This window comes from Castanea sativa, chromosome 5, assembly GCF_040712315.1.
Source record: "Castanea sativa cultivar Marrone di Chiusa Pesio chromosome 5, ASM4071231v1".
Lineage (NCBI taxonomy): Eukaryota > Viridiplantae > Streptophyta > Magnoliopsida > Fagales > Fagaceae > Castanea > Castanea sativa.
Genome location: NC_134017.1, coordinates 18,560,133 through 18,698,430, shown reverse-complemented (window position 1 = coordinate 18,698,430; position 138,298 = coordinate 18,560,133). Strand labels below are relative to the sequence as shown.

The 138,298-nt window shown below is 34.4% G+C and overlaps 6 protein-coding genes, 4 long non-coding RNA genes and 2 pseudogenes across 12 annotated transcripts; 4 read left to right on the top strand and 8 right to left on the bottom strand.

Moving 5' to 3' along the window:
* Positions 1-21,860: 21,860 nt before the first annotated feature.
* On the bottom strand, positions 21,861-34,216 carry LOC142633933 (peroxidase 29-like; annotated as a pseudogene).
* Positions 27,902-33,016, top strand: LOC142633934 (uncharacterized). Its single transcript, XR_012844001.1, has 3 exons — positions 27,902-28,089; positions 31,225-31,313; positions 32,941-33,016. It is a non-coding gene; the product is annotated as an uncharacterized LOC142633934 (long non-coding RNA).
* Positions 34,217-50,494: 16,278 nt separating the features above from the next.
* Positions 50,495-52,919, bottom strand: LOC142637319 (uncharacterized). The gene is made up of 3 exons (XR_012844605.1): positions 52,686-52,919; positions 50,923-50,952; positions 50,495-50,795 (listed from the first exon to the last, which is right to left on the bottom strand). It is a non-coding gene; the product is annotated as an uncharacterized LOC142637319 (long non-coding RNA).
* A 1,014-nt stretch (positions 52,920-53,933) lies between these two features.
* On the bottom strand, positions 53,934-57,537 carry LOC142636719 (UPF0481 protein At3g47200-like). The gene is made up of 2 exons (XM_075811006.1): positions 56,914-57,537; positions 53,934-54,852 (listed from the first exon to the last, which is right to left on the bottom strand). The coding sequence occupies exons 1-2, from the start codon at positions 57,535-57,537 to the stop codon at positions 53,947-53,949; spliced, it is 1,530 nt and encodes a 509-aa protein (XP_075667121.1). The 3' UTR covers positions 53,934-53,946.
* Positions 57,538-60,853: 3,316 nt separating this feature from the next.
* Positions 60,854-65,676, bottom strand: LOC142634852 (UPF0481 protein At3g47200-like; annotated as a pseudogene).
* Positions 65,677-70,340: 4,664 nt separating this feature from the next.
* Positions 70,341-75,346, top strand: LOC142636486 (putative aldo-keto reductase 2). Of its 3 annotated transcripts, none has more exons than XM_075810724.1 (6): positions 70,341-70,794; positions 71,399-71,627; positions 71,778-71,966; positions 73,111-73,283; positions 73,371-73,473; positions 74,664-75,346. In XM_075810724.1, exons 2-6 carry the CDS (start codon positions 71,424-71,426, stop codon positions 75,000-75,002), a joined length of 1,008 nt encoding a protein of 335 aa, XP_075666839.1. In that variant the 5' UTR covers positions 70,341-70,794; positions 71,399-71,423; the 3' UTR covers positions 75,003-75,346. The 3 variants fall into 3 exon arrangements, with proteins under 3 accessions (XP_075666839.1, XP_075666840.1, XP_075666838.1); XM_075810725.1 differs by having other exon boundaries at positions 70,359-70,794; positions 71,402-71,627; XM_075810723.1 differs by having other exon boundaries at positions 70,364-70,794; positions 71,396-71,627.
* A 7,240-nt stretch (positions 75,347-82,586) lies between these two features.
* LOC142636751 (uncharacterized) lies at positions 82,587-85,905 on the bottom strand. Its single transcript, XR_012844381.1, has 2 exons — positions 85,769-85,905; positions 82,587-82,856 (listed from the first exon to the last, which is right to left on the bottom strand). It is a non-coding gene; the product is annotated as an uncharacterized LOC142636751 (long non-coding RNA).
* A 1,160-nt stretch (positions 85,906-87,065) lies between these two features.
* On the bottom strand, positions 87,066-90,501 carry LOC142637385 (UPF0481 protein At3g47200-like). The gene is made up of 2 exons (XM_075811666.1): positions 89,914-90,501; positions 87,066-87,991 (listed from the first exon to the last, which is right to left on the bottom strand). The coding sequence occupies exons 1-2, from the start codon at positions 90,475-90,477 to the stop codon at positions 87,080-87,082; spliced, it is 1,476 nt and encodes a 491-aa protein (XP_075667781.1). The 5' UTR covers positions 90,478-90,501; the 3' UTR covers positions 87,066-87,079.
* Positions 90,502-93,039: 2,538 nt separating this feature from the next.
* On the top strand, positions 93,040-93,704 carry LOC142637226 (small ribosomal subunit protein uS17c). Its single transcript, XM_075811507.1, has one exon. It carries the CDS (start codon positions 93,096-93,098, stop codon positions 93,564-93,566), a length of 471 nt encoding a protein of 156 aa, XP_075667622.1. The 5' UTR covers positions 93,040-93,095; the 3' UTR covers positions 93,567-93,704.
* Positions 93,705-96,435: 2,731 nt separating this feature from the next.
* On the bottom strand, positions 96,436-103,226 carry LOC142636718 (homeobox-leucine zipper protein GLABRA 2). Its single transcript, XM_075811005.1, has 11 exons — positions 102,996-103,226; positions 102,615-102,880; positions 101,960-102,077; positions 101,616-101,810; positions 100,916-101,290; positions 100,698-100,799; positions 98,347-98,556; positions 97,796-97,970; positions 97,416-97,687; positions 97,223-97,309; positions 96,436-97,121 (listed from the first exon to the last, which is right to left on the bottom strand). Exons 1-11 carry the CDS (start codon positions 103,074-103,076, stop codon positions 96,741-96,743), a joined length of 2,262 nt encoding a protein of 753 aa, XP_075667120.1. The 5' UTR covers positions 103,077-103,226; the 3' UTR covers positions 96,436-96,740.
* Positions 103,227-110,265: 7,039 nt separating this feature from the next.
* LOC142633521 (uncharacterized) lies at positions 110,266-115,511 on the bottom strand. The gene is made up of 3 exons (XR_012843929.1): positions 115,229-115,511; positions 112,075-112,232; positions 110,266-110,691 (listed from the first exon to the last, which is right to left on the bottom strand). It is a non-coding gene; the product is annotated as an uncharacterized LOC142633521 (long non-coding RNA).
* A 2,967-nt stretch (positions 115,512-118,478) lies between these two features.
* LOC142636717 (protein CURVATURE THYLAKOID 1C, chloroplastic) lies at positions 118,479-122,079 on the top strand. Its single transcript, XM_075811004.1, has 7 exons — positions 118,479-118,636; positions 118,793-118,898; positions 120,098-120,210; positions 120,662-120,748; positions 121,212-121,274; positions 121,518-121,555; positions 121,718-122,079. The coding sequence occupies exons 2-7, from the start codon at positions 118,799-118,801 to the stop codon at positions 121,800-121,802; spliced, it is 486 nt and encodes a 161-aa protein (XP_075667119.1). The 5' UTR covers positions 118,479-118,636; positions 118,793-118,798; the 3' UTR covers positions 121,803-122,079.
* Positions 122,080-138,298: the final 16,219 nt, after the last annotated feature.

Genomic DNA, 138,298 nt, shown 5'->3' with positions numbered 1-138,298 from the left:
TATCCCTAATTTCCCCACTTTCAACTGAACGGGCACGTCCCTTGCCCTTGTCTAGTTTCTGCTGCTGGGCTTGCTGTGGCTGCTGTCTTGGCTTTTTCTGTTTTTCACCATCAGCCTCCTCGGCCTCCCCCTTCCTTTTCTTCTTGGGCTCCTCAACTGGAGGTTTAGGGTCGGCTGGAGGAGGGGGAGGTGGCAAGGTCGGAGGAACTTGGGACCTTCCCGCTCTTTTTTGGGCGATTCTCTAGCCTCTCTTAGTTAGAAGGCCGTTGAGCACGTCCATCTCTTCCTCCTCGGAATCGTCGTCGGGATGGGCAACTATTAAGCCTGCAACTCCGGAGGCCTCGGCGGGCTCTTCTTCCTCGTCAGATAGCACAACAAACTGGTTCCCTTAGGGTCTTTCAACGTCCTCGAGCTAAAACTGGTCTATCTCGTCGCCCAACGTGTGCAAAGAGGATACTTGCTCTTCCGGAACAGCAGTTGCTTGAGAGTGCGTCGAGAGAGGGATCGCTGCGATAGGTTGCGTGTATAGGATGGTGTTGGGGTCGTCGGGAATGTCGTGGTCGACAAGAAAATGTAGCCTTGCTACGTTTATTCTCTTACGCCTCCTATCCCCCGTGATAATCGCGTTCTCTATCTCCTGGAAATCCGAGGATATTGGGTCGTACCCTAGTATTAAGTGAGCCGCTCTAAGTTGCAGGTCTTCACTCACAAATACTTCTGAGCGCAATATGCGATTCAGATCAGCAACGTTGCAGTGGCTCAAACGGGGGCGCACGAGTTGTTTATCTACAAGAAAGAATACCAAAAAAGCCAAGTATGGTCAGATCTGCAATGCATATGAGAAATCGAAATGGACAATAGAAGATTTTGAGATTGAAGTTCGGGGTAGAGAAATTAACTCCTGAAGAGTCACACCTGGGTCTCCCCATACGACTGGGCAGTGAGGGCCATCATGCCAGTTGCCTGAGGCGATGAGGTAGTCGTCTTTCATGCCTTTATTAGACTTGGGCAGATAGGAAATCAGCCTAACTACACTAGACCGGGATTTAATGTAGTAACCTACTTTTGTAAGTTTGTGACACTCATACATGAAGACGACATCATGTCAAGTGAGGTTCAAGCCCATCTGCTCATTTAGAGCGTCGACACTTCCTAAGACCCTAAATACATTGGGTGCACACTGGTCTGGGCACAACCTGTGATTGCAAAGGTATTCCCTAGTTACGCTTCTCATAGGGAGGGTCATCCCACCTTCTATGAAGGCAATTATGGGGATAATGACCTCACCCATTTTCCTAGAATCACCTATGGCTTCTGCCGGACAGTATTTCAAACCCACGTCATTAGGAATATGGTATTTGGCTCTAAAGCCTTCCATCCCAGTGGCAGTATCAACTAAACACTTAAATCTACCCATCTAAGAGAAAGGAAGGGGCAAGTTTTAAGAAGGAATGTGGTTAAGAAGGAAGCCGAGGACAGAATCCGAGGAGAAAAAAGTAAAGAAAGTAAGGACTTACGAGTTTGTAGTTATGCGAGTTTCCACGGGTTTCTGGAGAGAAAAGATGATGATTGACGCTCTGATGTGATTGAATCCTGAAGAAATGAATGAGGGCGCAGATTTCCAAACGTCATGACGTGCGGGAAGCAGCCTCGAAATTGGATTCTTCCCGCCCAAATTTTCAGGAGGTGATGAGGACCGTTGGATGTTCATCTCACCGTTGAACGTGGGGAACATGGTGTAACTTGCAGTCATAAAAGCGCGCGTTCTGGAAATCGAAGCGCCAAACAGCATTTTCTAGGAATGAAACGACCCCCACACGCATGGTGATGTATGAAACAAGTGAAGGGAGCTCTGTTCGGATCAAAACCCTATTTTTCTCCTCGGATGAGGAAAAATAAAGTTTTGAGGGGCTATTGTGGAGACTAAAAAGGACCTAAGTAAGTATTTAGGCCTCGGGCTTTGTTGATGGACGCTAGTTTGTTTTAGACTAAAAGCCTCTTAGAATTGTAGCTCGGCCCATAAGTCGAGAGTCTGAGGATTCGTCCGAGGACGAATATCTCCTCGGACAAATCCACGATGACCCTGGGATTCGCCAGAAAGATTAAGGCAGAGTTCTGGAAAAACTGTTGGTTAAGAGGGAGATTTAAACACCCTCTAGACGCAATGATGTGAGGGAAATATCTTAGAAAAAGGCTGCTACCTCCACATTAAAGACCCTGCACCTATCTCCCTGGCCGCATTAATGGGAGAGTGACCCCTGAATAGTAGAAGTCAGCCTTCTTGCTATAATTTAAAGACTTCCAGAGGGTGGTGGATGGGACATGTGTTTAATAGGGTGATTTGTGCGACACGTGGATAAAGAGGAAAGAAGAAGAAGTATTTAAGGAGGAAAGATGGCAAAGAAAAGGAAAAGACAAATAAGAAGAACTGTGACCTTTAAGGAAAAAAAAAAAAAGAGAAATAATATATAATTTGTCCTCGGCTTACGTCCGAGGAGGTTTATTTTTTCCTGTTTGTCTTTTATTTGTAAACACTGTAATATTTTAGCCTGTTCATCAAGTTTCGAATATCACTAAACTAGATTGCGAGCCCACACTCTACAAATTTCATTGTTTAAGGCTCATTGGGCCTGAGCCCACGTGTGTTTTTGGGTCCAAGTGCAATTGTGCACTTACAGAATTGTTAACCAATACCCTAAGGGCATTTGTTAGCATGATCCAAAGTAAAATAATTAACAAAAATAAAACATTGGAACTTGTTTTTTTTTTTTTTTTGAAAAATACATCCGAACATTTTGTTTTTTGTTTTTTTGAGTTGGAGAATCAAATACATTGGAATTTAATTAAGTTCGATTAGTACAAGTGGAATGCTATTTCACTATTCATAAGGGGAACTCACAGAAGTTTAAGTCCATTTCGGACCCCTATATTATCAATTTATAATAAAGGGTATTTATTTGAAATTAACCAAAATCTTAGGGGTTTTTTTCTTTTTTCTTTTATAAAATATTCTTAAAAGACAATGGCCACATAAAATTATTGTCTAAAAGTATCAATCCAATGAGGCGTTAGGTGTTATCCAATACATGTAAATATTCACTCATAACGTATGAGTCTCACATACTTGTAAGATCAATTTATAGTAGGTTCTGATTAAATTAATTGGTAAATTTTTTGATAATTGAATAAGAGATCTAGCGTTCAATTCCCACTTATACAAAAAATCGATTGATATCTTAGTTTGATGATAAAAAAGGCAATTATTAGAAGTAGATGTCATAAGTTAAAATTCTATAAAAAAAAAAGAAAAGAAGAAGATCCGTGTATACATTGTGGTTGAGAATTTTTTTTTTCTTTTTAGAAATAAACAAACACACACAAACAAGAGATAAGAAATGAGATTCTAACAAAAAGTCACATCACAAATTTCACTAAAGAATATAGTAATTTTTAAAGGAGGCTATGATAAGTCATACTACATACACAATACACTCTATTAAGCAATGTGAGTGAGAAGTTACATGTATTATTTGAAAACATGATATATACTTGTTCCAACTCAATGCCTATATTGGCGTCTTGACCTGATGATAAAAAACAATCATCATAAAATGAAAGCTATATTTCGAATACATATTTCAAATCCTATTGTAAAAAAATATAATGATTTACAAAAACTCATCTATATAATGTCATATAAAATAAAGGGATAATTACAGTAAATCTACCTGTGGTATGACTCGTTTTCACTTTGCCTACCTGTGTTTTAATCATTTAGACTTTGCCCACCTGAACTTCAATCTGTTGCACACCTCACCCTCAGACGTTAGAAAAACACATTTTTTATTCAAAATTAGAACATTACACGAAACAAAACACGAACCCACTTTTCTTTTCCTCATGAGCCCTAGCAACGCAAAAATCCCTTGTATTGAGTTGGAGTTTTGATTTTTCTGATCGTGCTTTCATGTGAGGGTGAGGTTCTATCTGTGGGTTGTCTTGAGGCATTGAATATTTGAAGATAAATCATCACCAGGTACGACATTTTTGCTTTATGTGGGTTGCGGTTTCAAGTTTTGATGGTAGCTTTGATTCATAGGAAGCTGATAATCGATGTCTTCTTCGAGTGGAAATTACTCAGGTTCAAGTGGGCATATGTGTACATATGAAACTTGTGTGCTGAAAACAAGTTTGATAGTGGATAATTTTGGGAGAAGGTTTTTGGGTTGTAGCTGATATAAGGTAAGTATACTTTTTACTTAATTTAGTTGATTCACGTGAGATTGGAATGTAATGTGTTCAATTCAATTTATGAGCAGGTTTGTCCTAAGTGCCCTTTCTTTAAATGGACTGATAATCCCACTTGTATGCGTGAGAATGAAGCTACCCATTTGGTGCAACAAAAGCTGGATTTACTGCCAGTGACACCTCTAGAAATTTTGTTTAGGGGGGTCATTAAAAAACTTAAATGAAAAAAAAATTAATAAAAAGAGAACTTGAATATATCGAGTTATTGACAAAAAAAATTGAAGTTTTACAATTTCCTTTTACAATTTTCAAATTTTGAATTGTTATATGATAATTTATTATGAGTATTTATTGCCATTGTGGGTAGTTATGGCCATTTTATTTTGTTAAGTTTGTCTAACATTTTTATTTTTATGTACTTGTTATTATCTATTTGTCTTTGTTTTTATGAAAATATTTTAAACTAAATGAATAAGCTCAACTCATTGATTTTGTATTAATTATTGATGCATACAACCACACTCATTCACACATAAATAATACACTACGTGTTTACTTAACCAATCAAATACTTAAACAATCACTAACTTTACAATTTTTTTCTTGAATTTTTTTGACTTTATAACAAAAAGTTATTATAACATGATAACAATACACACACATGCAACAAACCCTTTCTATTTCCTAATTACTAAATTATATAGATCAATTGTTATGTTTCCCACGAAAGTTGTGTTAAAACATTTCCCACGAAAGTTGTGTCAAAACATTTCCCTTATGTTTATACTTTACACGCAAACTTCCAACACACATCATTATTTACACAAATAACATTATAACAAAAAGTAATGCACACAATCAATATTAGATACACTCACACACATATAATATAAAGAATAATGCTAGAGATATAAATTATTTTACAAAAAATTTTATACACTGCTGATGTGGTAAGTGATTATCGGTAAATGAAAAAGTGATATTAATAGTGGGTCTATATGAAAACCAATAAGAGGTTGGCTACATAAACATTTTGTAAAAATGTTGTAAAATAGTTTATGGTTATAACATTACTCTAATATAATTTATGATAAAGAGTAACACTTACGATTCACAAACACTTATTTTTACTTCTAAAGTTGGAAATATTTGTAATAAAGGTGTATAAAATTTAAGTCAAGGTGTGCAAAAATAACATTTTTAAGAATAAATTAAAATATTAAACTAAAAAATATATATTATATATATATAAAAAATTGAAGTCAGGGGGTTCATTTGAACCCCCTGAACAAAGTGTACCGCTGCCCCTGTTTACAGCAGAGTGACCTGCAACTTGCACATGAAAGGGAAAGAGCAGCTACCCAGATAGCAGCAGACGTTACCCAAATGACAGAAATTGTTCAAGACAAGGCAACAAAAGCCACTGATAGGGAGAGAAAGTTTCGAGCTTCCTCTGTTCAAGCCAAGGAGATAGCAGTGAGAGCTTTAGAGCAAGAGAGAAAGTGCAAAATTGCACCAATTCTGTCATGGGTTTTTTTTTTGGTTATGTTGTTTTTATGTTTTGGCTCAAGTGAGAATGTTGGAATGATAAGATTGAGTCTGCCTAGTGGGTTGTAATATAAGCTGGTCCTCAATTGTATTGTAATAGAACTATGTAAGATTTTTTTAAGAATGAGAACTATGTAAGATGGTAGATGCTATTGGCTTGAAGCCACTTAATAATATAAGTATTTTTAAGATAAATTGTTATTTATGTTAGATGCTGTTGGTATTTTTGTTTAAAGTGAATTGGCTACTTGTGAGCTGTGAGCTGTTGGTGTTGGTGTTGGTGTTTTGTTGGATGGTGTGAGCTGTGCTAGGATTGTGCATAAAGTGCATTGTGTGAAGATAATTGTGTTGAAAGTGAATTGTTTAAAGTTTATAGTGCATGACAATTATCTATCAACTTGCAAGAAAAGACAACAAATGCACACACAAACCTGTTATTCAACACATACACTTGCTGATTCTAAAAAAAAAAAAAAAACATACACCTGCTATTCAACACATACAGCTGCACACATAAACAAACTCATATGTAGGTAACTGCAATAATCAGAATAATAATTTTGAACACCTATCATTAATTTGGGAAATTGTATACATAATTAAGGTGGCATTGAATAATCTTTTATCAACCACCAGCAAATAAGGCATTTGGTACAACAACCAAAACAGTTGCACTTGCCCATTGTTTACAAAACTTACAAAAGTACAAAAAGTGTTTGAACAACTATATAAAAAAGTGTCTTGCCATTTCTATAAATCCCAACAGTGTCTGCCCTACCATTGTCTACAAATTACATAAAACCCTAACACTACATAACCTTAATACATAGCAACAAAAGTGTCTTGAATTAGTCTTCATTTATTGCCCCTGCCTCTCTCACCACAACTGGTTTTTCCATCTCTTGTTTTACATTTCTGAGTCCTAGCTGCATCACCCCTTCCTCTCAAAGCAGCTCCTCTAGTAGTAGGTGGTATTGTAGGTGCTATTGTAGGTGCTCTGCTGTCCCATGTTTCTGCAGGGGTGTGTGCTGCTTGCTGGCTTGAAGAGAACCAAGGAGCTCCTCTAACTGTGCACCTGAAGTATGAAGTGTACCACTGACTTGAGTTCTATGACCATGGAGCTGGTGGCTGTGACGATGGAGCTTGTGGTTGTGGCTGTGACCATGCTGCCTGGTTGGATGAGGATGAGGCCATAGTGTAAGGCTGAGCTGAGGATTGAGTCTGTGATGAAGATTGATCTATACACCTGACTAATACTTAAATCAACTGAAATCTGCTGCATTACATGGTACTTAACACCTGAGACCTCCCAATTAGGATTCTTATCAAAATCCTCCAAATATTTGTTTGCCACATAGGCTGATATAACTTGCCCATTTTGAAATGTAAGGGGGCAGGTACACTCAGGATAAAGTGTCTGGATTTCAAATGTGCACTCTCTAGTCACCATTGAGGCGTAACACCTCCATCCACAATTGTTCTTACAATGTACAAAAATCTTCTTCTTCTCATTCAACTTCCACTTAATATCAATGTGATGCTGAATCACATACTCGCTCAAAGCCTTCCTAAACACCTTGGAGTTTGGGAACTTCAACCCTTTTACCAACCTAACATTTGCCATATCAGTCCTCTCATTGAACTCCAAATTGCTAGGTCTCTACTCATCATCAGAACCATCCACACTTGCAATATCATCCTCTAAAGCAGGTTCAACCCACTCTTCATCTAAATCTATGTTTGGAGGAGGAACATTGCTTGGGCCAGGTGCGTCTATGTTTGGTCGAGGTGTATTAGTTTTTGGATGAGGTGTATCAGTGGTTGGGTGTGGTGTATCAATGGTTGGAGCAATGTTAGGCTCAGATGGCATTGTGTGATGTGGAGAAGACTCACCAAAAATGTCATTAGCAAAGTCTTCTCCTTCTAGACCTTCATTCAACCAATCAAACTCCTCCTCTACCCCTACACTACCATCACCTCCTATAGCAGCTCTTGCACCCCTGCAACAGCCCCTGCACCCCCTACACTAGCCCCTGTAGTAGCTCTTGCACCAACCTCAGCAACATCAGGAACTTCAACTGCAAGTGGAGCATGACCACTCTCCACATACAGTATGATGGTGTCTCTTGACCCTCCCTCATTAAGCTTGCACATGGGCACCACATCTTGATCATCTTGTATGAGCCTCAAGTCTTGCTCCAAGTTGCTCCCAGGACCTAAATAATGAACCCTACACGGTTCATCAATCCCCAAGTCCTCACATATACCTTGCATTTCAAAATAACTAAGTCTATCAGGATCCTTATGCACTATTTCAACTTTCCCTCCAAAGTATTCTAAACTAGGGTTCCGCACAAAAGTACCACCATAATGTACCTCAAATTTCACTTCCTCACCACCCATCTACAATAGCAAATTACCATTTGACACGTACACAATTAACAATTAAAGAATTGTAAACAATAGACACAAAAGAGTAAACACTTGCATCTTTCTGTTTTACTTTTGGGATACAACACACACATCAGAGGGACCGCATTTCTACTTTGCTTTTGTTTCTGTTTTACTAAATAGCACATGCAAACACTAAAAAGCACATGCAAACACTAACATTTAAACCAACAGAAACACTAAAATTTCCCATTCGGTCCACTATGAGACACAATGATCACGGCAGACAAAATGCCCATAAACAAACACAAATCCAAACAATAGGTGGTCACATTTTTCATAAACATCAACAAACACAACCAATATTTTCATTCCATTACATATAACATTGACCATTGACTGATTACTCAAAAAACAATAAAACAACCACAAGCCCAAAGTAAAAACCCAAACAGTGATTGATTTCTTACCAGGATTTTAGTTCCTCGAACAACCTGTTACTCATCTAGGTTTACACTTGCAACACTACTTCAATATCAGATGCAAAATGGGGTTTCTACGGGGATTTTCACGTTTCTAGGGCTTGTGAGGAAAGGAAAAGTGGGTTCATGTTTTGATTCGTGTTATGTTATAATTTTGAATAAAAATGTGTTTTTCTAATGTCTGAAAGTGAGGTGGATAACGGATGGGTAACAGATTGAAGTTCAGGTGGGTTAAGTGTAAATGATTAAACCACAGGTAGGTAAAGTGAAAAGGGGCCATTACACTTGTGGATTTACTGTAATTATCCCTGAAGTTAATCAAATAATTTATTTTCAATTTTTTTGCCCATGAAATCCATTAAAATTTTTGGTTACTAGATCACATGGGTTGTTTGAAATGGCAAGAAATAGCATGAAAATGCAGTGACAGCTGAAGATTAACGAGGAATACGAAGAAATTAACCTTTACGCATATGCATAATTGTGAATAATTTCGTGGAATAAAAAGGAAAAAAGCAAGTTGATTACGTAAATATGAGAATGGTTGTATTAGATTTCATAGAAAACTATTAAATGAATAACATGGTAATCATGTTATACCCTGCTCCTATCTTTTTTTGGTGAGAAATTATACCCCTCTCCTTTTTGATATTTTATCTATAGTCTGGATAATACAAATGTTATACTTATATTACCTGCATAATATAAAGTTGTGTATTCCCTACGTTTGCTCAATATGGAAACAAAATAATAGCAAAAGTATATAGCAAGCCATGCAAGCATATCTGAAGGCGTATTTTTATTTTTATTTTTTCAGTGCATATCTGAAGGCGTATTTTTATTTTTATTTTTTCAGTGCATATCTGAAAATTAATGAGCGATCGATAAATATTCCCATCTTCGCTAAAGCCTATATAAAACCAACTTATATCACTCATTTCTTTCATATTGAAAAGCAAAGAAGAAGAGAGAAAAAGAAAAAGAGATGGTGTACAGCGTTTCATGTTCCTAGATCATGTGATCAAGATGGTGGGTGGTCGTCTATATTGGCCGATATTTGTGCGTAAAGATTTCTGATCCAAAGGCTAGCAAGCGGAATGTTGTTGTTTGTGGCATATCGCCAGCTTAATGGTAGTAAAAATTATAAATAAACCATTATATATAATATTATTAATAAAAGTGAATGTTTTTCATATTTTGTTTACATTGCTTTTTCTTATCTGTGAATCTGTGATGAATGTTGTTTACTTCGTTGATGGAATGTTGTTTGCACATTCTTTGCACTAATTAAAGGCCTTTCTCTCTCAAATAGCCTTAGAGCAATATTTTTAATTTTTCTTTGCCACTTTTATCTTCTCTTCCAAAAGTCTTTGTATTTTTTAATTGCAGAAGTACTCTTTTTGTTGGTTTTGTGTTGTTCTTACAACTCAAACGAACTCCCTATTTGGCAGTGTTGATTAAACTGTACGTACGTAAGACATTAGACACCTTGATCCCATAGCACAACCTAGAATTACCTCACATTATTTTCTAATTTCTGAGTTTCAAGAAACAAATTACCAAAGCTTGTGCGTCCACTGTGCCATAGTATTAGGCCAGGCCAATTTCATAGCACTGCCTACAAAGGTTGAGATACCATGGTCTCATTTCCCAGAAGATGTGCCATAATAGGCCAATTTCGTAAGGCTGATTATCGAGTTTGAGTAATTCTTTAGTCATTTTAAGAGAGGAGATTCCAAAAGGTTTATTTATTCATTTATTTTTATCAATAGCTAGCAATAATCCTAAATGATATGGATTATGGCATGCCTAACAGAATTATAAACTTTGGGGTAAAAAAAAGGGAAAAGAAACTTAATTTGAGAAATACTTCTTAAAGTGTGACAATATAAAATGAACCTTAGTTTCTTCTTAGGTTCAATATGTCAAGAAAATATCTTATGAAACGGTCTCATGAGACCTCTCTTTCACAATATTGAGATTCACATGTTTAGAATCCACACATGTTCTTGTGACAGAGATGCCTCATATAATAGTTTTCAAAAAAGTCACATGTCATGCCTAGAAAAATACTATAAGATTTATATAATATCTGAAAGCTGAAATATAACATTTCTTATATTGCTACTCTTTCATTGAGCCGTATCAATGTAGCATTTCAGTCCATTTCAATTCACTTTAGTCCATTGCGGTCTACGTTGGTCTATTGGATCCATTCTAGTTCACTTCAGTCAGTTGGTTCCATTTTGGTCCATTGGGTCAATTTCAGTCGAGTTTGGTCTATTTGGTCTGCTTTGATTCATTTTGGTCCACTTCAAAGAATGAAAAATATGAAACTTAAAAATTTTAGTTATTCTTGTGCCAAAAAAAAAAAAAATAGAAAAATATAATGCATAATAGTAATAGTTAGAAGAATATGGGTCATTACAAACAAGAATAATATCAATAAAACACAAAAAATAATAAAATTATATATTTGTAAAAATAAAGAGGTAGAAATTACTTTTAAAAATTGTTAAATTTTTTTATGGAAAACAAATCATCTACAATAGAATTTAAGAATAAATTATACATTATACCATTTCACATAATTGTATATTCTCATGTATCGTCTGTCATGGGTTTATAAGTAGTGTTAGTATATTACTGAGTCATTTATCAACCCAGTAATAATTAATCGTGCTAAGACATTCACAAGAAATGGGCCTGCCTTTGAAATCTATACGCTTCTCCTCCAAGCATTTCTTAATTCTTAGACTACGAACTCAGCCTCGTTCAGTAGATCTTGTGTAATTGTTAAACGTGGGCTGTTTGTAATTGCTTCATATGAATCATCTCCAAGCATATATGCTGTATTTTCGTTTCGTTGAATATGAATATGATAGTATCAAAAAAAAAAAGAAAAAAAAAAGAGAATATGAATATGATAGAAGATTAGCAGTAGGGACGGAGGTATGTATAAGGGTGGGGCCATGATTTTGAAAATATATATACAATTATTTTAATGTTTCAAAATTTAGTCTACAAAAATAAGAGTTGGCCTTCTCAAATATTTGAATTGGTCAAATAATACTCTTAAAAAAAATTATTGGTCTAGTAGTTATAGAGATATAACTTTATTTTTCACAATTTTATTTTTTATTGTAAAATATGCTCTTATATCTGTTGAATATTTGATAAAATTTGGCATCAAACATGTTGAATCTATCTTTTTCAACCCGTTATGTGGCGATTAACAAGTCATTGACTCATTAAAAAAATTTTGTCACTAAAACTACATATGAAATATGTCTTTAGTTGCCAAATAATGAGTTAGAGTAAGGTAGCTTTAAATATGTTTGGATTTTAACTTATTTCTCTAAGTTTTGGATCATTCATGTTTTTGAAATTTTTTTTTAATTCAATTGAAAGATTTTTCTACTTACTTTAGTATAAAATTTGATCATTTATATTTAAAATGAAAATTTTTAAGAATTTCACTATAAAAATGGAACAAATGAATTTTATTTTATAAAAAATTGCTATCAAAAATAAATTTTGATTGAAAATACCAAGCTTTTTTTTTATATTGGGTGTGTGTATATATATCACTTATCAAATAAAAAAGTGTGTGTATATATATGTGTGTATATATAATAAAAAAGCGCGCGTGTGTGTATATGTGTGTGTATGGGGTTGTCTTTATATATATATTAGCATCACAACTTTGCCCTCCAAACAAAAGTTCCTGGCTCTGACCTGATCAGCTGACCGAAATTGAACATCAAAATTATAGAAATTTTAGCTCTCTTTGCTAATAAAACATATGAGAAACAATTTACTTTTATTTCCATGCTTCCGAAATTCAAGATAAGATGGATTGGGCATGAAAAGATTGTAAGTGAAACCTGTTTTAGATGTAAGCACAATCTGGATGATATGTGCAGGACGTTGCTTTTTGTATTGATTGATTGACCAAATTATAATTACAAGTCCTTTTGTGCACAATAATACCTCAAACCAACGCACATTATCAGCAAAATAGAAACAACCCCCGTGGAAGAACAAATAATAAAATCATCAAGGTTTTGCTGCAACAAATTTGACTCCGTATGTTGGTCTTCCGGAGCAATTGCATTGTTATGGGTAATGTGATGGCAGAGATTTCATACTTGACCATCCAAATATTGGAGTTCCTTCCATCCTTTCTTTTTTTCTTTTTTCTATTTTTTTATGGGTTGTTGATAAGTGTTGATTTTTTTTTTTGATGGAAGACTATAACTTTTATTAATCATGAGAAGATAAAGGTACATCATGAATAAGAGCTTGCTCTTAAAAACAAGAGGTCTCTTCAATTCAGGCAGTAAAATCAACAATGCTAAATGCATGTTTAGCTAATAAATGGGCAGGCCTATTTCCTTGTCTTCTAATATGGGAGAATTCTACACTATGAAAATCATTGCAAAGGTCCTGGATGCCCACAATGATTGACGCCACTGAAGAGGGTGGGGATGAAAGCTCACACAAAGCCCTGTAGACCAAGAGAGAATCACCCTCCAAGATGACATTTTGAATGCCAATGTCCTTTGCAAATTGAATACCCACTTCAAAAGTTTTAGCCTCGGCCTCCACTGCTCCCAGCATGTATCTTCTTGCTCATGGCTCCTTCAATTCTGCCCTTATCGTCTCTGGTGATCACACCCACTCCCATTGCCTTCTGTGCGACGAAAACAGCTCCGTTGACATTTATCTTGAACTTGTTTGGCGATGGTGGCCGCCATATGATCCAATCATCGCCTGAAGGGATTGGGATGCAGTTCTCTGCGGTAGCAGCTTCATACTGCTCAAGCTTGAGTGTTGCCTATCTAACCAACCTGTTCCCATCTTTCCTCACTCCCCCTTCCCTGATCTCATTTTTGTTATGCTACAGAGCCTAGGCTATAGTTACTGCCTTCGCTACCTTCTCCACTTCAACTCGATCCATCATGACCATGCTCCACAACAGATCCTTGAACGTTTGGCACCTTGCTGAACTCGTTGATACTATCAGTTTAGAGTAAGACCATACATCCCGAGCTCTTGGACAAGTCCAGAACAGATGCCCCGATGTCTCGGCTTCCAACCTGCACTCTTCACAAATGTTGTCCTGTACCACCCTTCTTTTCATTAAATTAACCTTCGCTGGAAGAATATCACGGCATGCTCTCCATGTAAAATGCCTTATTTTATGTGGGAGGGGAAGACGCCAAATATACTTCCAGAAACTCCGGTTTGAACTATAATCCAAGGCAGCTCTATAATTGCTAGGGCGTGACAGCCGTATAGCAACTGCATATGCATTACGCACGCTGAATTGCCCGTTTGAGAATTCTGTCCAGATCAACTTGTCTGCAAGTAGGCGTGAATTGATTGAGATGCTGTTAATAATATCATCTTCATATGGCAGAAACACTGCATCAAGAATACCAAATCTCCACCTTGTTATTTTAGGCTTAATCAACTCCTCAACCTGTGTATCTGGATGTAAAAACTGTCCAGGAAGCTACCTTGTATGTTGATGATGTTAGTAGCCACTTATTACCCCAAACCCGAATATGGGCTCCATTAACCACCCTCCATTGAAGTCCCTCCTAAACCAACTTTTGGGCTGTCATAATGCTATGCCATGTATAAGATGGATTGTTACCTAGAGATGCTTGGATAAACTCACACCTTGGAAAAAAATTTGCCTTGAGAGCCCCAAACACCAATGAATTTTGAGCTATTTGGAGCTGCCATCCTTGTTTAGCTAACAAGGCCAAATTGAATTTTTTGAGTTTCTTGAAACCCATTCCACTCTCAGCCTTCGGCTCACACATCTTTTCTCAACTTAGCCAAGCTAGTTTCTTCTCCTCCTTTTTTTGTCCCAGCAAAAATTCCTTACCATGCCTGTCAAATCCTCACTAAGAGAATTCGGAATTTTAAAGCAGCTGATGGTATAGGTTGGTATGGCTTGGATCACTGCTTTTATCAACACTTCTTTACCGGCTTTAGAGAGCATCTTTTCCTTCCACCCCGCCAAATTTTTTTCCAAGCTTCTCCTTTATGTCATTGAAGGTATTTCTTTTATTTCTACCCACTAGTAATGGTAGCCCCAAGTATTTCTCATGTTGTTTTATGACTCGGGCACCAAATCTCCTTTTGATCTCCTCTTGAGCTTCTCTAAGGGTGTTGCTGCTAAAAAATAGGGAAGTCTTAACCCAATTCAAAGGTTGTCTTGAAACTTGTTTATAAACTTTCAAGACTCGTTGTAGTGAGTCACATTTAGCAAAGGAGGCTTTGCAAAAGATCAATCTATCATCTACAAAGAATAGGTGCGAGAGCTTGGGTCTTCATGGCATACAACTACTCCTTCCATATGGCCACACTCCACTGCTTGTGAAATCAGAGCCGACAAACTTTCTGCACACAGCAAAAACAGATAAGGTGATAAAGGGTCTCCTTGATGGAGACCCATTGACGGGATAACATTACCTCTAGGCTTCTCATTAATCTTTATGGAATAGGTGACAGATGTGACACACTGCATAATTAAACTCCTCCATTTCTCATTAAAACCTAATTTCTCCATAATTTTCTCCAAGCACCCCCATTCTACCTGTCATATGCTTTACTCATATCAAGCTTTAGAGCTATCTTCCCATCTCTACCTCCCTTTTTTTGACTACTGTGATTCATAGTCTCAAAAGCCACTATAACATTATCAATAATAAGCTTGCCATGCGTGAATGCACTTTAGGTATCGCTAATAATGTTAGGTAAAATCTTTTTCAATCTATTTGCTATAGATTTTGATGCAATTTTATATATTACATTGCAAAGGCTAAGAGGCTTGTAGTCAATTACCTTTTTGGGCTCCTTAAGTTTTTGGATAAGAACAATGTGAGTTTCATTAAATCTAGGAGGAGAAATACCAAGATTGAGGAAATAAAGTGCCGTTTTGTTAACAACCTCGCCACATGTGCTCCAAAAATGCTGAAAGAATAAGGGAAGCAAGCCATTTGGCCCCAGAGCTTTCAAAGGGTACATTTGATTCAACGCCATACTAACTTCATTTGCAATAAAATCTTTGGCTAGCATCTGGTTCATGGGATTGGTTACTTTCAGTTGTACTGCTTGGAGGAGCTCTTTAAAATCCGATGGATTGCTGGAGGTAAACAGATTTGTGTAATAGTCCATAACTACTTCCTCAATCTTGTTTTCATCTTCTTGCCACACCTCATTTGCATCCAACATATCTTCTATGAAGCTCGTTTTTTGCCTAGCCGTAGCTTTTGCATGGAAAAAGCTTGTGTTCCTATCACCTGATTGGAACCAGTTGATCCTAAATCTTTGGTGCCACATGGTATCTTCTTTTTCCAACCAGAAATTTAGGTCAATCCGTGTGCTTTTCATAGCTTGGTTGCAATTCAATCTTCTCCAACTGATTCTGCAACTCAGATATTTTCCTACCCACGTGTCCAAATTTAGTCTTGTTCCATGCATCTAGCCTAAACTTGCATTTATCCAAGCAACTATTCAGCACACATTCGAATGTATTGACCAAACCTTCCTCCCATGCTTCCTTGACAACCTCCTTACAACGTTGGTCCTTAAGCCACATCGACTCAAACCTAAAGATTTTCTTCAACTTCTTCTTCCTCGTTTTGGCACAAAACGAAGGGCCAAAGGTGAATGATCTGATGTCGACGAGGTGAGGTGATGCAACTTTGCATTGGGGAAGAGCTTCAACCAATCTAGCGTTGCCAAAGCCCTATCCAACCTCTCTCTGATATGATCACCATCAGATTTTTGATACAGGCATGTGAACTTTGGGCCAATAAAGCCTAAGTCATGAAAGACACAAAAATTAATAGCCTCAAAGAACCTGTCCATTTGTTGTCTTGGTCTGGTACTCCCCCCTTCCTTCTCCAATAAGCCCATTATCTCATTGAAGTCACCAATTGCAAGCCATGGTAGCGTAGACCTGCCCTTCAAGTGCTTGAACTTTGCCCACAATTTATGCCTCTTTGCAGTGTCAGGATTGCCATAAAAACCTGTATAGTGCCACCATCCTAGCTTGGCCCCACCATTAACCAAAGCATCAATGTGTGATGGGGAGTATGTTTGGATCTCCACTGTAATTCCCTCCTTCCAAAGCATGGCCAGGCCACCACTCTTCCCATTACTTGGTACAATTAATCCATTCTTCATCTTACATTTGTCTTTAATCATCTCCATCCAATCTCTATTTGACTTCTTCTCCATAAGGAAGACAATATTGAGACTTTCTTGGTTGACTGTCTTTTCCAAGGCTTTAACTGTTTAGAGGTTTCTAAACCCCTGACAATTCCAGCTTAAAAGACTCATTGGACCCGGCAAGGTTGCCCAGCAAACTCTGTCGATCCTATATGTGTTGCCATAAGAAAATTGAGATTTTTGGTCTCCTCATCCCATCTCAACTTCTTCTCCCTTCTCACGCCCTCTGCTATATCTGTTTTGTTATGCTTAGACTTCCTTTTCGGCTCACCTTGCAATCTTGGGTTATCCTCTGGCTTATGTATTAAAGGCTTCTCAGGGGCCCTGGTCCAATAACCCCATCTTGGGCTTATTTGACCCACCCTCACCTCCACCAAATTTGTTTTAGAAGGCCCACCGTGAGATTTGGCTTTACCTTTGCTCTTTCCTGCACTTCTTGTGGGCCCATATTAAAGTTGACTTCCTTAGCATGTGTAGAATTGATAGCCAATGCATGCGTTTCGTGATTATCCTCTAGCAATATCAGGAGCGTAGGCTATGATACATTCCTTGGAGGATCTACAATACACCTTGAAATTAAGCTTATGTCATCTCGTGCCCGCAGGATATTTGGGAAGTCATTTTCAAATTTGAAACCACATGGTCATTGTTAATAGCCTCATCAATACCCTAGATAATCTTCTCAAAATCCGGGATTGCTGTATTAGAATTGTTTCCACCACTGTTGTGAGAACTTTCAAGTTTCCTTATATTGCCACCACACTCCTTCGCCTCCATTAAAGACAAATCCTCAAAGCTACTATTGGGCAAAACCTATTCGACCATTCCATCCCCTCCTGCATGAGTCGAGAATGCCGAAGAGTTTGCCTCATGATTTGTTCAACGAACTTCCTCTATAATGGATTGGTTTTGGCATTACGCTAAACTTCAAAACCTTGAACTTCCACTATAGCTTTCCTTGCAGGATTGAATTGTGGGGCTTTCAACCAAGGACCAAACTGTTGATCTTCTGATGATAGCGAACCTTTACTACTGAGCCAGAGAATACAGTCCTTATCGTCGTGAGAGAGATGGCCGCATTGGTAACAGATATTCGGCAAGTGTTCATCCATAAAAGAAGCCCAACCTTCTCTATCATGATCCAACATAACTTTCCGTCCTCGGCAAAGAGGTTTCATAATGTTGACCGCAACCTGGACTCTCATAAAACTACCCCCTTTCATCTCAGTGATATCCTTTGGTTTCAACACTGTGCCTAGGGTTTCTACAATACTAAAAAGACAAAGTTTAGTTACAAAATTAACTATATTCTTAGGTTATAAACTCACTCAATAAAATAATATTATTGCATATTTTGAAAATCTAACCGTTGAATTGCATGTTTTTTACGCTCTTAATACATATGTCAAATTTTATGTTAATCGAATATTATTTATTATATAATCCATAAACTTATATTTTACGCATAATTTTAAATTACAAAAACTTGCAATTTAAAAATGTATTGATGACATAGCTATTGATCTTTAATTTTCTTGAAATTTTGCAAACATAAAGGATATAAGAAGAAGATGTAATCCAATGGTGGATTTGACAAAATTCACCTCTAATAAAAAGATATTGAGTAAGTTTGTAGCCTAAGGTTACAAATAATTTTGTAGCTAAACTTTGTCCATGCTAAAAGCCACCTTAACCGTCAGCAAAGAAAATGGAAGATTGTGAATCTGGACCCAGAAAGACATCGTATCAAAACAAAGGTCTATGACCGTGTTGAGCCATCATACCTTTGTAAGACAACCAAGTGCCTATCAAAAGTCCAAGGCTCTCCCTGGAGAACCTTTTTTACATCGACTTCCAACTCAAACACTATCAAAACCACATTATCACCAGTAGCACTAACATCAAAGTTCCTCCTTGTACTCCATATCAGCCTAAAAGTTCTTGCCACCGCCTCAATATTAATAGACCTTATAGTGAGGAACTTCGCTGCAAGGACAAACTCCAATCTCTTTTTGTCCTTTGATAAATTGACATTCTTGCCTTCTGTATCTGACAGGGACAACTTTTTTCATCTACTAGTGATGTCCTCCATACCTAAACCTCGTCCGGTATCCCAAGCCCCACAACAGAAAAGACCCCTAGCTCTACTAGTAACATTGTTACTAGAGGGAACTCACATTCCTTCTCAAAGAGAAGGGATATGCTCTATGCTACAATACAGAGAGAAGGAACACCCACTCACCTTACCAAGAACTTCTCTAAGTGTTGATCTTTCCAAAATACATGTTTTAGGAATGAGTTTTGATTAAAAAAAAAAGACTAATTTGCAATGGCACAACATTATTGAGGATAGATTATAGGGTTAATTTAAGATAGAAAAAGTTAATGGATGTCCTAAGTGTATTTTTTAATAAACCATTTTAAGAAAGTTTGTATGAAAAAAAAAAAATGAAATCAACTAATGCTTTGACAACATTTTCTATTTTCTATAAAAGCGATATTAAAAATTTTCTTGAAATGATTTATTAACAATTTCCCTATGAGTACCTATTAACATGACCCATTTAAGATAGAAAAATTTGATCAAAATAATTATTTCAATTTATGTAGTGTAAATTTGTGCAACGAGGACTATTGAGATCATCATTGAACAGCGAAGATTCTTTAATAATTGCCAAACATATATTTTTTAATACTAAGTATTTTTTAACACACACATGTGAGGAGATAGGAGAAAATTTTTAAAAAATTAACAGTGATGTATATCCAAAGAGAGGTGTTACGTCCACAATATTTTTACAACAAATCATAGGTGGTTAGTTGTTATTGGTTCAAATTTGAACTTAACACTAAGATTACTTTTTTGCCCCAACAATAACAACCAGTAACATCCTGCCACTTAGGATTTGTTGTAAAAATGTTGTGAAAATGTTGTGGACATATCATTTCTCATATCCAAAAGGGCCTAATTTTTGAATACGTATCTAAGAACCGTAACAAAGTATAATTATTAAAATGTACATTAACTTTTAATGAACATTTTCAAGATACCTAGAGTCCTTTAAAAAGATTACAACCAACTCTCTTTAATGTTCATATTGTGGCAAGCGGCTAGCTCGTGCACTTTGAATTGAACTATAGCTTAAAACAATAATACTGGTTCAGAAATCCACCTTGAAGGATTAATAAAGTATCAAGTGTTGTCCTTCTCGAAAGCACAATTCAAACTAACTAGCATATGCAAGTTCCAAGGCAAACAACAGTTATTAGATTGTCTTTCTCAATTATCAGAAGATGATGAAGAAATTTCATCAAATTATGCTCAATGAAATGAAGTAATTGTTTGGGATCGACCTTTACCGCGAATCATGTCCAAATCCAAAATTTGAAGAACAATAGTTTTAGGGTTGAAAGCTATCTATAATAAAGAATTTCTGTAAAATAAAAACTTAATTATTCAAGAAGAAAGATTTTAGTGACATTATAAATTAAGTAAAAATACAAAAATCATTTTTTTTGAAAAAATATTTCATTTGCTTCCTACACAAATAATACTATGACAATTTTTGGGCACTTTTCCTCAAAACTAATTCGTGGCCTTAACTAAACCAAAGCTTGCACGGGGGCTTTTAATTTTATGGGTGATATTTTGAACAACAATGCTACAGTTTTCACAACTTTTTCATAACTTATCAAGGTCAATTTTGTTTTGTTTTTATACTTTCTTTATATTATAAATCAATTCCAACAATTCTGAATAAGATTTGTTTGTTTTAAGCACAAATTAGTTTTTGTATGAGAAATTCACAAACAGTACTATCAAGTACCATTTGTAATTATGGAGTAATCTTGGTGATGCCTGTTATTAGCCCAAATATCATAGGTAATTTTTGTGTTTTGATTCAAATTGTATTACGAAAATCTTATAAATTGGTAAGTTATTAATGTTAAGGACATATTTTATGTAATTGATTAATCCTTTGACAAAATGCACTTTATTTGTAATTAAGTAGATCTAGAATGAGTTTGGTACTTCAAGAAACATGTTGTTCAAGCCAAGTATTAAAGTCATGAAGATTGAACCAAGAAACAAGTGAAGAAAAACGGTTCATTAAAGTTCGATAGATACCTCGACAAAAACAGTAAATATTTATCGAGACTTAATGAAGAAATCTCGACAAAAGCTCGACAGAAGTTGAATCTGTCGAGATCTAGGAAATCAGAATTTCCAAATTTGATTTCGGCCCATGCTGAAATATTTGTGTAGGGTTGTAAAAGCCATTATAGTAGGTATGCATATAGAGAACATATGAAAAAGTGACTGAGTGCCTTATTCTTTTGGTAAGAAGTTATTGCGTCTTTTGTGCTTTAGGGTTTTGTAACCAAATACTTCTTGATCTTCATTGTTGATAAAGTGAAGAACTTTGCAGCCAATAACATCTTTTTCAAGTTGTTGGAGTTAGTCAAGTACTGAGATTTGTGTATCATTGGTTAGTCACGTACTGAGATTCGTGCAAAAGGGTGACGTTCATATATTGAAGAGTTCAGAGGTTCTGAAATGGTAAAAGGTTTCTGCTGTAAGTTCATCTACGAGAATTGTAGAGTCTAGGGAAAAAAGTTTTGTACTAGATTTGAAACTTCTCTTTATTATAGTAGATTGCTTTTCAAGAAGGTTTCTCACTAGGTTTTTTACTATGAAACTAGTTTGTTTGATTGGTTTTCCTAAGTCATCATATTTTGTCTTATTTACTTTTTTGTTGTGCATGATATTGACATGATATTGATGTTTGTTTGTTTTAACATTTATAATAAATCTAATTAACAACTTGGGTTTAAAACTTGTTAATCTATCAACTAGGGTCTAAATTTCCCAACAATTGATTACAAAAAAGTAAACACCTTTTCATGCAAACACTTTTGAACCAAAATTGGGTTCTAGTTATTTTTATACCTACAGTCCCTTCTAATCTCTCCCTCTTCTCCAACTAAAACATTGTGGCTCGATAGCTTCACAAACCCAGATGAGAACTTATTGAAAAATCACTGCATGCCATTCCCAAACCTAATTACATGAGGCATTGTCCTTGGATCTCTTGCAATCTCAGAATCAATCTTGAGCAGTCCTCTCCCATTTTGGATGTCAATGAAGTACTGATTGTCAAAAATGAGGGCAGTGTCATCATTTAGGCCAAATGCTACATACCAACGAGAAGATAGGTGACAATGTGGGATCAGCTACTGGCCTAAGCCGCTCCTGAAAGTTTCGGCAATGGCCTATGCCCAAAGTATGAGCTCCTGCAACCAAACAACAAATACAAGATATTGTGACTGTATATAGTTGATTTAGAATGCTTTAGGGTTTTACTAGCTAGAGGGTATTTTAACCATCGTTGCCTATACCACCATGGGAATACAAGATAAAACATTAATTTTAAATTGATGACATGGTAGTAGTTTATTTATAATCATTAGACTTTTTTAGAATATACGGTGTAAAAATTATGCAACTCTTATAAAGTTAGACCAAACATAACTTAAACCAATATCTCTCTCTATCCATAAAAATAAAATAATTGATAGAAATAAAACATTGGAATTTTTTTTTTTAGAAATATATTGGAACTTTTTTTTTTTTTGGGTTGGAGAATCAAATACATTGGAACCTAATTAAGTTCAATTAGTACAAGTGGAATGCTATTTCACTATTCATAAGGGCAACTCACTGAAGTTTGGGTCAGTTTCATCAACCCCTATATTATCAATTAATAATAATATATGGAATTTATTTGAAATTAATCAAAACATTAGGGGTCTTTTTTGTAATTTTTTCATAAGAAAATGGCCACATGAAATTATTGTCCAAAAGTGTCAATCCAATGAGGCATTATGTGTTATCTAATACATGTAAATATTCACTCATATTGCATGGGTTCTCAAGTACTTGTAAGATCCATTTATATATATATATATTTATTTATTGTGGGTTGAGAAATTGTTTTCTTTTTTAAAACAAACAAACACATAATAACAAGAGATAGAAACAAGAGATAGGAAATGAGATTCTAGGACAAAAACACATCATAAATTTCACTGAAAAACTTAGTAATTTTTAGAGGAGGGTATGACAAGTTATACTACAATACGCAATGCACTCTATAAAGCAATGTGAGTGAGAAGTTACGCGTACTGAAAACATGATATATACTTGTCCCAAATCAGTGTCTATTGGAGTTTTGACATGATGATAAAGAGTAATCATCATAAAACAAATGCTATATTTCAAATCCTATCATAAAAAAAAACTATAATGATTTACAGAAACTTATCTATATTATGTCAAATAAAATTAATCAGATAATTTATTTTCAATTTTTTTTGCCCATGAGATCCGTTAAAAGTTCTAGTTACTAGATCACATGGTTTGTTTGAAATGGCAAGAAATAGCATGAAAATGCTGTGACAACTGACAATTAACGAGAAATACGAAGAAGTTAACCTTCACGCATTCACATAATTCATAAATTGTGAATAATTTCTCGGAATAAAAAGGAATAAAGTAAGTTGATTACGTAAATATATTTGGGAATGGTTGTATTTTTTTTTTTTTGGTTGATAAGGAGAATTGCTGTATTTGATTTCTATAGAATGCTATTAAGTGAATAACATGGTAATCATTATACCCCGCTCCTCTCTTTTATTGGAGAGTAATTATACGCATGAATAATATAAATGTTGTACTTACCAAATATAGAAAGATACAGGAATAATATAAGGTTGTGTATTCCCTACTTTTGCTTAATATGGAAACAAAATAACAACAAAAGCATATAGCAAGCCGTGCAAGCATATCTGAAGGAGTATTTTTATTTTTATTTTCTCAGTGCATATCTGAAAACTAATGAGTGATAAATATTCCCATCTTTGCTAAAGCCTATATAAACACAACTTATATCACTCATTTCTTGCATATTGAAAAGCAAAGAAGAAGACTACAAGAGAGAGAAAGAGAGAAAAAGAAAAAAAGAACAAGAACAAGAAAAAAAAGATGGTGTACAACGTTTCATTCCTAGATCATGTGATCAAGATGGTGGGTGGTCGTCTATATTGGCAGATATTTGTGCGCAAAGATTTCTGCACCAAAGGCTAGTAAGCGGAATGCTGTTGTTTATGGCATATCACCAACTTAATGGTGGTTACTAATAATAAACGATTATAATATTATTAATAAAGTGCATGTTTTTCATATTTTGTTTACCTAACTTTTTCTTAGCTGTGATGAATTTTGTTTGCTTCGTTGATGGAATCTTCTGTGCACATTCCTTGCACTAATTAAAAGCCTCTCTCTCTCTCTCTCTCAAAGAGTCTCAGAGAAATATTTTTAGTTTTTCTTCGCCACTTTTATTTTCTCTTAAGTCTTCATATTGTTTAATTGCAGCAGTACTCTTTTTGTTAGTTTTGTGTTGTTCTTACAATTCAAACGAACTCTCTATTTGGCGGTGTTAATTAAACTGTAAGACATTAGACACCTTGATCCCATAGCACAACTTAGAATTACCTCACATTATTTTCTAATTTCTGAGTTTCAAGAAACAAACTACCAAAGTTTGTGCGTCACTGTGCCATAGTAGGCCAGGCTAATTTCATAGCACTGCCTACAAAGGCTGAGATACCATGGGCTCATTTCCCAGAAGATGTGACATAATAGGCCAATTTCATAGGGCTGATTATTGAGTTTGAGTTATTCTTTAGTCATTTTATGAGAGGATTCCAAAAGGTTTATTTATTCATTTGTTTTTATCAATAACTAGCATTAATCCTAAATTATATGCATTATGGCATGCCTAACAGAATTATAAACTTTGGGGGAAAAAAAAGGGAAAAGAAACTTAATTTGAGAAATACTTCTTAAAGTGTGACAATATAAAATGAACCTTAGTTTCCTCTTAGGCTCAATATGTTGAGAAAATATCTTATGAAGCGGTCTTATAAGACCTCTCTCTCACAACATTGGGATTTACAAGTTTAGGATTCACACATGTTCTTGTGATAGAGATGCCTCATATGATAGTTTTCAAAATAAGTCATATGTTGTGCCTAGAAAAATACTAGAAGATTTATATAATATCTAAAAGCTAAAACATAGCATTTATTATTACTACTCTCCTGTTGAGCTAAATCAACGTAGCATTTCGGTCCGTTTCAATTCACTTCAATTCATTGCAGTCTACATTGGTTTGTTGGGTCCATTCTTGTCCACTTTGGTCCATTGGTTCCATTTTGGTTTGTTGGGTCTATTTCGGTCTTGTTCTGCCTATTTGGTTCACTTTGGTTCATTTTGGTCCACTTCAAATAATGAAAAATATGAAACTTAAAAATTTTAGTTATATCCTTGTACAAAAAAAAGAAAAAGAAAAAGAAGGAAAATGCATAATAATAATAGTTAGGAGAATATAAGTCACTTCAAGAAAGAATAATATGAATAAAACACAAAAAATAATAAAATAATATATTTGTAAAAATAAAGGGGTAGAAATTACTTTTAAAAATTGTTTAGTTTTTAAAGAAAATAAATTATCTACAATAAAATTTAAGAATAAATTATAGATCATACCATTTTATATAATTATATATTCTAATGTATCGAGTGGCGTGGGTTTATAACCAGTGTTATTATATTACGAGTCATTTATCAATCCAGCTACCAGTAATAATTAATCGTGCTAAGACATTCACAAGAAATTAATGGGCCTGCCTTTTGAAATCTGTACGCTTCTAGCTCCTCCATGCATTTCTTAGTCAACGAACTCAGCCTCGTTCAGTAGATCTTGTTTAATTGTTAAACGTGGGCTGTGTGTAATTGCTTCATATGAATCATCTCCAAGCATATATGTTGTATTTTGGTTTCGATGAATATGAATAATATATGATAGAAGATTAGCAAAAATTTTAGCTCAAAAAAAAAAGATAGAAATTTTAGCTCTCTTTGCTAAAACATATGAGAAACAATTTACTTTTATTTCCATGCTTCCGAAATTCAAGATAAGATGAGTTGGGCATGAAAAGATTTAGTGAAACCTGTTTTAGATGTAAGCACAATCTGGATGCATATGTGCAGGACGTTGCTTTTTGTATTGGTTGATTGACCAAGTACTTTTGTACACAATAATACCTTAAACCAACGCACATTATCAGCAAAATCGAAACAACCCCCGTGGAAGAAACAAATAATAAAACCATCAAGGTTTTGCTGCAACAAATTTGACTCCGTATATTGGTCCTCCAGAGCAATTGCGTTGTTATGGGTAATGTGATGGCAGAGATTTCATACTTGAACATCCAAATATTGGAGTTCCTTCCATCCTCTCTCTCTCTCTCTCTCTTTTCTATTTTAGGGGTGTAAGATAAGTGTTGATTTTCCAAAATACATGTTTTAGGAATGAGTTCTGATAAAAGACTAATGTGCAACGGCACAACATTATTGAGGACAGATTATATAGGGTTAATTTAAGAAGAAAAAGTTAACGGATGCCCTAAGGTATTTTTTAATAAACCATTTAAAGAAAGTTTTTATGAAAAGAAGAAGAAGAAATCAATTAATGTTTTGACAATCTTTTCTATTTCTTATAAATGTGGTATAAAAGTTTTCCTAAAATGATTTATTAATGATTACTTTAAGAGCATCTGTTAATATGACTCATTTGAAAAAGAAAATTTTGATAAAATAAAAATTTCAATTTATGTAATGTAAATTAGTGCAACGAGGATTTTTTTTAAAGAGAGTTTCAACTTATGGCGTTCGCTCCTAATGATAGTTTTTTATCATCAGATCAAGACACCAATCAGTTTTTGATATAGGCGAGGATTAAATCCTAAATCTCTTATTCAATCATCAAAGACTTTACCAGTTGAACTAGTTGAAACCCACCGTGCAACGAGGACTATTGAGAGCACTAAGTGAAGATTCTTTAATGATTGCCAAACATATCTAAGAACTGTAACAAAGTATAATTATTAAAGAGTAATACTAGAAACATAAACTATTTTACAACATTTTTACAAACTTTAAATGTGACAAATTCTTACTAGTTTTAATACAGATCCACCGCTAACAACACATTTTTGCTTACCAATAATTATTTGGGAAATACTAAAGTTACATTAGCAGTTTGTAAAAATGTTATAAAATAGTTTGTGTCTATAGCATTACTATTATTAAAATGTACGTTAAACTTTTTTTTTTTTTTGAGCGAGAGAAAAAAAAAAAAACCAACTCAAGATACCTAGAGTCCTTAAAAAAGATTAAAACCAACTCTCTTTAATGTTCATATATATTGTGGCAAGCAGCTAGCTCGTGCACTTTGAATTGAACCATAGCTTAAAACAATAAAACTGGTTCAGAAATCCACCTTGAAGGATTTTTTTTTTTTTGTTGAGAAGCCCACCTTGAAGGATTAATAAAGTATCAAGTGTTGTCTTTCTCGAAAGCACAATTCAAACCAACTAGTACATACAAGTTCCAAGGCAAACAACAGTTATTAGATTGTCTTTCTCAATTATCAGAAGATGATGAGGAAATTTCATCAAATTATACTCAATGCAATGAAGTAATTGTTTGGGATCGACCTTTACCACGAATCATGTCCAAAGTAATTTAGATATTTATATCATTGAAAAATGACACCAATCATCTTATTTTACCATATCAATTTGAAAACACATTTCCATGCAAAGTGCAAACAATTTTGAATCAAAATTGGGTTCTAGCTATTTTTATACCTACAGTCCCTTCTAATCTCTCCCTCTTCTTCAACAAAATGTATTTTTAACAACAAAAATTAGTGAAGAAATATTTTTCATCAATAAGGAAAAAAACCTGATACCTTTTGTGACGAATAAGTAGGCAATAGCGACGAAAATATTCAGTCGCTAAAGATGTGACAATAGATATGCCACTTCAGTTTTTTTAGTCAAACCCCAACTTTTTTGTCCTCAGCCGTTCACTCTCACTCTGTCGGTCTCTCCGCCGTTCTCCGTCGAGTCCCTAAGCTGCTGCCGCCGTCGTTGAGCAGCTAAGTCACCTCCGTCGAGGTCCCTTTGCTTCCGTCGAGCTCCCCTTTCCCTAGCCACCGCCGTCCATCTCTCTTCCTCCACCATCGCCGTCTAGGTACTCTCTTTCTTTGTATTATTCTGCTCTTTTTTCATTTGTTTAAATTTTGTTTGGTTGTCGAGAAACAAGGAGTTTTCTTTTGCTTAAACGGAGTTTGGTTGTTGATAAAACGTGATGAGAAAAATTGATATGATATTTCTCTGATGCTTTTTCTCCACACTATACATTTATAGCTTGCGTGAATATGTGATTGTGCTTCTTTTTTTTTTTTTTTTTGGAAGAGCCATGAAGGAGCCAACTGGGTTTATTTTGAATTCAGATATGGTTTTGTCTTTATGTGATTCACATGTATTGGGTGAATGCACATAAAGTGTTTGATGAAATGCTCTACTGGAATTCCCTTTGCTTCTTTAGAAAATTGATAAGGGAAACCGGATTTTGAGGTAGCTAAATGAAGTTTACAATAATCAAATTCTGGTATGGATTCTGGTATAAGTAAAAAGAGGTTTACAATCTTGATAGAAAATTAAATTCTTTGGTCAAATCGGCAATCTTGTCCCTAGATCGTTTACCTTTTTATATGCTTTAGTATATGGATGCTTGATGATAGAGAGTATCACGAAGTTTCTTTTTGTCCCATAAAGTCTTAACTGTTGATTTTATGGGTTTGAGAGTATCCTTTATTCCTCTTTATCTTTACATATATTTCACCTAACGTATACTCTCATTATTATCTTATTATTATTGTAGTATCATGATTCATGTATTGGGCCACAATTAAAATGATCCCAGCTTACTCTTTCCTATGATAGGTCCCAATTAATTGCATCTTTTATATATAATATAGTTATTGTATGAATTTAAAATTAGAAGAAAGCCAAGGATTGCAATGCTATTGATGGACACAGCTCACCAACATCATTAATCATCCTCATCCTGCATTATAGGATTAGTAGGTATTCTTCAAGAAATGGATAAAGCCCGGTCTTGAACAAGAGATAGGGTATCTTAGGGAGCGACCCTAGCAAACACTCTCATGGCAATAATTATATTTATATTATGTATTGGATATATGCAATTTTTCTCAGCAATATGTAAGAATATATATATATATATATATATATATATATATATATATATATATATATATATAAATTCATACACTTGTGAGCCCACACCACACTTTGTGAGTGGCAAAGTGCATACATAGCTCCTCCATAAAATAGTTTTCTCTTTAATAGACATTAATTCAAATTTTGGATTTGAGAGGTAAATGAATCTAAAATTTTAAAATTTTTAATTAAAAAAATCAAATAAGCAATAGCAATAACAATAAAAACTTGATTAATAATTAATATTTTTTTCTCCTAGTGAAGAATATACCTTCCATCATTTACCATCACAATTTTGGCAATCATACACGAGATTTTATCACAATTTTGGTTGTCGTACATGAGCTTTTGTTTGCTTTTGTGCCATATCTATATATGAAAAATCTGGACATTTAGAAGTCAAAAAAACATTTGGGCTTAAAAGAAATTTGACAAGATAATCACAAATAAGCTAAATACATTATGAAAATTGAAAACACAATCATTTTCTGCTCTGTTTGTTTTGCTTGAAAACTTTCTGTAAAGATAGTTTTCTACATTTTCCAGTGTTTGGTAGCACAAAAAAAAAAATGGTCAACGGAAAACTATCTTTAGTCAATGGAAAATCCTAATAAAAACAAGACTCGTTTTTTATAGGTTGTTTTCCAAAAAATTTTTTTGGAAAACAATCTCTCTCTAACAGTACACTTTCTCACTCTTTCTCTCTTCCATTTTCTTTTTCTTTCCTCACATCCTCACTGTCACTAACTCTGGTCTCTCCTCTTCCATAGATTTCTATCCCTCACTCGCTCTCCATATTTCTCTTCTCCTTTATAATATAGTTCTTTGAGTAGATTTTTTTTCCTCATTACTCAGTAATTATTTCATTCTTCTCTACCAACTTGCAAAAGAGAACATATTTGCAGCGGTAATTATTTTATTCCTCTCTACCAAAATCTCAATTATTTACTTTGAATTTCAAACTTGATTTTATTTTTTCTCTAAGAAATTTTTGGTTTGATGAATTCCAGGTAGAAGTTTTTTTTTTTTTGCACATTAAAGTGCTAAAAAAAGTAAAAATAAAAATAATAAAAAAGAAGAATGAATGAATGCATGAAGTAAAAGATGAAAATTTTAAACATAGTGCCTATATGGCTTTAAATTTCTTTTATATAGGATAATCTTTTTTGTTGACAGATACATTATGCAGATACTATGTGGTGATGATATATTATGTAGATACATTATATGAATATATAATTTTGAGTAATATTAAACATGTATTCCCAGTCAATTTATGTATATAGACAAATGGTTGATATATATATATATATATATATATATATATATATGTATGTATGTGTGTGTGTGTGTGTGTGTGTGGACGTTTCTGTCCATATATATGAGCAAGATGAATGGTAGAGATCATGAAAATTTGACAACTAATTTTGATTATATCTATTGTCAAAATTTTAGTATGAAAATCAAATTCATTCTTGTTTTTATTTTTTTATTTTATTTTTTATATTAATTACATTAGTTGGTTTACATAATATACATGTCTTAAATTACACAAAAAATATAAAAAAATAAAAATAAAAATAAAAATTTGCATTCCAAACACCATAAAACATTCTTAAGCTCATTTTCAAAGTCATTACCAAACACTGGAAAATGATATATTTTTCTAGAAAATGATCTTTGAAAAATGAACCATTTTCCAGAAAACGATGATGCTGAAACAAACAGAACGGTCTTTTTTACTTGTAAAAGATGGTAGAAACTCATCAACGTTGTCAACTCCATTTATAATGACTATAGATCACCATTTAATTAAAATGCTACTACCACTCTATTCTCCAATTGATTTTGTGCTATGCTTCATTTAATTTTGTTTCTTTTGTTACAAAATTAAATAAATAAATAAAAAATAACAACAATAATTCAGGGGTGGTTTAAAACTTTAAGAATGTAATAAATATTGATATTGGTGTGGTAATCTTAGTATTATAATCCATAATTGCTTCATTTTTTTTTTACCAACATTTAAAAATTTCTATGATGAATTAATGAAATGTTGTTTAGTTTTTGGGGTTTACAGGTGGTAAGAGAGCAATTCTAACTGCATTTGGGTGCTAAGCTAAAGGGACCTAGAGAGCATCCACCTTCATTTGCATTTGACTACTTTTTGTGAGTTCTAAATTTTTGTTTTTGCTTTTTCTGTATTAATTTTTGCTTGGGGTATTTTTTTTGCACAATAAAATGACATATTGGAAGTTTAAATCAATGCTATAAAATGTTTGTGCTACCACGCGTTTGCATGTTAAATTGGTTGATTAATTGAATTTGGCTAATTAATCAATTAATCCATCACAATGGGTCAATACGTTTTTGGCCTATCAGATTTAAATAAACTAAAGTGTTTTTGGCAACAAAATATTTTCATCTCTGAATAGTGTTTTTAGCGAGGAAAACATTTAGCGACGAATTTTTTTTTTTTTTTTTTTTTTTTAAACTAATCGAACCTTTAGTAACGAAATTTTTCGTCGCTAAGACCTTTAGTGATGGGGTATTAGCGACGAAATGAGTTTCATCACTAATTAGTAGATTTTATCGCTAAAGGTCCTTGGCGACGAAAAACTGGACTTTTAGTGACAAATATTTTCATCACTGAAAATACATTTTGTTGTAGTCAGAAACCCAGATGAGAACTTATTGAAAAACCGCTGCATGTCATTCCCAAACCTAATTACATGAGGCATTGTCCTTGGATCTCTTGCAATCTCAGAATCAATCTTGAGCAGTCCTCTCCCATTTTGGATGTCAATGAAGTATTGACTGTCAAAAATGAAGACAGAGTCATCATTTAGGGCAAATGCTACATCTGATAAATAAGGATCGCTATAAATAGTTTGCAGTGCCAATGAGAAGATAGGTGACAATGTGGGATCAACTACTGGCCTAAGCCGCTCCTGAAAATTTCGACAATGGCCTATGCCCAGAGTATGAGCTCCTGCAACCAAACAACAAATACAAGATATTTTGACTTTATATAGTTGACTTAGAACGTTTTAGGGTTTTACTAGCTAGAGGGTATTTTGTGTCCTTAGGGCATTTTTTGACATTGCAAATGGACTTTGAGCAACAAATATGTGGAAATAATGTCTAGCGCCCCAACACCAACAGGATCAGCTACTACTATAAACAACTGAATCTTTTTTCCCCTACAATAAGTGAGGGCGAAAAGAATTGAATCTAGGTTTCTCAATAGAGAGAATTGGACAATAACAATGAGTTGAAATGCTCTTAACATAAATTAATATATGATGATTTTCTATGAGTTATCTTAGTGGAAAGGCTTCACTTAGTCTAAATTAATTGAATATGCTAGCTCAAAAAACTATTAGATATTTTGAAACTACACCAATAAACTTAAATTAGTTAACATACAAATACGAGATAGGCTCATCATAATATAAAAAAAATCAAGTAGGCAACTTTAATTATTGTTGTGAAAGTATCACATTAATTGCATTACAAAAGTATCTACTAATTACTCTTATATTCTTTGCCTTTCTTGATATGAAAGGTTATATATTGCTACCTGCCATACAATGATGACATTTCTAATGTCCAATACAGAAAAGACTTCGAACAATGATACGGATGTCTATATGATTATTTACCAAATTGATTTTTTTTTTCTATTCTTTGTTGGACGATATCAAAGGTTCTAGTACTCTTATTGTACATATATAGAATCTATTTTGCTGGGCTACTCTTAATTTGACTCTTTGTACCATGTTGATTATATAAGAAGGTCATGAACAAAGAAATTGAAGAGAGGCAAAACATTAGCATATACCAATGAGTGCAACAGCTTCTTCCAAACTAATATTGATATGCCGTTGGAAAAACTTAACAAACTCATTGACTGATATGTTAGCAGTAGGAAGAAGATGATCAGCTCTCTCCTTGCTTGCAGAAAAGGAATCTCTTCTTCTAGTTAAAACCTCTGTAAATGGTGCTCCTGACTGTAATTACAAATTGTAAGTACATAGTTAGCAAATGAGACTCAGGTCTTGGCCTAACTGTAATTTTTTTTTTTTTTTTTTTTGCTTGTACATTGATGGGCATCAATAATTAATGGTAACTAACTAACTAGTACATTTTCCATAAAACTCAGAAAATTTTAGAAATTATAACAGGAAATTCGATGCATGTTATGCTATATAAAGTGGACATAGTGTCTATATCAATCAGACAACTGACCATTGACTGCAATAACCTTGGCATAACTCTTTTATTTTCCCTTGGAAAGCATGAAGGAATAAACTTCAATTTCAACAATTAAACCTTATAGAATTACTTGCATGTTCATCAAGACGTCTCAAAATATTAAAAAACAAATATTAGTTTTTGGTTAGTGATTAATTAATTATCATCACTATTTGGTGCCTTCAGAAATCAAACTTAATTAGTTCAAGATCTAAAAAGAATAAATTAATAAATAAGTAAATTAAGTTACCAGATAAATAGCCTCCCTTGCAGCCAACTGAATGATTCAGCACAAGAAACAGTATGAGGACGGACTTCCTCGAGAACTTTTTATGTTGTGTATGAGATCGAACTTTCTTAATCCGAAATTCTTTTCAGACCATCCTTCAATTGTCAAGCTGCTTGGTGAGTCCTTGAGAAGAATTGAAGCATCACAACCCTGCATAAACATTTCAGTCAAGTACGAAAAAAAATGCAAGCTATGATTATTGAAATTATTTGTCATATTGCCATGCAATATCTGTATCATAGTATGATATTCTAGTATTTCTGAAACAAAGCCACCAATAAGCGAGGGAGAGAGAGAGAGATACATCAACTTGACAGTCATGGAAAGCCATTCTTAGAAGGGATGCAACAGTGGTAGGATCTGTCAGCATACTTGTTTTTGTCAGCTCTTTGACAGTCATCTCAGCATTAGGACACCTATGTTCATAGAAGTGTAGCTCAAGTCCACCAACCCTTTTCTCGTTTGCAATCACACTAGCAGAGAAGCAACCAAAAACCCACAAAAACAAAACCATTGGAAACCCCATTATACCTTAAAGCTCAGACCCTCTTTAGAACTGTACCCCACAAAAATGCTGAGTCCCTTTATAGGAATTTTTATTTTCTGTAACCGTTAGATGTGTAACCACACTTACATAAGTATTTGTAACAGTTACATATACCTTCTCCTTTTACAGCATAAATATATGATATTGATAGTAAATCTAAGATGAGGCCGACCAAATTTAATTACTATGCATGTGTGAACTAACCTTTTTTTTTTTTTTTTTTTTTAGAAACACACACACATAGAGAAAGGAAATAAGATAAGGGAATACACTCACACACCAACACCAAAACTACATGCGGCAGTTAGTGTCCCGGAGTAAGTGATAAACCATGTATGAACTAATTAATTAAATCCAAATGAATACAAGCAAGGCGGTGCATGTCAACCAAACTTAGTTCAAGCATATTATCCACAATAATAACTTGCGCTCAAATGATATCCACATTAATCGGTACCATGTTAATTTCCAAAGAATATAAGTATAATATATGAAAGATGGAAGGGTACTGAATTCAATAGGATTATTTACTCTACCATAAAAGTGGAAAGAAAAAAAAAATCTCTTTGCTCCTTATATCTCTCTTAATTCTAGATTTGTATTTTGTTTGTTTGTTTTCGAAAGCACAATTCCTGAGAATGGGGAATCGGTGCACATTATTTGCACTGCGAAGATCTAACAGTGAGAAGTAAGAACCATTATCGTCCTTGGGAGGAAGGAAGCACTCGTTCAGACTTATAAATCAATTATACTCATATAACTCTACTGCCTGATGTCAAAAATCCCAAAAGGATGATATATATATTACAAGCGTATTAGTAGCATAAGTTCTTGCTAACATATTTAAACGTGTTCTACCTTGTACTATCTCAGATTTCTAGTGCTTTTCATTTTGATAGACTCATTACAAATAGGGTAGACTCAATACATTTTATGGCACTTTCTATATTTTATTCTTTTGTTTAAAACCCGTTCTTATTTTTTGAATTGTAAAATTGTTAATTAAGTTTTTGTATTTAGATTTTATTAATCTCATTTTTTATAAATGATAAGGAAAATTCATTGTCAATTATTATTTGATACATTGGTAACAATTTAATTTTGTTAAACATTAATTTTATTTTTTCAATAGGTTTTGATAGACCAAGAATGTATTGACTTTTTGTGATAAATTAGCCAATTAATTAGCCAAGTTAATTAATTAAGTCAATTAACATGCAATACGTGTGGTAGCACAAACAAATTACCAACTACGTTAAATGCAGCGGAAAATAAAGTTGACATGGTGATTTATTTACAAATGAGGAAAACCTCCAAGGCAAAAATCCTACCGGGTGATTTTAAGGTCACCACTCTCGAAAATTCACTATTATCACAACAAGCGGTTACAAGTAAAGGAATTTCAGTACCTTTTACCAACCTACAGTTAAACCCTTACCCCAATACACAATTGGACTTGTTCTGTAGTGACAATCTTTCCTTTTCAATGCACAACTCCTAATACGTGACTAACCAATCAATGCACGGATCCAAGTACATGACTAACCACTACCTTGAGAGGGTTGTTGGTTGTAAAGTTCTTCAGTTCATCAACTCGATGAAGGTCACGAAACTTTTTGGTTACAAAACCCTATGACGCACAAACACAACAGCTTCTTTAAGAGAAAGATGAATTAGGGCAAATTCTATCTTCAGTCACAATTTGCTTGAACAAAACCTTTGCATCAAGTTTCATCAACTTGCATCAAGTTTCATCAACTTGCATCATCTATGATGGCCCTTAAAATAATCCATATATATGTTTATGGTTGTGAGAAAAGAAAGACTAAACACATATACATGGATATGTGTGAAATCAGATTTGAAATACTGATTTTCCTGATTCTCGATAAATAGGTTATCTGTCGAGCAGCTGTCGAGCATCGGGCTAAAACTGCCTTTTAAATCTTGATAGATGAAATCTGTCGAGCTAGCTGTCGAGTTTTAAAATACAGTACTTCTTCACTTGTTTCTTGAACAGATTTGCATAACTTTAACTCTTGACTTGAATAACATGTTTCTTGAAGACTTAAACCATCCTAGATTTACCTAATTACAAGTAAAGTGCGTTTTGTCAAAGGATTAGCCAATTCTAAATGACATATGTTCTTAACATGATTCACATATGTCCTAACAGATTAAAATATCTATTTGCTTATAATAGTTTAGGGACTTTCTTGAAGGTAGGGAAAAGAATGCAAAACCGGCATATTTTATCTTTAAAAAAAAATACCAGTTATCATTCTATATTTTGAGATCTTTCTTTACAATTTTTTGGGACCTTTGGCTTATGAAATGGTGGCCTTGGGACCCTTATAAATTTCTATGGACTAGTGTCGGCCTTAGGCCTTTAGCTGTCCCCTATTACAAATAATGTGGCAATGGCATATAAGTTATTGCATAGCATGAAATTTAATAGAAAAGGCAAGACAGGTCAAATGGCCATGAAGCTTGATATGAGTAAAACCTATGATAGTAAAGGGTGTAAGCTCTTGAAGAATGTTATGCTTAATGTGCATCTCCATCGTTTCATATTTTATTCTAGCATATTGTATTCCGAGAGGCTATATCCAACTCTCTAGAGGAATTAGGCACCTATTTCTCCTCTATGTGGAAGGTTTGTCAGCTTTGCTCTGGAGGGCTGAACTTGACCAAAGCATCCATGGTATATCCGTTAGCAAGAATGGTCCTACTATTTCACATAAACTCTTTGGGTAGGATAGCCATTTATTCTATCACAGTGTCACACTACCACCAATAAATGAATTCCTACACAGATCCTTAGCCTATTGGATAATATGAGCTAGCCTATGGTCAGAAGATAAACAAGGAAAAAACCTTGATGTCATCTTGATAGTAGAAACACAAATGAAGCAATATATATGGTTTAAGATTCAAAACTTGATGGGTGTACAAGAAACTAGGAAGCATAAATACAGATACAGGCACAGATAAAGGTACGTGTATGTGTAGGACATAACGACAAAGAAATTTTTAAAAAATTAGGACACTTGTTTAGCATGGATATGTATATTAATTAATTATATATATATATATATATTAAAGATGATATTAAAAAATTTATAACAAAATATTATTTTTTTAAATAATTGTTAAATTTTTTTTGAGAATTATGTGAATATGAATAGTGAATATAAAAACATAATTTTTCTTATAATTTACACTATCTAACTTTATACAAAATTTAATTAAATCATGTAACTTAATTTTAATCATTTTAGTCCTCTAATTTTTATGTATTTTCAGTTCAATCCTTCCATCTACTTCCCATATATAGTTGTTGCCATTAAATGTCCAAAAAACAAAATGATAAAGTTTTGCAGCTGCTAATGGCCTTTTTTTTTTTTTTTTTTCTGCAACCAAACAAAGAATCAAAATATAGAAGAAGGAAAAAAGACAATCATTCACCATATATATATATATATATATTCTACCTTTATTAATATATGCAAACAAACACTAGATAGAGAGAACCCAATATATATAATAAAAAATCCCTTTCCCCCGAAAAAAAAAGAAAAAGAAAAAAGAATAAAAATTCCCTCTTTGGTTCTCTCTCTAGAATTTTGTTTCTCAATCCCTTAACTTTTCTATAATCTCTAATTTATTTTGAACAAATCTAGTCTAATTCGATGGGTTAATAGCATGATCGTTTTTGTGTGATCCAAAATCATTGTTATCGAAGAGCGAGACGTTCCAAAATTTGGGAGGTGTGGGTGGATAATCTAGATACGGAGTTCTCCCTTATATGAGATATCATGAGCGACTTCCCCCATATGTGGCGATGGAAACCAAATTCCTTGGGATCAGTTTACACCTTGTCACAAACTTCAAGTCTAGCTACGACAACCGTGGGGTGGATAATGGTAGAACCATCGTGAATTGTGGTTGTGAGGGCAAGAGAAAGAATGTGTGTGAGAAGTGAAAATTTTGATTTGATGATGTTAGGTTTTGGCCAAATTGAAAAGAATCTTTGTTTTTTTTTTTTTTTTTTTGTGGTTACTAGGAACTAGGAAGTAGTTGTTTGGAAAGTTTATGGACTCCCTCTTTTTTTTTTTTTTTAATGTATTCTTTTCTTAATTTGACCCCAACAAAAATCAATTTCTTTTTTTTAATCAAAAAATTTTATTTTATTTTTTTAATATATTTTTTTTAAATTTGATAAACTCAAAAATACCAAAATAATGTCATTTTTAGGACCCTTAAAGACACAATATGATGGAATTTTATGAACTACACTAAATAAGAGTACAAGTTATAGGATTCAAATTAATGAATTAGAATTTATATGACTAAATTGAATTTTGAGCAAAGTTTGAAACTGTATTTTGTAATTTAGCCTATTTCTAAATACCTCTAGTAAGTCATCTAGAGATGTATGAGTACATCTAGATGTACAACTTTTTTTTACAATTTTTGAGGAGATAGGTTCAGTTGTACTATAAAATTGATGTTAATAATAGTCTCATTAAAAATTAATATTGCACTATTATTATCTACCACCTTCGATATTGTAAACAAAGGTGTGAAAATTTGTTGCATTTATAGCATTATTGTAAGTGTATTAGATTACTCAATCCAACTTTCTTAATTTCCCATGTAGGAAGGGTCTGAGTAACAACTTTGTAGTAATGACATCTTTTGAGGGTTGTGTATAGGGACGTAGCTATGCTTGGACCAGGGGGAGCAATGCCCCCCCCCCCTCCCCCAACGGCCCAATGAGAAAGGGAAAAATATAAAATAAATAAAGCTTTGTTTGAATTTTCATGTTCCACTTTTTTTCAATACTTCCATGCTTTCACAAAAAGTACATTTTATTTATTCAATTTTTCATTAAATTTTGATTCGTTTTTTGAGTCTCTGTCTGGGTTTTAAATGATTTATGAAATTTATCTTAAAGCATTAGCATAAGATAATTGCAGCTTAAGTGTTTGATGAAGTTCCCTAAAGAAGCTTGGGATAAACACACACACACACACACACACACACACACACACACACACACACACACACATATATATATAATAAGTAGATTGGATAAGAAAACATGGTTGTCTTTGGGTAATAAGTAGATTGGATAATAAGTAGAGTGCATATCACCCCCCCCCCCTTCACTCGAAATCCTAGCTCCATCCCTGGTTGTGTAGTTTTGATTCAAATCATACTTCTATCTCCTCCTCCTCTACTATCTAACTATCTAAAAAATAGACCTTCCCAAATTCCAAATCTTCACCAGAATCTTGTTTGTTTAATTGGTTATGGTGATAAGGTGATTCCAGAAGGAGTGAGATTTGAAATGCAAAAATAGTTTTTTTTTTTATAATTATTTTGCGTAAATAAAATAAAATGTTAATGCACAAATTTTCTAAGGGGAATTTTATAGCTGTAAGTTAAGGAATTTATGACATAAATTGAAGGACAATGGTCTTTTTTTTTCTTTTTTTTTTTAATGTCAAGGACAAAGGATTTTTTTTTTTTTTTTTTTTGAGAAAACAAGAACAAAGGATTTTGATTTTTACTCTCACTACAAGAAATCTAGGTTTAGACATCGTTTTTTTAGCGACGTTTTTATATTTGCTACTATAAGTGGTATATTGCGACGTTTCTAACTAGCACTACTAAAGCGTGTGCCTTTTGCGATGTTTTTAAAAAAATGTCGCTATAACCTAGAACAATAGCAGCGTTTATTAAAACGTCACAAAAAGTACAGTTTCACCGGCATTTATTTGGCTTACAATGACGTTTTCTTAAAATGCCATTGTAGTTATTAGCAAAACTCTACATAGCTTGCCAAAAAATAAATAAATAAATAAACCTCTATAGCGACATTTTCAAAACGTCGCTATATGTTCCCGCTAGAACTTCTGGTATTCCTGCACAAAGTTTCCCCCATTTTTTTCATTATCCACTTATTTTTTCCTTTTTTTCTTCTTTTTTTTTCTCATACTTTTTTTTTTGTTTTTTTGTTTCTTTTTTGAGTCCATTCTCTGTCTCCCTCATATCTCCACTTCTCACTCTCCCCTCACGCTGCCACCGCCCTCCACCCAAGCCTAGCCACCACTCGCCACCACCCTCAAAGCCACCGCGGCCATTGTCGACTTCCACCTATCCAGAGCTCCCATCATCATCACTATCTTGAAACCATTCCTCTCGAAATGCACCGTCCTCAAAGCTGCCGAGTCAACTCAACCCATCTTGCTCTCTCCTCCACCACCTCTGCTGATAAAGGTACCTTTCCCACTTTGCTCCTCACGTTTGATGCTTCATTTACTCTTCCAATGCTTCATTTTCTCTTATTTGTTTTTTGGGTAATAGTGTCGATCATCATCTATATTGTGTTTGGTTTTGTGTTTGTGGGTAATAGTACCTTAGAGATTTTGTATTTGGTTTCTAAAATACATACTGGAGTAATGTAATGTGAAGGCAACTAGTTAGTTAGTAACTAGTGGGTAATAGTACCTTTGAGATTTTGTGTTCAACTAATACACCGGTAGGAAGTTATGAACAAATCTAGAAGAAGTGAAAAAAGGAAAAAAAATTGAAGGAACAAGGAACTGATAATTTTTTGATGTACTCTTCATAATCTTTAAATCTGAAGTAACGAGAGACTCAATCTTCAAATCCGTTGCAGTGAGAGACAGAGAGTTAAAGAGAACAAAAATTGGCTTGGAATAATGAAATATGGCTTCAGCGGCCAAAAGGAAAGAAAAAGAGGTGGTCAAGTGGGGTAGTTGGTGGGGTAGGTGAGATTGTTAATGGGATGTCACATGTTGCATTTCTAATGGTTAAAGTTTTTCTATATTGTTTTTTATTTTAAATAAAATCATTGATTCCTTCCTAGAGTGCCACGTTTTGGCCATGCAAAGCAAATATCATCACTTCTTTTGTTTCAATTAATGTATTTATAATTTCATATCATCGCTTCTTTTGAATCACTAAATGTATTCATCATTTTATAGTGTCATGTTGTGGCCATACAACATAAAAACTATTTTTTATATATTTTTAATAATTAAATATGAGTACAAATACAAATAAATTTAATAAGTGGCCATATATTTGAGAAGAATATATTTTTATATTTAATTGGACTCAGTGGTGGTGCTTTTATAGGTGTAATTGTTGATTAGATTACGGAATGGTTCAACCAACAGTGTGGCGCTATGTAGTATTCATGCTTATTTATATATTTTTAATAAGATTTTATATTCTATGTATTAAGTTGTGTTTGTGTGTGTGTGTGTTATTGTATTAAAAATTATAATTATTACTTTATATGAAATTATATTAATTTCTTTATAATCAAGGAAACTGAAGAAAGTTGTGGGTTTTTTTTTTTTTTTTTTTTTGCAGGTTTCATTTGGTGTTATTGGCCTAGGTGTTGGGGTTTCACTCTTATCGTGAGTAAATAATCTCTCTCTCTCTCTCTCTCTCATATATATATATATATATATATATATATATATATATATATATATATATATATATATATATATATATATATATATATATATATATACTGTTACTAAATTTTCATGCACCATGACTCATAAAATTTTTTTGTAATAGCATTCTCATATGCAAAATTTGAATGATTTAGAGCACCTTTTTCAGTTGAGACATTTAGGCATAATGGGTAAGTTTCCTTATGTGTAACAAATGACAAAATTTGGATACAATTAAACTTAAAATATTTTCTACAAAGTGGTCCTTAATTTGTTTTTTCCTAATTGTTCCAAGTCCTAACTCATAAAAATTTTCTGCAACGACACCTTTATTTGCCTTCCACATCATTTAATTGTCGTCTTTTATTTTGCAGGTTAAGTACTCATTCATTGTGATAAGTTTGGACTTTTTTTGAAAAGGTGTTTGCTTGGCTTGAACATAGTAAGTAATTTTTGTTTAAAAATTTGTACTTAAAATGGTAATAATTGTGTTGGGGTGGATTGGTGAGTTGGAGTAAGTGGGTAGCTTGCATAGTGCTATAAGGCGATTTACATTTATATTGGAAGGGTTTACTTCTTTTTGAAAATTTGGATGTTGTTGAGTTATGTTTGTTGATTACTTTTTGGACTTCAATACTTGAAGCATTCTATATTATTATATTGATAATTGTATTGGGTGGATTGTTGTATTAGAGCAAACGAGTGGTTTGCATGGTGTTATAAGATCGTTGCAATTGATATTGAGAGTGTTTATTAAATTTGAAAATTTGGATGGATATGGTTGAGTTATATTTGTTGATTACTTTTTGAACTTCAATACTTGTAAGCATTCTATATTTATGATTATGATAATTGCGTTGAGGTGGATTGTTGAATTGGAGCAAGCGGGTGGCTTGCATGATGCTATAAGGCAGTTTACATTCATATTGGAAGTGTTTATTATTTTTTTGAAAATTTGAATGTTGTTGAGTTATGTTTGTTGATTACTTTTTGGACTTCAATACTTGTAAGCATTCTATATTATTATATTGATAATTGTATTGGATGAATTGTTGTATTGGAGCAAGCAAGTGGCTTGCATGGTGTTATAAGGTAGTTGCAATTGATATTTGGAGTATTTATTAAATTTGGAAATTTGGATTAATATGGTTGAGTTATATTTATTGATTATTTTTTGAATTTCAATACTTGTAAGCATTATATATTTGTGATTATGATAATTACGTTGGGGTGGATTGTTGAGTTGGAGCAAGTGGGTGGCTTGCATGGTGTTATAAGACAGTTTACATTCATATTGAAAGTGTTTATTATTTTTTGAAAATTTGGATGTTGTTGAGTTATGTTTGTTGATTACTTTTTGGACTCCAGCACTTGTAAGCATTCTATATTATTATATTGATAATTGTATTGGGTGGATTGTTGTGTTGGAGCAAGCGAGTGGCTTGCATAGTGTTATAAGGTCGTTACAATTGATATTTAGAGTGTTTATTAAGTTTGGAAATTTGGATGGATATGGTTGAGTTATATTTTTTGATTACTTTTTGAACTGCAATACTTGTAAGCATTCTATATTTGTGATTATGATAATTGCGTTGGGGTGAATTGTTAAGTTAGAGTAAGCGAGTGGCTTGCACGGTGCTATAAAGCGGTTTACATTCATATTGGAAGTGTTTACTATTTTTTGAAAATTTGGATGGATATTTTTTGAGTTATATTTGTTGATTACTTTTTGGACTTCAATACTTGTAAGCTAACTATATTTTTTTATTACAACAATTGCATGATGTTATAATGCGGTTTACATTCATATTGGGAGTGTTTATTATTTTTTGAAAATTTGGATGTTGTTGAGTTATGGTTGTTGATTACTTTTTAGATTTCAATACTTGTAAGCATTCTATATTATTATATTGATAATTGTTTTATGGTGGATTGTTTAGTTGGAGCAAGCAGGTGGCTTGCATTGATAATTGTTTTATGGTAGACTGTAGTTTGATTATTTCATTTCTTTCAAATGTCGAACATGCAAACTAAATTGAAATTATTAAGAGATATTGATTATTTATCAAATGTATTAATAAATTACTTATGAATTTTGCTCCTTATGCCTACACTAAGGACCTTGGTGTGACTTGCAAGTTATTTTCTCAAATTTGAAAATTTTGCCTTGTTTTCTTAGAAGCATAGGTTTGTTTTGTTAGAGTAATTGAAATATGGATTAATGGTTGGTTTATGCTATCATGATATCGTGCTATAGGTATTTATTGTGTAAATTTGTTCTATAGCTATGGACAAGAGTTGGATGGACATTAGAGATAGGACATCTACGAAATATAGAAATGGAGTTGCACAATTCTTGAATTTTGCATCTCAACATGCACAGTGAGATGGTACGATTGTTTGTCCATGTCAAAAATGTGCACATTCATCAATGTTGGCTATAGATGTTGTACTAATTCATCTAGTATCAAATGGGATTTGTCGAGATTATCGACGTTGGAATTTTCACGAGGAATCATCATCTAGAAACACTTTGGTTAGAACTCCTAGTACTTCTGTCCAAGAAAACTCAAATGGAAATAGTAATATGCATGAAATGTTGCATCACATGTTCCCTATGCATGATATGGTGCCCAAACCAATGGAAGAAGATATGACATCAGATCCTGTGGTAGGAGGCCCTGGTGTGGAACAACCTACACAAGGTCCTAACGAAGAGTCATCCCAATTTCTAAAATTGCTTAAAGATGTTGAGGAACCTTGTTATGAAAGTTGCGCAAAGTTTAGCAAATTGTCAGTTATTGTGTATTTGTACCACTTGAAGTGTCTACTTGGTTGGAGTAACAAATCAATCACCTTGTTGCTTCAATTTTTGCAAGAGCTACTACCTTCAAGTGCGAAGTTGCCAAAAAATTATTATGAGGCAAAAAAATTTATTAAGGATCTAGGTTTGAGTTATGAGAAGATTGATGCTTGCCCCAATGATTGTATGTTGTTTTGGAAGGAAAATTCTAATCTCGAAGCTTGCTTAAATTGTAACCATTCAAGGTGGGCAAGCAACAAGGCCTGAGTTCCAAAAAATACGAATGCTCCTTCCAAGTTCCAAGAAGGTAAAGAAGAAAGTTGCAAAGATCTTAAGGTGGTTCCCTTTTAAAGCCAAGGTTGAAACGATTGTTTATGTCTCCCGAAGTAGCTCCCCACATGAAATGCCATGTTGATGGTCGTATAAATGACAGGTTAATGAGGCATCCTGTTGACTCTGAAACTTGGAAATCATATGACTCTAAGTATGTAGAATTCTCATTTGAGCCTCGTAATGTTTGACTTGGATTAGCAGCTGATGGATTCAAGCCGTCCTCCAATATGAGTACTGCTTATAGTACTTGGTCTATCATGTTGGTCCTATACAATCTTCCTCCTTAGATGTGTATGAAAAGGGCTTATTTCATGTTATCCCTATTGATTCCTGGTCCAACCTCTCCTGGGAACGATATAGATGTGTACTTACAACCCTTAGTACATGAACTCAAGGAATTATGGGATGTTGGAGTAGAAACTTTTGATGTGTCTTCCAATAGCTCATTTTAAATGCATGTAGTATTGTTGTGGATCATAAATGATTTTCCAGCATATGATGATATTTCAGGTTGGAGTACCATAGGAGCTCTTGCATGTCCTTGTTGTAACTACAATCCTCAATCTCGTTGGTTAAAACATGGAAGAAAATTATGTTATATTGGACATAGGCGATTCTTGGATAGTGATCATGAATTTCATAATCATGATAGGGAGTTTTATGGGCATAAAGATTTCAGTCAAGCTCCTGTTGTAGTGTTAGGAAGTGAAATCATTACGCAAAAAGAAACTGTGGTTGATGTTGTTTTTGGGAAGAAAAAAATTAATTTTATGAATAAGAGAAAAAGAGGGGAGGAAGCCTTGTGTATATGGAAGAAGAGAAGTATATTTTTTAGCTTTCCTTATTGGGAGAACCACATGTTGCTTCACAATCTTTATGTGATGCAAAAAATGTACATACTGGTGGTTCAAAATATTTTGCTTTGTACGCAGAAGAAATGGTAATGACACAATAATTATCTTGTAAATGACTTATTAGATTGTTCTTAAGTTTGTATGAAACCATTATCCCTAATTAAATAAATGTAATGACCTTAATTTAGGTAAAAATGCTTGGGCATCCTGTAAAGCGTGCAGATGTATATGTAAAACTCCATCTTCGTAAAGATGATATTCCTGTTAACGCCGAAGTAGAAAGCAACATTATAAGTAATATCATGATTTGCTAAGTGTAATATTGAATATATTAACATTGTTAATTTCTAATGTGTTATTGTGTTCAAATTTTGAATATTAGGAAAATATCAACAAACTATTGAGTGAGTCCTCAAATCGCGTGCAGTCATCTGACTTTACTGGTAGTATTGCATGGGCACCAGATGACGTATATGCTTAAGTGTTTGGTAATGAGCGCAATGGTCGTGTTTGGGGTGTGGGGTTTGGCCTAACCCCAAGTATGCATCCTGCCAAGAGCACTCCTGCAATTGCTCAAGTAAGAAGCCAAGAAAGGGATGCTGAAGTGACTTAGTTGAAGAATCAAGTGGCTTTTTTAACGGAAAAAGTGAATCGTTATGAAAACTTGGAGAAGTAAGTGACCCAATTGATGCAACTAGTGCAAAATCAGCAAAATCATTCTTCAGAAGCTAGTCAAGTATTAAATTTTAATGTTTTAAAATGTATTTGGTGTTAAAATTTTTAAAGTATAGCAGCTATTATTTTGTTACTCGAAATGATTTCTTTATGAAATTATTAGATACTCTTAATTTGTACTCAGGGTGGTTTCAGTTTAGATCATGAATCTCCAACTCCTTATAGATCGCAGACTTCATCCCATCAAGAAACTAGCATATAGCGGTACATGCAGTGTTTTAAGGACTTCATGGGCTATTACATAGTTGTTTCGAACAACCACAATTATTTTGGACCTATTGTACTTTGTTTATAATATTGCCATAGTTTAGGTGGTTTTTTTTTTTTTTTTTTTTTTTTTTTTTTTTTTTTTTTTTTTTTTTTTTTTTTGTATAGGTAGACAAGTGTTTTGTTACAACCACATTTATTTTGAAAGTATTGTACTTTGTTTAATATTGTCATAGTTTAGGTGGTTTTTTTTTTTTTTTGTGTGTGTGTAGGTAGACAAGTGTTTTGTTCAATTCAAGATAATACATGTATTGGTATTAAACACACACACACACACACACACACACAGATATATATATATATATATATATATATATATATATATATATATATTGAATCTATGGTTAATGTGTTATTGTGGAATATTGATGATCAATAGGTATATTTTATCTATTACAAGCTTGTGTAAGTTATTGTTAAATTTTAAGCAGGTTTATATAGCATTTTTAATATTTTTTTTAAAATAATGAGTAGCTTTTTGCGACGTTTTAAAAACGTCGCTAAAAAGTAAGAGGAAATCCTTTTTAGTGATGCCTTTAAAACGATGCAAATAATCAATCCTATAGCGATGTTTTAAAAACGTCACTAAAAAGCTAGAAGACAAATGCTTTTGCAATGTTTTTGAAATGTCACTATAGGTGTGATTATTTGCGGTGTTTTAAAAACGTCGCTAAATGTATTTTCCTCCATTATATACAAAAACGTTATATTATTTAGTGACGTTTTTGAACGTCGCAAAAAAAATCGTCGTTGTAGACCATTTGTGTCTATAGTGACATTTTTTAGGTTTTTAGTGACATTTTACAAACGTCACCTAAACCCAAATTTCTTGTAGCGAGGGGCCCGAATCTCTCTCTCAACCTCAGCTACTTTCTTGGTCTCTCTTATTTTATTTTCATTTTATTTTATGTTTTTAATAAAATTTGGATTTACATGGGTTAGGCTGATGATTTTGGAGGAGAGGGGCCGAAGAGGAAGAGAAAACATAGATTTTATTGAGCAATAGCGGAGAAGAAGAAAAGAGAAGGTGGGGTAGGTGGGATAGATTTCATGTTGTTGAACTGGCATGCTATTATAAAATTTTCAATTTGTTGTGACAAATTTTTTTTGTGAGTATACGAAAATTTAGTTACCTTAAAAAAAAAAAATCAAACCTTGTTTAATAATACTTTATTGAACTATATACAGCTGAGTCATCAAATCAATTAATCTGTATTGAATAGATTAGGCAAAGGAAATTAATGGAATGGATTATTAATTAGTGGTTACCTTTTAGTCCTCTAATAATAGCGGAAGAGCTCAAGTATGTATGAAGCAACCATCAACGACCATCATGCAGTCTCTGAGTAGCATTGTCTTGCTCTCCCTTCGTACTTCTTCATGGCCTCAGCAAAATGTTGAAGTCTATATCTTCTCTTTCTTCCTTACTTTGATAACACATCAAACTGAAAAGAAATTGGAGTTTATGCCCTTGTAGCTGGGGATTCTTGTAATGAAATGGGCCAATAGAGACAAACACAGGATCATAGGCATGCTTATCAACTTGTCTCATGTTTGTTGGAGCTCGGAACATTGTGCATGGCGTTGGAGAATATCTAGGGTGGCAAAAATTTCTTCTTCCATGGAGTCATTGATAAGCTTGAGCACCCAATTAGGAGTTGTGCTTGTACTTGCACTACCAGTGCTTCTTGGTAGTGGTGAATCTGAAAGTGCCATGCGGTTCAAGAAGTTGTGCTTGACTTCTTTGACAAAGCTTGATCACCTCTTGTGTAGCTACACTAACACAAGGCCAAAAGAACATCTAGGTACGTAGCATCCATCTTCACATGCAGATCATGAAGAGTACTAAAAAAAATTAAGCAGTTTGCACTGATTAAGGATTTAGGAATTCAAAATGATAATTATGTGTGGATTCAATATCTTCTTCTCTCATCTTATTTTGGTATTATGGTCAACTGGTCAATTAATACAGTAAGGATAACTCGTAATTATTATTTGGGACCCCACTTACTAGCTTGCAAATATTTTTTGTGGACATGACAACGTTGTTAACAATTACTTCCCAATATTATAAATCAAACATGATGATCAACATATTTCTACTTTTTCATTAGTATCTTAAAGAGTAACGATTTTCCTGCTTCATGACATAGGCAATGATACTTCGGGTTTGTTTGGGATCCACTTATTTTGCGGAAATTGAAATTTTTTTATTGAATGTACTGTAGATAAAAGTAAAAATTAGCTGAAATAATACAATAAAACCTATGAATAGTATCAAAAAGTGTTGTGGTACCCATAAATAGTAGCAAAAATAAGCTGAATAGTAAAATAAGCTGCCTTTTTAAGCTGAAGCCAAACGCACACTTCATGTGGCGTGATGCTCACCTCTACATATTGCTTTTTTTTTTTTTCCTTTCTTTTTTTTAACCCTACATATTGTGCTAAAAATCAATTATTCGTATGACACACTATGTAAAGCTTATATTATATCCATCTTCATTTGGAATGAAAACATGGTTTTGATACTTAGACCGTTCAAAGAACCAAAAAAGCGAGAAGTTTAACGTTTTTAAGGTTGAACTAAAGCCTTATCAAGATCGAACAGTGATAACCTAATAATTATTTTAATAATAATTAATATAATACTCTAGTAATAAATAAAATAAATGTGAAAATTTTAATAATTTAACTTATATAAAAAAGTTAAAATATATCTTTTTTATTAAAGATTAAATATTTTTCTCAGATTTGTTTCAAAGATTAGATAATTTATTCAAAATTTGTTAGTGAATTTGTAATATAGTAATGTAATTATTATACAATACTAATACATTTAAGTCGTAAAAAAAATATCTTAAAGTTTACACAGGTGGCAGGTTAGGTGTTCTAGAAGTATAAAAATAAAAACTAAAGTCACTAGAGTCATGGAATAAGTAACAAGTGTCTAGACCGAGGAATTCTTTAATTAATATAAATAAATAAAAATGTCTCCTTCCCCACCAAACAGGTAAGAAAGTGAGAATAAGAAACCCCCCAGCCCCTTAATTATGGTCTCTGTTTCACTTTAATTATTTTGCAATTCAAGAGGAATATAATATTTGGATAGGTGATAAGTTCAAGGACTTTGGGGCATAAATGGGAGGAAAAAAGATTTTGATTTTATTGATCAGTCTAATGCATGGGAGATATCACTTGGTCTAACAAGTAACAAATCATGTAGCTCTCATCTTCTCTTCCTCTCTCACCCTCTTCCCATACTGGTCATTAAAGAATGGGACAATTTCCATGACTCCCTTATATACTATATAGCACAATCGTGTGGCATCAACACTACAAAAAATGAGGGCTTTAGCCACGTTTAAAAAATGCGGCTATAGCCTATAGTTGCGTTTTTTATAGCTGCATTTACGCGCTCGGCCTTCTCAGTGTGACCATAGGTCCAACAGGACTAAAGCTGTGTTTTTATAAACGCGGCTATAGACCCTGTGTTGTGCTACGTTTATAACCTACGACTGTAGGTAGAGTTTTGGCTACGTTTTCAAACTGCGACTAAAGCCTCCTATGCATTTTTTTTTTTTTTTATAGCTACGTTTCATAAGCATGGCTATAGGTTTTTTTTCTCTTTTTTTTCCTTGCTAATTCACAATTCCTGCCCAAATTTACATAACCAAACTATACATATACATATACATCACAATTCCTTGCTAAATCACAATTCCTGCCCAACTGTACATAACCAAACTATACATATACATATACATCACAATTCCTTGCTAAATCACAATTCCTGCCCAACTGTACATCACATATACATCATGAAAGCTAAACCAAACATAACCAAATATACATCACAGACAACTATATATACATCACAGCTGAACCAACAAGTTTACAAGTTCCCCATTTTGCAAGTTCCCAAAATAGCTGAACCAAAAAGTTTACAAGTTCCCAACAAAATACCCATCTACACCCACAAATACCCATCTACAACAAAAGGCATGCCCTATACATTTCAGCTATTTGCTTTCAACAATCACCAACAGATGAGTGGGGTGCATCTGCATAGAATGAGTGGAGAATTTTAAATAGCATTTAAAAAATAGGACCACAGTACTTAGAGTAGAGAATTTGCATAATGCCTAGACATTTTCTTTTAAGATGGCCAGTACAAAATAATGAATTTACCAGTACAAAACTGCCAACTCCAATATCCATCTGACATAAAATCAACACAATAAATAAATTTACATATCAATTAAAAAGAAATTTACCACAACATTATGAAAGAGAGAATCTACAACCTAATCTTTGTAAGCAGTACTAATATAAAAATATATTCCAACCTAAACTATATATTCCAAAACCAGAATATTTACTTATAAAAAAAATATGAGGATTTCTCCACTTATGTCTTTCCTACTTTCACTGTAATTGATTCATTCACTCAATTTAGAAAGACAAATACGAACCAATATTAATGCATGAGGGAAATTTCAAACAAGCAACAACAAGTTGAAAGGTATAAAATATAAGACATTACAACTGAAGAGTGGAAAGAACTTTAGATGCAGCAAGTGTTTAGACCCAATTCAAATTGTATCATCAGAATGTCCAATGAAAAGAATAACATTTATTCACATACTAGACTTAATAAAACACATGGTTTCTACTTCTAACAAAATCCTGAAATCTAGGTGGCACATGTGTCAGCCCTTAGACTTGGCTAGCCTTGTGCCATGTCATCATCATCTATGTCATGCATTATACTCTTGGGCTACAGCCCATTGGCTATGAAAACATTTGGGCTACAGTAATCAACAATAATAAGAAAAAGTGCAATAACAATAATCAACATCTTACCAAACTAGTACCAGAAGTCTCAGTCTTAGCATACTTTCTAGGAAATATTCTGAAGTCAACAGCCAAGATACACAAGCATGTTAAAATCATCTGCCGCAAATGGTTTCAATAACATGAGTAACATTTTTTTTTTTTTTTGATAGGTAACATGAGTAACAAGTTAATGTGAAAACTTCAACATGGTTAACCATATTATACAGGTAATAAACTATTTACTGACTGTGAGACAGCATACCATGGAAACCCAGTATGATGAGATAAATTCATTAGTATAATGGACCCTTCTTTCCAAAGAAGGAGAAGGAAAATTAGATTTGTACCAAAGAATAAACAAGTTTGTCTTAGCTATATCCTATAGAAGTCAATTAGATGCTTATGGCCACTCATGCAATATCCTAAAGCATATATGCCTATATGGTCACATGTTAATGACATTGCCACTGAAAAATAAACAAAACAAGAGAACCATGCGTTTGAAGTGTTAACTTTTCAATGCAATAATAAAAAACAGTACTATGATTAGCAAAATTGCCCATAAATATGTCCAATCCGCAAGAACCTGTCATGAGTAATGATTACAAAATTAAATACAAAAATTACATGTATTGAAGGAAAATTTTCAGAGATGATCGGATATCAACAAGCACAGCTAGGATTGGTAGTGTTAGATCAAATACAAACACAGTTCGAATAGCAAAACCACTTTCAACATATAGAGCAAGGTTTAACCCATAAATATGTAGTACATTAATGACTAGATTCTATTAACATAGTTTGAATAGCAAAACCAACAATTTTATGAACCAAAATGACCCCAACCTAATAATATTGTGACTTGAAAAATTCTAAGAGAACTTTTCACAAACACCTTTCATAATCTTTTCACACTGAACCCACTTCAAATTAGACTCACAAACCACATAAGCACTTCAAAGACCCACATCCAAAAAGAGTTTGCAAATCCATATATAAGCATATCAAGCACCAGATACAAGAAATTTTTCAATTTTTACTCAGTTTCTCGGCAACCAAAAAACAGGTTCAAATCAAGAAAAATTATGAGAGAGAGAGAGAGAGAGAGTTCTAACCTATAGCAAAGGACAATGTAGACCACGAGAGCTTCAGGAACACGACTTTTTGATTAGGCAGCTTGACAATGATGGCTATGGCAGCTCAGAGAGAGAGCTCTGAGAACTGAACTAGGAATGGGTCGATGGTGGCTGGTGGAGATAAAGAAGGGAAATGGGTGGTGGAGAGTGCGAGATGCTCGGCGGCGTAGAGAGGTTGTCAGCAGCGGCGGTGGCGTCAATCGAAGCATGACGATGTGGCGTTGAGAGTGATAGAGAGTGAGAGTTTTTTTTAGGGTTTTTTAGAGGAGTGATTTGAGTTTGTGTGAAATTGAGGGTTTTTTTTTTTTTTTTTTTTGTTGTAATTTATACCAAGGCTATAGCCGTGTTTATAAAACGTAGCTATAGACATGGTTTAAGCCGCTATAGGAAGGCTATGGCCGCGGTTTATTAACGCGGCTATAGGTCCTATTTAAAAATAAAAAAATAAACTTTGTTCAACCTATAGCTGCGCTTAAATCACGCGGCTACAGAGAACACTATAGCCGCATTTATGTCAAACACGGATTTAGGTGTTCTTATGGCTGCATTTTCCAAACGAGGCTATAGGACCCCCAAAAAAAAAAAAAATTCAGCATGTCTATAGCCGCGTTTTTCAAACGCGGCCATAAACCTGCCCACATAAACGTGGCTAAAAACACCAAAAAATGCGGCTACATATCTAATTTATAGCTGCGTTTAATAAACACGGCTATAGGTTTATCGTTGTAGCCGCGTTTACTATAAATGCGGCTATAACTAGACTTGGACCTTGGGAGGTATCATTTGTATCGTTATAAAATAATTGTGTATTAAATTGCATTAATACTGAATAGTAGTAGTAGTCCCCCACCCCTAATGACAAAGAGAGGTGCTACGTCCACAACATTTTTACAACAAATCATAGGTGGTTAGTTGTTATTGGTTCAAATTTGAACCTAACACTAAGATTACTTTTTTGCCCCAACAATAACAACCAGTTACATCCTGCCACTTAGGATTTGTTGTAAAAATGTTGTGGACATATCATTTCTTATTGCTAACTCCATCACTAACTCCAACTCCTGATTCTATTCCTATGTGGCGTGTTCTTACTATTACAAAATAAAATTATTACAAAACACAAATTAAATACACTTTTATAGCCACAATCTTGGTACTCACTCTTGATGTTACTACAAGTAGTTAAGAAATAATAGTCAATTAATTTTCATACAAGTCAATGCTACTAGAGATTTAATGATCATGGATGTGGTCGAATGTAAGCAATAATAGTAAACATGGTCTGAATGACACTAAGATACAATAATAGAACCGTGATAAGATATGATATACTATTAACTGGGGAAGAAAAATATTCGCGTCTCAACGCTGCCATGATCTTGAGGTATGTCTTATTGCTACGTAGATAAATTGTCTGTATCAGTGGAGAAAGGTAGCACTCATGCCAATGATCATAAGCAACATTCTTAGTGAGATCATTGAGAAGCACAGAAACTTCATGGTCGCTGCCCAGAACATGATAAAAGATCCTCTTGTTACGAAGAATTTGAACATCTTCGGGTGTGTTCACAAGTCCATCGAAGAACATAATGTAAGATGTGAAATAAGGTTTTACACTTCTATTGCACTGTTCATAGGCAACAAGATTTCTCAAGATTGGTCCAGTTTTATAGTCAATAAAAAGTGGAGGAATCTCTAGTGAAGCCCTACCAGTCAACACTGTCATGTGGTGGCCTTGGTAATTGATGTCTAATAGGTCACCCTCTCCACTCTTTAAGAAAATCCCAACTCGTTGGAGCTCCCTAACACTAGGTATTAAACACTTTTTCTCTTGCATCAGTGACCCATAAGAGCTTGGAAGGGGATGATGATATATGGGTTTGAAAGTTGAGTGAAAAAGTGCAAGCAAATGGTCAGGTGCTTGCTCAAGAAAGTGGTCTTGTATTGGTGTTTTTTGTGCTCGAGTGAGTAAAGGATCAAGGAACTTAAGTGCAACATGTATGAGAGGAGGCTCATGGCCTAAGCTAGTGAGTAGATATAATTCTTGTAGGACAAAAAATGGTAGTTGGTTTTCGAGCTTCACCAAATCCAACCTAATAACAGGTAGCTTCCAACGTGTTCTGAAGATGGGATCATCTAAAATTTCCTGCAAGAAGATGCATTGGATTAGCAAAATTTCCTTCAATAAAATGTAGGTTTCCACTTTCCCCACTTTTTTTTTCTTTTTTTCTGATCATCTAGAAACAGCAATATTTTAGTTTTTTGGATTATAAGTGGGGGTCCCTTTTTTACTTGACTTGCTTTTGTAATGAAAGGGGAATCTTAATCATTTTTCCTTTTTTTTTCTTCTGAAGAATATGCTAGCCTTGATCATTGCTAGCACATATTTCATCTCATACTCAAGGGAAAAAGGTGTTCATATATGATTCCCTGTATAAGGCAACAAGGTGTTCGTATATATCTTTTTTTTTTTTTTACTGGTTTAGAAGTTTTGTTTTCCCCCAAAAAAAAAAATAATAAGAGAAGGAAATGAGTTTAAGGGTTTAGCATAAAAATTTTTGTTAAAATAATTTCAATTGAAAACATTTTTAGGGAAAATTATTTGTATTTAGTTGTGTTCTTGAAAATGCTCTAATTTTTTTTTTTATAAGTTTGACTCATATGAAAAAATCACAAACTTTCATATAATTATATATAAATATTAAATAAAAATGTGAATTCACAGCTTTGAAATATTAATAACAACGACAAAAATTAAAAATAAGCACAATCAAAATAAAATTATTGAAAGTTTAACTAATAATTAAAACTGTCAAAATAAAAGTGCAACAAAAAAGAATAATAGAATTATTTACCAATTGTGGGAAGGGGAAGCCCGAAGAAAGAGGATCGCCAAATGGATTCAACTCAAGGAGCAACTGGGCCCAACTATTCATCAGATCAGGCCTAGTGTGATTAGGATAGTCCAGTTAGTGAAACTGAGGAAGACGGTTCGTCCAAGGTGCCCGAGGAGTAGACACTCCTCAGGAGACTGGGGACAAATCACCAAGGCCATAAGGTTGAAGGCCGAGGAAGGAAGTAGTGGCATGCAAGCAAGGGATGGAGGAAGCTTTTAGATAAAGCACCTATCACCTCCCCATTTAATGCACTATACCACCTCAGCTTACTGCATTAATGGCAGAACGACTCCTGAACAGTGCCCCCACAGCCTACAGCCTATTCTACCACCACTAGCAAAGCAATGATGGGACAAGTATCTAAGAAGGGATCAATGACCATCCAAGTTGAAGACTTGGATGCAATCCTAGCAACTATATATAGGAAAGAAGATCCTCCTAGAAAGGGGATCAGAAAAATCTAAAGGGGAAGAAATAAAGATATAGACAGAGAAATTGAGAACTGTGTAACCGAGAAGTATATATCCTAAGAACTGTTGCTCCTCGGCCATCCCAAGGAAGAGCTTGAATACAAATTTCTATTCCTTTCTATTATTCTCTACTAAAACTATTATCTAAGCCAATTTTCTTTCTTTAAATTATCAAACGAAGTTGCCAAGGCATGAAGGGTTAACCTTAACAATCCACATCTACAAATTAATTGTATTGGACCTCCATTCTAACCCGTTCTCATATAGTTTAGGCCGAAATGTTCATTTTGCCCCCTACACTAATCAATTCACAGATTCACATTCATAACTGCAAAAACTTGAAACCTCCCCAAAAGTACACTTGAAAGTTATTTTTGTGCTACTTCTAAAAATTTAGGAGTCATTTCCAAAAAAATTGAGTCTTAAAGAGGGTGTATGATTTAGGCTTGATGAAGTTTTCAACCATACCAAACATCCAAAAATGAGAAAAATGTTTTATGTCGAAACAAACGAGACCTAAACTTTATGTTGTTGAACTAAAAATTATAAAATTCTTCATTTTGTTCCAACTTGAAAAAAGTAAATTTCTTGTTTTTTAAGAGTAAAAAAATTCAATTACTGCAAAAAATCAAAACTTATAGATTAATTATACTTTATTAAATCACACGACTAAGAAGTCCTCAAAGTCAATCAAATTCCAAAAGTATTGAAATTGAACTGACATCTTAATATTTCTTAGTGCTTCAGATGAAAACTTCGAAGTCCTTCATTTAGAATTATTAAATAATAATAGATAAATAAATTAGGCAAATGAAATAATTGGAATGGATTAGTGGCTACCTTTTCACTCCTTAGATAATAGCGGAAGAGCTCAATTATGAAACAACCATCAATGACCATCATGCGGACAAAATCATCTGTAGAAATGCGTTCAAAGGCCTCTGAGTAGCACCATCTTGCTCTCCCTTCCAACCTCTTCATGGCCTCAGCAAGTCGTTGGAGCCAGTGTTCTCTTTCTTCCTTGCTTTCATAACGCATGGAACCGAACAGAAACCGGAGTTTATGCTCTTCCATCTCTTGTAGCAGGGGATTCTTGTAATGAAAAGGGCCAATAGAGACAAGCACAGGGTCATAGGCATGTTCATCCACTCGTTTCATGTTTGTAGGAGCCCGAAACATTGTGCATGGCATTGGACAATATCTTGGGGTGGCAAATGATTCTTCTTTCATGGAGTACTCATTGACAAGCTTGAGCACCCAATTAGGAGTTGAACTTGTACTTGCAATTGTGGGGTAGTCAAGCTTTTGGTTAAGGGTTGAACTTGTACTTGCAATTGTGGGGTAGTCAAGCTTCTGGTTAAGGGATATATCCTCTCTCAGACCAGTGCTTCCCACTACCAGTAGCAGCGAATCTGAATTATTAATTGCTTCCCTACTCATGTGGTTCATGAAGTTGTGCTCCATTTCTTGGAGAAATTTTGAAGAATGCAAGTATGACCAGATACAATGATCTTATTATGGTATCTGCAGGGTCAAGTCAAGTCTAGTAGATAAAATTAAATATTTCCTCAACTCTTTTCGAGGCCCCATTTTTTACAGCCAGGATAAGACCTTTTTGACCCCTACTCTACTTACCCTGCTAGCAACTATTTTGTGTGGAAAATGTTGTTAACAGTTACCATTATTCCCATTATTAATGAAACATAAATCTTTCCTACTTTTTTTCATTAGTATCATTTCAAAAATTACAGACAGAAACAAATGATAAGAGTAGTTCATCAAAAAAAATAAAATAAAATGATAAGAGTCACGTTTTGTTCCTTCATGACATAGGCAATGATACGTCATGCTCACACCTAAAGCTTATATCATATCGATCCTCATGATTTAGCATGGAAATTCATCACAATGAACCTATAAATCGGAATTGGACTTATAATTAGTGGAGTCGGAGTTTGCCATTATGATCCGAGGCTTCATGGACACCGAATTCCTCAGGAAAGTTCTACTGTCGTGAGTGGAAGGTGGTAGAGATACTGCTATGAAAAATCTATGTTTATGATGCCAGATTTTGGCCAAATTGAAAGGCATCATTTGTTTTTCTCTTTTCCTTTTTCTTTTTTTATTTGGTTACTAGGAAGTAAGGCTATCTATCTTGACCCGTCACCCAAACCACTCGACCCAACGCTAGCGACAGTTGACGACAGATTTCCAAGTTCAAAATTTGAAACTGACGGATCTTCGCATGAAAAACTGAATCCAACCGACCCTACCCACCTCCACCTCTCTCAAACGCATATCCAATGAGATCTGGCGAGATTTGGAGAGATCTCGACGAGATCCTTTCGAGATGCAGCCAAATTTTAATGAGATCTATCGAGATTCAGCCAGTTCTTGACAAGATTTGTCGAGATTTGACCAAATCTCAACAAGATCTTGTTGAGATTTAGACAGTTCTCACCGTCATTGTTGTTCCACTGGTTTTGACCGAAACTGAAGCTGTCCACCCAAAACAAAATTGAACCGAACCGTGGTTTCCAACGGTCAGCGGTGGATCAAACTTCTTGTCACCTGAAGTGGTCGAGTCGATTTCAGGTTTGGCACAAACCCGACCTAGACCGACCCATGGACAGCCCTGCTAAGAAGTAGGCATGTTTATCCACTCGTCTCATGTTTGTAGGAGCTCGGAACATTGTGCACGATGTTGAAGTATATCTGGGGGTGGCAAATATTTCTTCTTCCATAGAGTCATTGACAAGCTTGAGCACCCAATTAGGAGTTGTGCTTGTACTTGTACTTGTACTACCAGTGCTTCCTGGTAGTGGTGAATCTGCCATGCGGTTCAAGAAGTTGTGCTATATTTTTTTGACAAAACTTGGCCTCCTATGCAGCTACGCTAACACAAGGCCAAAAGAACATCTAGGTACGTAGCATCCATCTTCACATCATGAAGAGTACTCATAAAATTAAGCAGCTAGCACTGATTAAGAATTTAGGAATCCAAAATGATAATTATGTGTGTATTCAATATCTTCTTCTCTCGTCTTATTTTGGTATCAGGGTCGATTGGTCAAGTCTAGCAGATGTCTACAATTAATACAGTAAGGATAGCTTGTAATTATTATTGGGTCATGCTAACGAATGCCCTTAGGGCATTGGTTAACAATCCAATTTAGGAAAGTTTTGACATCATTTTTATGGAAAATGAAAAAAACTGTTAAAATATTAATTGTTTTATTTTCTTTTCCCATAAAAACTTTCTTTAAATAGTTTATTAATTAATGCCCTAAGGGCATCCATTAGCATTTCTCATTATTATTTGGGACCCCACTTACCAGTTTGCAAATATTTTTTGTGGACAGGACATCATTGTTAACAATTACTTCCCATGTTCATCAAAAAAACAACAATTACTTCCCAATATTATAAATCAAACATGATAAACATATTTCTACTTTTTCATTAGTATCTTAAAAAATCACAAAGAAAAACAAATAAAGAGTAACGATTTTCCTGCTTCACGACATAGGCAATGATACTTCATGTGGCGTCATGCTCACCTCTACTTATTGCTTTTTTTTTTTTTTGAACCCTACATATTGTATTAAAAATTAATTATTCATATGATACACTACATGTAAATCTTATATTATATACATCCTCATTTGACATGAAAACATGATTTTGAAATCCAGATGGTTTAAAGAACCAAAAAAATGAGAAGTTTAAGGTTTTTAAAGTTTAATAAAAATTTAATCAAGATTGAAAGGTGATGATGTAATAATAATTAATATAAAAATAAATAAATAAATAAATGTGAAAATTTTAATAATTTAACTTATATAAAGATGTTAAATATATCTTTTTTATTAAAGATTAAATTATATTTTTCTCAGAATTTGTTGCAAAGATTAGATAATTTATTCAAAATTTGTTAGTGAATTTGTAATATAGTAATATAATTATTATACATGACTAATACATTTAAAGTTTATTTCGTAAAAGAAAAAACCTTAAAGTTTACACAGGTGGCAGGGCTGGTGTTCAAGAAGTATAAAAATAAAAAATAAAGTCACTAAAGTCATGGGATAGGTAACAGTGTCTGGGCCGTGGAATTCTTTAGTTAAAATAAATAAAAAATGTCTCTCTTTTTTTCCTTTTCTTTTTGGATAACACACACATTCAAACCAACACGTTTTTTGATAACACACATTTGATAAAAAAATGTCTCAATCCCCATCAAACAGGTAAGAAAGTGAAACCCCCCCACCCCCCTCAATTATGGTCTCTGTTTCACTTTAATTATTTTGCAATTCAAGAGGAATTTAATAGTTGGATAGGTGATAAGTTTAAGGACTTAGGGCATAAAGTGGAGGAAAAAAAATTGATTTTATTGATCAGTCTAGTGCATGGGAGGTATCACTTGGTCAATCAAGTAACAAATCATGTGGCACTCCTCTGCTCTTCCTTTCTCACCCTTTTCTCATACTGGCCATTAAAAAATGGGACAATTTCTATGGCTCCCTCATATAATATATAGCACAGTTGTGTGGCGTCAAGGACGTAGGCAGACTTGGACCCAGGGAGGTATCACTTGTATGGTTATAAAATAATTGTATATTAAATTGTGTTAATACTTAATAGTACTAGTCCCCTACCCCCAATGACAAATTGCTGATTACAAAATAAAATTATAACGAAACACAAATTAAATACGCTTTTCTAGCCACAATCTTGGTACTCACTCTTGATGTTACTACAAGTAGTTAAGAAATAATAGTCAATTAATTTTCTTACAATTCAATGCTACTAGAGATTTAATGATCATGGATGTGGTCGAATGTAAGCAATAATAGTAAATAGTAAACATGGTCTGAAGGACACTAAGATACAATAATAGAACCGTGATAAGATATGATATACTATTGATCGGGGAAGATAAATATTCGCGTCTTATCGCTGCCATGATCTTGAGGTATGTCTTGTTGCTACGCAGATAAATTTTCTGTATCATGGGAGAAAGGTAGCACTCGTGCCAATCATAAGCAACATCCTTAGTGAGATCATTGAGAAGATCAGAGACTTCATTGTTGCTGCCTAGAACATGATAAAAGATCCTCTTTTTACGAAGAGTTTGAACGTCTTCGGGTGTGTTCACAAGTCCATCAAAGAACATAACGTAAGATGTGAAAAAAGGTTTTACACTTTTATTGCACTGTTCATAGGCAACAAGATTTCTCAAGATTGGTCCAATTTTATGGTCAATAAAAAGAGGAGGAATCTCTAGTGAAGCCCTACCAGTCAAGACTGTCATGTGGTGACTTTGGTATTTGATGTCTAATAGGTCACCCTCTCCACCTTTTAAGAAAATCCCAACTCGTTGGAGCTCCCTAACACTAGGTATTAAGCACTTTTTCTCTTGAATTAGGGACCCATTTCTGCACTTGGAATTTTGGGATTTTCTTTGGGGTTGAAAGTTGAGTGAAAAAGTGCAAGTTAATGGTCAGGTGCGTGCTCAATAAAGTGATCTTGTATTGGTTTTTTGAGACCGAGTGACCAAAGGCTCAAGGAACTTAAGTGCAACTTGTTCAGATGTTTGAGAGGAGGCTCATGGCCTAAGCTAGTGAGCATATATAACTCTTGTAGGACCAAAAATGGAAGTTGGTTTTCTAGCTTCACTAAATCCAACCTAATTACAGGCAGCTTCCAACGTGTTCTGAAGATGGGATCATCATCTTTTTCCTGCAAAGGAGATGCATGGAATTATAAAGAGTTTCCTTCAATAAGATGTAGGTCTACCCACTTTCTTTTTTCTTTTTTGGGCCACGAGTATCATGCGTTTAGAAAGAGCATCATCCATAGTTCTTTTGTAAGCGGGGTTCCTGTTTTACTTGACTTGCGTTTGTTATGGAGGGGATGATACGCTAGCCCTCTTAATCATATATCTTTTTTGTCTTTTGGATGAATATGTTAGCCTTGATCATTGTACTCCACTAGTATATTTTATCTGGTAATGAAGAAAAAGTTTCTTTATATGATTCTAAGTACAAGACAAAAACACCTCCCCTTTTCAAAAGAGTAATATATTATCAATTTCAATATAAATAATGTATATATAATTAGTAACACATCAACAAAATAAGAAATACATTTCTTATTTATTTTTTTCTTATCTTGTATTTAAGATTTTAGATTTAGTATATCAATTTATAAGGCTTATGTTATACTATTTGTAATATCCCTATACATAAATACATCCTAACATAATAATTAATTACATTCCATAATTTTTTTTTTAATCTTGTCATGTATTTAAAAATTAACATATAAATATATAAGGTTTATATAATAAAATTTATATTATCCATTGTGGTGGGCCTTTTTATGTCCTGGGCCGAATTGCTCTTGCCATACTTTGGCCCAATGATTCTAAGGTAGGAAAGTCAGGACTGGCTTAATTGAAACTCACCTTAGGCTAGTTTGTGCGCAAGTTAGAACCTCTTGTAGGAATCTTGGTGGGGTCATGTGCCCATAGTAGGAAATGCTGTCACAAAAAAACGCTATAGCAGGAGAAACATAATACAGCAAGATAACTAAAATATTTTAACTAAAGTACTTGCGTAAACAGTTCCACAAAGGGGAAATATGATAATGTAATTAGGACGAGAGTAGATTAATAACAAGAAAATAGTGTTAGTCCTTGATCAATCATAACAAAAGAATAAAGAGGATTAGTCTGTTAAAGGAACAAATTTGGTCCCTTAGCAGATTCAAGTCCAAGAAGGGAACCTATCTCCAATGTGGGTAACTTCACAAAAGAGTCCTACCGTAGAAATTACTCACTTTGGAAAATAGCCCTAAGTGACTTAATCCCGGATTCTTAACTTGCTAGAAAGTGGGCTATTAAGAGGGAAAGAAGTGGGTAGCCTACTAGTGTATGCTTTTCACTCCTATTTTCTTCCTCACTCTCGATTATCTTGGCTTCTTTGTTTATCTTCTTTGTTTTCTTTGTTTCCTTTTCTTTTCTTTTTTTTACTTCTTTGTTTCTCATGTCCCTTTCGTTCTTGTTGTTGTTTACCGTGCATAGTTATGGCCTTTTATACTGTCTACTGTGATAAGATTTACTATTTTTATCTCTCAACTACTTTTTGCCTGTTGTGGGTGTCCTTCCCAGACTGCCTACTAGTCTGTTGGCTGTTCAGTTACCACCACTACCTTGTGTTGGCCACGCCACGCTTCATTCCCAGACAAAAGTTGTGTTTTGTTTTCTTGCTTCTCTTTGGCACTCTCATTTGGATAAGGGCTGGGTTTCTCCCTTACCAACCTTTATAGCATGCACCAACATTTCAAGATTAAACCCACCTTCTCTCTTTTTATTGTCTAAGCACATAAAAGAATTGCTCTAGTCCACGAAAGATAACATATGACAAGCACTCCCAAAAAAGAAAAAAAAAAGGGAAAAAAAAAGTCCATGTTCCAAAATGAACCAAATTATCAGTTTCATGTTCCAAAATGAACCAAATTATCACAACCCCATTCTCTACAGTTACCTCTACTTGTGTTCTTGAATGTGCTTCATCTAAGCCTTGTAATGGCTCTCTATATACTGTTTAGCCACAGCCACCCTCTCCATGGTCAAGCTAGACCCCACCTCCACCTCCTCCTCCTTCTTAGCCATAGGTCCCACTGTGTTCTCTTCTCTCCTCACCTCCTCCTCATCATAATTAGAGAACTTGGTCGCAGAGTAGCTAGCTAATAAACAATAAATACATGAAATTGTTGCTTGAAGTGAACCTCAAAAAATGAAACAAAAGAAGCGTCAATCATAGCAAAAGCTTCTCCGGGATGAAATGTGGGGCTTTCCCATTGAAATGGGTAAGGAATATATACCCTGCATCAACATGTGATGACACAACGGCATAATGTCACATAATGTAGTCAAAATTTGTTGTAAGAATGTGAAAAACATAGGCTAAGTTATTTGTAGCCTTCCCATTGGGCTCTGGTTTCAAAAATGAGGAAAATATTGCAAAAGTAACACGTTGATGGACTCTAATTTTCACAGCAACCAAACAAAGCATTAATGTGAGCTTTGAAATTCCAATGCACTATCAAAAATAAAAGGAAATAAACTCAAATCCCCTTCTAGGAGAACTATTTACTAAAGCCATAAAATCAATCATGCAAACAATAACTTAGAATCAAATGCCAAAGAAACTGAAAAAAATCACAAGTGAGAGCTTTGGTGCCCTAACTCCAATCCTCAGCTCCGATCGCAATGAATTGAGACCATTGCTTCTCGAAACCCTAGGCGACAAGAACTTCAACAAGCTATCGATCCTCAATCCTTCCCTATTCAACCTCTGGCCTCACTTGCTTCTTTGCCTTGACACCACTGTGATTGAGCTCTACAACACCATCGACAACATTGAGTAAAGGAACATCGCAAGAAGAACCAAGAAGTAAAACACTGACTTCTCCTTCAACCAGGGCAAACTCTTGCGATTGAAGCGGGTCGGGTGAGATCGACTATGAAAAAGAACCGAACGATCCGAGTTGGACTTGAGTCAGTTCCCCTTCAGAGGGAAACACTTGCGGATTGAGCGGAAAGCATCACCGCCTTCTCCACCGCTGCCACTCTCACTAGTGCTAGGCGGAGATGAAATTAGGGTTTGTGACTTCCATGATCAATTCGTACCTAATCGAAGTAACTTGTATGCTTTTTTTGTTGCTGAGAAAACCACGCCAAGAGAGATGAAGAGTCACAAATTGCCGAGATCAATTTGTACCTAATCGGAGTTATGCGATTTCCATGATCGTCGAGCTCTATGAGATTTCCATGATCGTTGAGTCAAGCTATGCTTTCTCAGTTTCTATGAGAGAGTGAACTAAGAGCAAATATTTTTTTGCTTTGTGGCTATCTTTTTAATTTTTTTTGTGGGCTTTTTTCAAGGGCTGAAAATTTTGTACTATTTTATCAAGGGTTGTAGGCTAAAAAATGTAAACATTTTGGTACAAAACTACCCGCACTTTTTTTCACATTTATTTCAAGGGTGTTTTAACTTATTCTGAAGGACTTAATAACCTTTGAAATAAAGTTTAGTAATATAACCAAGCCAATTTGTATTTATAGATTGTATCAACAGATTTTAGTAAACCCTCGATAAAAGAGGGTCGAAATAACTAAAGTTTGTTGTAGTGTTCCTTGCCTTGATAACGCATCGAACATAACAGAAACCAGAGTTTATGCTCTTCCATCTCTTGTAGCAGTTTCTTCTTGTAATGAAAAGGGCCAATAGAGACAAGCACGGGGTCATAGGCATGTTCATCCACTCGTCTCATATTTGTAGGAGCTTGGAACATTGTGCATGGCATTGGATCCATTGGACAATATCTTGCGGTGGCAAATGATTCTTCTTTTATGGAGTCATTGACAAGCTTGAGCACCCAATTAGGAGTTGAACTTTTACTTGTACTTGTACTTGTACTTGTGGGGTAGTAAAGCTTTTGGTTAAGGGCTATATCTTCTCTCAAACCAGTGCTTCCCACTCCTAGTAAATTAATTGCTTCTCTACTCATATGTTTCATGAAGCTGTGTTCCATTTCTTGGAGAAATTTTGAAGAATGCAAAGTATGACTATATAAGCAGTACTAATTAAGAATTTAAATAAAGCAATTCAAAATGATTATGTAATGGATTCAATATTATTATGGTATCTGCAGGGTCAGGTCTAGCAGATAAAATTAAATATTTCTTCAACTTTTTTAGGGTCCCCATTGTTAAAGCTGCGTAAGACCTTTTTGACCCCTACTCTACTTACCCTGCTAGCGACTATTTTATGTGGAAAATGTTGTTAACAGTTATCGTTGTTGTTGTTGTTGTTATTATTATAATTATTATTATTATTTATACCATTCAAAGGGAGATAACAAAGTTTACAAGAGTTATAAAATAGCTGGGTTGTACCAGCATTGGTACATTGGCAATCTAGTTGCAATATTAGCTACAGACCAAACCAGATCAAGGACAACTTTGGGAACAAAGTATAGATTAGAGATCAATCCATTTTGGTGCAAAAATTTTAGATCAGCAATCATGGTCTTCTCCTGCCAATTTGGGATCTTCTTCTTGTTGATTACTTGGACTAGACTTCTACTATTACTTAGGAACATAATTCGTTGAAATCCATGATTTCTGGCTGTGAGAGCTACCTCCACCATAGCTTCTTATAGAGTCCCATAAGCTGAGCTTGCTGTACTGCTAGCTATTCTACAAAACATGATGTCTCTCTGCATATTCTTAGGTGCCAAATCACTTCTTCTAGCTTTCTTCCTCCTAACCCCTACAATTTTGATGATTAGTTGCCATTGTCCTGCTGTTGGGTTGAATTCTAAACTTGATTTTTTGAACTGCCTGTTGATGCTAGATTGATTGGTCAAAATGTCCTTGTACCTGCAAGACAATTTTTGAGCAATTAAAACTACTTCCATAAGATTAGGTTCTTTACCTTCATGGACTACCAGGCTTCTATGGTTCTAAATAGTCCATAAAGTAGTAAAGAGGGCTTGCATATATCCCATTGATTCGGCTTCTCTTAAATTATGTTTAAATAGCATGTTTTCAACCCCTTGTTGTACTGAATTATTGAGTAGATCAGAAGTGTGGACATCTAAAGTTGAGTCATGCCAACAAGCTCTAGCAAATGGACAATGCAGAAAAAGATGTGATGTGGACTCATCCCCTATGTTGCACAAAGGGCAACTGCTATGGGTTGAAATTTCCCTATTTTTTTAAGTGAGGAGAGTAGGAAGACTATCATGCATGAGTTTTCACACAAAGTTGCAGATTTTCAGAGGTACTTTGATCTTCCAAATGATTTTCCAAACCCCATTTTGGATATGAGTTTGCCTGGACTAGTTTTGGAAAGAGGAGTGGGAATCTTCAAGAAGTAAGTTGTAAGCAGTTCTGACTTTGAATTCACAATTGTTTGAGTGTTTCCAGAGGAGCTTATCACTTACTGAACTTGTCTTAGACAAAGGTATTTTCAAATTTTCAAACCATTGAGGGTGTGAATAAATGGCTTAAATCAAATCAGGCTTCCAATTGTTAGTATTTTGGTCTATAAGATCAGCTACTATTCCTGTGTGCAGTCTAGAGTAATCTAGGTTCTATGTAGAAATTTTGAACCAATCTTGATGTTTGAGTCATTGTTCCCAATATTAATGAAACATAATCATTATTACTTTTTCATTAGTATCATTTCAATAATTACAGAGAATAACAAATAATAAGAGTCACGTTTTTATTACTTCATGACATAGGCAATGATACGTCATGCTCACATGTAAAGCTCATGATATCATATCCATCCTCATTTGGCATGGAAATTCATCTTAGTGGACCTATAAATCGGAAGTGAAATTATAATTGGAATCGGAGTTTTCTATGATCTGAGGCCTTTATGGCTTTGTTTTGAAATCTAAACTAGACTGGGCGGTCCGACTGGGAAAACCGAAAATCGGACTGAAATTCTATTTTTAAGCATAGAGAACCGAGTATACATGAGTTTTAAGAGAATCGGACGAACCGGGGTTCAACCGGGAAAATAGGAAGAACCATAGGCCGATTCAACCAGTCATGGAATAGGGGAAAATTAAAGAAAAATGCGGCTGCTAGGATTCGAACCTGAGCTCTCACACCTTGTAAGCAAGATTGAAGCCATAACCAACGGACCAAGTTCTCTTCTTGGGAGCTAATATGCAATATTATTAAATTTACATGATTTATAGTTTCTAAACTTCTATGTCATCTTTCTTAACATATTAAATATTACTAAATTAACTTTTTATTTAAGAATAATACCTATGCAATTTATGAATTTATTTTAAAAGCTGTTTTTAGTTAATTGAAATGAATTCTCTTAAAGGATTATTATAAAAAATTTATTTTTATGCTTATTTATGTTGTACTATTTTTTATTAACCTGTACTATTTTATGTATTTTGTTTCAATTTTTAAGATATTTTTAGTAAATTTTGCTAATATTCACAAATTTAATATATTTATTTATATTTAAATAATTATTAAATTAATTACAACGTCATCACGGTTCAACCTCGATTCAACCTCGGCTCGACCTTAAAAACCTTGAACTTCTCCCTTTTTTGGTTCAATAAACGGTTTGAGTTTCAAAACCATACTTCATGGACGACTTCCCATCCATGGCGATCAATGGAATCAAAAGCATCTTCTGTGCCTTTTCAGCAAGAATACTAATGGTAGTGACATATAGAATTTCACAATTTTGTGTCACAACTTGTCATGTGGTGAGTTGTGAATGGTAGAGGTGTATCCCCACATAAACCTACCATCACACCTCTACCACTCACACCTCTATTAGAATACTACTCACAACTCGCCATGTGACGATTTATGGCAAAAATTGTGCTATTTTATGTGTGTCTAGCATTACTCTTTCCAGATTTTTTTTTTTTTTCTTTTTGGTTACAAGGAACCATATAGGAAGTGAACGTTACTGGATTTTTTCCCCTTAAATTGATAAAAAGTTCCTTTTTTTTTTCAAAAAAAAAAATTATTAGTTTTTTTTAATTTAAAAAATCCATAAATACCAAAATGACACATCATTCTTAAGACACCAAGTGACACAGTGTGACATAATTAGATGGACTACATTGGAAAAGTTGAAAAACTGAAATGAATATATTAGTAATTACATGTCTAAATTGAATTTTAGGCAAAGTTATAATTACATGCTAATATTATCATGCCTAAAATTTATGATTATGATTACGACTAGAGAAATGATATGTTCACAATATTTTTACAACAAATCCTAAATGGCAAGTTGTTACTGGTTATTATTGTTGGAGCAAAAAAGTAATCTTAGTATTAGGTTCAAATTTGAACCAATAACAACTAACCACTTATGATTTGTTGTGAAAATATTGTGGATGTAGCACATCTCTTATGACTAATATTATGATTATAATATTTAGGCTAATATTATGAATGTATAATTATTGCTATTCTCCCCTCGCTCTATGCTGTGTGCTTGGATGCTAAAAAAGTGGGGAATTTTTTTTTTTCTAGGCTTTTATTTTTTACTTTATTTGAATTTTTTATTTAATAATATGTCGATGTGGTTTTTTTATTAATTATTTTTATTATTTTATTATTAAATCTGTAAATATACTATTTCAGCCTTTCGTTAGATGACCAAAATAACAATATGTTCAAAAACTCAACATGAGGACTAAAATGAAAGTAGCCGGCTAAATATTTTTTTTTTTATAATAATTTGATGGTTCTATAGTTTTGAAATCCGGACCGGGAAGTTTATATTATAATTTAGTTCCAGAAAAAAAAAAAAAAAATAAAAAAAAAAAAAAAAAAAAAAGCCTCAAATAGTTGCAAACATACAATTGCTTTTGGAGAATGTTTTTTTCCTGTGCATCATGTGAAATTGTGAATTAGAGTAGGACATTAGTATTAAAGAATGAGACTAATAGAAGCATCTATTTGGCACACGTGTAAAGTTCAGGTACTAAAGTAGCCAAAATAAAATTTCAGGAGGTCAAGTAACCACTACCCCAAAGTTCAAGAAATGTGAGGGCATTTTTTCCTTTTCCTTTTGTAATCTTTATACTCTTATAATAATGGCTCATTTTCTTTTTGGGCTTACTATAATGAGTAATTTTAGGGGTATTTGGCATAATAGTTTTAACACATTTTAAACAATATTATACATATCTTCATACACTGTTTTACTCACATTTATATCAAAAACACTCCAATAACATAACTTAAACTATTCTCACAAATTATCAAAAAAAAAAAAACCACTCTCACAAACGACCCTTCTGTTTTTTCTCAGCCACACTCTCTTCACTTTCGTTTTCTTTCTTTCTTTTTTTTTTGGTCAAACACGAAATTGCATTAAAACTAAAAATTAATCAGTCTGTTACATTGCACATTAGCTTTGTCAGAAGCTATAATGTTTCCACCATAGGCGGTTGAGACAAAAATACAACAAAAAAGTCTAAACTACTTGTACCTAATTTGACCAATACATCAACAGACTGATCGACCTCCCGAAAGCCGTGTTATTTGCTTGGTGAGAGTATCTCTCACTAGATTACTGCAATCGGTCAACAGATTCCATTAACAGATTAGTAGAATTATTGTTCATGAGCAAGACGTGCGTTTTATTTCTTTCACCCAGTACTCTCTCTCTTATTTCGCATTATTTCGCATTTTGTCTTTTTTCACACTTTACTCTCTCTCTCTCTCTCTCTGTGTTTCACAGGTTGCTTGCTTAACCCAGTACCCACACCTCAACAAAGTGACTTCGGTGAGTCACAAATTCCTTCAGGCCTTCACCTCCATGGCGCATCAAGAATCAAGATCCACTTCGGCATCACCCTTTGAAGCAGCTTTTTGACCGTTGTGCTGATCGGTACCTCCACAATTCTCATAAAGAATCAAGACCCAGTTCACTTTGGCAGCACCCACGGCAAGCAGCGGTGCTAGGGCTCGATCGGTGATGAAAATAGCTTTTGAGGGCGACAAATCTAAAAGCTGTGTAAAGTGACTCGACTCCAACAATTTTTTTGTTGTTGTTGGAACCCAAATCACTGTTCCTTGTTTGCTGCATATATTCTTGTTAGAGAAAGTGGCAGAATAGAAAGTTCAAGAAAAAGGTGAGGATTATTTAGAGATAATAGTCGAAAACTCCGATGGCAATACAGCCAACCTTGGATTGTGTTTATTGCGTTTTGGTATTGCAGTCCAATATGAAAACGTGAAAAAACGCATTTTTACAAGCCCAAAATGTAGAGCTAAAAGTTTAAAAACGGTACAGTGTAATTTCTTATCATAGAAAACGCAAAAATGCAGTTTGGGGTAAAAAGGCTGAACCAAACAGGCACCAGATCTCTTGGGACTTGGGCTTCGAACTAGCCTCAGTCGTAGTTGTGGTTTTACTATTTTTTGTAAGCTAATGCATTTCCTGCTATAAAATTTCAACTAACGTACGTCCTTACACCATAATTAACACAGCTGACCACGAATACTTGTCCAAATTAAATTTGGCTAAGATCAAATAGTTGTAATTTGGAAAATTCTTAAATTTAGTATGTCAAAAAATGTAAATCGGAGATTGTGGTGGGTTCATGCTAACTTAAGATTGTAAAATTTTATATCAGAGATTGATCGGCCATATAAATGAGTTAGTGTGCTTATTCTAAAAATATTGTGACATTGTTGTGAGAGTGAGTTTGTATTTGATTACTGGTCTACTAGTAGTAGTTGTTGAAGAAAGAGCACAACAATGGCTGTAAGAGTGGAGAGGATGAAGCTGGGTTCACAGGGACTGGAGGTTTCGGCACAAGGTCTGGGCTGCATGAGCATGAGCCCTCCAAAGCCCGAAAAAGACATGATTGCTCTCATCCATCATGCCATCAATAGTGGTGTCACCTTTCTCGATACTTCCGACATCTACGGCCCTCTCACCAACGAAATCCTCATCGGAAAGGTACTACTACGTTTGTACTCTTTGTTAATGTTAAATTAACAATTTGATATCCTAAAAGCTTAAGCTATTAAAAGATGTTGAATTTATTCATTTAATCTAACACTTCACGTATCGATTCCTTATATAATATCATTATATTGGGGGGTGCAGGCTTTGAAGGGAGGGGTAAGAGAGAAGGTGGAATTGGCAACAAAGTTTGGTATAACTGGGAAGGGAATCCGTGGTGAACCAGAATATGTGAGAGCAGCTTGTGAGGCCAGTTTGAAGCGCCTTGATATGGATTGTATTGATCTCTACTACCAACACCGCATTGACAACCGCGTTCCCATTGAAGTCACGGTTAGTTAAAAAAATTTCTTAAATCCCTTTTCTATTAATCATGTCATATTAAGCTATTAACATGATTTCCAATGATTATGAAATATGAATGCGTACTTATAAGGTACTTGATTGGGGTTGCAAAGAATCACTTGCTCTTTATTTATATATTTATAATGAAGGTGCTCTTGTGCCAGGCATATATTTAAAATTCTTCACATTCCAGACATCAAATGAAATGCCAAAGAGGGCTACCATTGGCTCACCCATCATATATTAATGTATTTGTAACTTCCACACAAGACCTTGAGAAGAGACTAGGCCATTGATTTTGTATAACTACTTCTATAAATAGGGAAGGGACTATTTAGTTCAAATTATCTGATTGTTTGTAAGCATTATTGTTCAATCTTTGTTCCCAAATTCTCATGTTCGTTGTTCCTTTTGAAGTTCTTTCTAGCTTACAAGGGGTCACTCTATTTCAAGATAAGGTAATGTAGTCAAGCACAAGGTGAGGCAAACGTCTATAGCAGCAGGGTTGGATGTTTTGACGAACTCATTTTCACTATTCTATAAAATATCTTTCAAACAACTTTCACCCCATCCCCACATTTTTATCAATCTCCACACCCCTAAGCTCTTGAACTGCATCCTTGGCAAATTCAAAAAATCAATATTCCAAATTCATTTTTAAATTTAATATATATTTTGCAACTTCACTTTCCGTTGGAGGAGAGAAAAAGAAAGAGAGACGAAGGCGTCTTGTTTTACTTGTGCCCCCTTTGAAGGATAAATGAGCCTCATTTGAAAGCGTCATATTTTAACACATGATGACTATCAATATGCATATTTAAATTTAGTTTCATGATTTACTGTAAGTGATCACCATTGTTCAATTATTTTGTAATTATTTATGAGATCATTGAATTAAGGAAACTGCCATTTCCCTAAGATAATGTAACCATGAACCTATTCTGTCATGGCTGTCAGATAATGATCAGCAAGCGTGATAATTGGGCATTTATGGTGTTCTTAAGTTGTCTAATTACATATCAATATGCTGTTGTTGCAGCTAGCATAGTTGCTACATTTGCTGCCACTATCGTTTCTTCATGTGTCCCATCTATTAAGCATCCTCTAATTCTTTTCTCCTTTATATTATAAGATGGGAGAACTCAAGAAATTAGTTGAAGAGGGTAAAATCAAGTACATAGGTCTATCTGAGGCCTCTCCTTCAACAATCAGAAGGGCACATGCGGTTCATCCCATAACAGCTGTGCAGTTAGAGTGGTCTTTGTGGACTAGAGATGTGGAGGAAGAAATAGTTCCTACTTGCAGGTGAGGTGTCAATTACACTTGCATTTTAATTATTAAGGTATAAAATAATTGAGATACAAAATTTAAATTGTTCTCCAAATTGTTCAGGGAACTAGGCATTGGGATTGTGGCATACAGTCCTCTAGGACGAGGGTTCTTTTCGTCTGGGACTAAGATTGTTGAAAACTTTACTGAGAATGACTTCCGAAAGGTTTGCAGATCCACCACTCAAATGTTGAGCTTCGAAATGAGATAAACATGCATTTAGATTCTCAGTTTTATAGCATCATCAGTGCATTCATCAATATAGGAGATTTTATCTCCTAAGTTGCCTCACTTGGTGATTGACCTTGCAAAGATCTGAATGGTTTCCCTGATTCTCTTAATGAACAAATACCGCATGTAAAAGTTGATTTGTGATGAACATTTTCTTTAATGGTTATAGTATACAAGTAATCTAATTTATCTAAGCAAATATTTTCAATGCCTAAATGTTTTGCTGATATCTTGTCAGTTCAGATGACAAGTGTTCATTGTATATTTGTTAGTGTAGCCTACATCAATTCTCATATAGCCAATCAGAATATTTGGTTCTCTCTCGATTACAGTTTTTTTTTAACCTCTTTCTATATTCGTTTTCTTGAAATATTAAAAAATGCTAGGTGTTGATTTTCCTCAACTCAGAAAACTATTTTTATGCAATGGTTATGAGTCAATTGTTAGCTGCTGTTTTGTTGATGCTCCAAAGAATTTAATTAATCATTTCTAGAAAATTTGCAACTCATCCATGAAAGAAGTAATTCACTTTTTGGAGGCGCGCAGTACCACTAGAAAGATGCTAATTTTAAGAGCAATGCTGATGCTACAACTTGTGCCACAACTCGCCCATGTGGCGAGTTGTGGTTCGTGGAGGGGTATCCCCACATGGACCCACCATCACTACTCTATCAACCACAACTCGCCACATGGGCGAATTGTGGCACCAGTTGTGGCACCAGCATTAATCTGATTTTAATATAAGCCATTACACCTTTCTGACTGAACTGAATAAAGCATGACATATGTCGATTACAATTGTTATTTTTCCAACCTACCCCAATTTATGCAATCTGTACTGTCTTCTGGTACTTCTAGTATCATGAAAATTAAGCAAGGAAATGGTATCTGTGGATGCCTACAGACCTGAATAGCTGTGTTATAGAATTATGTTAAACTGAATATTCATCATTGCCTTTTTCTTCAAAATTATTTTTATTGATATAATTCTTGATGCTGATAAGTATTTTATAGTGTATGATTATCATTGGCTTTATGAAGGAGTAGGGGCCATGTCTTCGTGAAACTATCCTTTTGTTTACTAAATTCGGTCTTGATGCTAAAACTTTTAGTCACTGCTTGCAGGCCCTACCCAGGTTCCAACCTGAAAATCTGGAGCATAACAAAACCATATTTGAGAATGTTAATAAAATGGCAGCAAGGAAGGGCTGCACCTCATCACAGCTAGCTCTGGCTTGGGTTCACCACCAAGGGAAGGACGTATGTCCCATACCTGGAACCACCAAGATGGAAAACTTCAACCAAAACATTGGAGCTCTATCTGTGAAACTGACACCTGAAGAAATGGCTGAACTTGAATCATATGCTTCTAAGGATGCTGTGAAGGGTGAAAGATATTTTAATAACTTTCCAACTTGGAAGGATTCTGATACTCCACCACTTTCTTCATGGAAAGCTGCATAAACACAAGTCTTTTGCTGTGTGTCAATAAGGAGTTTCATGGACTTTGGTTGAGTTTCATGGAGTTCTGTCAATTGAAGTGTGTTTCAGTTTGGGTTGAGTTCCTGGCATCTTAAAGAATAAGTCCGTTCTGCTGGGGGTGGGTATGTTATCATGTTTGATCTTGCGAAAATCAGAGCCTAAAATGTCTCAATGTAGACACATACAATAATACCATATGACTAAATATTCGCAAGCATATTGGACTTTTATAACAAATGGGGGATGTTTATTATGGAACTGGTTCACTTATCATTTGTGGCATCTAGCCCTAAAATCTCATATCGAAAGAGAAAAATGAAATCTGGAATCAAATAGACGAGTCCAAGAACATATAGAAGTGGCATACAAGATTCGCACTCTTGTTAAAAATAAAGTATTTTGCACATTCTTCTTAGTAGTATCATGCAGCCAAAAAAGTGAAGGTAAAGCAAAAACAAAAATTGCATGACACAATTCTTACCATTTTTTTTTTTCAAAACAAAACAATAGTATCCGTCACCATGATCATGGAATTAAACCATATGTCACTTTCTTCCATAGATTTTTTTTTTTTTCTTTAAGAGTGAAAAGGTTTGAGGCCCCAACGCAAAGTTTTAAATTATAATTTAAAAGAGCGTGATCAGTATAACATATTTTTTACTTGCCCAAAATTGATTTCTCGCTTAGACCTCCATCTTGCATTATCAGTTGCATGTATAATCTGGTACCACAAATTATGTGTTTTATAAGTCCAAGGAGATAACTTTGCCTTTGCTAAAAGGGTCCAGTTAATTAATCATCTATTTTAATAAAAAAAATTTATAGAAAACTACAAAATTTCAAAGAAATTAATCATTTTTTTCATAAAAACTTTCATAAAATAATTTACTAATATACTAAGAGCCTAAGAGCGTAAGCTAATACAAGTAGTCATTGTCATCATCCTTTTGAGCAAATCATATGCATTTATGGACAAGATGAGGCCTCTTTAGGTCATAAATTTAGATGGGTCAAACACCCTGCCAACAGACTACGGGCCCTCAAGGCCCAAATTGCTCAAATACTTATTGGGTCCTTCTTGCATGACTGGATCTACCAACAAGTGAAACAAGCCCATTAACACACTATGCCCACGGGCTTTCTACCAAGCTAAGACTGGGTATGGGTTTAGTAGATAAAGTAATAAGTAATGGTAGAGTTAGAAAATTGTCCTTGGGGGTGCAATTAATATCTCCAAAAAAAAAAAAAATGGACTATATAAGAAAGGGGTAATTCTACCATACCTCTTTTTTTTTTTTTTCTTTTTTTTTTTAAGTACAATACCCATTAGTAGGCAACCTACTATATCAGGTTACCAAATCCTTACATTTGACAATTTCATTCTCATATTTGCAATTAAAAACAAATGTGACAAAAGAACTATCACATTTGGTGGTTTCCTTTTTTTTTTCTCACATTTGACAGTTTCATCCTTACATTATGAAGTTCCAACATCACATTTGACAGTATTTTTGTCACATTTGATGGTTCATTTTTTTCTCACATTTGATGGTTTCACTCTCATATTGTGCAATTCCAACATCACATGTAACAGTTCTTTTGTCACATTTGGTGGTTCCCTTATTTTTTCTCACATTTGACGATTTCATCCTTACATTCTACAGTTCCAACATCACTTATGATAGTACTTTTGTCACATTTGGTGGTTCCTTTTTTTTTTCTCACATTTAATAGTTCAATTCTCACATTATGCAGTTCTAACATCACATGTGACTGTTCTTTTGTCACATTTGATGATTCCCTTTTTTTTCCTAACATATGAAGGTTTCATCCTCACATTGTGCAGTTTCAACATTACATTTGACTATAATTTTGTTACATTTGGTGATTCCCTTAATTTTTCTCACATTTGACGATTCCATCCTCACATTATGTAGTTCCAACATTACATATGACAATTCTTTTGTCACATTTGGTGGTTCTCTTATTTTTTTTCTTACATTTGAAAGTTTCATCCTCACATTGTGTAGTTCCAACTGTTGATACCGTATTTTGTCCTCCCTCGATTTGCGTGCTGGACTCCGAAAAATCCAAAAACATTATTTTCTCTCCAAAGGACCGCGAAAACATCTAGAATGACATGGCACAACTCGTTCAGACACCAGAGCACTTAAAGTGCCTTTTTCAACTAAAATGACCAAAATGCCCCTAGTCAACCCTGGGTTGACCGAAAGTCAAACAAAGTCAAAATCCCCTCAAAATATCACTTTTCATAGTTTTACATCAAACCCAAGCTTCTCGAAGAATTTTGGCAAGTTTGACCTGGAGTTGACTCCCAACAGGCCCTAAAAACCCTAATTTTAATCCTACTGTCAGAACGGGTTGAAACAAACGCCATTGCGAATATTATCAAATTCTAAATCTAACAACTATTCATAGGTCGAAATTGGAGTTAGAACGGCCAAGATATCATGAAAACCGGGTTAATGCACCGATCGATGCACTGCTAACTTCTAAGAGCCATAACTTTTGATCTGGCCATTGGATTTTCAAGTTCCATATCTTTTTAGAAACATGAAGTCAAGATCTTTCTAGGGGTGTCAAGATCAACCCGATCTGAGACCTTTTGAAGGTGGCGGCCCTTGAAGGGCCGCTGCCTCATAATCCACATCAGGGCTATAAAAGGCCCTAGGCACCTCCAAACCCAAAAAAAAAAAAGTCTTCTTGGCTGCCTGCTCTCTGCCTGGGGGATTTCTGAGCTTTTCTCCTCACTTCCAAACATAAAAAACACATCAAAGTCTCTTGATTCTTCCTTTTTCACCAAAAATACAAGGTATAGTTCTTATACCCAATCTTCTTATCCTTGGTTCTACACTTTGGATTTGGGGTTTAGGGGTGTGGATGTAGCTTTTTTGCTACTATCCACACCCCTATCTCTCGAAATCTTTCCCTACCATTTATCTTGCTCTCTCTTGCTTTAATAACATGATTTATTACTTTCTTTAGCATGTTTGTTGCTTTATTTGTGCTTCTAGCTTAAATTTCCTTGCTTTTTATGCCTTATGCCATGTTTTATGCTTGGATCTACCTTTTCCTTGTGGTGCTTTTGTCTGGATCTACAAGTTTCTATTCTTTCCATGTTTATGGCTTGATTTACATGTTCTATGTTAGTCTATATGCCTATCTCTATGCTTGTGCCTAGATTTATGGGTCCCTATGCTTGATTATTTGCTTTATGCCTCTTTCATATGCTCTTTGAATCTTTTCTTTCCATTGCTTGTCTGCTGGTTTCTTGTCTATGTCTTTACATGTACACACATGGAGCGATGACGCATGGAGCTAGGTCACGGTCTCCGAGGCACAAGAAAAAGGGGTGAGGATGTGGATAGAAGCCAAGCGGCTATGTTCAGTACATTTAGGGGTCTAGCTTCTCCCATTTGGTTATATACTCTTTTAAATCTCATTCCTTCCTCCTTCCTTTTTCTTTTAGATGGGTTGTATTAGGTATATGCCATATACCATTCATCTTCATCTCTAAAGTATGGCAACCCCTGTTTGCATTCCTGCACCTATATTTTGAGCCATGCTCTAGGGATGTATCTGTGTGCTTGCATTGTGCATGATGTATGTATATATATATTTGCTCGCTCCTTCTGGTGTGATTGTCACAGTCCATGTCACCTAAGGCAAAGCGATGCCTAATTTCTGCAGCGAATGTAAGGTGACATGTCGCTGGATTTTCACCGTAGAAATCTGGTATTTTTCCCGAATGCCTTAGGAAAGCATAGATGGGGACCACACCCATTCAAAAGCCCAACCTCAAAGCCCCCCCATGCATGCAAAGCCCTAAAAGCCAATACCAAAATCTTTTTTTTTTTTTATTGTCAACCTCTGAAAATTAAGATTTTATCAAAACAAAAGACTGCCCTTGGACAGGCTTTGTGGGGTGCCTAACACCTTCCCCACATGTAACCAAAATTTTAAACTCAAGAATCAAGATTTTTTGTAATCCACATTAGATTAGGAAAAATGCCTTTTTTCTTAGCCTAGGATCGATAATAAAATTAACTAAAAATAGGTGACCAATCATACCTTAGAAAAACCCAATGATTGGTAGCGACATCACTTACCTTTGATAATCACCTGAAATTTGGCCAAGATTTCTGCCACACATCCAAAGGTAGACCTACCTTCCTCCCCCGAGAGAAAGAGCACCCGAAACTTTGCGCAAACCACATAGATTATCGAGAGTGGCCTCCAACGAGCCTCGCACGTGCAAGAGCTTCGCCACGGCAGGTGGTTGAACGAAGGCCCGACAGCGGTTTTTTCTAGTCGTTCGAGGCCCGAGCGTCAACAACATCACATTTAACAATACTTTTGTCACATTTGGTGGTAATCTTATTTTTTTCTCATATTTGACGATTTCATCTTCACATTGTGTTGTTCCAACATCACATTTTACAATACTTTTGTCACATTTGTTGGTTCCCATATTTTTTTCTCACATTTGACAGTTTCATCCTCACGTTATGAAGTAAAAACATCACATGTGACTATACTTTTGTTACATTCAATGGTTCCTTTATTTTTTTTCTCACATTGTGCAGCTCCAACATTACATGTAACTGTTCTTTTGTCACATTTGGTGGTTCCTTTTTTTTTTTTCTCACATTTGATGGTTCCATTGTCACATTCAACAGTGCCAACATATCATTTACCAAAAAGTGACCATAATGCCCTTGGAGCCTAAAAAACGACCGTAATGCACCTTAAACCTAAAAAATGACCAAAATGACATTGAAACCTAAAATTTTTTTGAAATACCCTTGAAATCCTCAACAATTACTAGAATACCCTTGGAATCTAAAAAATTATCAAAATAACCTTAGAAATTAAAAAAAAGACCGAATGACCCTAAAACCTAAAAAATGACAGAAATTACCCTAAAACATAAAATAAAAAAAAATGATCGAAAATAACCAAGAAATCTAAAAACAACCAAAATACCCTTAGAACAAAAAAAAATGACCATAATGCCCCTATACATAGAGAATATCTAAATACCCTTAGAAACTTTAAAATGACCAAAATACCCTTAATACCTAAAAAATGACTGCAATAACCCTGAAAACCTTAGAACGGACTGAAATATCACATCTAACCGTACTTTTGTCACATTCAGTGAGAGCATTATTTTGTTTCTCACATTTGATAGTTTCATCATCATATTATGTAGTATCAATGTCGCATGTGACCGTACTTTGTCACATTCAGTAGTTCTCTTTTTTTTTTCTCATATTTAATGGGTCCATTTTCACATCAAGTAGTACCAACATCACATCTAACCATACTTTATTATATTTGGTGGTACCTTTATTTTTTACTCACATTTGACGGTTCCATATTAAAATCATGCAGTACCAATATCATATTTGACTGTATTATTATCACATTCGGTGGTACCCTTTTTTTTTATTCACATTTAAAGGTTCAATCGTCACATTGCGCAGTATCAACTAGGGATAGTGGGAGACTTGGACGTTCAGGGGCAATGCACCCCCCCCCCCCCCTACCCAATTATTTAAAAATTATAATATTATTATATTATTATATACATAGGTACAAATTTTAGCAATTTTGTTCTATAAAATTACACTTTGCCTCCATTAACAATATTATTGATTCTATTAAAAGTAATGTTATAGCCACAAATTTTTCTACAACAATTTATCAAAACTTCCAATGTAGTAAATTCTTTTTAATTTGCATTTGACCTATCACTTATATCACTTTTTTACTTACTAATAACCACTCATCACAATAGCAATTCGTAAAAAAAATTTGTAACTCTAGCATTTTCCTCCTTTTAAAACTATCGCGGTTAAGAATCAAACTAATACACACACACACACTTAGGGGTATATATTTATATATATATATATATATATATATATATATATATGTATGTATGTATGTATGTGCGCGTGTGTGTGTGTTTGTTCTTTTAGACTCCTTAAAGTTTAACCTAATATATTAGCCAAGTGATTACTTAGATTAATTATTCAGATCTAGATTAAAATAACAATAAATCATATCATGCACAGCAGCGAAAAAGTAAATAACACCATGATATGATGACTTAGGAAAACCGATGAAACAAACTGTTTCAAGGTAAAAATCTAGGGAGAATTTGACCTAGCTATCCTCAAGGTAAAGTAAATCCATTATAAAATAATTGAAATTTTTACAATTAGATTTAACTCTAAATCTATTGCTACCTCATGTAGTAATTTACTAACACGACTCTGTGCAAGCTCCAAATCCACAGACTCCTTCTCTCCTTGGATTTGCTGCAGCATAAGCACTCGCGCTTGTGACTTTGAGATCCCACTAAAAGGTTTAGCACACAAACTCTCCAGTTTGTGACTCCAAGACCACCTTTGAAGGTTTAGATCATCAGCAGATATTGATCTTGTTGCAACAATTTCAAATCTACCGGATCTAATGATATGAGAATGATTTTTGGTAATAACTTTGAAAGAGGAAGGCATAATATATTTTAAATCTCACAAGAACACCTCCAAAGTCGCTTCAAAACATGCCTTAGGGTTTCCTTTATATACTATGTGAAATAGATCTAAAACCCTAATCACATAATGGGCCAATAGGCTATTGGGCTTAATTAAGATTTTGCAGAATCTGATTTTCTGCGATTTTCAATCAGTCAGATCTAATTTTAGATCGGTCGGATTTCACAAAATTTGAATTCTTCTTTGTGCAGTTTGTATGTTCTTGTGTTTAGACTTGTAATACTTTGAGCATTGTCTAATCAAACCTATATATTTAAGAATCTATATTTAGACAAGTTGGTGTTCACAATTTGCCAATTGTTCTAAACTTTTAGAACCTAACTATATATATATATATAGAAAATGCGTATTTGAATTTTCTCACTGTTGAGCTTCTCTCTTTCTCTCTCTTTGAGTATTGGTATGTCTCTCGCCTTCTTTGCATTTAAGATATTTTAAAATATTTTGAAATTTTAAATTTCATATTTTTATAAAAAAAAAAATTGAATTGTATGAAGAGTCTTGGTATGTGTATCACTCTCTCTATCTCTCTAAGTAACTCTCCGGAATGAGTGGCTCAAATTGTCATTGTTCACTAATTTTTATAAAATTCATGATAATGATTTCGTGTAAGCTCCAAAATATCATCATTATCATCTCAGAGTTTGAGAAATTCTTAAGATTATTTATTTTTCTATAAAGAAATTAAAGGGTAAATGGGTCAGAATAAGTTTTAAACTTAGGGTTTCACTATATACTTATTAAATTTACCACTTAATTCTTCTAGATGAAACTCTTTTGCGATTTTATATCAACTCTAAAGAGTCTTTTTTTTTTTTTAAGGATTACTAGATTAGTCTTAATGAAGTCATTTCTGTCCTGCACATGGCCTTCTCAGATTTTTGACAATTACCATAACATCTAAGCAGGAAAATTTGATTCAACCGTTGTACAGAGAATCTGAAATGACCTAAAAGTTAGAGAAAAGCAACAAGAATAAATCGCAAATACTTTTTCTATTGAATAATGAATACATCCACAATGGAGGATATGGACAACTATATTAGCCCAAAGAAGGATATGAAGTTTATGAACAACTCAACTTTATAAGCTATTTGAAATTCTAGCCAGATACAGGGAAAAAGTAGAAAGGAATGTTTGAAAAAAAAAATTACAGCCAAATATTTCAGCTACCATCTTTCACATATGAGTTGGTATCTTCTGCAAGCGTCTCCCACACGTTTGCCATCTTCTCTGCATATCATGCCTATAAACAAGCATATATTATTATCAGAGAAAAAAAATTACTCTTATTAAGTGTATAATGTAGTATTATTATTGTTCGGGACCACATATTGCCAACGTCAAAAGAAGGAACCTGATTTACAACAAATCCTCTCAACATAACAATAAATTTGGTGCCAATCTACCAGAAGCAACTTAGAATTTTAAATCCTACATCACAATTTATGTTGCCACAAGTTTAACAATCAAGTAATAATAAGCTCTCATTATATGTACTTCACCCATAAACAGAAGAGCCATTAGGCCTCCAAGTGATGATTTTCCAACAACAATACAACTCTTAGTTTTTACCTAGCAAACCCAAAAAGAGGCCATTTGACTAGAAAAATATCACATATTCAATACCAAGAAGTAATCAAAATAATAAGTAGAATGTGATCAGAATTATAAGCTAGCCAATACATTTGCATACCTGTCAGTCTACCCTACTTGTATCCAAATTAAATAGCAGCACTAAAGCTTGTAGCTTACATTAAAAAGGGAACCACATAAAATCAACAAATATTAGCAAAAGGCATCAAGTAATAACTTGTCAACTACAAACAAAGAGTATTTACTTTGCCAGTAGGGATCGTGAACAGTTTACATTTAGTGGAAAAAAATCATAACTCCAAAAGGAACTTAAGAAACTAGTGAGGAACAAGATCAACACAAAACACACAAATGAACTAATGAAGTGAAAGTTACGTTCTTTATTAAATCAAACTTCAAAACTGAGGGAAACAAGTGAGCCAAATAATTTCACAATGATAATTAAAATGAAAGACAATTTCTGATTACCTCTACTCTAAGCAGAAGTTTCAGATTACCTTTACTCTAAGTGCTTACTCATTTCTTCATATTATTGATGGTCATGTCCAGAAAAAATTCTCAGATATGATAAGGGATTGCCTACCACACAAGAAAATCCAGATTTTCTTCAATGGTGCATAAAAAGATCGAGCTTTAATGAAAATCATCAGTACTACGTTGTCTCACTCAGCTCTTGCTCTTGTTGTTGGGCAAAGTACAGCTAAAGGTGTATGGGATACTTTGGAAAGGCGCTATACTTCTATGTCTAGATCTAACATTCTTGGCTTGAAGAGAGAGCTAAATAGCATTAGGAAGAACAATGATTCTATTGATGTGTACTTGGCCAAAATCAAAGATTGCTGAGACAAATTGGAGGTAGTAGGAGTTCATGTTGAAGATGAAGAGCTTCTACACATTGTTCTTGATGGACTGCCACAAGGGTACTATTCCTTCAGTTCTGCACTAAGAACCAGGGATGATCCTATAGGATATGAACAAGTTCATGTTCTTCTCATCTCTGAAGAAAAATCACTAAAGCATGCCTCTGAGCTAATCAAAGACCCTGTTCATATGGCTATGATTGGTCAAGGACCTAGGCCAAATTCATCTCCTCCAACCTTTAATGGTCAGTTTCAAGCAGATATAGGAAGAGGTAGATCAACCAATAATTGAGGCAGAGGAGGAAGATCCTATAGAGGTAGTTATCATAATCAAAATCAGAATTTTTATCAAGGTGGTTATCAAGAAAATCTCTCTCTCTCTCTCTCTCTCTTCCCCAATTCTTGTTTTAGGCTAAACTCTGTTACTTTAAATTATGCATACATAACTGCCTTTTCACAAAGATAACCTAATTTGATGAACTATTGTATTTCCTTATTAAGAAACTATGCTTGTTTCTATAACCCCCTTTTTCATTACAGTTCAGAAAGTGTCAACCCCTTTCAAGAAAATTAATCTTCTTGGGCTACCAAAAATCTTAACAGCCCAGGAAGATACAATCACGTGCACATGCAATTTAAAGAAAAAAAAAATTAGCACAGCATTAATTGAGGAAAGCTACTACCTTTTTAGACATAAGATATAATTTACTTATAACATCCACTCTATGATAATTGCTCTCTATTATCGGGCTAAGACACCAAATTTTTTTTTTTTGGTTTAGGCAGGATTTGAATCCTATGTCTCTTATTTTAAGACAAGATACTAGTTCCCAATTCAAACAAACCAATATCCTATGAGAACATCAATTATTGTCCAATGAGTGAATGTCAACTTGCAGACTAATACAACTTGCACTAGAAACTAAGAAAAGAATACATACATACATACATACATGCATATATATATATATATATATATATATTATGTTATGTGTTATACTCATGAGAAACAAGGACCACAATATAAACGAACAAGATCATGGAAGGAAAGCCACGAAAATTTACTAATACAAACAAGAAAGGGGGAACAAAATTGATGTGTTCAAAAAATAATGATTTCCAAGAAATCTATGCTAAAAAACTATTAGGATCATAAACTTATGTTCTAATTAAAGAAGAGGAGTTATCATCTAGACTCTGTTGATTAAGAGACTAAAATGCATTACAAGATCAATGGTGTAATGGGTTGCTGCAAAAATCCAACAACAAATAAAAAGGGAACAAAACAAACGAATTTTGTTTTGATCCTTAACTTCTTCACATACATACATGGAATTACGGAGGTTTATGTATGCATAGAACTATTAATATCACAATCCAGTGGCTAGAATTTAGGATTTGAATTCTTTGATATCCAAATAGAAAATAAAGCAAAACTCAATCATAACTTAAGGAAATTTGCGATTTCAACTTGCTTACATCCAGAAAAAAAAAAATGCTGAAATATTGTGCTTCAGTAATGAATCCGAAGGATCTAAAATCAATGATATCCAAACACCAAAACCATATATTAGGGAGTTTAGGGTTCCAAATTCATTCAAATACACGAAAAAAAAAAAAAAAAAAAAAAGCGCAAATCAAAATAAAGAATGAAGACAACGAAGTTTGAAATTTCAAACAAAAAACAAGTTAGAGTTCACACCTTGCCAATCTTGAACTTCATGGAAGCAGTCTCGAGCATCGTCGTCGTTGACATCACCTCTGAACAAGAGAGAGAACGCAACATCTTTTTTTTTTCCAGCTTTTATACTTTGACTTGTTCTATCGGTAATTGTTAAGCCACTAAAACTCAGTTAATTGGCCAAGATTAAAACCTTTAGGATTAATGGTCCAGATATGGGTGGGTACTGTACCCACACAAAAAACAAGTGGGTACCGTAGAATGACCCATAAGAAAGAAGCACAAAAATTAAATTGAACACATAATACAACACAAGCCATACTGAGAGGAAACTAAACTGTTGGCAGTAACCTTGCACTAACAATGCAACACTCAATTGTTGGTGTTTTCCTATTTTAATTAAAGTTCACTTCTTTTTTTTTCTTTTAAATAATCAACCAATATGGCATTGGGGTTGTTATAAGTAATAATTAAGGGCAATGTTTGTTACATACGTTATGTACATTTACACACTTTATAAAATAACTAAAATTGTTTGTAACCATAAATATTAGCCATAATATTAAAATATTTAGTCATGATATTTCTGACAAATGGGTTGCACAGCTCTCTAAGAAAAATTCAGATAATTAAGAATCTTTAGAAAAATTATTGTAGATAGGAGTTCAATGTGCAATTGTGCTAGAGTTGTGGTGAGATGTAGATCATCTCCAACTACATTATCTAGTGGCCAAAGTTTAATTTGTATTCATTAGCCTTATTCTCTATTTAGGGTGCAATATAAGTAATATCTCAGTCTATGAAAGAGGTATTCAGAGGTTAGAGAGGGTAACTTGGTAGATATAAGAGACTGAAATGATCTATGGACAGTCCTTTTTGTTTTATGTGGACGATTTGGAGGGATAGAAATAACCCAACTTGTAATGACGTAGAGCTGAATAGAAATTCTCTTAAAAACATCATTCCACATATAAGTTATCCATAAATGAAGAAACAAATTTAAATACACAACAAAATTCACAACTTTTATCACAATTGCAGATAGTAGATTGCATTGATGTATTATGAAAGTGATTTATCACAATTGCAGATAGTAGATTGCATTGATGTATTATAAAATTAATATTAATTGTAGACTCATTTTAAAGTGGTGATATGCACTATTATAACATTTGTTTAATCTGTAGCGTTGTTGTAAATGTGTACTAACAAACACTACTTCCTAACACAATCTTGCTACAATCTCTTAATGTTACTACTACTTAAGAAATAATAGTCCAGATAACAATTAATGTTCATACAACTCAATGCTATGTAGTAATATAGAGAGATTTAATGATCATGATGTGGTCGAATGTAAGCAATAATAGTAAACATGGTCTGTATGGCACTGAGATACAATAATAGAAACGTGATCATATATGATATACAACTGACTGGTGAGGAAAAATATTCACGTCTGATCGTTGCCTGGATCTTGAGGTATGTCATATTGCTACGAAGATAAATTTTATGTAACAATGGAGAAAGGTAGCAGTCATGCCAATGATCATAAGCAACATTCTTGGTCAGATCGTTGAGAAGCACAGAAACTTCATGATCGCTGCCCAGAACATGATAAAAGATCCTCTTGTTACGAAGAATTTGAACGTCTTCGGGTGTGTTCACAAGCCCATCGAAGAACATAATGTAAGATGTGAAATAAGGTTTGACACATTTGTTGCATTGTTCATAGGCAACAAGGTTTCTCAAGATAGGTCCAGTTTTATAGTCAATGAAAAGAGGAGGAATCTCTAGTGAAGCCCTACCAGTCAAGACTGTCATGTGGTGACTATGGTATTTGATATCTAATAGGTCACCCTCTCCACTCTTTAAGAAAATCCCAACTCGCTCGAGCTCCCTAACACTAGGTATTAAACACTTTTTCTCTTGCATTATGGACCCATAAGCACTTGAAATTTTTGGATTTTCTTTGGGGTTGAAAGTTGAGTGAAAAAGTGCAAGTAAATGGTCAGGTGCGTGTTCAAGAAATGGGTCATGTATTGGTATTCTTTGAGTCGGAGTGAGTAAAGGGTGAAGGAAATTAAGCGCAACATGTATGAGAGGAGGCTCGTGGCCTAAGCTAGTGAGCATATATAACTCTTGTAGGACAAAAAATGGAAGTTGGTTTTCGAGCTTCACTAAATCCAACCTAATTACAGGTAGCTTCCAACGTGTTCTGAAGATGGGATCATCAACTTTTTCCTGCATGGGATTAACAAAATTTTCCTTCAATAATTTAGGATTCCCCAATTTTTGTTTATTATATATATTTTTTCTTTTTTGGCCATGAAAATGATGTTTAGAAAGAGCAATATTTTAGTTTGTCTAAAATTCAAAATTGAACCTCTAAGTTTCAACTTTTGTCATTTTAATTCTTTAAATTTCAGTTTTGTCATTTCAGTCATCTAAATTTCAACTTTTGTCAATTTAATCCTTTGTTACTCCTTCAATTAATTCTTGCCGTTAACTACACCAAAACAACGCCGTTTTGGCATTTTGTTTTTCTTAATAACTGAAATAAGTTAATTAGAAAAAAAAAAAATACTAAGGGGAACGACATTGTTCCCCTGTCCCTAAAAATCAAAGATTGTCATAGAAGATTCTCACATTTTGGAGGAGTTCTTGAAAGTTGCGTTTAGGTATGTGGTGTGGGTTTGAATTGGAAAGATCATATTGTGATTGACAAGAGGTATTTTAGGCCTACTAAGGTTGATAACCTCAAGGGAGATGCAAGCAAAGCTAAGAAAGTTCTTGGTTGGAAGCCATGATCAGCTTCGGTCTTTCCAATTTTTGCTTCAGATCCGCAACAATGGGGTTTGGAAATGATTCCATTTAAGGGGTTCTTAGAGCTAATATAGTTTTCAATTCAGTAATTTATAGTGATGGTGTTTTCAGATGTTATTGTTATCATGTTATTGTTATCTGTAATTTGATTTTAGCAAGTCCCATACTTCTTCTTATTCTTATTTTGCTTCTTGGAGTCACAATGTGGATGGGGATGGATAAGATCATATTTTGTGCTGGGAAGTTCAAGAACTTATAATTTTGAACACTACAGCCGTTTTGGAGATGTTGGATCTGATCACTTTCAATTCACAAGAATGTAGTTTTTGATTTCCAGGGGCAAGGGAACGGCGTTTTCCCCTTAGTTTTTTTTTTTTTTTTTTTTTTTTTTGTAATTAACTCATTTCAGTAAAATTAAGAAATTAAAAATTTTATAAAAAAAAAAAAAATCAAAACGGTGTAGTTTTGGTTTAGTTAACAGTAGGAGTTAACTGAAGAGTAATGGAAGATTGAATTGACAAAATTTGAAACTTAAAGGACTAAAATGACAAAACTAAAACTTCAAGGATTGAAATGACAAAAGTTAAAACTTAAAGGGTTAGTTTTGAATTTTAGCATTTTAGTTTCTTGGATTATAGAGCAATTTTTGTCTTTCTGTAAGTGGGGTTACTTTTTTACTTGACTTGGTTTTGTTTTGAAAGGGGAATCTTGATCATTCTCCTTTTTTTTTCGGAAGAATATGCTAGCTTTTTTTTTATAATCTGAAGAATATGCTAGCTTATTGGACCATTGCCCCAGCTCATATTTTATTATATATCATAATCAAAGGAAAAATGTCTTTATATGATTCCCTGTACAAGGAGGCAGAAAAAAAGTGAACCTATTTTGTCTCATACGTATACATACATACATACATATATATATATATATATATATATGAAATAAAAATTCAACACTTCAAAATTTTAATATAAAACAACTAAATTCAAACTAAAATTACTGAAAATTAAACAAATAAGGACAATCAAAATAGAAGTACAACAAAAAATAAATACTAACCTCCAAAAGCATACTTTGAAAATTCCTTTTGTGCAACTTTTAACAATTTAGGGGAAATTCTCAAAATTTTTGAGTCTCGAAGAAGTTGTAAATTAATCATTTTAATAGGAATATTTATTAATTAAGCAAATGCCAAGAGTACTTTTATACCTCAATTGGCATCTTGACTTTTTTTTGGTATTTTTCAGAACACATCTAACATGCAAATTTCTCCTCTCCTACTTATCAAATTATTAAAAAAAAATGAGCAAATGAAATAAATGGAATGGATTAGTGGTTACCTTTTCACTTCTTTGATAATAGCGGAAGAGCTCAAGTATGAAGCAGCCATCAATGACCATCATGCGGACAAAATCATCTGTAGAAATATCATCAAAGACCTCAGAGTAACACCATCTTGCTCTCCCTTCCAACCTCTTCATGGCCTCAGCAAGACGTTGAAACCTATGTTCTTTTTCTTCCTTGCTTTGAAAACGCATCAAAAAGAAAAGAAACTGGAGTTTATGCTCTTCCATCCCTTGTAGCAGTGCCTTCTTGTAATGAAAAGGGCCAATAGAGACAAGCACAGGGTCATAGGCATGTTCATTAACTTGTCTCATGTTTGTAGGAGCTCGGAACATTGTGCATGGCGTTGGACAATATCTTGGAGTGGCAAATGATTCTTCTTTCATGGAGTCATTGACAAGCTTGACCACCCAACTAGGAGTTGTGCTTGTACTTGTACTTGTGGGGGCATCAAGAATTTGGTTATGGGATATATCTTCTCCTAGAACAGTGCTTCCCAGTGGTAGTGAATCTTCTGTAATTGCTTTCCTACCCATGGGGCTCATGAAGTTGTGCTCCATTTTCTTGGAGAAATTTTGAAGAATTCAAAGTATGATCTATATAGCATTATAGCTACGCTATCAATGAAAAGAACATTAAGCTATTTAGGTAGCATCCACCTTCAAGTATCCCGAAGGTTTTAATGATGAGGTCCCACCAATCACACACTAAATTTCATAACTTATTTACTTGTGTGACTATGTGTGGGCGACATTTTCTAACTTGACCCATACTTAATTTACATTAGGCACTTACAGTCGCATGGATCAACAAATTGTGAAATTAGATGTGTGATTGATTGTGTCTATATACTATAGAATTACTCTTTAAGAATTTAGCAATTCAAAATGATAATGTAAATTATTTTACTTCTCTAATCTTATTTTGGACTCGTGACAAGCGCAATGATTGGATTACTTTTCATTAAGTACCAATAGTAGACTCATGTGTAAGTGATATAATTCAATCACAAACTGACAAATATACTAGTTATGTCAAAGTGTGTGAGCAAATGTATATCCATAGAAGAAGAATTGATGCAATTTATGCTTTTGTTTTATTTTCATTTTTTTACAAAGTGTTGTGGTTTATGTTATAATTTAGAGGAGCTAAAGTATACTTTAGAGCGTGGAAGAAAATTGAGGATAAGGCCTCTTTCTATAGCTAATTCCTGACCTTTGGAAGCACCATCATTGACGCACTTAACACACGACGTTGACACCAAAAGCTGCCATCACAAATTCACAATATCACATTCGGCAAGAGGCACCATCATTGTCGCACTTAACTCTGTCATTGTTATCTCATTTCCACGTATTTTGCGTTGTGTTTCTTACTTTCTTGTAGTGGAAAATGTTTTATATTTCTCGAAAACCATTTTCTACATTTTCTGGGGTTTGATACTTCAAACAATGCAAGTATATAGAAAAATGTTTTCTATCGTCTGCAAAAACAAATTCAATAGAGTAAAGAATGTTTCTTGCTTTCTAAAAGGTAAAAAAATAAAAAGACATTTTCTGCAATTTTACATATCTAATTTATCATAAGTACATAACAAGTAAAGTTCGACAAAACTTTATAGCTTAATTAAAAATTCTTGATTTTTTTAATAGAGAAATTCAAAGTTAAAATCTTTTCTCTTCCAAATTACCAAATTTTCTAAATAAAAAAAGAAGAATATAAATTTTATTCCATAAAAATATTCTTTCAATAGTAATTGCTCTTTCTCTCTCTCTCTCTCTCATTGACTATTATTGACCAATTGTTGATTGATATTAACCAATTTTTTTAATAAAAAAATTACACTTTTTTGTTCCAATTCCTTTCTCATTTAATTTATTGCAGATTTCAAATTTGGGGTATATTTTTTTTCAGTTGTGAATCTAATTGGCCCAAATTAGAAAATGTTTTTCTATTTTAGTTCAATTTTTGTGAATTAAATATTTTTTTAATAACTATTTGAAAATTATAAAAATAATTAATGATTTTCTGAGAGCCAAAAAAGAAGAAGAAGAAGAAGACATTTTCAATGTAGGATTCAAACATGGTCAAATTTCCCTTCATTTTTCTTTTTGTGTTTATTCTTCTTTTCTATAGAATGGGTGCCGCGTCTATCTTTTTTATTCAAAAAATTAGAACGGGCACCACGGGAGAAATAAACACCGGATAAGCCCAAAAACACAATTTAAGAAACTGCAATGCCTCAACGTAAACACCAGCCCAATAACCCTTGTACTAGCTCTTACTCCACCCCAGTAACTGTTCTAGGAGCAAAGGCCTAAGTCCAGTAAGGAAGTCAGAGTTATTAAGAGAGAATCATGGAATAGACCATTTTAACACGCACACGCATGTATATATTTTATAGATAAAATAACATAAATTTAGCAGTTCTGATGGTTCTTTATCATCCGGCAAACATATCGATTCATTTGTTATAAAAGAGAGATTTTACCGGCTAGACAAATTATATATATATATATATATATATATATGAATTTTGCTAATGTGTGCCTTAATGGCACATAATAATTTTTATTTTTGAAAAAAAATTTCTTGAAAATTGAAAACGTATTAATAACTTTTTTAATTTTCGAGAAAATGTTTTCAAAAATAGATGACTTAATATGTGCCCTAAATGCATATATTAACCGGACTCTATACATATATATATATATATTCCTACTATGTTGGAGGACAATGTCATTTACCTTTGGTAAATTCTGAGATTAATCACTTAGAATCTTGTTTGGTTGTAAGATAAAAATGTGTGAAGATAAAAAGAATTTTAGTTTTCTCTTATAAAGTTTGAAAAAAAAAAGGTTAAAAAAAATATAGATCGTATAAATTAACACATAAAATTTGTTATAAAAATATTATAGACGTAACATTAATAAAAAAATTCACTTTAATACAAAAACAAGATTTGGCGTAGTTACTTGATAATAAATGGAAAAATCACTGTAGAAACAACATCACAAATTAAAATTAAGTTGTATTTATGAAAAGAAAACTATAAAAATGATAACTAAAAAATAAATAAAAAAAAGTCCCAAAAAAAAAATCTATAAAGGGGAAGCTCACGTCAATAGCCTCTCTTCTCCACCCTTATCCCCTTCCAAACCCAAGAACTTCCAATTCAATGGCTTTCACACACTCTCTTCTCCAACTCCCTCCCATACACTCCCTCAAACTCTCCACTCCATTCCTCCATGGCTCCACTCCTCTCTCCCTCTTCTCCAAACCCACTTCCTCTCTCACCTCACCAACCCCACAATCCCACTCCTTCACCTTCCTCCCTCCCATCAGAGCCATGAAATCAATTCAAGGCAAAGTGGTTTGTGCCACAAACGACAAGACAGTGTCTGTGGAAGTGGTGCGCTTAGCACCTCACCCAAAGTACAAGAGGCGTGTCAGGAAGAGGAAGAAGTACCAAGCTCATGACCCAGATAACAAGTTCAAGGTTGGGGACATTGTGCAGCTAGAGAAAACCAGACCCATTAGCAAGACCAAGACTTTTTTAGCTGTACCAATGCTGAACAGGAATTTGAAGAGGAAAGACACTGAAAAAGAGGAGCTTGGGATTCCATTGGAGTCTCAGCAGCAGGCTTAGTGTGAGGCCTTCTTCTATTGTTATTGTTCATTTTTTTTTTTTTTTTGGTTGTAATTTTGCAATGCTTTTGTGCTTTAACTTCATGTGATACTATTTGAAATTTAATGTAATTTCATGGGTATGTTGTTAATGCTTGAATTCATGCTTTTTATCTGTGTAAATTAATGGGGTTTGGAAATTGGTCTGATTTTTATTGTTCTTTGATGGGTTTTGGTAATGAGTGTGACTAAATTGTTCAAATTTATGCTTATTTGGTCCGTCTTTGAATTGGGGTTTTGGCAATCACCAAATAGATGGAGGTAGCATTGGGAAATTGAAAACTAACTTTGGAGTGATTTGGGTTTGAGAGTTGAGAGAGAGAATGGAAAATAATTCTGAGAGGATGCAAGAGTGAAAATGTGAGTTAACATAAATGAATGAAGATGATCATGTGATCATTTTTGTGTATATCTATTGGTGAATTATGTGATGGTGATGATGAATGATGATATACAGAGTCTGAAATTTAAGGGTGAAAGTGAGAGATTTGGTTTAAATTTGGGATTATTGCGTTTAAGTTTTAGTGTTCGTGACTTGATAATAGTCAGGAATCAATCAAATATAGATTTGGGAATTAATCTGGGAAGTTTGTTCCTTTGTCTAGGAGTAAGTTTTCTGATTTTAATTTTAAGGGAGGAAAAAGGTGCTATCAAAGAGCAGTTTTGGTGACTTTTCCAATGATAGGATATTATATGCGTCTGGATAGTGTCCAGAGGAACTGCAAAACAGATGTTTGATAATATATCACTGAGACTAAGAGGTTATTGACAGCAAATCTTTTTGTTTTTTTTTTTTTTTTGGTTCTGTGAAGTAAATTCTCAACTGACTGAGGTATAGCATGAGGATTCAAAAAACTATCATTACTTGGTGCAAATAAAGTTTACAAGATAATGTACTCTAGGATGAGAAATTTTCCCTCAGGACTCTATGACAGTTGTGATTGCATGAGTAAAACCAAACTACTGTATATGAAATAATGGAAGCTGAGGTCTTCAAACATTTTACTGGGGTGTGTTTCTTAGAGTTATTTAATTTTGTAGGTGATATATTCTAGGCTTGCATACTGAGTTATCCAAAAATTCTTTTGGAGGGGGCATAATAATTGTCTTTTTGAGGATTTGGAATGTTCTGGGGATTAGCTTATAGCTTTGTTTGCAGTGAACTTGTTTGATTGGTCTTGTGCTTGGGGAATCACTTCTAGTGATTCCATTCCATTGTTCATAGACTCTCGTTCCTCATGTACATAATATCTTTTTTTGTTGATTTCTTGTACTTATTTTTTTTAGGCTACTTCATCTTTTTCGTATGAAGTGGTACTCCTTTTAATAAAAATGGTTATTACTTGTCAAAAAAAAAAATTGAAGCTAAGACGCTAAATTCATCTACCAACAAGTATAAAATGCAGAATGGTTGGCTACTTTGTGAAATTAAATGGTCATATATGGTTAATTGTTCCCCACTGCTTAATGCGGTGTCTTTGAAGGGAAAAAATAGTAGGTGTTTTGAAGATAATGAGAGATTCATACCAAACTTCAAGCTATTTTTCTTTAGAACTTTATTAGATTGGTTGCCTATTTTGCGAAACCAATCATTCTCTTACTTTCTTGACTTTCCTGATTCTTGTAATTTTTATTCTTGATTTATTGATCCCCTTTACACTCCTTGTGTACTAGGGCGTCCTTTTTTTATATCAATAAAACTTATTACTTATCAAAAAAAATTGTAGAACAAGACAATTTGTGGTCATGTTGGGAAACCACATGGTCATGGAATCAAATTAGACATGTGTAAGTTGTTGGTCAAGGGAACTGTAACTAGAGATGAAGTTCATCATCTATATTGTCAAGAATTACTATATTTGGAGGTATTGTATTTAAGGAGAATGAGAGCATGCATAATTCTGATTGTTTTCAAAGCTTACTAGATGCATCGAATAGTTTGTGACTGTTGTTTTGGGTGTGGTACCGTGTGGTCAGTTTCAAGAGACTATTGAATCAGCAGAAACTTCATTGTGGTTAAACACAGTAGGACGCACATCCCAATGCAAAACTCCTCTCAGTTGAATTTAGTTCTCCCATTTCTGCTCTCCTTGTTGGTGTTGGCAGCATGCTTAACAAAACATCATGATGTGGCTTGTCTGCTGACAATTCTGGTGAAACTTTAGATTAAGATCGTAATGTCTCCCTGCTACATTCTTTATTCTATTGCATCATGAGCAAAGTTGTCCATACTGTAATGGAGGTGGTTCTACAATTGAATAAAATATTTTAGTATCAGTTAATCTTGAGAATAAAATATTTTAGTATCAGTTAATATTGGTGTATTATTTGGGATTACTATTAAAGTTAAAATTCATATATTTTATAAGCCCAAATTATCCCAATCTATTTTCCCAAATAACATGTCTTATAACCATTTATAATTGTATTTCCTCTCTCTCTCTCTCTCTCTCTCCTAACAGCTGAAATACCCAATAAACTCTGGTATTTCCCAGTATTTTTCCAGTAGGTTTTAGGGGGTATTCATATGGGTTTAGTGGCCAGTACGGTAATTATGGGTTGGTACAGTACGCTATGGCATTGACACCATTGATCATGAGACGTATGATTCCTGCATAACTAGAAGAATATGCTTATCTTAGAAGTAGTTGAAATGGAAGTTGAATGAGGTAAACTTTCACTGTATAATTCATCTAAAAGAAGTCAAAGTTCTTAGGCAAGAGTCACTACTTCAGGTGTCAAGTCGATATTTCCACATTGCTGCATATTTCAAATTGATCAATTCCATTTTTTGAACCATTCTGGTCAGCAATTTTATAAAGCAGCAAACATAACAATCACAATATGACATTGATAAAATTAACAATTCTGTACATAAGAAATCTCCTTTTCTTAGATTTCTAAAGATTCTAAACCACACCTCTCCCCCTCACTCTCTTTTTCTCTTAATCTAAAGAATGCCAAACACAGATATGTCGTTGTTCCAGGCCCTCCATTCTAACCAAAGAACAAATGGAAACAAACTCACTTCAAAAGGCTGAGTTGCTAAACTAATATTGGAGGGAGAAAAAAGAAAAGAAAAACCTATGACTTTTACAATTAATTAGTGCCTATCTAATTCATAAAGGTGTGGTGATCAACCATCCTCACACTGCAAGCTTGTCTTAATGTTTCTTAGGGTACATGATATTAAAGTGTTTACAGACTCCACAGACTCCATTGAAAGCTTTGCTGTGGGAGAGGTATTAGTTAGGATCTGGATTGCTATTGTAAGCAAAGACCCTCCCTCTGTGCTCTTCTCCTCTTGCCTAGATGTAATAACTAAAGGCCTTGACTCGACCCCATCTGGAAGAATCGAAAATCCTGAAGGTAAGATGGCCATGTTGCTGGAGTCGCATCCTGTCATCACAGACTGCATGCCGGTAATGTCCACTGGAGCATAGACCACCATGGACTCGTATGCATTGGTGCAGCCATCTTGAAGTACCCACATGCTGTTCTCTTTTGATTTCATCGTCTGAGAATTTGAAAAGCAAATGTTAGATTGGGGTTAGAATTTGTTTGATTTGGTGAAATCAAAGTTAATGAAGTTTGTAATTTTGACTATAGAGAACTCACCTGAATGGCCACTGAATTGCCACGATCTTGCCCTTTAGCTAAGTTTGCAATGGATTGTGCTGGACCTCCACTTGCCATAATATCCCACTATGATATACAAAACAAAAATTGTTAGACAATCATCCCAAACAATTCTTATGCTATACCTTAGATAATCAACCATGGTAGTTTCGATAATGCAAAGCAGCCAAACCTCACTCCGGTGAGCTTCGTCTCTTAAGAAATCGAATAGGACATGAGGAGAGACAGGCAACCAAACAGAAGAAACTGCACACAAGATCACCCCAAGAGGTTCTCCAGGGTCATTCAAGTTCTTCCTAGAAGTTATCCTGATGTCTTCCCCTGTCTTACTTGACACCTTGGTCCATGTATGATAGCTTGATGCTCCAATTGCTCTGCAAAAATTCCATGTCATCCTTTGTGCCAACTTTAAAATGCTTTTCCTCCCGGCTAGTGTGGCAACACCTGATATTTGACAAGAGGAAGGTAAATTTCCAAGACTCCAGTTAAGTTTTGATTGATTCATCCAAATTTTACTTAAGAAATTGTCTTCACGCTTTCCGCATCACTTACCAGTTGAATCCTTCATGGGAACATTGGTTGCCATGAAGAAAACGAGCCGTTCACATTGGAGTTGCAGCGTAGCCATCCAATGCCTTGCACCAAAGGCTAGACCACTGCTAACAATAGTGCGGTACATGGTATGAACTGGACTTTTCTGGCATTCCAAGTGCTCTACCCAAATCACCTGCAAACCACACCGGAAGATCATCACTAAACTCGTTTGTGTACATCAGTTAAAGAAGTTTATGCTTCACTTCATTAGTTTCACCTCTGCAATTTTCTTTTTATTTTTGAGTTGTTTGCCATCCCTGGTCAAGATTAATTGTCAAAATGATTTCCAAATAAGCATCTCAGTGTGAAAGATATCACCATGAATGAATCATTTGTCTGGTGTTTAAGGGGGGAAAAATGCATGGAACTGCTATATCATATTGTGACATAGAGCAAGTGCAAAATGCCATGCAAATGAAGATGAGCTACTCTATATATGCAACAAAGCAAACACTCATATGCCCTATCACTGATTTCATCCAAGTGGAGGTTTAATATTTCGTATATACCTTGCAATGGCCATTAGATTTATCCTCTATGATGCAACCAGATGGGCGTTTTCTGCATTTCACAAGGGATGCATCAATGTTATCCTCTACTTTTTCTATAGAAACATCCACAATGGCCCATTGTTCAGCACTCAATTGCTTGCAAAATCTGACGAAGTACACTTCTCTAGTGGGTACCAATGGTGTGAGCATTTGCAGTTCTGCAAACATCTGCAATTGAACAATATTGTCTTCTGTTAGAATTTGGAAAGATGACAGAAGTAATAAACACTATATTTGGTTCACTAAGGAAAAAAAAAAGATATTTTTTTATTCAAATGTTTTATTTCTAGAGAGAGAGAGAGACAGAGACTTTTATATCAATAAGTCTATGGTCACAAAAATTTATTTACTCTTTTTCACAATTACTAACGTAATTTATTGTAATTAATGCATAATAAAAATGGTCTTAATATGAATTCATGTAAAAGCGATATTGTTCCAATCAAACTTGACATTTTAGTGAAAACGTTATGAAAAAATGTGTTTTTAATATTACTCTTTAAATTCTAGTATTTAATTTGAAACAGCATAGAAAATTTTAAATAGTGTTTGATTTGTCAAGGATAGAAGAAAAAAAGGTGTATTGGTATTTTTTTTTCTTGAGTCCACTAAAATTTTCTCTCTAAAATAAGTAAAATTTAGAGAGAAAAGTAGGTGTAAAAAATAAATATGCCAAAAATAGATATTCCTCTCTTTAATTTTTTCACTATTCCAAAAAATATAAGATCGGGTAAATCATTCATTTTTAGAAATATTTTTAAAAAAATTAAAAAAACTGTTAATATTTTTTTAATCCCTAAAAAAATATTTTTAAAAATAATTAATTATTATATGCATAAAGTCACACGTTAACAAAATCTAAAAATATATATGAAACACAATAATATTATGAGGTTGGGAACTATTCCCCCTACTACCACTAGCATCTACCCAACTCGTTGAGCCCAACCCCTTGGATATATCCAAAATCCTGATAATTGCTTATCTGTGAGATGGGAAGTCTCATAATCAAATGCATAATGATTAGTGAGATCTCAAAGAGATCTACAAAATCAGCATTTTTGCTCCTAAAAGGCTATTAAGGATTTGCTTTTCATCTTTTCACTTTCCAGGAGCTGATAGTAGATGTCATCCACTTTTACTCCAAACACAAGATTAACACGAAAGTACTGAAATCCTTTTCCTGGAATTAATTTCCCTAGAGTGCCAGTGCAGCCAAAAAGAGAAAGATCGTACCCAAAAATTTATTATGGGCGGCCTAAGTGTCAAAAACTTTGACCTTTAGCTGAGTTAATAACAACAGAAAAATTAGATCCAACACGAAAGTCCAACTTTTGCCCATGGTTGGACTGCAGGAAAGACAGAAAGTACTCATGCAAGACATAAATCCGAGATTCTTTAAGATCGAGTAAATGCACACCTGTAACCTCTATTATTGAGAAAACACCATTAATTCTTTTGTCATTTGTGAAGGTAGATTTCAACATTTCAAAGAAATTTCAAAGTTGATGCGGCCATTAATATGGTTAGTAGACTTCAATCATGAATATTTAAATTGTCTTTTTATAATTAATAACACATATAAAAAAAAATAAGATATTATAAATTTTAATACATAAAATATACAAATTGATATAGAGTAAATGTGTGGATTTCAATTAACTCAGTTGGTAAAGTCTCTGAAGGTTGTATAAGAGATTTGAAGTTCAATCTCCGTCTTCACTAAAAACTTATTAGTGTTTTAGTTTGATAATAAAGAGTTATTATCAAAAACAGACATCATAGTTTAAAACTTTAAAAAAAATTTATGATTTAAGCTTAAACCACCTCGTAAATAAATATTTAAATTGTCTCTTTATGATTTAGTGACACATTTAAAAGGAAAATGAGGTACCAAAAGTTTTAATGCATAAAAAAGCTCACAAATTAATGTAGTTTAAATGTGATTAGTACAATAGACAACCACCTCATAAATGAATATTTAAATAGTATTTATAATTAGTGACCAATCAATTTATAAGCTAGTAAAATTTGTATGCTACTAGTGCTACTAATTTCAAAATTTTAATAGCTAAAGATGGAGTTATGCCTGTGCCATGTAAAGTAACACAATTTATGTCACAACTAGACCACGTGGTAAGTTGTAAGTGGTAAGAGGTAATGGTAAATTTATGTGGAGACACTTCTTTATAATTCACCACTCACCACATGCTTGAGTTGTGACACAAATTGTATCACTTTATGTGACACTAGCATAGCTACGTAAAGATGGAGTGCAAACATATATCCCAGGTTTTTATGAAACTCACAAGTTGTACAGCGCCATTTTTATTAGGACCTTCTCCATTGGAGATAACATCAACAGTGGCTGCCTTTGAGATCAAGCATGGAAACATTTCCTTCCATTGATTCTGCAGAAACAGATTAATTCATAAAAAAACCAATATTAGATTATTTAACTTGTAAATCAACAAGGAGGCTTAGCACTGTTTATCAGGTTTGAGAAAAAGGTACTAATTATATTTACCACATCCATGAAACTTTGAACAAGCCGTGGGAGATCCACAAAAACAACTCCAGTCTCTCTTGAGGCCTCAATAGATCTCTTTGGCCGCGCATTGCTTGAGTTTTCGATAGAGAATTCTTTCATGTACTCATCATAATTAAGTATTTCCCGACCAGTCTCAACGCTTCGAATCCATAATGGTTCTCCTGCAGTAGCCATCTTTGTGAGCTCCTCCATTGCTTGATTTACTATCTCCATTATCCTCGTCTTCTCGATCCCGAAAATCCCAGTGTAAAAATCCAAAGAGCTTCTATTTTCTTGGTCATTGCCAGTTGAACATGAAGGTGAGGATGACCCTGGAGGGTATTTCCCTAGAGCTGATCGGAGTTTTTCTACCTGCACATTTGAATCAAACTTTATTACTAAGTATGCAACACAAAATAAAGATCTTCGTACCCTATTTAATGTTTCACTTTATGTTCGGAACACCAAACTATAGTATATTTTCTTTGTATTTTTTTTTCTTTTTTTGTTAACATTTTTAATCTTTAGTTACTTTATAGTAAAAAAAATGGGGCCGACATATGGAAAAGTATGATTCATAGAGCAAAAAATGAAATACCCAAAATAGGACACAGAAATTTTATTCAGCAAGACATTGTCATAATAAAATTGGAAAAATAACATTGTTATATGTGTGTTAGCTTTTTTTTTTTCAAACCTCAGCTTTGAGTCTGGCATTTTCAATTCTGAGCTGTTGTTCCTCCGTAGTCAAAGCAGCTTCTCGGCTAGTGGTGGCAGTGCCACAATTGGGACAGCAAGCTTTATTTATTTGCTCCCTCATGGCTTTGTTCTCGTCTCGGAGTTTCTCCATTTCTGTCTTCAACAAAGAATTCTCATGGCGCTCTTGTATAGCCTGCACCCAATACAATGCATTCCTCAACTTCATGAAATGAATAGGAGAATAGGACAAAAGGAGGGGGGAAAAAAACAGTGCAATGTGATAATAGATTGAATTGCATAAATTATCATACATGAAGCATGACTGAAAATGAATTGGAGTACCTTAATTTGGGTTCGACGATTTTGAAACCAGAACTTGACTTGCCTAGGAGCAAGGCCTAGTTGCTTGCTTAGATGTTGCCTTTGCTTCTCATCTGGGTGGGGTGACTCTTTAAATAGCCTGTAAATTTAGTTCATTGGAACTTTGGATTAATTAACCGTATAATATTGGAGACCAAGTATCAAAAATTGCACAAGAAAGAGTTAAAACAAATGAAAATTTAACATTGGTAATCTGCGAGGAAAGAAATTATGCTTTTTCTCTATTGTGTTTTTCTGTCGGTATCCATTAACACACATAAAACAAAGAATAGAGAAGGTAGTGGAAATTTTAAGATAGCTTTAACTTTTGAATCTTGTTTCTTTTGTAAGCATGTCACTAACTTTCTTGTTTTTTAAATCTTTCTGTACATCGTACACCATAAAGCACACATTAAAGCTACAAGATTGACATGCAAACTAACACAGATTAATTAATGAACAATTAGCAAACCAAGTTCATAAAAATAAAATAAAATAATGGGAACTGATTTTTATTTTCAATGACTCAAACTGAGTAAACTCCTTTTTCTTCATTCATGCATATAAAGAAAACAAAATTAGTATTAAAATGAGAATGATAAGAAAAAATTAAGAGAGACAAATTAAGACCACTCACGCTTCCATTTCTCTAATTTGCTCAGCAGTATGCCTATGATACTTCTTTCTCTTCTTCTTTTTGTTCTTGTCTCCATCAGCACCATCATCATCAGGCTCTCCTTCACCGTCAAATTCATCGTCGGACCTTGACCTCAGAGGCTCCGAGTTTTCACTACTAATCTCCACCATGTCATCTCTCCGGCCACCTCCTCCGCTTCCTTCATCCCCTTCTTCCACCTCCATGTTCGGTGTGGCCGCTGCCCCAGCATCGCGAAAAATCCCTGCCTAAATATAAGTAACAAACACACACAAAAGAAGCAAGTAAATAACTTCATAGATATAAGAACAAGGAAGAAAATGAATGAAGTAGTAGTATAGAGAATGGAAATAGTATTATTACAAGGCTGAGAGAGAGAGCTGGAGAGGCAAAGAAGTCTTTGGTACGAGAAGAGGGTGGATTATTCGACATGTCCACGCCCATGGCAAGAATGAGAGTTCTTGGGGTGGCAATGGCAAATGGGTTGTTTTAATAAGGACCAAGCATGGTGGTGGTGATGAAGGTGTGTAGAAAGAGAGAGAAAGAGATGTGGGGGCTGCTTGATTTAAGGATATAAAACAAAATGATGAACTCAAAGAGGTTTTTTCTTTTATGGTGATTTATGTTTGTGTGTGTGTGTGTGTGTTTGTGTGTGTGTGTGACAGAGAGAGAGAGAGTCTGAGAGAGAAAGGGCTGGTAGGGGTTGACTGTTAGATTTTCTGAGTAGGAAAGTGGAAGTCTCAACTAACTTTAAACGGTTGAATCTATGTTTCAACGGTATTTGAAGGATTTTTTGTTTAATTTTTTTTTTTTCCAATCACAACTTGGGCTTAGTGGCTCAAGCTATCGGCTCAAGATTTATTGGTGCTAGGTAGTGTTTGCCTGTTTGGCAATGAGCTTTTAACGCGGTGTTGTTAAGAGTAAAGTGAATTTCGTTACCCTAGGGCCTAGGTCCTAACCATAGCATAGTTAGACTTGTCTCAGTTAAAACAAAAACTTTTAGTACATTACGATTGGTGATGTAAAAAAGTTAACAATTTGGCACTACAAAAACTATTTTATTTATTTTACCACTTTACTTTGCAAATCACCTAACATCTAATGGTTTTATTTTAGCATTCAACACAGCTCAACAGCCAAATTTTTTGGCTTTTCCTTTGACATTGCAGCAAGCTTTTTAATAGTGATGATGCTAAAAATAGTAATATGGCTTTTTAGCACCACTAATGGTAATGCTCTAAGCATAGTCCGATGTATTAAAAACCTTGTTTGTGGTTCAATGGTGGCGGCGAAATGTGGGCGTGGTCTAATCTCTTAATAACCTTGCTTGATCAAGAATTTAGCAATTCAATTGACATTTTTTTGTATTTTCAACGAAAATATTAAATGTTTAAATCCTCTTTCCTCCAATTATAAATAATTAAATAATTAAAATTAAAATTAAAACTTGGTTGTGAATCAAATGTCCAATAACAAAGCAATAGTTCAAATTATTTGCTGCGTTTTTATATGAAAAAACAATAATTTTCTTCCTTATGCTCTTTGTAACATTAAGGGCCTTTGTAATTTACTTCTTAACGCGTATTTGGATTAACTTTCTACTTATTTATTGAAAATAGATAAAAGTACAGTCATACCTGAAAAAGTAAGATTTTAATAAATTTTACATAAACAAATCATTTAAAAGCTAAAAACTAATCCGAATATACTATTGATAAATTACTAAAATTACTTATTTAAAATCCATGCTCTTAATTGATAAATTACTACCATTATTCTAACTCTTTTCCTCAAGGACCACCTACCATGATAACATGATAAATTACAACTTATACAAGAGTTTTAGTTAATAGCAAATAATAAATTTAATCATTTAATTCTTATTTTATCACTATTGACTGACTTTTTTTGGGAGGGTGGGGGGTGGGGGGTGGCGGGGGAGGGTGTGTGGGGTTTCCTTTGTTTCAATTATGATAGTGCTAATTAGTAGGGCAAAACTTAATTGCTATTTCGTAGACCACTCTCTTAAAATTCAACCATATGGCATTGTTGAGGTCCAAAATATCACAATGTTGTATCAAAGCCCAAAACAATATAAAGGATTGAAATCTAGAAAACATTCGGGCTTTCAATAAAAAAAATAGGAAGGCCCAAATCCGTTAAGAGTCCATAAGAAGGGACCCAAGCCCATGAATTGGCAAGCTTTAGATCTCACAAAACAAAGGAAAGAAATAAGTCCAGTCCAGCCCAGCCCTTAAAGGTAAAAATAAAAAATAAAAAATAAAAAATAAAAAAAGGAAAATCGTTAAGGAGCTCAAGGAAAAAACTGAACCAAGATACCTGGGGATTCCCAGATGCCTGCAATCTTCGGGATGTCCAACAAGGCCAAGTTGGGACTGAGACAGTTCAAAGGGGCATGCCCAGAAACACAAAGAACGAGGGCAGATATGTCTCATCAGCCACCCAATGATGCAGAATAGGATCAAAAGACTTGGAAACCAACAACTCATGAATAAGGGTTTGGTACCTTAGGAAACCCAAGAGGCTGGACCATAAAGAAAGGTGGCTAGAGATCTTTCAACCTAATAGAAAGGAATTAGCCCATTTGGAAAAAATGAAAAAAGGGAAAGTGGCCAAAAGGTGGGTCTGAAAGGGTGGAATCTAGAAGCCTTGAGAAAAGAAAGATCAAAGGTCAGCCCTCTAGGACCCCTAGAACGGGAAAGTTAGCTAAGGGCTTTTGAAGAGAGAACCTCAAAAGAAGGAAATAGTGAAGAATGAGGCAGAGACCAGCCACCAATGCTTCTGATATAGCATTGGTTCTGGTACCCAGGGGAGCAAATAGAAGGAATCAATAGTACCCAAAAAACCCTAAGATGACACTATAAAAGGAGGAGCAGCCAACAATGAAGGGCATGCAGCAACAATGAATGAGAAGGAGAAGATCCTTGAGAAAAAAAAAAAAAAACTCAAACTCTGGGAGAATTCGAAAGAAGAAAAAGAGAGGGAAAACACCGTTTAGGATTCTCAAACAGCCACTAGAGAATGCACTTAGATTCAAAGGGATTCAAACTTCGCAAGTCTTAGAAGCCTAAAAGAGCTATTTAAGTCTATGATTGTTGAACTTATTTGGGCCTTATGATATATCTTAGTGCAATTCAAGCACAATATATTGAAAAAAAAAAAAAAAAAAAAACTTAAGAAAATAAGGAAGCATTTCTTATTATCCTAAAGATCCCTAACGTTCTATTTCATTTTTTCTTTACTGTTCCTTGCTGTACAATATGTGTATATTTTCTATGTGTTAGTATGTATGTGTTGTAGGATCAACGCTTTGCGCATAACTTGGTTCGAAATCAGTCCATCTTAGCTGCGATGAACCAAGCCCAGTTCCTTTAAACTTAAGCACAAAGGTCCAGGATCCCTATTTTCTATTTGGGCCTGCGTGCTGTCTAAAAAAGAACCCACACATCCAGTTATACGGAAAACTTGAATTTCACAAACTCAAATTCCAAAAGAGTGGTACATCTATATATATTTTCAAAATAATGGTAGATCGCCAAATATTTTGGTCAACATCGATATTTGGTCATTTTAACCTTATTAATAACATATACAGTATATCACACAAAAACCTAGGATCGAAACTTGCCTACATAAGGAAGGTGATATAAAGGATTTTACTAACGTGTGCCCTAAAGGCATATAATAATATACTATTTTTTAAAAAAGTTTTATTTGAAATTGAAAATATTTTGAAAATTGTTTCAATTTTCAATAAACATTTTTCAAAAATAAATTTGTTAAACCGGACCCTTCAAAGAAAGGAGGATTACTTCATGATTGAATTCTGATCAGCTAATTAACTTGGGCAGGTTTTGTTGGCTACTTTTAAGTCAGATGCCACCCATGAGTGTCTCTAATTGGGCAGGTATTGTCGGCTACTTTATAAGATCTACGTATAGGTCTGCAATTTCATAATCATAAATCTATAGAGAGCATTACTTATAATTATATCCTTGTTTAAATTTCATTGCCAGACAAGATTTCCATTCGAGCTTAGTAGTCTTTTCCTAGAAGATAAACCCACATGAAAGTAAGGCCTACAACAAAAAAGGGCTTAGACAGGGCCTCTTGGAGATAGAAAGATAACACATTTGTATGTCTTTCATGCACTTACTCAACTTTCCTTCCTCATCTTGGCTTGTCCTTAAATTAGTCATTAGAACTCATCTGCAACCAGACTTGTTTTTTACTCTAAAATTACCTTGCATGTGCACCACTTAATTGTCCTTTATTTAAATAACAAATGGACCTTTGTGAATCACATTTCCTAAGCATTATCTGTTTGATCAAGACAAAGAAAGCTTTTGCCCAATGTTTGAACTCAAAATATTATTCTACACACCCAAAAATCAGCACCTAATGGTCCTCATCTTGTATTGAGCCATACATTTGAGTTCATTGTCAATCCAGCTATTGCCTACCTTTATAATATAATCACAAACTAGTGTGTACTTTTCTATGAAATTTTTTTTAATCTTTTCTTCTATCATTAAAACACATGCTATAGATGCGTGTCAATGTTCTCCGGACACAATTTTTTTAAAGGACTTTTATAAGTTTACATTGTACTGGCACTGTATACACAAAATTGTACACTTTTGTATTATTAGTACAATGTAAATTAAGAATTTTTCTTTTTTTAATTCTTACAAGATAACAAGGTGAGAAAATCGGATTAAAATTTTCAAATCAGATAAATTAAATTACATCAACACTTTTGACCAACCAAATTTTTAATGTTATAAGTTCTAATCTTATACCTTTGCATTCTAAACCTCTTTCTTTTTTCTTTTTTCTTTTTTTTAAGCTAATCAATCTTGCATTCAATTTTGGCAGCCTTTTTTTTTAATTCTTTTTTCCCCTTAAGTAAATGAAGAAGATGAGTGGATCAAATGTACTCCATACTTTAATCCCAAATCCACCTCAAAGGGATTTCTATCAATTATAATTATTTTTTTCCTCACATCTTCCACTCTGTTATTTAATTGCTATTTAGTTTCTCTTGGGAAAGTTGGTTATTTGTTTGTTTTGGTTGGGTGAGCTATACAACTAATTGAGAGGAGCTGGCTTGTGTAAGCTGAGCCATTTGATATGAAGCATCTTCTTACCAACAGTTCAGGGGTCAAACCCTGCAGCAATGACCAGCCAAAGCATGGTGATATGTGAATGTTATTGAGCCTTGTGTTGTGGTGTCCAGTTCTTTATTATTATTATTATGATTATTATATTTCTATGTGTCTTTATATCATTTAAAGAGTTGAAAGAAGTGAATGCAATTAATGTATTTGCCTCCAAGCTTTCGAATTTTTAAAAATTCAATCCAATATGGATAAGTCAATTCTTAATCAACTATACATAGGAAATATTCAATATAATATTCCACAGTATCAGCATCACTAAATATTTTTATTTTCAAATGCTATCCAGTTTACCAAAAATAAATAAATATTTTACTCTTCAAATATCATAAAATATCTTTAATTAATAAAAACTTATTCACAACAAGGCAGCTTTTTTTCTTCTTCTTCTTTTGTTATTATTGCTAAAAATTAAATCTGCTCTACAAGAAAGCCAAATTTTGAAAGTAACATCTGGCTACCCAAATAAAAGCAACATCAGGACTAGATGCATTTTAGTTTGTGCATACATATTGCCTTTAGATTGGACTCCTAATAAAAGTTAAATACTTACATGTTAAACATTTTCAAGCATTTTTCTTTTTTTATTTACTATCTGCAAAAGGTTAAAAAGATATCCACAAAAATACAAATATTTATCTTTGTGTAATGACTGATGAGTGAGCCAGTTGTTTATCACTCCCATTATGCATAATCTTTGAGGGTGGGACTAGCAATATGGTTGAGTTTTCCAATTTAATTTATAGAAAAATTTTTATATATTAACAATTATTGAGTGGCAAGCATGTTAAAATGTGGCTTCTAATTGGTCAATTTTAGCTATCACCACAGTCCCCTTTTGCAGCCAATCAAAATAATCTTGATTTAGAGTTTGAAACTTTTTTTTTTTTTTTTTTAACTTTATCCTTTTCTTCCATCAACTAAACATTGACCTAATCACTTATGTGAATCATAGAACCTCGATTGCAGTTAATGCTCTAGACAATTTTTAGAAAAAAAAAAAAATCAGCGTCAGGATTATGAGCTATCACCGTCCATAATTAAAGTTTTGGTGCCATATGGGTTATGATTAAGTTTATCTACAATTCAAATCAACCAAACACCATCTATATATGTTCTCTTCAATTTACTTTTTTTTTGGTTTTTGTTTGCAATGGTAGTTAGGAATGGTAGATAATATGATGCAATCACATGATTCGACAAACCTAATAAAAACAGTATTAATTAATTTGAGTTTCCTTTAGGATTTCTCTGTACCTCCACTTAGCTTTATTTCTTTTATTTCATGTTACATTGCATACACCTTTAGAGAATAAAAAAAAAATGAATAAATAAAACATTAAAATAAAAAAGGAAAAGAGAATCATGAAATCCACAAGGAAGGGTTATCTTGCTTTCGTTGCTCTCAAGACTTTTTGGGTTTCTTATGAAATAAGTTTTAAGGTGACAAAACATGAAAGGAATAAGCTGCCAAATATGTTAAGAGAAAATGCTGGGGAAGGTGTTGCAAATTTGATAAATTTAAGGTGGCAATGAATGGCTATAAAAGAAAGGAAAAAGCTTACAAGCGAGAGAGAGAGAGAGAGAGATGGCATTCAAAGAAAGCAAAAAGGGAGAGAGAGTTAACCTATCAGCTTACAACAAAAGTAGCTGATAGCTGAATCTATCAACCCAATACACATAAATGGTGTCCTTAAAAAGCTGACCAAGTGAAAGTAAGGGCCAATGATACTTACGTTGGATAATGACCATGAAATCCACCTCGGCAGAAAAATTCCTACTAAGGTAAAGATTAAAGAATAGATTAAAATGAAGAGATAAAAGATCAATACTCAAAAATTATTCTGCAACGAGTATGGTACCCTTTATTTAGTAACAGATATTAGACAACTACCCTATTCAGCAAAAAAAAGAAAAAAGAAAAAAAAAAGATATTTGATAACTACTCCAAAGGTCTGTTTTATTATCTTCCCAGTTTATTGTTCCTACAAACTTTTTTTTGGTAAATTACACACGCACCCAATACACCATCCTCCACCTAACACTTATAAGTTATAAGAGGGAGGAGCTGCCAAATTTGCTCAAACTCATTGGCTACAAATTTGGATTGTTTATTCTTATACATTTCACTCATCACATATCACTTACTCAAAAAAAAAAATCATCACAAATCACACTTCAAATTAACCCTTTTTCCATAGAGTTCATTGATAATTTATTTTTTATTATAACAAAACCTCTTTTCTATGTAAGGATAACCATCTTACTTCCATTGCTTATAAGCATAAACCACTGCAGAAAAATAAATCCTTAGTTCATATAGCCTACAGATATAAGAGAGATGGGAGATGGAAGACATGCATCCAATTTAATGTTTTATCACTTATAACATGTCGCACACCAGCCAAAAACTTTAAAAGCAGAAAAAAGCACCCTAATAATAAAACAAAAGCAGTTAAGCTATTACATCTCTCTCCAAAAAAATTGTTTCCTGCCCCCACACTTCTCAGTTTTCGAAATCTTACATCAAATAATAACTAATGTACTAAAGCAAAACGTGAATGAACATCTTCCAATATAGTAATTTGCATCTGCTAAAACTAATAATATGATATTAGTTAGAAATTTCTTATCACCAAGTTAAAGTATAAATTCCAACACGACACGCAATCCGAACGGAGTTGCCATGCCATATAGCCATCGGGGCCCATGACACGTCAACCATCCACTGCTGCATTGATAATCGAGTCAAATAAGGATGCCACACAGTCTGTGTTAGTATAATTTACATGGAGGTTGTAAGATCATTCTTTATTGAATGGCTACAGACTTGCTATCCAACCTGAAGAGACAGTTAGCTGTTGAAGAGTAGATGAATTAGTTGTTTTGGAAGTCAGGTGAAAAGCTACTACAAAAAAGTGCCATGCAATATCGAATAGAGTATAATGAAAATGAGATAAGGATATTTTTATGGGGTAGGCTTTTCTGAAAGAATTAATGAGTGTCTGCACTCTTTTATGTCACTCATTCATGAATGCCCATTGCTTACATTGAGGTCATGCAAATTTCAAAGAGGATAGATACCCACCTCCATTTGTCCCTTCTTAGTAATTGAACTAATCAAAAAATTTAGATTCTACTCTATCCCTCAATGTGTGCTGTGTGCATATGCAGGATCTTAGGTGGGATATAATAAGTTATGAAGACCAAATAAAAAAGGCATAAGGTTCTCTTAAGTAATATTCTTGAGCAAGTTGGAGTTAATTACATAAGCTATATTGAATTGTTGCTAATTGTTGTTTGTTGCAATTTAGGATAACATCAACTAAACTTCATGATCAGATAAAATGGGAGATCAATCAGTTATAATTTGGCCCTTCGGAAAAATTTCTATAAATCCTACTGATTCATACTGAGGACTTCTATTCAATATGTCATTCTTCAGCTTAAATCCGTTTCCTTAATGGATCCAGAAAAGGTCATTTGGAATTTCAATTATTTGTAGATCTATAAGATTTCAATTCCTATGGATAAATGGCCAAATTTAGTCAGAATGAAGATATCTTAGAAGTAAGCAAGGAAATTTTAAATTAAAAATCAAGCGCAGCCAGAATTGATCATTTGTTCAGGCCAAATGTTAGGCCTAACACAAAAAGTTCATGTTAAAACAAATTAACATTAAATAGAAGGATTATCCAGAATGAATCTCAATTATCTTTACAGGTGGTTGGTGTTTGGTTTGAAAATTGGCCATACCCTAACATTTTGACAGTTCAAACCAATAACAAAAAAAAGGCGCAAAAACTACCATTCCACAACTAACTCAGCTTCATATGCCCTACTGATCCTATAAATTTCATGCTTATAGTAAAAGTAGTAGTAATGTCAAAGGGATTCCTACAAGTATATGGTCTTTATTTGAAAATGGAATACACGATCACAAACATTCACATAACCAAGTACCCTACAATTCTTATCCAGACAGACACTTGCCCCACAGGACAATCATTTAAGGGAGAAGGGGAAAATAAAAGGAAAGAAGGGGCAGAAACAAGAACTCAGATTGGACAATGATGTAAATAATGCAACCACAGAAAAAATGAAAACATAACTTAAGGAACTTTCATGATAATCAGATGCTCAAACAATGAAAAAGATTTACGTGAATTAAAACAACGAGTATAAACTAGACAAGCATGAAACTAGAATTTATAGTATCTTAAAGTCATTACTGAACTTACTAGCATGTATGCCATCCCAAATTCGAAGGAGAACCTCAGGTCCACAATGACTCCCACCACTACTATATTGACTGTGCTAGCCGACATTCTGATAATGTGGATTTCACAAGCAGAAGATACAATTGAAGACAGAAAGAAGACAAAGCACAATAATAAACCTATCAGAAACAAAGCATAAAATAAGTCACAACATTGTTAAACTTGCATGGCATATTGACTTCTTAGCCTAAGAGGAGCAAACATATAATTTAACTGGAAGCACCAAGACATGTAGGAGAATGTGCTTTAAGGACTACAAAGTATTTTCATTTCTTCAAGAATAATGAACCTTTTTTCTTTTCTTTTTTTATAAATAATAATTCTTCATTGAAAAAGGAAAACATACGGGGAACCATAGCACACAGGAAGTGTACTAAGGAACCGGCAACATATCAAAACTAACGTGAATAGAAAGTACACCTATCAAACAAATCAATCAAAGAATTAGAAGTATAGACAGAGGCATTCGCCTACTTGAACAAAGTCTGGAAGAAAGAATGCTTCAAGTCTTGAATTGAACTCTCACTTCCCTCAAAATGTGAGCATTCCTATCCTGCCAAATACCCCAAATTAGGCAATGGGGGATCATGCTCCAGATTACCATAGATTTGTGCTGGTTAAACTTGCACCACCACCCTATTAACTTATAGGAGACAAACAACAAAACTGATGCAGGACAGTGGTAGGAAAATAGTAGTAAAAGAGGAAAAGAAGATAAATAGAACAAATCCTTGACTTCACCACCTAGAATCTGCACAAAAACCCTAGGCATTACCACCTAATGGTGCTTGGAATTACCACCAAGCGAAGAGAAATTTTCTCTAATCATAAATTTCCTATTCAAAAAGAAATCTCTTTCACAATTACAAGAGCCACTATTTTAATAAGGCTTCCAAGATTACATCAATATGGAAATATCTAATTGGGCCACAATTGAATTCCACAAAATCCTCAATCACAATAAAGACCAAATTCAAAAAGAAAACTGGTTCCAATTCAAAATTGAAATCTAAACTAATTTTGGTACTCCTTGCATCAAAAACAACTACATATTATAAGTTAACATCACTAAATGTACATAAATTAACCTCATTTTCTATTAAAGTATCAATTTTAATCACAGTTATGAATTACATGTTGTCTAGACCAGTTATATTTACTCTGGACAGAATGGATGGAAATAATATTTGATCCACAAAGTAGCCAAATAATCAAATCCTATGATTTACATTGTATAATTACATTCCTAGATTTTCAAGCTCCTTAACTAAATACTAAAAAATACATGGGTTAGGGATATTCTATTTCATTTTCTGTGCATGATGCGATCTGGTGTCAAATGAAGGGGCTAGAACAGATGGTGCATTCAACTCCCTCATTTGAATTTGACAGATAGGGTGGTAACAAGGCTTCAAGTTTGAGGGGCATCATACTAGCGGATTAACTATCTCCTTTCAGCTTCAAGATGCTACGTATGATGAGTGAATTAAACTGCATTGTAATACTTTGATCAATGATATACTAGTTGAATATGAGGGATCTGGATGCTGTCTCCAACTTACATAATGTCTTTTGTTGTTCTGAGGGCAGTTTGCAACAATTTGAGGATTTCTAAACCCATAATAAGTGATTTTGTGCTCTAGCTCAAATGGAAACTCCTCCCCTTGTAAAAGTAAGGTGAAGGTTAGGTTGTGGATTCAAAACACACTGCATGAATGTACAAATTACCAATCAAAAATAATAATAAAAAAATGAAAATTTTGACTATAGGAGAAATCTATAATAAGTGAGATTTTGGATATAGAAGTCTTATGTTGAGCAGTTGACTTTTAAACCAAAATTTTAAGGTCAATTTTTTTCCAGCAAAAGTACTTAGGGCTTCAGTTGGTGTTCTAGTGTGCTGCCAAGACTGCTTGTCTTCTCAAAAGAAAGAATAGGTATGCTTACTTGCACTAAGAACATAAAAATTAAGTACAAAGACAAGAAATATTGCAAATACCATTTTGACGAACTATGAGAATTAAGTAGAAAGAAATTCAATATGATACTTACCTACTATTTGAAGCACAGTAGTTATTTTCAAATCACCTTTAGGTATATACAAGCGTGTGCACACACGTGTATATATAAAAGTGACACCTAAATTTTAATTTCTATCATCCCTTTATAATTTTGTATTGGATATGCTTGTTAACATATCCAGAATTAGATTGGATTGCATTGCTGTCTTATAGCCACCATGCTTGCAAAATATAAAAAGGATCAGAGTTCAACAACTATATTATCTATAAAATAATTTAAATTTCAAGTTTTTGTACTTTAAAATAATATACAAAACATAAGTTTATGGGTTAACGTGAGATAAGATCAATGAGATACTAAACCTTACTCGGATATTAGAAGCAATACAGAACACCAACCCTACAATGAATTTCTGACTGTAATGACTAATGAAGCATCAATCCAAGGGCCTTCCAAACTTTAGCCACACAACTATTTGTGAAGCATGGGGCAGAGCAAATTCTATATAGTTGCCAATGTTGTCACTATCTTTTTTTTGAGAATAATGCTGTCATTATCTTAAGTGCCATTTACAGTTGCTCGTTTTTAAGACCCACATAACAAAATTACATTATCATGTGTAAAATCACATACTATGTCACTAAAAAAAATTTGAAGTAACCATACACAAGACAATGTTCATTTGCCATGCCAAAGAGGGGGTGGCAACAATACTAGGACAAAAAAACACTTCCACAGGCTGGCTGCATCCATAACACATAAAAGATGTTCAATAAGGTGCACTAAGAAAACGCCAAAAGTACAAGAGAGCCCACATTGACCTTGACCCATGTCCAACAAACATGCTCACATGCATAAAAAAGCTTAAAATGTGGCATAGTAAGTGATCAAAATAGTGCAATGCAACTCAACTATGAAAAAGTAATGAATCAAAAAGTGGTTTAAATTCACTACCAGATCCCAATTTGAAACATTTTCCATCTCTCTGAACCAATCAAATTATTCAAGCACAACCCACAAGTACTTCCTAAAGTAAAAGGGAAAAAAAGTGCTTAAATTGATTCTCAATTACTTTGATTTCTACCATTCTCACCTGCAAAAATGGTTAAGTGGGTTTGTAATCCTCATTGGTAGTTAATTGGTGTGATGGGTTTGGAGAAAGAGAGCTGATTTACGACATTGAGAAGTGTAGGGTTAGGTTTAATTGGCTCTGTTCGGTAACTGAGAAAATGTGAGATAGGAAAGGAAAGGGGAGAGAGAGTGTTGTAAGGAAGGTTCATTGTTTAGGAATTTGGATATAAAGCCTCGCCTTAATTGGTATTTGGGCTTTACCTTAATTTCTCTGCTTTTATTTTCTTTTCCATTTTCTAGGTTTTTCTCGGGAAGCAAACGGAGGATTAAAATTTTCGGGAAATTTTTGAACTTTTGAATTCTTATTATAGGCAGTTAACCGTTTCGTGTATCCGTTAATAGGTGGGTATATCAAACGACACCGTTTCTTCTCGATTGGGGGTGGGGAGGAGGAGGAGGGGTATAATTTGCATTTCTGGTTTTTTTTTTTTTAATTTATTATAAATGCATTATGAAAAAGTTGTGGACCTAAAACTTATCTTTTTAAAATTATTAAATAAATTTCTTGGAAACTCTTGACGTTGTAATTATGGGAATTGACATTAAAATGATACATTTTAAATTTTTTTTATTTTATAATTCGATAATTTGAAAAAGAGTAAATGAAGAATTTGAATCTAGACGTATACATTGGAAACATCATAAATATGTCAATCAAGTTATAAGGTTCTTGACGCATTTTGATAATTTAAACATTGAACCATTTCGACTTTCCTATCAAAAAAAAAAAAAAAAACATTGAACCATTTGGTAGTCAAAGCTTATAACTTTTTATTTGTAAGAATTGGCACATGAAGCTTTCTTGTTAAATCTAAGACCCCTAAATTATCAAAATAAGACCCCTAAAGTATAATGTACTTTTAAAAAATATATATACCCTTTAGATTTTAAATATATATTTATATAATAAATATTTTTGTTAAACAAAAATTTAATTTATCAAAAAGTGATGTCTTAATTAATGGCTTGTATTAAAAATGGATATCAAACGTGATATTTTAGAATGATCAAATTCATCAGTACCTATTTGATAATGCATTACCAAATCACAATTTATTATGGTACAACTTTTTAAAACGTTTTTTTTTTAATCAACCTTTTTCAATTAATTTCTTTTTCAGAAAGTAATTAAGTTATGGCCCATAAAAAGGTCATTTGCAATGGTTTTAAACACATTAGAAGCTTTATTCATGGGCCATTAAACAAAGGATAAAAATAAAAATAAATTTAGCATAATTTTGGTACAATAATATTTTGAATTTCTCTCAAAACTCTTTTGAAGTCTCTCATATAAGGGAGCCAAGTATCTTCTGCAATAAGTTTATATAACATCCCCTCACATAATGGTGGGTTCCATACTTATGGAGTCCACCCATGTAAATACCATCACATATACATGTTACACTTGATAATATTTCAATATGAGGAGAGCTAAAATACGAAAAATAAAAAATTATCTTATAAAGGACTAAACGCATAAAGCTATCCTCCCAAAGTATGTGAAACCTATACATCTACAAATTCTACATATTGTGAAATGGTAGTCTCACGAAACTCCTATATGATACCTCCTTAAGTATAATTATCTACATGATAATTACTCTTTACGTACATTATGTGAACCCAAGTCTCATATTTAATAATATGAAACTTTGTTAATTGAGTTAATAACTAGAATCTATGATTACATAATTATTAATGTATTTAAATCTTACAAATCAAATATTAATTTAGGGAAGCTAATAGCTATGGGAAGCACCTAGCAAATAATGACAAAGAAGTTATGCAACCTTTTACTATGTTTTTATAATCCTTCTATAGATATATTATATTTGGTTAATCCTTGTTTATAAAAAAAATAATTAATTAATTAAAACTAGTTTGTAACCTGTTCATTACCTAGAAATTTTAAATATAATATTATGATTTCTCTCTTTTATTCTTTTGTCTCAATATGAAAGTTGTACTGTAGTATTATAGATAAATCTCACATTTCAAAAACCCTACTCAAAAGTATAACTTAACTTTCATCCATCTCTTTCATATGTGTGTGTGTATATATTTTGATAAACACACGTGTGTATATATGTACACACATATATACACACGTGTGTGTGTATATATATATATCAAATGGGGAGGTCTAAGTTATAATTGGCCCGTTTACCGAACCATATTAGATTTCTGTGGTCCTTTTTGTTCTCTTTCTTTAAACGTTTAAAGTTTAGAGCTTCTTATAAAATAAAATAAAAGTTTAGAGCTTTTAACCAATTAGGAGGAGAAAAAGAGAGTACATTAGCTGCTTTGGAATTAGTAGTTAGCTATCGTGGCCATCAATAAATTTTTAACGATGACATGGACAATTTTCCTTTTTTAAACCGTTAAATCTCTTGTAAATTTAATAATTTATTATATATAAAAAAAAATGTATAAAGTGAATCCATCCCAATCAATTATGTTGTCTCTGTCTTCAAAAAAAAAAAATGTTAGTCTCAGAATATTTTTTATTAACGGAAAATGTTAAAGAATGGCCTAATCTTTAGGATAGTTTTTTATTTTTATTTTTAAAGAATCAACTTATGACATCCGCGTTTAATAATAACTCTTTATTATCAGAGTAAAGTACTAATCAGTTTTTTGTGTAGGCGATGATTGAACCCTAAATTTCTTATTCAACCATTAGAGACTTTGCCGATAAAATATGTTGTCTCTGTCTTCCAAAAAAATGTTAGTCTTAGAATATTTTTTATTAACAGAAAATGTTAATAAATGCCCTAATCTTTAGGATAGTTTTTTATTTTTTATTTTTAGAGAGTTTCAACTTATGACGTCTGCTACTAATGATAACTCTTTATTATCAGGCTAATATACTAATCAGTTTTTTGTGTAGGCAATAATTGAACCCCAAATCTTTTATTCAACCATCAGAGATTTTGTCGGTTAAGCTAATTGGACCCAATGACAGTTTTTTATATTTTCCATAAAAATGAGGTTAAAAACTTTTATAATATAATTAATTAATAATTACCTTAAGAAAAATCCGTTAATAAGACTTTTTATTTATTAAAGAAAATAAAAAAGTATTTTAGTTGGTGGCATTTCTTACTCACACATTTTAGAGTTAACCAATAATCCAAGATTTTGGACTGGGCTGGCCAATCATGGAGAGAGGTGTCAATCGCTTTGGATGTAACACACTCACACTGGACCCAATTGTTCTTATAGTCAAATTCCCTTATGGTTCTCGTTGAGAGTTGAGACGCCAAACTCAAAAAGCTACACATTTGACATTTCTGTGGTGCATAGCGCTTTAGAGCACACAGTCCTACTCCTACTCTCTCTCTCTCTCTCTCTCTCTGCAACAACAAAGGTAAAACCCATTTCCTTCTCTGCTATATTTTCATCCATCTGATACTCTTTGAACCTTGAACAAGATAACCCATTTCTCAGAATTTGAATCTTTTTTTTCTTTTCTGGTCATTGGACTAAATTTTCTTTCTTTCTTTTTCTAATTTTTCTTTTGCAGATTGGCATGGCTTCCATTGTTGCTAACTTGCCCCCACCATTGTTGTTACATGGTAGAAAAACCCTTTTCACTACTCTGCAGAAAGTTCCAGTTTCTTCTATTAGAGGTGAGCCTTTTGGATTCTAAAGGAACTTATATTCTTTTTTGTCTTATTCCAGTTACAGTTGTACCATAATGGTTCAGTTCAAGCTCAAGTAATATACTTCAAATACAGTTTCTGATTTTGTTCTAGAATAGCATTATTTCTAATGTTATGTTTGAGACAAAGTGATGAAATGAATATAAATGAATAATTTAGCACCAATGAAAACTAAGGTTAGTTTTTGTGTGTGGTTAATATTAAGTCCGGCCTTTTAGGTTAAAAGAGGAACAATTTTGAGAGTTTAGTTCAGATAAAATGTGCAAATTTAGGGATATATGGTTATCTAGGTTTGATTATATGGATCTGTTATTCAATATAAATTTATTTGTATGATATCTGGATTAAAATTTTGATAAATCAGCCAATGAGCTCTGGATTAAGTGGCACATCCTCCTCCCCCCACAAGAATGGGTGGAGGGTGAGCTTGTCAGGTTGTGGGATCATGACTTGCTGATTGTGTGTAACTTACCACCAAAAGAAAATGGTCGCATGATGACCAAATTACTTAACCATGAATTGGTGGTTTGGTAACATCAACATATAACCATGAAAATAATGGCATCAATTATCATTCTTGTTAGAATTATGTGGTTAAATAATTAAATTTACCACTTTCTAATAGCTTAAGCTTTTGGGGGAATCGATAATATAATATGGTATCAAAGCAGGAGGTCTTGAGTTTGATCTTTGTGTCCTTCACTCTACCTCCCATTTTAAAATCTCACATGTTAGGCCTCACCTATTAAAAGATAGTTTGAGACCACACGTGAGAGGGTGTTAGAATTATGTGATTAAATGATTAAATTTATCACTTCTCAATAGCTTAAGCTTTTGGAAGAATTGGTAATTTAACAAAGCTAACTGAAATCCATGAAGATTTTAGTAAAATTATATTAAAGGTGCTTGCAAACATGTTTTGGCTTTGATTAGTTCACAGACGTTAGCAGGAGTATATATCCAAACATTGATGTTAGGTTATAAGAACTTTCAAAGGCTAACAATATTATAGTTTGAATCAATTTCTCAGTTAATGTTCCCACGCACACAAACCTTATGTTTGGATTCATGTGTAATCTTGTAGTTAACCACCAGACTTTCAGCCAGTTCAATCTGTTGTAACATGACACTCATGGCTGCTTCAATTTTTACTTTTTGTGGTTCAGGATTTTCTCACATTGCAGAGAGACAGACTCGTGTTACTGTAATTGTGAATGCCACTGGGGAAGGATCTGAGTCTTCAACCTCCCTTAGTATTGTTAAGTCTGTTCAAAATGTCGTAAGTTGTCTCTCTCTCTCTCTCTCTCTCTCTCATATGGTCAAAATCTTCCAAATAAATGATAAAAAAGTAATTGATCAAAGAAATAAAAAAGAATTGTTTGGGAAATGCAAGTTATGGTGTATTTGGATAAATTTGTATATGTATGGAGCTTTGTTATGTCTTTCTTCCCTTTTTTCCCACCATTCTCCATTTCTCTTCAACATATAAAGTTCATAACTTCCTCAGTTTGTAAACTACAAAGCTAATGCTCTTAAAAAATAAAAAATGTAAGTTTCAGGGGTACTTGGTAGTAAAGCAGGATCTGGGATTCCTTTTTCCTGCAGATCTTGTCACAAGTTTGTCCTCTATTTTTACATTAAGGAGCAGTTTCCATTTTCTTTGGTATAGAAAATTCTATTGCTTATGATACTTATGATGCTATTTTTTATTTGGCTTTCTATTTGAACAGTGGGATAAATCTGAAGATCGGTTTGCTCTTATTGGTTTGGGGTTTGCAGCTATAGTTGCTTTTTGGGCATCGGTAAATGTGATTACGGTGAATGCCAGAACTCTTGCCTTTTTAGCATTATTGCAGAATTAATATGTTGTGACAAAATTTTGGAGAGATTTTTTGAAATAAAATGAATTAATTACTGCCATTTCACAAGTATTGTTGTGATTGAAGATGGAAATTGTTGATGTGGAGAGACATCTGCCATTTTCTTTTATCATACAGTTATTAAGTATGAGTTGTATCCATTCAACTTTGTATGCCTAGGAGTTGGGTTGAGGAATTCAATATCAAAAGTTGCCATGTCTCCTGATAATTTTTTACCAAGTTTGATAGATCATCTAGCAGACATTAGCCACCAAAGTCCATATCAAATTTTTTAATAATACTAACTATATTTATAGCAGATCCTTTTACTTAGTTATGCCACATGCTCCCATGCAGATGTATCCTCTCATTATACTTTCAGTTTAATAGGAATTCTGATAGTTTTCTGCATTATAAACAGGCCATTGACAAGTTGCCACTCATCCCTGGTGTGCTAGAATTTATTGGGATACTGTTTTCTTCGGTATGTACTCAATACATATTTGATATATTTCTAAAGAATGGAGGCGGAGAAGAAAATTTGAAGTCTCGTATCCATCATATCAGCCCTATATAATTTCTAAAAATTCAAATGTTATTTTCTTTAACTTCATTGTCTTGGCAAACCCTAGGAAGCATGTTTCTTTGATATTTAACTGTTCTGTTCATGTTTTACTGTTGCCATTCAAAATTTAAATATTAACTTGAACTACTCCATCCATTTCAGTGGTTTATATATCGCTATCTCCTATTCAAACCCGATAGGTAAGGAAAATTACAATGATTTTTTGTTTTGCTTTTCCTTGAAACTTGTGGATATTACTCTTTGCAATTGCATCCTTATTTGAACAGAAATAAGTGGCTAATTAGTACAGTCTCTCTATTGCCTGCAACAAATCTTACGTGGATTTTGTTCTTTTTCCGCAGAGAAGAGCTTTTCAAAATTGTCGACAAGTCAATATCAGACGTCTTGGGTCAGTCAATTATACTGCCAGATAACAAACAATATTAATGGAGGGTGCGCGTTTAATGACTATTTAGTTTGGGGGGAGGGGGGATTTTGTTTGTGTTACAGTGGCAATATGACCACCATCTTCTGTAGGTGTATACATGATGAAATTCATGATGTTACCCTTTCAAACTGCTGTTCACAGAAGATTCAGTGTGTTATGCTGTTCGCAATATTTCTTTCATTTTTCATTCTTTTTTTTATTTATTATTATATAACAATTTCCCCCCCTACCCATTGATGCTCATACAAGGAAAATATCCTGAAGTGCTTCACTATTCTTGGTTGGTTTTTTTATAATGCTTATGAAGAAAAGGTATGATATAGCTTCTTGTAACATTGGCCAGGCCTGCTCCAGTTTGTAATTTTCATAATCAAATAGTCCATGTTCATGTGGGGCAATTTTACAGTTATAAGATCATGGAAGGGGAACTACTATTAATTTGAATGAACTATGAAGGAAACATTGAGATCACATGTTACCAAAAGGGTTTTTTTTCTTCGATTTCATGGTCCATCTCATCCTCCTCAAGCCTTATTGAGTTGGTCCCAGATGCACTTAAATCCTGTAAAACACTTGGCCCGCATAAGTTTTTAGTAAAACCATCAACTTGCATGTCAAGCTTCAAAACCTTTAGCACCACACGTGTCTACCTCATGCACATAAACATAATCCACATCCCTTATTTGGTCATCCTCAATGCCCCTTAAAATTCTCACCTTGACTTGTTGCATGCACATAAACCATCTCATCAAGCACATTGTAATCCAAATTATCCTCATATCCCACATAAATCTGAGTATCTTGAAACTTATCCACCTTATCTGGAACCACAACAGGAACTCTACCCCATTAGTGCCTTATCAAGCTCATGCTCACCTGTCGATTCATCTGAATAATATTTGAATAGGGGCGGCTTGATGCATTGAGGGGCCTAAGGCAAAAAATAATTTGAGGCTTTTTATATATTTAAAAATGACTTTAAAAATATCTAAATATTTCTTAAATTGTATTCTCTTGTTAGTTGCAAAATTACTAATTAATATGAACCACCTAGAATTTTTTTTTTTTTTTTGAGAATGTCTATAGACGCAAAAAATTTGACAAAACTTTTCACACCTGTTGATGTGACAGATTAAGAATGGTAAGTAAAAAAGTGACATTAGTGGTGGACCTAAATGAGAATATTAAAATTTGCCAACTCAATTATTGCAAAAAAATCTTATGAAATTTTTTGTGTATTGTTTTTTTTTTTTAGAAGTGTTAAATTCATAACATTTTCACAACAAATCTAGGTGTTAAGTTGTTACTAGTTCTAATTTGAACCCATTGAAATTATTTTTTTAACCACCAATATCAGTTAGTAACATCTTGCTATTTAGAATTTATTGTGAAAGTATTGTGAAAAATATTGTAAACGTAGAATTTCTTTTTTGTAAAAAAATACTATTTTATTTATTGGCTAATATTTGAACTTAATCAATAATATTAAAATGAAAGAGATAACTCTATTGGTTAAAATTAGGGGGCCTTTTTTTTAGCCGAGGCCTTAGGCGATTGCCTCCTTGCTTATATGTTAGAGCCTGCTGTGGATTTGAATGAATGGAAGTTGAACGGTTGCCTCTGTTACTTTTACCACTCTAGACCGGAGCCAAGGACCACATTGGAGCTCTTCCTCAACACTGTACCAAATTAACAATGCACATTGCCAAAGATTTCTTAAGTTCCTATATATATAAAAAATAAAAATAAAAAAGAAAAAAGAAAAAAAGAAAAAAAGGATGGCTTAGGGTATTCTTCAATGCCTCCTGGTCGAAAGGTTTGTCGGACTGGAGCTTCGCCATCAAACCGAGCTTAGATATTTGTTCCCCCGGTTTTTTCATTGTCCTAGGCTGAGTTTGGATACGGATGAAAAAAGAAGCGTCTGCGTTCAGCGTTTTTTTTTTTTTTTTTTTCCTTCTGCTTTACGCGTTTCACAGGAGAAGCGGCTACTGTTCATGCTACTGTGCATGAACAGTAGCCGATTTTGTTGACTTTCAGCAAATTTGTGGGTCCCGTGTACTGTTCACGGGACCCACAAACTTCACTTTTCAGATTTTTTAAAATTAAAAATGGGACCCACGGTACTATTCACACATTTAAAAATTATTTTGGTACAGTGTTTTCAGTTTTCAGTTTTCAGCAATAAGCTCTATCCAAACGGGCCCCTAGTGCTTGGAATTCGAACGCCTTCCCCCTTTGAGGTTGTCATTTTTTTATTTTTTTTAAAAGAGATTGTCATACTCTTCAGCCATAGTAGTAAATGTTGTAGCATTTTAATATCAAATAATTAAAATGAATAAAAATAATAATAAAAATATAAAGATGTGAGAGTTAATATGGAAGATTAGGCATTAGTGAGATGTTTAATTCCACATTGAAAATGAGAGAGAATCATTTTCCTTAAGTGTAATGATTAACGAGCTAAAATGTATTAGAGCAGATATTGGGCTAAACATTGAAATGTATTAGAGATCACCTACACTAACTTGAACTAAATTTTGAGCATTTAGCACACCCCCTTTCTTGCAGCAAATGTTCAATACATGCAATCCTCCTTCCCTCCCCCCTTTATTTTGTAGATAAACATGATATTTAGTATGATTGTGTTTAACACTAACACACATTTATTTGGATTGTGTTTGTGTATAAAATATTAAATGAATCTAATAATTATGGTAGTTATTAATAGTTATTTATTATGATTTTGTTTTTACATGAAACTATTAACATATAATTATGGTAGTTATTAATAGGCATTTATTATGATTTTGCATCTATATGGAATTATTAATATATAATGATGGCCACTCCACAAGTATAAGTGATTGTGGGAAAATTCATAAGTACACTCGGAGCACGGAGAAACGGTGCTCTCTCTTCTTACATTTATGGTGGACCCCACCATGAATTTAATGAGTAGACCCTACTATGAATGTGAGAAGAGGGAGCACAATTCTCCGTACTCCAAGAGTACCTAAGAATTACTCGTACTTGTGGGGTGTGGGAGGCAAATGTTCAATACATGCAATCCTCCTTTCCTCCCTCCTTTATTTTGTAGATAAACATGATATTTAGTATGATTGTGTTTAACACTAACACACATTTATTTGGATTGTGTTTGTGTATAAAATATTAAATGAATCTAATAATTATGGTAGTTATTAATAGTTATTTATTATGATTTTGTTTTTACATGAAACTATTAACATATAATTATGGTAGTTATTAATAGGCATTTATTATGATTTTGCATTTATATGGAATTATTAATATATCATAATGGTCACTACACAAGTATAAGTGCTTGTGGGAAAATTCATAGGTACACTCGGAACACGAAGAAATGATGCTCTCTCTTCTTACATTTATGGTGGACCCCACCATGAATTTAATGAGTAGACCCTACTATGAATGTGAGAAGAGGGAGCACAATTCTCCGTACTCCAAGAGTACCTAAGAATTACTCGTACTTGTGGGGTGTGGAGGGCAAAGACTGGGGATCAAGTCTCTAAAAGGGAGTTTCACACACATATACACTTTTATTAGGCTAGAGTAGAATTTTTATCTTGTATTAAAAAAAATTAATATATAATTATGGTTGTTATTAATAGGTATTTATTATAGGCTAAATTGCAAATTACAACCCTAAAGTTTGAAGATGTTTGGATTTTTCACCCTGAAGTTTCAGAATTTGGATTTTACTACCTGAAGTTCTACTCCTTTTGCATCAGCATCCCCTCCATCCATATTTTTTGTTAAGTGTTACATAATCTTGTCACACATGTTTAGTTTGTCAAATAAAATAATGCCACATCATTTTTGTAACCTAAAAATTTAAAAATGGCATGGCATAATAAAAATGATGTGGCATAATTTTATTTGATAAACTAAACACGTGTAGCAAGCTAATGTGGCACTTAACAAAAAATATGGATGGAGGGGATGCTAATGCAAATGAAATAGAACTTAAAGGGGTAAAATACAAATTTTGAAACTTTAGGGTGTAAAATTTAAACAACCTCAAATTTTAGGAGTTTAGTTTGCAATTTAGCCTTTATTATAATTTTTTTTTTACTTGGAACTATTAAATATATAAAAGAAAATTATTAGTTTACATTGTATTAGCAATGTAAGATTTGCATTGTAGTTTAAATTGGATTTTCATTAGTTTACATTGGATTTACATTAGTATGTAAAGTAAGATTTACATTGATATTTCAATGTAAACTTATAATTACCATATTTATAATAGTTATTTGTTATAATTGTGTTTGTATATAGAACTACTTATTCTATTATCTAAAGAAATGACAAAGTTTGGTTACAAACATGGTTGGAACCTAACTTATTCTATCATTAAGAATGTATTTGAATATTGCTTATTTTATTGAAAACACTGTAGCAAAATAGTTTTTAAATATGTGAATAATGTCATGAGACTCATTTTTAATGAAAGTTTTACTGAAAAAAGAGGTTTGTGGGTCTCGTGAACAGTGCATAGGACCCACTGTAAGTGCATTGGCTTTGCTGAAAAGCGCTTCTAATAAATAAATAAAAACGCAGATGCAGGGATAGTGCTTTTCAACACTATCCAAATAGGTACTAAGTGTTGAACTACTTATTCTATTACTTAGGTGTGCTTTAGTAAGTTATGTGCATTGCACATGACATGGATACTTGACATCTTCTTGCTGTTTGTTGTAACCAAACTTTGTCCTTAAAGAAAATGACAAACTTTGGTAACAAACTTTTTTTTTTAGAAGAATTTTGGCAACAAATGTAGCCCAAGGCTACAACTTAACTTAATATTTTTAATTGGGTGTGAATTTTAACAAATCCATCAATATTTTACCCTTTTTTTTTTCCTTATAACATCCATGCTTGCAAAATTTCCAAAAGATTAAAGATGAATAGCTATGTCATCATCAAATATTTAAATTTCAAGTTTTTGTAATCTAAAATTTTGCATTAAAAATAAGATTATAGATCGAATAGTAAATAACATCCAATTGGCACAAAATATGACATGTGTGTTAAGAACATAAAAAATATGCAATCTAACAATTAGATTTTTTGTAGGAGCTTGTAGTCTTAGTGTACAACTAAGTTTATAGTCAAACTTTGTCCTAAAGAAAATATCTAGTAGCAAGATTCTAATTGAGATTTAAATCTAATATGTAATTTGTCGGGAGCAAAAAAGTTTCCTTTCCGAAAAATGAGATTTATATTGGTTCGGAGGCCTAAACCGAAACTCGACGATGGACATAATGCACGACCCAAAGGCTATCGGCGAAGATCCAAATAATTCACTGTATTTTTATGCATTGAGCCTAGGTTTTTGGACTTACAAGAACAGCCCATAAACAATCCCTATAGCGGACACGTCAGTGTGGTTAAAAAGCATGCTGTACGAAATAGTCTAGTAGTATGTTTCTAGAAAATAACCCAGCGATAAAGTGCTTCTGTAGAAAATAACCCAGCCATAAAATATTTCTATAGAAAAATGACTCAGCAATAAAGTTTTTCACAGATTAGAGGAAACATCCATATATTCAGACTTCATCATCTGTTAGCTCTGGGGAAGAGTCTTCTAATACAATATTATGAGAAAAAAATTCTATGGTAACAGTTACATCGTAACCATCAATTGTAAACAAATAAGTAAATATCATGGGTTCCATAATAACAAATAATGAGGAACGCTTAGTGTGAGATGAAGGAAGAGAGAAAGAGATCCCAGCTAGTGCAGCAAGACCATTATGGTGCCAAAGCATGCTCTTGGCTGTAGTATGTATAATGAGTAGAGAGAGCCATTTGTGAGTAGTGTGGGCAGTGAGTGAGAGTGTATAGTGGGGTTGCTGGAATTTTCTGCTGAGGAGGAGCTGTATGTTTTTAAGTAGAGGTATGAGAAGTGTTTTTGAGCTAGGAGTTGGGGTACTCAGTTTCCATGCTTGAAACTGAGAGTTTTACTACTTAGAACTTTGCTTGGATTTTGAGAAGCTGAAACAGAAGGGTTTTGTGAGAGTTTTTCTTTATGAGCATATTTCTTGGTATGTTCTTGTTCCCCCCTTGAGGCATTCATGGAGGGTTCTATTTATAGTTGAGATTTAGAGGACAATTGGCAAATAAATTTTGCTAAATCTTCCCCGATCTTTAGAAAATTCTTAGGGATTCATTCTTAGAATTTTAGCTAAGAATGGTAAGCTTAACTTTTTGGAAGACTCTTGCTGTTTTTGGGTAATATCAGCTGGGATTCTGACTTAGCATTAATGCTGATTGGTCTTGGCTGATGGGATTAGAGTATACATTAAGTTAATGACCTTGGTTGTGCTGCTTACTAGATTCAGAGCTCCTAAAGGCAGGTTGCATCACCCCAAGCTAGGTGTCAACCTTGGAGCCTTTGCTGGGATCCCCTTGGTGCCCTCCAAACCACATTTCCCTAAGTTTTCCCATTAGGGGTTCATGTGCTTGGTCTATGAACCAGAAAATACATAAGTTTTAGCATGAAAAATGAGTTGATTTCAGCTTGCTTCATGAGCTTTAATGGCCCGGTCATGGCTGCCTTTAATGCTTGATCGAATGGGTTGGAGGAGAAAGAGGAGATGGCTGGCTAAAATGTTTCAACTTTATGTCAAGTCTTTCAGCTTTATGTCACATAATAAATGATGATATTTCAGCTTGTGGAGGAAGGGTTCAACCCCTGATGGACATGTGTCCTATTCTGACCCGATGGGACAAGTTGAAACCTGACAGCAGTGGGCTCTAGCTGTTGACTTGTGCTGGGTTTTGGTTGATTAGCTCACGTGAGCTTTAGCTGCTATGACTTGAGTATGGGCTGGGCTGGTCCAGCGGGGCCTTATGTCTGAGCTGCTTTGGGCCTGATTATTCCTACAAAATGATGAGTTTTGCCATAGATGATACTCATGAGCTTTTATAAACTTTGCAAGAGAAGTATTTTCTTGGATGATGAATACTTATTTCCCATGAGTAAGGGATTTAGTATATGTGAAATAATTGTTAAGATAATATTTAAGTTTCGTAAATAGTTGCCAAAATAACATTGGGTTTTATGAAATAGCTGCCAAATAATATTTGGGCTTTAGGAAATAGTTGCCAAATAATATTGGGTTTTATGAGATAGTTGCCAAATAACATTTGGGCTTTATGAGATAGTTGCCAAATAACATTGGGCTTTAGGAAATAGTTGCCAAATAATATTTGGGCTTTAGGAAATAGTTATCAAATAATATTGGGCTTTATGAGATAGTTGCCAAATAATATTTGAGGTTTAAGAAATAGTTGCCAAATAATATTTGGGCTTTAAGAAATAGTTGCAAAATAATACTTGGACTTTATGAAACAATGCCAAAATAATATTGGGTTTTTAGAAATAGTGCCAAAATAATAGTGGACTTTTAGAAATAGTTGCCAAAATAGTATTTGGGCTTTGGAAAATAGTTTGCCAAATTAATATTGTGCTTTATGAAATAGTGCCAAAATATTATTGGGCTTTATGAAATAGTGCCAAATTAGTATTTGGGCTTTGGAAAATAGTTTGTCAAATTAGTATTTGAGCTTTGTAAAATAGTGCCAAATTAGTATTTGGGTTTTGTAAAAATAGTTTGAGATTTTTGTAAAAATATTGTCGTGTAGTAACGGACTTAGTAAGATTGTCGTGTAGCAATGGGTTTTGTAAGGTGCCGTGTAGCAACGGGCTTAGAGGTGCCGTGTAGCAATAGACTTAGTAAAGTACTGTGTAGCAACGGGCTTAGAAAAGGGTTTTGTTGGGCTTTTTGGGTCTTGCCCACAAGTTAAATGATTTTGGGCTTTTTGTGGAGGAAGCATAATTTTGTGGCCCAATGTTGGTAGCAAGGTGATGGGCATTTTTTGTGAAAACCCAAGTTAGATAATATGTGAAATATAGTGGGTAATATTTGTGAGAGGGCCCAAAGTAATTTATGGGGCTTATATATGTAGGAAATATTTGTGGGAATCTAATAACATGGAGAATATTTAAGTAATATGCGTGAGATATTTATGTGGGCCTCAAAATAATTTTTGAGCTTGTGTGGGCATTTTGTGAGTGGGGTAAAGGAATTAGGGCCCAAAAATTTGTACCTCAACATAATTTAAACTCAATTTATATATACACACTAAGGTATAAAATTGTGACTTCAAAAGCTTAAGTGGCAATACTGTGAGAAAAACCAATATCAATGTATTTGGGAATAAACATCCAAAAGCCAAGCATGTTTCCTTATTTGAATTTTGGAAGTTACTTGTATAGTCTAAATTTGAAATGGATTTCCTTTCTTGGTAAAATTTTTACTTTCTTGGCAAAGCCTTTCCCTGTATATTTAGTCTCAGAACATTACTCCTAGTTGTTACAATATAAATATATAGGCACAGCAAATACCTTTCGTCAATAGGTTTTTCCATTGTGTTGTCGAAAATGGCCATAAAATACGGTATTTTTCTTAGCCTCCTAGTGATTCAAATTGTACTTTCTCTGTTGTTTTCAAGCCACCATTTCACAACAGCTAGTAATGAGATTGGCAGGTCCCTAATAACCAAAACTTGCAGCCATACAGAGTTTCCTGATGTTTGCAACTCAACTTTGGAGTCAGATCCTCGCAGCTCTAGCGCAAATCTTACTGACCTTCCTAGGATTGCCTTGGAGTTGACCTTGCCCAAAGCTAATGAGACCCTAGTGAAGGCTTATAATTTGTTGAAAAATGCATCTCCTCATAATCAGTTCGTACGATCGCTTTGTTTTACTTCACTAAATGTGACCCTTGATGATCTCAAAGAGAGTCTCCAATATTATGAGGAGCTTAAGTACATTCAGGCATTTGAGTATGTGAAGATTTTTAATGAAGCTTTGGATTATTGTTGTAAGTGCACAATTGCACCTGGCCCAAGAACAGTTACGGGCTCAGGCCCAACGAGCCTTAAACAATGTAATTTGTAGAGTGTGGGCTTGAAACCCAGGTTAGAAGTGTTTGAGGATTAAATAGCAAGCTAAAGATTATAAACACTTAAAAACAACAAAGAATGCTCTAAATCAATCTGCTCGGACGTAAGCCGAGAACTGTTCTTATATAATTTCTCTCTCTTTCTTTTTCTCTTTCTTTTAGGTTACAAAGAGGGGGATCCCCCTTTCTGTCTTAGATTCCCCCTTAAATACTACTCTCTTGAATACCTTTTACCCGTGTTGCTTTACCTCCCCTTTAACCTAGATATTTCTTTTCCCAGTGCCTTTGAATAGTAACCAGAAGTTTCTCTTCCACTGTTCAGGTGTCACTTCCCCATCAATGCGGCCAGGGTGGTAGGTGCAGGGTCTTTAATGTGGAGGTAGCAGCCTTTATCTTTGACATTTCTTCAACACCAGTGCTTCTGGGGCATTCTAGGGTTTACCCCTTTTAACCATTGGTCTTAACCGTGTCATCCCCTAATCTTTATTGCAAAATCCCGAGTCCTTCGGTGTCCGTCCGAGGATAAGTTCACCCTCGGCTGGATCCTCGGACCCTCGGCGTATGGGCCGACCCATAGTACCAACAAATTCTAAACCCAGTAGCAGGTCGGCCTTCCTTAACACGGCCCAAAAGGCCCACATTCTCATCAGGATCTTTTCGCCCCCCACAATAGCCCCTCAAAACTCTAATTTTCATCGTCCGAGGAGAAAAATAGGGTTTTGATCCGACGAGAACCTACTCCAGTCACTTTGTTAGTAATGGTACGTGTGGAAATCGTTTCGCGTCCCAGAAGATGCCATTTGGCGGTTTTATTTTGAACAACGCGCGTATTTAATACTGCCAGTTACACTTTGTCCCTCACGTTCAACGGTGAGATGGGCATCGAACGGCCCTCATTACTCCACGAAATTTTAGGCGGGACAAATATAATTTCGAGGCCGCCTTTTCGCACGTCGTGACGCTTCGGGAACCTGCGCCTTCATTTAATTCATCAGGGATCAATCCCATCAAAACACTACAATCATTCTTTACCAGCAGAAAACCGTGGAAACCCGTACCTCCAACTTTGTAAGTTCTTGCTCTCTGTTCTTAACCTTTTCTCCTCGGATACGGTCCTCTTTGTCTTCGTAAACATTTTTTCCTTTAAAGTTTAGCCTTTCGTTCTCTTATAATGGGTAGGTTTAAGTGTCTAGTTGATTCCGTCGCTGGGATGGAGGGTTTTAGGGCTAAATACCGTATTCCCAGCGATGTAGGACTAAAATATTGCCCGGCAGAAGCCGTGGCCGGTTCTAGGAAAGAGGGAGAGGTTATCATTCCTATGATAGCCTTTATAGAGGGTGGAATGACCCTTCCAATGAAACCCGTAATGAGGGAATACCTTCGCAACCACCGGTTGTGTCCCGATCAATGCCTCCCAAACGTTTTTAGAGTTCTAGGTAGTGTAGATGCTCTCAACGAGCAGATGGGTTTAAACCTCACATGGCACGATGTCGTGTTCCTATATGAGTCCCATAAACTTTCTAAGGTAGGTTATTATATTAAATCTCGGTCCAGCACCGTTAGGCTAATCTCCGTCCGCCCAAATCAAACAAAGGCATGAAGGACGACTACTTGATCGTGTCTGGGAACTGGCACGACGGCCTCCACTGCCCAGTTGAGTGGGGGGATCCAGGTGCGACGCCGTAGGATTAATCTCCCCACAACACAACTTCTCCTAACACACACAGAAATGCGTATTCATATTTACTTAAATTTGTTAAATATTTGTGTGAGTCTGACCAGATTTGTTCGTTTTGACGTCTTTTTTGCAGATAAGCAGCACGTGCGTCCTCGTCTGAGTCATTGTAACATTGCCGATCTAAACCGAGTACTTCGCTCCGAAGTGTTCGTTAGTGAAGACTTACAACTCCGGGCTGCTCACCTCATTCTAGGGTACAATCCCCTTTCCTCGGACTTCCAGGAGATAGAGAGCGCCATAATTGCGGGCGACCGAAGACGAAGGAGGATAAACGTAGCTCGGCCCCACTTTCTGGACGACCGCGAACTCCCGGACGCTCCCAACACCGTTTTGTACAACCGGCCTATAGCAGCAATCCCCCTTGCTGTGCACTCACAAACAACTGTCATTCCAGAAGAGCAGGTGTCTTCTTCACACACTCTTGACGACGAGATAGATCAATTCCATCTCGAAGACACCGAGAGACCTCGTGGGAATCAGTTTGTGGTACTTTCCGACGAGGAGGAAGAAGCCACCGAGGCCTCTAGAATTGCAGGGTTTGTAGTTGCCCTTCCCGAGGACGAATTTGAAGAAGACATGGGAAGAATGGAGGGTCTCCTCACGAATAGGGCTGCTAAGGTTGCAGAAAAAAAGAAAACGGGGACGTCCCAAGTTCCCCCAGCTTTACCTCCTCCTCCTCCTCCAGCTGAGCCAAAACTGCCAGCCGAGGATCCCAAGAAGAAGAGGAAGGGGGATAATGAGGGGACGATTAATAAAGACCCCAAGAAACCACGCCAACAACTCCCATCGGCCCAGCAGCAGAAGCTGGACAAGGGCAAGGGTAGAGCCCGTTCGGTTGAAATCGGGGAATTCAGGGACGAGGCTGAAGTGCGCCGAGCACCGACCACCTGGTCCCCTGATCTAAAGCTGGACGGCGCACCCATCTCCTGCCAGTCCAGTATAAGGGCGGTTCAACAAGGCCACGCCCACCACCTGGCCGAGGTCTTGGAACGCCCTCTTCTGCTGCCCAAGGACATGGAGACCTTGGAAAAGATGGGCCAGCCACAACTATTCCTCTCACTAAAAAGAGACTTAGCGCTGGTAAGTTTTTCTCCTTTTTTAGGAAGGTTTCACTTTTGATAATATTTATAGGTAAGTTTGTTTTTTTTTTTTATTATTCCTAACTCCGTCATACTTTGTTACAGGCTATTCAGGAGGTCTTTGTAGCTGAAAAGCTTATTGAAGACATTCGGAAAGTAGCCAGAACTGAGCTCGAAATCAGGATGGAGACTGAGAAGTCTTTAGGCACAGCCCTTGCTGAGAACGAGAAGCTGACTCGGAGGTGTCAGATTTGAGGAGAGAGAAAAATGGGGTCGAGTCAAACTTGAAGACCATGAAGACCCAGATAGAAGGACAGCGCAAGCTCCTTCATGCAAGAGATGAAGAGCTCTCCCAAGCTCAAAGGGAGTGCTCGGATCTGAAGAAGCAGCTGGCGCTGATGAAGGAAGAAGCCAGCTCCTTCCAATTCTCTCTTCAAGCTGCCAAGCAGGCAAGTTTTGATGAAGGGGTAGCAACCACCGAGGAGCAGCTGACAGAGGAGTTCGCGGCTTTATGCCGCGAATACTGTCAAAAAGTATGGGGGGAAGCTTTAAACGCAGCAGGAGTTCCCCAATCTTCGGATTTGAGGAAGTCCGAGAACGTTTGACTTCCCCTAGAAATACAGGAGATTGAAGAGGCTCCTGCTGCTACTCCTACCCCTGAGACAATTCTTCCTGCCCTACCTCCGGTGGTCCCACAGCAAATTCCTGATCCTACAGAACCTTCTGGTTCCAACAAAGAGAAGGAAGGAGGAGGGGATGCAGAGAAGGACTTAAGCCAAACAGTTGAACCCAACGTCCCGCCAACGAAGACAGCAGATAAGGGAAAGCAGATCTTGACTCCCTTTGAGCTAGAGTTGAGAAAGACCGAGGGCACTAGTACCTCTCAGCATGAGCCTCCTCCCAAAGCTTAGGACTTAGCTTAGGGCTTCTCTTTTTCCATTTTTGAATTAACTATGTAATGCATATTTAACTGATTAATGAAGAACAATTTCATTTACTTTTCACTTGGGTTGTATCTGTTATACTTTACTTTATTTTTTTTTACTTGCTATAAATATTGCCATTAGCACATAACCAAAATTTCTCAGAGTAAACAAATCTAACTCCAAGGATTGCACAATCATAAGTTTCACATAATCTTATGTACATCATTAAAGATTTAACAAAAAGTGACATGGTTAATATATTTAAACAATGCCTTGATTAAAAAGAAAAGAGGACTTCATATAATGATTAAGCCCTTATAATGCACAACACTGTTTCTAGTAGGATGTAAGATCCGAGGACCATTCCTTACACAAAATTGCTTAACACTTAAAGACATGAAACTTAAGGTCTGAGTTTAATAAACAGTAACGCATTAACATCCAGACATAATAAGGAGATAACCTTGATCAAAATTGTGGTCCGACGATAAGACTTCACCAATTTTACGTTTGATTCTTAAAAATTATAACTTCAAATGTTAATTTTCCCAAAGTAGGAGGTCCGAAGACCCAACATAACTAAGGTTCTGTTTAACAAATGACAAGACATCAATTTCCACAAGGTTTGTGGTCCGAGGACTGCACTTAACCAAGTTTCTGTTTGATTCTTAAAAATTGATAACTTCAAATGTTAATTTTCCCAAAGTAGGAGGTCCGAAGACCCGGCATAACTAAGGTTCTGTTTAACAAATGACAAGACATCAATTTCCACAAGGTTTGTGGTCCGAGGACTGCACTTAACCAAGTTTCTGTTTGATTCTTAAAAATTGATAACTTCAAATGTTAATTTTCCCAAAGTAGGAGGTCCGAAGACCCGGCATAACTAAGGTTCTGTTTAACAAATGACAAGACATCAATTTCCACAAGGTTTGTGGTCCGAGGACTGCACTTAACCAAGTTTCTGTTTGATTCTTAAAAATTGATAACTTCAAATGTTAATTTTCCCAAAGTAGGAGGTCCGAAGACCCGCATAGCTAAGGTTCTCGTTTAACAAATGACAAGACATCAATTTCCACAAGGTTTGTGGTCCGAGGACTGCACTTAACCAAGTTTCTGTTTGATTCTTAAAAATTGATAACTTCAAATGTTAATTTTCCCAAAGTAGGAGGTCCGAAGACCCGGCATAGCTAAGGTTCTGTTTAACAAATGACAAGACATCAATTTCCACAAGGTTCGTGGTCCGAGGACTGCACTTAACCAAGTTTCTGTTTGATTCTTAAAAATTGATAACTTCAAATGTTAATTTTCCCAAAGTAGGAGGTCCGAAGACCCGGCATAACTAAGGTTCTGTTTAACAAATGACAAGACATCAATTTCCACAAGGTTTGTGGTCCGAGGACTGCACTTAACCAAGTTTCTGTTTGATTCTTAAAAATTGATAACTTCAAATGTTAATTTTCCCAAAGTAGGAGGTCCGAAGACCCGGCATAACTAAGGTTCTGTTTAACAAATGACAAGACATCAATTTCCACAAAGTTCGTGGTCCGAGGACTGCACTTAACCAAGTTTCTGTTTGATTCTTAAAAGTGATAACTTCAAGCGTCAGAGCTACTCATAATTTTGAAATACACACTGACAAAAGCTCATTTCATTAATAATAATACCTTCTAAGATTATTTACATTCCATGGACGTGGTACTATTCGTTCGTCTAGATCAGCTAGCCTATATGACCCTATGCCTGCTACTGAAACAATGCGATAGGGGCCTTCCCAGTTTGGTCCTAGCTTGCCCCAAGCTGGGTTCTTAGAAGTGCCTACAACCTTCCTTAACACAAGATCACCAGGTGCAAGTGGTCTTAGCTTCACATGGGCATCATATCCTCGTTTTAGCTTCTGTTGATAATAAGCCATCTGGACCATCGCTGCCTCGCGCCGTTCCTCAAGCAAATCTAGGCCCTTTTCCAGGAGTCCATTGTTATTCTCAGGACTAAAGGAGCTGGTCTTTAAGGTGGGAAAACCAGATTCCAGAGGTATCACCGCCTCGGCTCCGTAAGTCATAGAAAATGGAGTTTCTCCAGTGGACCTGCGCGGTGTGGTCCGATACGTCCACAGAACATGAGGGAGCTCTTCTACCCATCTACCTTTCGCATCATCCAACCTTTTCTTTAGCCCACTGACAATGACTTTGTTAACGGCCTCGGCCTGCCCGTTTCCTCGAGGATAAGCTGGGGTGGAATACCTATTTATAATACCCATGTCACCACAATACTTCCTAAAAGCCTTACTGTCAAACTGAACACCATTGTCCGAGATGAGCATGTGTGGTATACCGAATCTGGTAACGATGTTTTTCCAGACAAACTTCTTGGAGTCAATATCTCTTATATTTGCCAAGGGCTCAGCCTCAACCCATTTAGTGAAATAGTCTGTCCCCACAAGAAGCCATCTTTTATTGCCAACAGCTCTCGGGAACGGCCCTACAATGTCCAAGCCCCATTGTGCAAAAGGCCAAGGGCTGGAGAGAGGGTTAAGAACCCCTCCAGGTTGGTGAATATTAAGAGCAAATCTCTGACACTGATCACATTTCTTGGCGTAGTCTTGGGCCTCCCTTTGCATATTGGGCCACCAATAACCCTGAGTCAGAGCTCTGTGAGCCAAGGACCTTCCCCCAGTGTGGCTGCCACAAATCCCTTCATGCAATTCTTCTAGAAGCCCCTCCGTTAAATCAGGGTGTACACACAACAAGTACGGTCCTAAAAATGATCGTTTGTACAATTTTTGATCCTCGGACAGCCAGAATCGTGGCGCCTTTCGGCGTATCTTATCTGCTTCGGATTTGTCCTCAGGAAGGACATCATTCCTAAGAAAAGATACGACCGGGTCGATCCAACTAGGTCCAGGCCTTATTAGATGGATACGAGGCGCGTTGGTAATGATTGGAGAGGGCTCTAGCAAATCTTCAACGAGGATAACCCTAGGTAAACCTTGAGCCGAGGACGTTGCCAGTGTGGCTAAGGAGTCTGCATGGGTGTTTCCGCTCCGAGAGATATGAGTTAAGGCGAAGGAGCCAAATTGGGTTTGCTGACGCTTAACCTTGGCCAAATATTCCTGCATCCTTGGATCTCTAGCCTCCATGGTCCCCGTGACCTGTCCCACCACCAGTTGAGAATCCGAGAAGATGTGGATTTCCCTTCCACCCATCCTATGCACCATTTTCATGCCTACCAAGACCGCTTCGTATTCGGCCTCATTGTTAGTAGCCGAGAACGCCAATCTCAAAGATTTTTCGAAGACAATTCCCTCTGGGGACACAAGAACAAGTCCAACACCAGATCCTCTCTGATTAGCCGCCCCATCCACGTACGTTTTCCAAATCAGAGGCACGGCAGTTGTAATCACCCCAACTGATTTTTCATCCATATGTGCTTCTTTCAGAGTTTCTTCCAGTAATGGCTCGGCAAATTCCGCCACCAAGTCAGCGAGGATCTGGCCCTTCACCGAGGTGCGAGGCTTATACTTTACATCAAAAGCCCCCAGGATGGTCCCCTACTTTGCTATCCTTCCTGAGTAGTCGGCGCTACGCAGAACTGCCTTGAGGGGCAATTGGGTCAGAACAACCACTGTGTGGGACTGAAAATAATGGGGAAGCTTTCGCGTGGCATGAACCACGGCCAGGAGCGCTTTCTCTAAAGGTTGATAACGTACCTCGGCATCACCCAAAGACTTACTAACATAAT

Coding starts and splice junctions, on each gene's coding strand:
- LOC142636719 (XM_075811006.1), bottom strand. CDS start 57,537: ATGGAGCACAACTTCATGAACCACATGAGTAGGGAAGCAATTAATAAT. Junction 54,853..56,913: donor ATTATCTAAGGAGTGAAAAG/GTAGCCACTAAT, acceptor ATCTTCTTGCAG/GAAATTTTAGATGATCCCAT.
- LOC142636486 (XM_075810724.1), top strand. CDS start 71,424: ATGGCTGTAAGAGTGGAGAGGATGAAGCTGGGTTCACAGGGACTGGAG. Junction 71,628..71,777: donor ACGAAATCCTCATCGGAAAG/GTACTACTACGT, acceptor TGGGGGGTGCAG/GCTTTGAAGGGAGGGGTAAG. Junction 73,284..73,370: donor GAAATAGTTCCTACTTGCAG/GTGAGGTGTCAA, acceptor CAAATTGTTCAG/GGAACTAGGCATTGGGATTG.
- LOC142637385 (XM_075811666.1), bottom strand. CDS start 90,477: ATGGAGCACAACTTCATGAGCCCCATGGGTAGGAAAGCAATTACAGAA. Junction 87,992..89,913: donor ATTATCAAAGAAGTGAAAAG/GTAACCACTAAT, acceptor AATCCCATGCAG/GAAAAAGTTGATGATCCCAT.
- LOC142637226 (XM_075811507.1), top strand. CDS start 93,096: ATGGCTTTCACACACTCTCTTCTCCAACTCCCTCCCATACACTCCCTC.
- LOC142636718 (XM_075811005.1), bottom strand. CDS start 103,076: ATGGGCGTGGACATGTCGAATAATCCACCCTCTTCTCGTACCAAAGAC. Junction 102,881..102,995: donor CAGCTCTCTCTCTCAGCCTT/GTAATAATACTA, acceptor ACTTATATTTAG/GCAGGGATTTTTCGCGATGC. Junction 97,122..97,222: donor GCAATTCAGTGGCCATTCAG/GTGAGTTCTCTA, acceptor TCAAATTCTCAG/ACGATGAAATCAAAAGAGAA.
- LOC142636717 (XM_075811004.1), top strand. CDS start 118,799: ATGGCTTCCATTGTTGCTAACTTGCCCCCACCATTGTTGTTACATGGT. Junction 120,749..121,211: donor CATCGGTAAATGTGATTACG/GTGAATGCCAGA, acceptor CATTATAAACAG/GCCATTGACAAGTTGCCACT. Junction 121,275..121,517: donor TTGGGATACTGTTTTCTTCG/GTATGTACTCAA, acceptor CATCCATTTCAG/TGGTTTATATATCGCTATCT.